Consider the following 135,364-nt stretch of genomic DNA (forward strand, 5'->3'; position numbering starts at 1 on the left):
TTTAATGCACTAATGGCTGCTTATTGTCTATAATACAAAGCTCATGGGCTCTGGATATATGGTTTTGGAGCCAAATACTCCTACACCTGTAATTTTCTTGCGTCCTAGATCCATCAGTTTACCGATGAGGTGTCTTTCTTTGCTTGACTGTTAGTAGTTCTTAGCTTTGGCAAACTGAAGGTTCCCTTGACATAGGTATCCATGGGTAAGCCTACAATGACTTATACTTTGAAGTACGAAGCACCTTTCTTTTTGGGGTGTGCAAACAGAGGGCCATGTTTAACCTCTCTCTTAATTTGCTGCGGTTTATTTGTAGTTTCTTCACACTATTCTTAAGGAAATTAAATGAAACAAATAATTTTTTTCCCTTTTAATCCTTTAAGCAACAATTACACTAACAATTAATGTCATGCAAAAAGTGAAAACATGATTTGTATAAACACTCCAAATATACACTTAAAAAAGAAAACACTATACACAACACTGTACAAATAAATAAATAAGCGAAAAGTATGAAATAATTCTGACTAAATATTTGGACGGAGAAGCTAATATCAAAATGTTGGCATTTAGAACACATTGGCAAATGCGATAAAGTTTAGTGTGGACAACTTGCTCTACATTAATCATAAAACTAAAAACTTGAATAGAAAAGTATAGTGAAAATTACGCTCTTAACAGGAAGAGGTTGTATTGCTGAGCTAGTACGGAAATTAAACTTTTTTTGTTTGTTTTTCTTTACTACTTTTTTTTGTACTTAACAAAAGTTAATTATAAACATAAAGCTTAATATTTGACATTCATTAATAACTCGTTAACTAAAAAACAAATATGTTCAGGTTATTGCAGTTTTATTTCAAACTAACCAAGTGATGCTTTGCATTTTTAAGTCTATATAATTATGAATGGACCCAAGGCGTAAAGATGATGAAGAGGATTATACAGTCTGTGACCAATGTATCTTTATCATCATTTTAAGTCCATTATTGAATTAAGTAAAAAATTGTTATTAATTGTAAAGAGTACCTAAGCCAGCCATTCAACCGCCCTCTGTTAAAAAAAAATACAGTAGACACTCGTTATCTGCATTTTCACTCATCTCTGGCTTCCCCCCCTCATAGTTTTTATCTTAAATTTAATTTATCTTTTTTATAAATTTTATCTTTTTTAGGCCCCTAATAATTTTGCTTATTTGATTCGATGTCGTGCATAGGTGGATACCTATTGATGGATGTATGTATGTATTGTTTTCCTTCATTGAATAAACTTTATATTTGTTACTATACATTGTAATTTTTCTTCTTCTGAATAAACCCTGAAATATGAGTACATAAGTTCAAACATAACATTGACAATAGGCACACACAATACACAAAGTATCTGATTCGTTTGCTTCAAAGCCTTAAAAATAGAGGTGATGCTTGGTACATATCCACTGCAGATAACGAGAGTCTACATACAGCATGATTATTAGAATTAGAAAATAAAATATACAAAAATAAATTAAAACACAAATTCTTCTTTCAGAGGGTGAATTAATAGCGCTGCAGAAACTGTTCATGGAAACTACATAATAAATACTAGAACAAATAATAAAAATATATGCATACATTTTCCATTCCGATATTGCAAGTAAATATTTATTTACTTAGATTAGATATTAGTTTTTACCCCATCCAAAACAAATACAATTAAATTGTACTTTTTTTCTATAAGTGTCTGAAACAAGTTCCTTTTTCCCATAAATAAATATACATATAAACCTACAATACTGTAAAAACTTGGTACGAATGTCGAATGCAAATATTTACTTACATTATTAATTTTAATACAAAAATTTGTCTGATTTATAATAAATACCATTCAGAAGATGTTTAATCCTAAACAATATCACTATGTAATGAACTCATTATTATATTGCAGTAGTGTAAGAATTGTAATACACAAATAATGAACATGAACCAATAATTATTATGATGGTGGATGAGCTATTGAGATTGAGAGATTTGAAATATTTTTTATTACACAATAAATATTTCAGATAAACAGAACTGTATTTGTATTATTAAATGTTGCTTTTGAAATTAGGTATCATTATCTCCTTTTCTACCATTCTGGCCGATTAAAGATGCACTGGTGTCAAGCCTTTAAAACGATTTACGGCTCCTCATAATGTTTACACAACTCATTACTAAAGAAATAAATGTATTAATTTAAATAAGGCCATGATGTGATTATTTATATTCTAACATGAAGCATTTGTAAACTCACAGTTGATTTACCATTGTGCTCCTCGATAAGACACTGTGGTGATATCTGACCTGTGACAAGCCAGTTTCACAATGGAAAATAAAAATAAATAAGATTTTTTTAAACGAAATACGGATGATTAAATTAATATTATTTAGAGAAAAATTAACAATGAACTTCGTCAAAAATCCGAGATAGTGATCAACATTGAAGGCTAATAAGAACTATATAATTACAATTCAAAGCTCCTGTAACTGTGGTTCTCTATTCTGTCGGAGGCACAATCATAGCGTGTACTAAATACATAAATACCAGTTTTCTAAAAAATTAGAAACATGGAGAAATTTCACTAATTAACCAATAATCTCACTAATCACGGATTCCAAGTAAATTGGATTCCTCGTGAAGCGAAGGACGACATTCTTCCAACATGTCAACAATTTATAGCTTCGCAAATACACAAGTCCACTCCTTTTATTGTTGAAACAATAAAGCAAACTAATCATTTTATTCCACATACAATAAACTTACTGGGAGGGTGTGAAAATTTGCTTTTCCATTCTATGAAACTCATAGAAATTATGCGGATCTTTAACATTTGGGGCTGGAAAACTTTTAGCAAATTAGCTTTGATGGATGTCCAAATGGATATTTGATTGGGCTTTTCTATTCAATTCTATCTCAGACTAAGAAAGACAAGACACAAAAGTAACAATCAATTTCATAGTAGGAAAAGAGACAGTAAGAAAAAAACCTTTTGGACCTTTTTTATTATATAAAATATGAAAAAATTAAAAAGGGTGATGTGATGGAGAACAAAACATCTCTAATCAGATTTCTTTATATAATTTAAGAATTCCATCTAGAATTTGGCGGATATCTGCAAGGAACTCTTATCTACAGGAACGAACGAGAAAAAGCATAAAATCAAATAATCTCTTTACATTTGACTTTATTCAAACAAAATTCAACTAATGAGTATTGCAATGATGCATCGCATTCTCATTGGTCATGAGGAGGGCAATCAATTCTGAAAGAATGTGCTAATTGGTCATTTTTTCTTAACAATCAAAATGTTTGAATCAAAACTTTAATAGAGGGTTCAATAGAAGTAGAAACGCTTTCAATAGTCCTCGATTCATAATAGAAACAACACGCAGTCTAATGCCAAAACAAGACTCCTTTTTTTGATAGATATCCAAAGACTTTACGTGAATTTTTATACTGGAATGTTTATAAGAAAGACAATGGAAAGGGCCTATTACACTCTGCATGATTTGTCTTTGATGGAATGTTTGGAGTGAAGGATGAAGGCTTTGCAAGTCAAATTCAGGAAAAATACAAGCAGCTTTAGACCCTGTAGAACACTGCACTGTTGGAAAACTAGTGCACACTCTTTCATACAAAAAACTATGTGAGTGACATGGCCAGAATCAGAATGAAGCAACATGGAAGGTCAAACTCAAAGCCATCGCTCAAATCAAAATTCAACTCAGGATGTAAGCATAAGTCCTCAAAAGTTCAACAAATTAACGACAAGCAATGTTCAAAATTTAGAGGAAAACAATTACACTTGTTTAATTATCTACCTCGCATAAAAAATACTATAACTTTTTTTATTTATTAAAATATATATATCTACAAATGTATCAGTATGAACATCCCCCTACTGAACATTCACAGGAATAAAAACTTTTTATCCATACTGTCAACTTTTATTTGTCAATCCTGCCCTTTTTGATTGTTTATTAAATTATATTTATTTACATTGTCTTATAATTTTTGACATTTTATTTAATATCCCATGACAAAAATTATAATTGCCAAGATCACTATAATTTATTTATTTCATTTTATTTTTTTAAGTTTCCAATAAAGATATTTTAACAATAGTATTGCATACATTTTCATACAAACAAATGTTTTTAAAGAAAAATTGACTAATTGGTATTTATATGGAAAAAAATTGGCCGTTGAAAACAAGTAACTAACTGAAGTTTTTGTACATAGGTCAAACAGAGGAGATCTCCGGAAATCTTTAGAATATACTCCTAGGCCCTTTATGTTTCAAATTTCTATTTCGACACTATAGAACAAGAAAACTCCAAGTCAATAAAAAAAAGTTTTGAAAAGTTAAAAGCATTCAACAGGCACTTACACACAGATTTATATACACATGACAAAAGATTTCAACACAATTCATGAAAATCCTTTGACCTTTTACTTTAGAGAACCAGTGTATACTCTACTCAGAACCGATCAACGAACTTCATCAAAAATCAGGCTTCATGGTAGAAAGAAGAAAAAAATTGATGGAGCCTAAAAGCAAAAGCTAACAATTGATAAATAGCCATTTGTTATTTCTATTAATGTAATTGTTAGATGTTTGAGGACTGGAAAGGGGTTTGGTCCCAGTCGATGCAATCATTCTGCATATTTTAGGGTTAATCGAATGCAGAACGAAGATGGTGCAAGGGCAGGAAGCAATCTCAGCAGTCCTCGAACATCCAACAGTAATATTTATAATTTTTAAACAATTCCGTTTACCTCTTCATCCTCTCCTCAATTGATCTGATGCTATTAAACAAACCAAATGTTAAAGTGGTCCATGTCAATATTTACATCTTTCAAAAAAAGCAAATATCAGGTTAATTAACTCTTAATAATAATAAAATTAATAATAATTCAGGTAAACTCCAGACAATATAAATTACACTCATGATTAAAAAAATGTTCAAATTGAATAGAAAAAATTCACACTTTCATTTGAATTAAATATACTCAATCTCACAAATGTACCATCATTACAGTCTTCAAGAATAAATGCAAATATTTAATATAAAACTGAATGTTTTTAATTTATTGTACACTTTGCAGAAGCTAAAACACACCTACTACTTGTCATCACAGATATCTGCATTTAATTTTTTTTTTTGCTTTTTTTTGACACATATTGTTTAGCAATATCAAAATTGAAAAATTCCAGTCTTGCGAAATAGCATTTAAAAAAGTTACAAAGCTCACAAGACCAATAGCTGCTAAAAATACATTATGAAAATATTTACTTTTAAATGGAATCGTTATTGATTTTATAAAAAATAAATGCAAACCATTCTGTCGATAAAAAAATATATAGGTGTTAATCATGGAAGCAAAAGCGCAAACACCAACTTTGTCAAATAGAAAGTACTTTGAATAAAAACATTGGCAAGAGAGAATATTCATAATCCTACAAACTAATTTGTAATTGTTCTCGTCTAAACTCTTTATGAAAATCTAAACTACATCAACTCAATAAAAAAAACACATCCATGGGAACATTTCATATGTTAAATCTATTAAATATTGGTCAGTTTAATCTCTTGCCAATTACCTTGATAATATACTTTGATTATAAACAATGTACCATTTAAAATCAAAATGAAGGGTTACTACACCAATACACTATTTTTATAGTCTGTAATTGAGATCATTATTAGTTGTATATCGATTGCAAAGATACACATCCTTTTACATATACACAAGCACATGCACACAGAAATTTTTAGGTTAGGATTGCCCGATATAAAAAGTTAAATTTGTTATCCTTGAAAACATAACCATTGCGTGAGATGCGATTTGGATTAATTACAACGTTTAAAAAGAATATTCTTGATCAAACAGGTAAAAATGAACTTATCAAGACTTATTATCTTTCCATTACTAATCTAAGTCAACAGTAAGTTTGTTTCATTGAGAATACATGACAAAAATTTAATTCTTTTATTGCCTTTGAAAGTCCGTGTGGTGATAATTCAGTCTTCTTCGACAGTTTTTACTTTAACATGAAGCGGAGTGTAATTATTCTTTTTGCAATTATCCGAAGGGAGATTTAATGCTTCTTCTTCTTTTGCTAAAAATTGGAAAAAATAAATAAATATATAGCCAAGATATAAAGTTAAATAACTTTTAGACAATATACTTACTGTATGCAACTATATCACCATACGTGTATTTGATTCGACATACTGAATATAGAGGGCAAGGAGACCAAAAGCAGCAAATCACAAAAAATATCGAAAGCGTTACACATAATAATATCACAAAAATTGAAATCATCATCACAAGTCTGAAAAAAAGTAATCAATGCTTAGACCAAAACCATCATTTATAAATAAAAATTACACATTTTTCCAAGTTAAAAAAAAATAATATCCCAAAAACTGTACTGCAAAATAAATCTGAACTTTAACAGGTTGACTATGGAAGATGCAACATGTGCATCATGCCAGCTGTCCTGGGAGTGGTGGATGCACAGTCTATGTCCTCCTGTTTATACTTTTTAAACTCTCCTTCCACTTTACCCGCTACACAATTATGTTTGAAATTCCTAGGGCCACCTTAGAAAGGGAAAAACTGTCACTGACCATAGCTGTTTCAATTTTTTTCAACTGGAAGTTTATTATGTTTATTTAATTGAAGTAAATTATTTGATTTTAATGAAGTTAATTATTTAAAATTTTATTATTTTGTACGTGTTTTCTTATTTTAATTGATTATTTACCCAATTTGAATGGTTATTTAAAATAAAGGAAAAATTATTCTAGAATGTAGAAACGACTTTTATTCAACTGCACATCTAAATTGAACAAATGTTCTGTAATTTACTTAGCACTGTGGGGGGTTGTAACTGCTGCGTCAAATAATTTACTTCAATTAAATAAACATAATAAACTAAAACTAATCATTTATTATTTTTAAGTTTCAAATTCCGATGACTGCCTGGTCTCTGAGTTGTGCTTTTACCCCTGACTAGGGAATGGTGTGAACGGCATGGCACACATGCACATCCTTCGAAGCATCAGCCCCTTTCAGCCGTGCAAAAAGAATATTTGAATAAAAATGGGAAGAAGCACTGCCTTTCATGGGGTACCCACACCTAGGGTGGGTGGGATCTTCCCATTTCTGCAGGTTCGGGGGGGGGGGGGTTACTATGACGTAAACTTTCACTCAAGGGTCACATGGTTTATGGCCATATGTAAGTACCAGAGTTATTTTACATGATAAATTGGATTCTGCAATGGGCAACCAAAATCGCCAAAAATAGGAGTCAATAGGAGGGTTAAAGCAAAAAAATTATAACATGTTACTCCACTTGGATAAATGTGCAACTAGACTTACAATAATTCCAAAACTTACGAATCGTTTACGTAGTTATTTCCTGGACAACATATCACAGTGTCATTTTTCCAGCAGCAGCTTGTGTAATTACTTGGAAATTCAGGAGTTGGGCAGGTAAATGAAACATCGTATGTTTCACAAGTTGCGCTACCTACAACAAAAAAATTAAAGTTAAATAGATAATTATAGAAAAATAAATTAATAGGAAATTATATTTATTATTCATTTTTATAAAATCAGCATTGAGTCACTTATTACTTATGTCTACACTAGTGGTATTTTGATATTACATTAACGCATTTCGGCTGTGTGCCATTATTAGTTCTTCCTGTAACTCACTTAAGATGACACAATGCAAAGTTTGAATAACATAAAAAACTTTCAAGTATAGACGGATACAGTGAGGGTGCAACAAGGGTTCCCTGACTCCCAGACCAACACATATAACTTTAAATGCTGACTTATCAGAAAACAGAGCCTTATGTGACAACATATCTAACTTGGAGAGATGAATCCATATTGACACACATGGTCATGCAGCAAGTCTATAACCAGCGTCTCAACTTTAATACAGCCTCTTAAGCCAGTTCAATCCATTTCAACACAATACGTGGCATTACATTATCTATCAAGGCAATAAATTCTACACGACTCGGATGAAACCAAAAACAAAACAAGGCAGCTTTGCTTCAGCTGATGCTGACTTGTTGAACTAGCACTGGGTCTCTCTACACTTGTGGGGTATTTATATTACTCAAACACATTTTGGCTCTGAACAAATTTCAGTTCCTCCTGAAAATGGCACAGAGACCAACAGCCACCATAAACTTTAAACATTTAATTATCCAAAAAAAGAGCCATGTGTGCTGCCTCACCTACATGAACCCGCCTAACTTAAACAATTGTGTACACTTCACAATATTTGTCCTATATTGAGACTGCCAGAATAAGAAAACAGCTGCATGGTTTTGATAAACTGTGATAGATCAGAAAAAATAATCCATATTGATGCACATGATCATGTGACAAGTTGATGACTACTGGTGAATGAACCGATGCATACAAACAGAGAACGAGGCTGCCACATTTGCTGCCTTGACCTGAACGGACATGCTAAACTTAAACAATTGTGTGCATTTTATAATATACGCCCTTTAGAGAGAAAAAGCATTCAAATGCAGCAGAAGTGTCATTGGCCATGGGTGACACAACTCTGGGACAGCCTGGTCAATCTATTTCAACACTTAAGGCATCACATTATCTGTCAAGGCAATTAATTCTTTACAAATCTTTGATGAAATGAAAAACAAAACAAGGCAGCCTTGCCTTGGCTGATGCTGACTTGTTGAACCAGCACTGGCTCTCACTGGGTCTCTGCACTTGTAGTACTTTTATATTACTAAAATACATTTCACCTCTGCGCCATTATTAGTTCCTCCAGTTTCTCATTGAAGATGGCACAGTGCTGAAAGCAGTTTGAATGGCATAAAAGCATGTGAGTGTAGATGGGCCCAGTGCTGGTTCAACATGTGATCACTGATTCACGGGTCAATACCCTCCCAATGACTTAATCGATAAAAGAGCCAAACTAGCTGTATTGACCTGACTGTGTGTGTCCTTTAGGGAGGGCAAGCGTTCCAATGCAATGTGTTGATGGACATAGGTGATGCAACTATGGGACAGTATATATAACTCAGTTTAATCCCTTTCAACACACAAGGCATCACATTCTCTATCAGGGCAATATTCTAAATGACTCTTTGATGAAATGGTTATGAACTACCAATGACAGAGAAAGAAAAACCCATATTGGTACACATGATCATATGGCAAGACAATGACTATGGATGATTAACATGTTTCCTTCCAGCACCTGGGAAAATTGATTATCTGATGTAGTTTCCAGGACACGAGGGGTACGAAGGAAATAAACATACTGACAAACTAGTAAAGGCAGCAGTCCTTACACCTTTTGGACCAGGACTACAAATTGTCATGCCCCAAAGCATAGTAAAAACAGGACTGAACAAATGGTTGGAGAAAGTAATGAACATACATTTGATGAATTCACCAGGTACAAACCATCAAAGATTCCTCTCAATATCTTAACCAGGAAAGGAAAAAATCAATTTCTTTGTTAATAGGCAAGAATCAAGGAAAATAGTGGGTCTTTATACTGGCCAGTGCCCATTTAACCACCTCAAAAATGGGCAAAATTGAAGCAGAAACATGGACGCATGTACTTTGTGTCTGCAAAGCATTGGCCTGGAATCGGTACCACCTAGTCGGAAAGACGATACGGATGTCGAAAGAAATAAGTGAAGAAACCCCCGGAAAGTGCTAAAATGCCTTAATCTGTTAGGGACTAGTGACATGTCTAACTTAAATGATGTAATGATGTAAAGTATGCCCCTTAGGGAGAAAATGCAGCATAGGTGTCAAATGTCAGAGGTGACTCAAACTGTAGTTTCTTTTTCTCACTTCGAGCTACAATACTCTTGTTTTAGTTCAGTTGATTACTGACTGACTATAAATATATATTTATGAAAAAAATTTAATCATTATGGGAAATGTAAGTATACTGGCGGTTCTGTAAGTCACAGGTTAATGAAATTTAAAAAATGAAGGAACAACAAGGAAAAAGATGTTTGCGTTTAAATAAAGTTACTTTAGAAATTATTTGCCCGCCCACGATGGAAGGAGCTAAACCCACCCGGTAAATGTCAAATGTGTGAGTCACAGGTTTAAAGAGTGACAAATGGGGAGGACCAAAATTATCCAAGCCCACGTTCTTTCTCGTTTTTTATTAACTGATGCAGAGTTAATTGTGGGTATAAACTGTAAAATTAGTTGGAATGAGTTTTGCTTTTTATATATTTACAAATTTTCGGGAGATAAAACACGGGAAATCGGCGTGACAACTTGACAGCCGATAGACCTGCTTTCAAAACTCCTTAAAAAATCGAGCTCGACATTAATTGGATTGTTTCTACTTACTCGACTTGAAGATGGAGATGAAGATGGACACAAAGATGAAAATCATTTTGAACTTTAAATCTAAATTGTTATCGTTGTGATGTACGAGTTTGTCGGGGATGATGTCTGTTGTGGATATCTACAGTTGGACTGTTCTCTCTACAGCTACATGGTAGGATTCTATGGACTGTAAACCTTACAGCGTCGGGTTTGACGGACTGTGAAATTGACTCTGCGTCCTGAGAGACTGCAACCTACCGATTTACTTCTTCCCCTCTTTTCCTTCCACTATAATAAGGGGGTGGGGGACGAACGAGTAATAAAAGGATCCAGAAGAACCGTTCAATTGAATCGTTCATTTTACTCCACTTCCGGTTTGCACCAATCAACTTTTGTCCCTTTCTGATTTCTTCCACCCGTACTCTCATCAAGCTGTTTAGGCTATATTTTTTAATTTAAAATCTACTAATTTTTCTTTTAATTCAAACAACGTGATTAATAATTGGAGTAAAGATGCTATCTGTTATGTACGGATTAAGGATATTTCAATTTTTTACTCCACTTGTACGAATTTGCTATTGTATTTTTCCATCAGCACAGTATATTCTGTACATTTATACATTACATCATACATTATTCTCAATTTTTACTTCTATTGTTCTTTCTTTTTCTTTCATTATTATTATAAGGGGGTGGGGGGCGAACGAGCAATAAAAGGAACCAGAAGAACCGTTCAACTGAATCGTTCATTTTACTTCACTTCCCTGTTGCACCAATCCACTTTTGTTCTTTTCTGATTTCTTCCACCCGTACTCTCATCAAGCTGTTTAGGCTATATTTTTTAATTTAAAATCTACTAATTTATCTTTTAATTCAAACAACGTGATTAATAATTAATTGGTGTAAAGATACTATCTTTATGTACGGCTTAAGGATATTTCAATTTTTTACTCCACTTGTACAAATCTGCTATTGTATTTTTCCATCAGCGCAGTATATTCTATACAATTTATACATTACTTCATACATTGTTCTCAATTTTGGCATTACTTCTATTTTTCTTTCTTTTCCTTCCACTATAATAAGGGAATGGGGGGCGAACGAACAATAAAAGGAACCAGAAGAACCGTTCAATTGAATCGTTCCTTTTACTCCACTTCCCGTTTGCACCAATCCACTATTGTCCCTTTCCAATTTCTTCCACCCGTACTCTTATCAAGTTGTTTAGGCTATATTTTTTAATTTAAAATCTACTAATTTATCTTTAAATTCAAACAACGTGATTAATAATGTGTAGAGATTAGTGACCGTCAATCGATAATTATTCAGATATCCGCATCTCACGATATCTGAATAATTAGTGATTAATAATTGATGTAAAGAAACTTATGTACGGTCTAAGGATATTTCAATTTTTTTTTTTTTTTACTCCACTTGTACGAATTCGCTATTGTATTTTTCCACTAGCACAGTATATTCTGTACATTCATTCATTACTTCATACATTATTCTCAATTTTGGCTTTACGTCTGTTTTCAAAATTTCTAAACGTTTTTGCACTTTAAATGAAGCTTCCCCTCGTCAAATTAAACCTTTTTCGTATCAAATCACAGTTTGTAACGTAAAATTAACACTTTTCTTTAAGTATTAAAAAACTGAGCAAATGGTATGAAATGTAAGAGTGTAAAGTAATGATTTTTTATGTATTTGAGAATTTGTTTATTAATATAAAATAATTTGGCTCTTGTAAGATCATATGAAAATTAATTACAATTAACATTTAAAATTAAATAGCATAAAATATAAACATTCTTCTTTTAATTTGAGAAAAATGTCATTATGTGGAAAAAAGTTGTTTTTAAGAGCACAATTATTCTATTACAAAAAATCTCCAATTAAAGCAAGATTAATTTATTTTTATATTTCATTTTATACAATTTTTAATCAAATTAAACAATTAATTATTTTATGCAGTGTGGTCGAGATGAAAAATTAAATTGACGAATGGCAATCGAACACACGATATCCTGATTGATATCCCGGTGTTCTATTACTTGAATTTGAAGATAAAAAATGTTAATCTGAAATTAAATAGGGTTAACATCAACTTAAAAAGGTGAATTTAAAGTTAAAAAGAGTTCTTTGACGAAGAAGAGTTAATTGGAAGTTAAAAAGGGTTAATTGGAAGTTAAAAAGGGTTAATTTGAAGATAAAAAGGGTTAATTTGAAATTAAAAAGGATTAATTTGAAATTAAAGTAGGTTTAATTTGATGGAAAAAGTTATATATTTAATTTTTTTTAATGCACGATTTTACATTACGTGCTTACATTTCATACCTTTTCTTAGGTTTTTTTAATATTTTGTAACCCCGGGATCCTGAAAGAATGGTTCTGGTTTCTTATCTTATTTACAACGTTCATTTCCATCAAACATTATTTTCAAAATTCACATGTATTAAATATTTCCTTCACCGGTTACAATTTCAAAGAAAAGACTAATTTGAGATGTTAAAAAAGTAAAGGGTTAAGGTGATATTAACAAAGGATACATTTGACGATAAAAGCTAAAAATTAATTTTATCTTTTAAATCTAACGTATAAATACAATCAATAATTTCTGTACAGATGATTTCTGACGTAAACTGTCATTTTACATTTTTTATTTTTCCAGTTTTCCCCATCACTGTCACCAGATTCGCAATTTTGGCTTTGCTTCCATTTTTTTAAATAATCCTTTTGTAATTTTTCATAGATTGTGTTAATCTTTCAATTAAACCTACAGTATTAATAAGATGCGTTCTAATGTAGGGTCAGAAGATATAAATGCCATTTACTCCTTTCGTACCAATATTTTTATTTCAGCACTTTCACTAGATTCGCAATATTAGCATTGCTTTTATTTTTTTCCCAATTTCCTTTCCTTCTATACATTTGCACTTCCAATGCAAAACCAATAAGATCAAAGAAGACAGGAAATGTTGAGTTTCTCTTCTTGTTCCATTTTACCACAGTAAATAAAACGTAAAGACAGTTGGGGTTCAATAAAGTCAAACGAGGATTCATATTTGCTGTTTATTCGGAAATCGTGAGATGCGGTCTGGTGTGACGTAGGTTTCAGAAAAATATTTTCTTTATCGTGCCAACGTTTCGATCTTTATTCAGATCATCTTCAGGGCCTAGGATTTACAAACATTGTTTAAATTTAACAAATACATGTAGGATGTGGGAAAAAGTTAATTTATACAATGCAAAAAAAGTTATATTCAATCAAATTTGCATTGTATAAATTCACTTTTTTCGACATCCTACATATATTTGTTAAATTTAAACAATATTTGTAAATCCCAGGCCCTGAAGATGATCTCACTAAAGATCGAAACGTCAGCACTATAAAGAAAATGATTTTCTGAAACCTACGTCACACCAGACCGCATCTCACGATCTCCGAATAGTCATCGTTTAACGGTCACTAATCACCATACATTAATATTTGCCTATGGATTTAACAGTGTTTTTGTACGAATGGAATTACGACGAACCAAAATCGTTATCGTTAATGACCAAATTATAGAACTTTATTCTTCGTGTTATTAATGTGAAATTATTCTTAATCATAAGTCGCTTTTGAATTCAAATGGTTTTCTTTGTATTACATGTAATTAAGAGCTGATTCGTAAAAATACAAATTTGTATGGTTTGTGTTTTGCCGGCCCAGTAAGTCGGAATTTAATAAAGGACCGGGGGGGGGATACGAAAATGTGGGTTATGCTCGACGTACAATTGTGGCTTTAATTTCAAGAAGGGACATTCGCAATATTATCTCAGCTTGTGCATCGAAAGGGTGGAGAAAAGTGTTATCATTGCAAAACTGGCAAATATCGTGATATATATTTATTATTATTATTATTTTTTAAATGAGACTTCCTATTGAAAAAGCATTACCGACTTTATCAGGCAATCGAAATTGTCTATTGAATACAAATTGTGCTTCCTACGACTCTCACCGTTCTTCATTTCCGCTACCCAACAGACTGGTCTCTCTGAATAAATAAATAGATATAAACAAATTCAATTTTTAAAGAGTAAACCATTAAATTTTTTGCAAGAGGCTCTTGGGCACTAGTGTATAAACACACCTTTACAATGCACTGTTTTTTCTTCTAATTTTCATCTTTTGGCTTCTTACTTATTAAATGTTAAATGTATGGACGTCAAAAATCTGTACCTACACCCTACGAATTGCAGCTTCAGCTTTTCGCCGAAATGGTGCTGTGAGATTGATTATCATCATGGGTATCATAAGTATGGTGTGGCATTTTAAAATATCAAATAATTCTAACTTTCCAATGGGCAAAATTATACGAATACCCTTAGAGAGAAAATCACCCAAAACAATTTGTCAATTGTTTTGCTTGTTAACTAGCTGTAAATACTGTAATGACTATGTATTACATACAGTGCTTTTAATCGCTGCTTTCAGTATAATTACACGAAACCTATGCTTAATCTGCACTTGGGTCAAAGCTGCGCTTCTTTGCTGAGAACAGGCCCGATTCAATGTTGCGCGTCTGTTTGGGGGCTGCCCCTCAACAATAATTCACATCAACATTACAGAGGCAGTTCCCTAAAAAATGTACCAGGAGTTAGGCCTCGCGGGAGTTTCTCCGTCACTGTTATTATTAATTAAAAATAGAAATAAAAAATCAAAGAAGATGGTGGGGTCCGAAAATTGTTTGGTAACAACGATACAGGCCGCAATCTTTTGGGCACATTAAAGCTAGAAGATAAAATGAGATTTGTCAAGTTTTTAAGGATGATATCTAACGATGTTTCTTTTGCAAATGGTTGCGCCGAAAGTGTTTAAAGAAAACACAAAATTTAAAAATTCTGTTTCCTCTATCGCGAAACTCGCAACTACACTCCGGCTCGGCTGCGCCCGGAATATGCGTCTACGCTTGCAATGTTACGCAACATTGAATAGCTGAATCCCGTTTCGATGGAACTCAAAATCATGTATCGCGTAGATCCGCAGTACACTTCAGATACAAGGGGACATGTTGCAAGGCTGAATCTCAACACTCCTGATTCAAAGGAGATTCAGCCCCGTTTGTACTTTGAGTCCTAGTGTGGACTAGGTTAGTAAAACCTTTTGGGATCTCAGAAAGGAAGTGGGTGTGTGATGAAGTGAGGGAGTGACCGAAATTGTTAACCAGTGAGTGAGTGAGAGTGAGAATGTATGAGTGTATATGAGAGAGAAAGAAACGAGAGAGAAAGGGCAATAACAATAGAGAGAAGTGAGTGAGTGAGTGAGTGAGTGAGTGAGTGAGTGAGTGAGTGAGTGAGTGAGTGAGTGAGAGAGAGAGAGAGAGGGGGGGCAGACAGAGAATGGGTATCTGACATATATCCATATTGTTGCTGGAGCCTAAATGAGCTTTTCGTAGCTTCTTCTTGTATAAATATTTCCAATGGAGGTAGGTTAGTGCAATTGATGGGATTATCTTCCTTGTCCCTAAATTACATAGGTATGGCAGTATTTGTGTGCTGAAAATGAAAAATGTGTGAAAATTTACCTTCTTCCTTGGGTCTTCCCTTTCAGGGCAAGGTCGAAGGAAGACGTTAAGCACAATAAGATCCCCTAAACTTGCATCCCATTTGAATTAGTTTAGTGGCCGTGGTCCGCCGGTATGGGGTCTCCCTTAGGTACGGCGGGGAAGTGGATGGGGAAAAAAAAAGTATTTGTGTGCTGCCAAATTTGGGTACCTTGTTTTTACCAAAGGCCATTATCGGTTTTACTCTATTTCCTATGGAGGTAGAGAGTGTCTAGTTAGTCTAATTGACGGAGTTATTTTTCTTTTTTGACGACAGGTACACAGGAGAGTAAATAAAGCCCTCCTACAATTTGACTAAGATAGCTGGGGTTTTACGTCTAATTTTTCCTTCCACAAACTTAACCAGCTGGAGTGTCGCTAGACAGAAACTCCATCAAACTATTGTATCCAATATGTGTAAGTTCTAATAATCAATCAAGTTGTACAAATCCTTCGAAAATTCAAGGCTGTGATGGATTTATAAAAGGAAATGCTGAACAGTGAGTATGCAAGACGATTTCTCGGGTCACGTCGAAAGGGTGTCACCTTCTCAAGAGGTATTCGCGGTAGATAGTGATAACGATCGGGGGAGGATTTTTTTTACAATAAGCGCTATCTACAATTTTTTAAAGTGAATTAAAAGCCCATTGATCAATTGTTTAAACGCCGTTTGTATTTTTTGGTTTACAATGTTAATTAGGCCTGTCTAAAAAAAATTGAATGGATGGTGTAAAGAATGTTTCCGGGATCATGTAGTCCCCATTTCTAAGAATGGGTGTCCGATTTTATTAATTGATATTTAATATTTTTTTTAAAATATTATAATTATTTTGTTATTTATATTTAAAATAAGATAAAATTTAAATATTTTGTTGAAGTCGTGAGGAGGGTCAAGAATGAGGTAGTTTAGAAAAACACCTTCTTCATTTTTTTGCCGACGTTTCGACCTTTATTCGGGTCATCTTCAGAGCATAGTGTGGTTCTATTCTTGTGGCGTCTTATTGGTTTTGTGTACACAGCACCATCACACAAACCAATATGACACCACAAGCTCCTCTCGATTTCAACAAGTCAATTTTTTTTAAGCGACGTCAATTTGACATCCCACTGGGTACGGTACATCACAATTTTCAACAGTGCGAACAGCTCTCGGTCAGGGGGCGAGGAGGGAGGAGGGAAATAAACGAGTCATTTGAAACATTTGCATAAAACGGGGTTGGTTTGGGGAAGGGCCGTAGGGTAGGAGAGACTAAGGGTGAGTTTCCTATGCGTGCGGGTGGGCGAGGGTGAAACCGAGAAACCAGGGCTCATGCGCGTTGGGGGAGGGCGTACAATTGCTGTAGTGTACAAGGTTTGGTTTGATAACCCGTCCCTTGTCGTGGTCTCGGCCGAGTCAGCGGCGCTACAAATGTCGCAACGGTGGCTCACACATCTGAAGGCACGAGGCAAACAAAAGTGTACTATCGTGAGTCTTTATCACTCTCCCTGTCGCCTCCACTGCCGAGAAGGAGGTGGATACCCTCATGCCGAGGACCCTATGTGAGCCTGTAAGTAGAAAAAGCCAATTTTTACGGACTGATTCACGTTCTTGATTTGATTTAGGCAGGGAAAATTTTTCTATTTTAAATTCACACTTGTTTACAGCTTAAGCGTTTTTCACCCCTCCTAGAAAATTCTACACAAAACGCTTATTAATCAAAAAACCTGCTAACACATTTTTTGCGGCACAAATAAATACTGTTCTTTTATAGTTTTATATTATTTAGGAATCTGTATCAGTATTGATTCGATTTTTATCCGTAGAGAAAGCTTTTCAGATCTCTCCAGACTATTTTAAAAATATATCCAGTACAGATCAAAACCAACTAAGCAAATGGTTCAACAACACCTAACACAATTGGACATGGTTTTGACCAACTCTTTTCGTAAATATCAAAAGTGTTTCCCTTAACAATTAATCACCAGCATCAGTGTTATTGATTGAATTTTCATCCGTGGAAAATCCTTTGTGATGTGGGGAAAACAAGTCGGCCGATATGACAGACGTGAAGAATCACTTAATCAAACTGTGAAACTAATAAAATAAACGCCTATTCACACAATTATACAAATTAAAAACAATTTGTAATATAATTTAACTTGAATTTCTTACAATTTGTATTAGACAGACCTAATAAACGTTGTAAACCAAAACATACAAACGGCGTTTAAACAATAGATCAACGGGCTTTTAATTCACTTTAAAAAATTGTAGGTAGCACTTATTGTAAAAAAAAATTCCACCCCCGATCGTTATCACTATCTACCGTGAATACCTCTTGAGAAGGTGACACCCTTTCGACGTGACCCGAGACATCACCTTGCATACTCACTGCTCAGCATTTCCTTTTATAAATCAATCACAGGCTTGAATTTTCGAAGGATTTGTACAACTTGATTGATTATTAGAACTTACACATATTGGATACAATAGTTTGATGGAGTTTCTGTCTAGCGACACTCCAGCTGGTTAAGATTGTGGAAGGAAAAATTAGACGTAAAACCCTAGCTATCTTGGTCAAATTGTAGGAGGGCTTTATTTACTCTCCTGTGTACCTGTCGTCAAAAAAGAAAAATAACTCCGTCAATTAGACTAACTAGACACTCTCTACCTCCATAGGAAATAGAGTAAAACCGAAAATGGTCATTGGTAAGAACAAGCTACCCAAATTTGGCAGCATACAAAGACTGCCCATACCTATGTATTATAGGGACAATGAAGATAATCCAATCAATTCCACTTACCTCCCTCCATTGGAAATATTTATACAAGGAGAAGCTATGAAAAGCTCATTTAGGCTCAAGAAACAAACTGGATACGAACTAAACATTTTGGGCACACAACAATAATTAATACAATCTGACCCCCATTCTTAGAAATGGGGACTACATGATCCCGGAAACATTCCTTACACCATCTTATTAAGTCTCAACAGACTACATAGATGGTAACAAAACAAATGAAGGAACTCCATCTGGCCAAAATGTTTCTGTTGATTGCTCAATCAAACTCATTTGGGAAGTTCACTTCGATTTTCGAGCTGAAATACATTCCATGAACGCTTGTGCCTTAGACAATCTTAAAAGCGGTTACAGGTTATCTCTGATATATTCCAGCACCATTCACATGTTTATCGCACTGTGCGGTTCCGATATAAGTTCATATCGGGGCGGAGGACACTAGCCTCAGAACTCTATAGACTCCAGGAAAGCACGCATGCAGGAATATCGAACCAATTTGTAATATTCTGTACAGCAGAAGTTTATTGGTGACCGACTGGATTGGTGACAGAGCAGAAGCCAAAACGAATAGTCGTACTTAACCTTCAATTTCGATTTCCTTGTAAAAAAAAAAACGCTTGCTGAAAAAAGTTGCCTCCGTTTTAACCTGTTTTCTATCTATCTTCCAAAAGAAAAAGTGAGAGAGATATCATCTTAAAGAGTCATTTTTACATTCCTTAGGCGAGGTAATTTGTAAAAATACACTAGGAATAGGATGGGACTAAAGATAGAGCCTTGCAGAACACCAGTTTGCCTCTCGGCTGTGAAAGTGAACTCGGAATCGTATGGATAGAAGATTGGAGTGGACTATTTTTATAATGTATAGGATTGATTTTTTAAGCCGCGAAACACTTAAAATCTCTCTTTTCTTTTATTTATTGTGTGCGATCTCTGATACTGGTTTTCCAATTTCAATTTCTTTAATAAAAACCACAGAATTGTTCTGGCTGTTTCGATGTTTACATAGCTCAAGAATGGCTTCTAAGAGCCTGTATAAAAGCCTCTTTCTAGCTAATGCAGGACAGTTGAAAAGGATATACTTTGTTGTCTCTGCCTTCTTTAGACATAATGGTCAACGTTCACCTGTTAAAGTTTGCGGCAAGCCGCACGAATCACCCTCTTCGGTGTTTTGGTGGCCCTGGGTCAGACCTTGGACTCGAAGTTAGCCTCAAGGGTAATCGACAACAAGGTCATTTCAGTCCTAACGCATCCAGTTTTAACCTAAACACACTCACACTATCACTCATTCCGAAATACGTTTCCTCTTATTTACATACCTTTCACTCAACTCGTAGGAATACAAAATATTGCTCCATCTAACTTTATCAAGGCTGTACTAGTCTAACTTGAAGGTCGATGTGGTACTTGATATTCCGCCATCGATATTCTTGTACTGTAGACATTCACGCATATAAAATACATTTTCACTAAGCAGTTAAAACTTCTTTCACCAAACTTGGTATACAACAATACGATTTCCTGCGATAAAACAAAGCTCTACATATATAGAATTACCCCAGTTTCCTCCAGAAATCGGAATAGGGGACCCGAAGATTGACTGCCGCACAATTATCGCGCGACATTCCTACTCGTTCCTAATATGGAGCCCTGGAGCGATACCCTCCAATTATGTGGGACAGATTGAGCAAACTTTGTCTTCATGCCGGGTACATACGCGGGATTTGGCCCAAAAGAGTTATGTGTCAATCGCGTATGGCCAATTGTAAGTCGACCAGTTTTTTATTATTAACTTCTTTCCGCCAGAAAAGAGATTCGGACCTATGCATTTTTTTTCGAGACTCCCTTTTGGGGGTGACTGCTACTTCGTTACCACTTGGCCTGGAACGCATTGTAGCGTTAGAGGATTTACGCTTAGTTTTTTAGGGTATTTTTCCAGACAAGTTATGAATTTGATATCTAGTAGGCTTGTAAAAGCTTAAGAGCTATTTGGCTATTTTATTTTTTATAGTTGCACCCTTGAGATATTTTTCTTTAATTTCATGTGCATATATTTCTATAGTAATTCGCCTTGAAATATGGTTGTTACGGATCCCAGGCCCTTGACCCATTTATTCCTGATCCATTTCCATCTTTGAGCCATCTGTACATTACAAAAGAACTCTTGGTTTTTCTTCTTTCGTTTTATTCATTGTGCTCCCTTTTCAATATGTTGAACTTCTTGTCAAAGTCTAGTGTTTTTTCTTGTTCGTCAGAGATGGTTTTATCCCTGTTATTTTTGGTATGGTTTTACAGAGGAATCAAGTGACAAAGAATTTTATAAATTATTGTCTTTCGTGGGTGTCTCATAACTTTTAAAAAGATTACGTATTTGTAAAAAGCAATTGCTGGCTAGGAAGTAAAATCCTGATTTACTCCAACTCTAATTTAATTTACAAAAAAAAATACTATATTGTATTACAAAAGCACATAAAAATAGATAAATTATACTACAAACTATATTATATTCATTGTATGTTTAAAGACCACTGTTTGCGAGCTACAACCCTTTAAAAGCGTTTAAAGCGGACAACCCTTATTATCACAGTCGACCCACACTAAAACATTAAAGGTCCGGTTAGAATCCCCTGCTTTTTTGTCGGGGTTTCTTGAAATCGATCAAATTAGCTCTGGTAGGCAGTAAAACTCGACGTTAGGAGCAATTCGCATAAATCAATAATATAAACCACTGAAACGAATTTGCCAGAAAAGGAAGCATAATAAGCAGGAAAGAGAGGTCCTTTCCTTTTTCACAAGAGGATCACAATTCGAAAAAAAATCCGTTTTAAGCATATTTTCTGTCTTTCAATATTTATATACAAACAATAATAAATAAACAACAAATTATACTCAGTAGAGTGAAAGCAATTAAAAATTGGCTTTCATATCGTCAATAATCAGACGTAATAATGAAACGCTAACCAATGATTAATGGATTTTATTTTATTTTGTTAAAACAAACAGTACGACGCAAGAGAATTAATCCATATTTTATATGAATTGTTAATATAAATTATTAAGCAGAATAGATAATTAATGGCAAGTGTCTAAATTAAGAGAGAAAAAGAGAGATAGAGAGAACGAGAGAGACAGTGTATGTGAATAAGTGAGAGTGAAGGAGAGAGTGAGAGTGAGAGTGAGAGTGAGAGTGAGAGAGAGAGAGAGAGAATGAGGTTTTATTTAGTACCGCAGTGAGAATGAGAGAAAGTAAGAGAGAGAGAGAGAGAGAGAGAGAGAGAGAGAGAGAGAGAGAGAGAGAGAGAGNGAGAGACAGGGGGAGAGAGAGAGACAATGAGGTTTTATTTAGTGCCGCAGTGAGAATGAGAGAAAGTAAGAGAGACAGAGAGAGAGAGGGGGGGAAGGGAGAGAGAGAGAGAGAGAGAGAGAGAGAGAGAGAGAGAGAGTGAGAGGGGGGGAGATTGACAGAGTGGGGTGTAGACAACTCCTCCTGGGACAAAGCCATATGCAGAGAAAGGTTTCTCGATGAGACACACATAATAGAAGCTTGTAATGCCTTGGCTCCTTACAAGAGCGTGTAGGCATATCGCCGAATTTAAGAATTGTTCTCGGGCAAAGTAGCAAATTTCTGGATCCCCTGTTCCAATTTTTGCAGTTTTTTTATTGTATATAACTCTGTTTTATGTTTTTTATGGTTGTGTGTTTTGGTTGAGTGCGGTGTATTTATTAGTGTGCCTATTTTGTAGTGAAAGTTGCTCGATGTGTACTACATAATGGAAGCTTGTCATGCCTTGGCTACTTATAAAGAGCGTATAGGCTGCCGTCGAATTTAAAATGGTTCTCGAGCACAGTACGAATTGTGCCGCGGGCCCGTGTTCCGCTTATTGGAGGACGTGGGTTTTATTGTATATAAATCTGTTATATGTGTTTCGTTTGAGTGCGTATATTTATTAGTATGAGTGCTGAGGGACTGATGGTGAAATATAGCGTCACAATCGCCCTCCCGTCAGTGTGTGTTTTAAGCATCGTTAATTACAATCGTTTAAGTACTTGATTCTACCTCTACTTTTAATTGTAACAGAGTGCCATAATTTGGTGGTCCATAATGATTAAAATGTATTTTGAGCATTTTTGCTCAATCTGATCTACCTATAGTCACTGTTTTGGTATGTCAAAAGCACTTCGGCATTTTGCCATTTTCAGACAAAACCCACGACTGAAGATCGTGAAATGTTGAAATAGAATTTAACGGACCAAATATGTGAGTATAAAAAAACCCTTCAAAATTAATAAACAAGAAATTTTCTTATTTAAAAACATTATCGAAAATAAGTCCATTTTGGGTCGAGAACAACCAATTTGAATAAAACAAGAATGTGCGTGTATTTATTAGTGTGAGTGGTGAGGGTTGATGGTGGAATATAGCGTTACCATCGCCCCTCCAGCTGTGTGTGTGTTTAGGGTCGATGGCGGAATATTTATAAAAGTACCACATCGACTATAATTTCGATTAGATTATTTATATTGTGTGTAGGTCGTCAGAGGAATATCGAGTACCCCACTGACTAATCATAATGAGTGTAATGTACATAGGTGTGAATGTATTTATTTGTGCGACTGTAATATAGAAGTTCGTTTGTTTTAGGGTAGATTAATGTTTGTATACGTTGGAGGCTGAAATGGCCTAGCAACCGAAAGCCCCCGTTTGTTGGAAAGCGACCATTTCTTAGGTATTTGGTTATAGGGGGATGCTAGCGACCCAGCCGCATAACGGGGTAGGTGAACCCCCTAAGGACTCTAGGGTCAGTACATCGAGGTGTGACAACCCGGTGAATGTGCAGTAGAAAACGTTACGCATTACGGATATTCCTTACGCATGAAATGAATTCGGTTCCACTGCCTAACTTTGGGCCGAAAGTGGAATCGATGTTTGTAAATATTTAAGCAGAAAATCAAGTTGTCTCGAAATAACTCATTGCAATCAAAAATAAACACGACGAGCGAACTATTGTTAGCATTACATGTTTAAAATTAATGCTCACGTTTTGGAAAATGGGAAAACTAAGAAATAGGGTACTTGGTCAATACTAAATTATCGTTATTATTTAAATAATAGTCCTACGTCCGACATAGGTGACTTTTAATGAATTTGTTGTATATAGGTCGAAAAATAACACTGGTCCGAGCGTTCTTGCCAAATTTAAAAGCCTGAAATTTTAAGACTTTTTTCTTAAATACGGGTTTCTGTCTTTGTTGTGGATGTATTTTAAGGATTTTCCATACAAACACTTTGCAAAAACAGGAAGTGAATCAATCTACGGGCGGGCAGATTCGAGCTAGCTAAAATAAAACTAAGCAAAGTAGTTTAATTTTTTTTTTAGCGAGAAACAAAGTTGATATTCGTTTTCTGCACGCAAAAAACCCAAGAATACGAATTTTTGAAAAAAATTAAAAAATAATTCACGAACTTTATAAGTCGACTGATGTACGTACATTGACAAGTAGAAATATATATAGTTAGATATAAAGGATGAGAGAGAGATTGAAAGAGCGAGGCGATGAGGAGAGGAAGGGAAAGTAGGAAAAGCGAGAAAGAGAAAAAGAGAGAGAGAGAGAACGAGAGAGACAGAGAGAGAGAGAGTGAGAGAGAGAGAATTAGGTTTTATTTAGTGTCACAGTGAGAATGAGAGATAGTAAGAGAGAGAGAGAGAGAGAGAGAGAGAGAGAGAGAGAGAGAGAGAGANATTAGGTTTTATTTAGTGTCACAGTGAGAATGAGAGAGAGTAAAAGAGAGAGAGAGAGGGGGGTGAGAGAGAGAGGGGAAAGAGAGAGAATGAGGTTTTATTTAGTGTCGCAGTGAGAATGAGAGAAAGAGAGAGAGAGAGAGAGAGAGAGAGAGAGAGAGAGAGAGAGAGAGAGAGAGAGAGAGAGAGTGAGAGAGTTTGATTGATTAATAATTTATTTACCTATTTATTTCGATTTATTTATATGCCTCCTCTTGTTATTTAATTAAATTTTTAAGACAGTTCCTTAATTTTTGTATTTGCTCAAACTGTGTATATATTTTTCAACCCTTCTGAGTCAAATGACGATTTAGCAAAAGAAAGTTCTTTCCAAGTGGGCCTTTTAACGTTTTCCTGTTATACAGGAGGTCTTGTCCAACTACCAGGTGGATGTCGTGAACTAGGGGTCAAACCATTTTACAATACTTCTTTCAAACTATTTTCAATAAAAAAGCCAAACGCTGTGCCGGGATTCGAACCTAGGACTGCTAGCTCTCAATACTCGGCCACCGCAGTATCCTTAACAGCCGGAAAAGGAATGTAAATTATTTAATTTTTAAAAATTAGATTTATACCATTCTAAGTTAAATTTGTTCTTTGTACAATTTTGTACGTTTGAATGTTAAGAAAACAGAGGTTTTCTATGGGAAAATGTTGCCCCCCACTCAAGCCTCACAGCCAGACTTTGAGAGAAACAAACATGAGATAAAATAACATAAAAAACTATTTATTACAAAAAAAAATCGCCCCAATTTATTAAAAAAAAGTAAAACACCACCAGCCAAGTTGAAAAGACAACGCGCGTAAAGGAATAAGCTCTTCGTGACCCAGATCTAGATAGGCAGGGAATGCATAAATAATTATGTAAAATATTATTACACGATTTAGGTTAATTGGCCCTACAATTAAATAAACCGAACAGAAAATAACGCTCGACGTCAAAACAAAATTGAAAATCCTGTTGACGGAACCGAGCCTGACATAATTTAATTTCGTTACTCAACCATCCTGGGTAACAAAATAGAAAATAATTAATCCCGTTTAATAAACGTAATTTCCTGCCATACGGGTTCGTGTAATCCAAAGGCAAATGGATTTTTTTTTTAAACGTTAGTGGAGTTAAAAAGTACTTGAATTTTTTTTTTTTAGTGCACATCATTCTAACAAGAAAAGACACAATATTTAAAAAATTAGAAAATAAAGTGAAAATTTAGCTTGTAGGTACAGACGCGTTCAGTTCTGATACACATAAGACTACGAGGAAGAATTTCGACTGTAATTCTGGAGAAGATGATGGAAACGCGATGGAAATATAGGCAATGATAAACGATCTGGAAATAATTTGGGACAATAAATGAAAAAAATATGAAAGACTGCGTTGGGCAAATAAGGTAAAAAAAGCTTAAGTGAGTTTGTTATCTGTGATAAAAAATATTAAAGAGAAGCGGTCCAAAAAGTGATCCTTGCAAAACTCCCAAAATATCCAAAATTTCATTCGATTCATAGGATCGCACTTTAACTACAGTAGAATCCAGATCTGAATGTTAATCCGAACAAGTTTCGTTTGGCGTATAGAATTTTTGTTAGTTTCAAATATATAGATTTTTTTATGGCGTATCAATGGTCAGTTATTCTGGTCCAGTCCAAACTTTATTGCCGAGTTTTCGTTGCACTTTCATGGACAAATTGTAAACCCTGCGTGCTGTTAACCTATGGTGCTTTAGGACCTTTTGGTCTGTCACAGCGATTCGACTCGCCGCCATATTCCCTGTTGGTTTGAAACAAATTATTATTGGAAACTGAAGATGGCGAGAAGCTGAAATTCACCCCATAAGCCAAAACTGCGAGGCAGACAAAAATGATCCGAAACGACTTAAGTAAACTTTCACCCTTTTCCTGCTTTTTTAAGCCCTGCCTACCCGTGTGTATCACCTGCTCCGGTGTGTCGGTTAATAGTACAAAATAAAATAAATACTTGAAAACTGATTAATCTACTGGAAAAGCAAAGTGAAAAACGCACCCAGAAAAAAACTGTATGGCACGAATCTATTGAAGCAAAAAACATATTGGGTTTGCGATTTTTTCCAGAGTGTCAGGCTCAAAATTTGAATACACCTAGTAAAAAGTCATAAATCATTCACTGACTTTAAACTTGACAATAATTTTTTGGAGACTATTGTCTGACACGTGTTCATGTATAAAAGTTAGGGGAATCAATAAAAAGAACCGGAAATCGAAATCCTCGCAGAAATAATATTGCATGCGAAGTCTTGTGTTTAATGGTTAGTTAAAGTTGCTGAATTGGCTTAAGCGATAGCCGGACATCGACTATGTCTCCAGGCATAATGCCAGAACAGGTGAACCTATGCAATGCCAAATTTCAAAGTAGCGAAGAAAAATCGAACACGAAGAGGATTATTGATCTCATTTACCCAAAGGGACTATTTTTTTTACCACGTTATTTCAACAAATAGAAGTTTTTCCCTTTTAAACGTGTTTACTTATACTCGTTCAAATTGTAGACATAGAAAATCTACGTTCTATTATCATTTGCGTCTCGTCGTGTTTACCTTTTTTTTTCAAAATACCATGTTCTAAAAAAAGTTCAAACGCATAGGGAAAGTCTAAATTTGGAATATCCGCTCAATCTTAGGCCTGTGGTAAATAAGGACAATTGTATTCTTGTTTTCTATTGGGTTGTCCGGAAAATAATGCAGGATTTTAAGTTTTCATTAAAAAAAATCTATATAAAATATTCTGTTTACGTTTACAGGATTACTCATTTGTATGAATGACAACACTTATTAATCCTCTTCCAAATGATATTGTTTGTTTACCTCTGTAGCATTCCGCTACTTGGAAATAATTCAGTCATTCTTATAATGTCAAAGCGAGAATTTCGTACGATTTTCTTTTACGAGTTTAAACTCGGCCGAAGCGGAGCCCAAACGGCTAGAAACATTAACCAAGTCTGGGGCGAGGGTTGTGTTAATGAGTGCACTGTGCAAAGGTGGTTTAAAAAATTTCGGGAGGGAGATTTCAGCCTTGAAGATGAAGAAGGTCGTGGAAGGCCTTCCTCTCTTAATGATGATGTTCTGCGATCAGTGGTGGAAGAAAACCCCAAAACAACTGTTCGAGAACTTGCAGAGCAACTCAAAGTCAGTAAAACGACCGTCGCTGACCACCTCAAGGCGATTGGAAAAGTGAAAAAACTCGAAAATTGGGTTCCACACTCATTAAACGATCGCCAAAAAATCAGCGCTTTGATGTTTGTGCATCACTTCTTTGTCGAAACAAAAATGACCCATTTCTGGCCAGAATTGTTACATGTGACGAAAAGTGGATTCTCTACGATAACACTAGACGTTCTGGACAGTGGCTCGACAAAGGAGAAGCTCCAAAGCCCCCAACTCATCAAAAAAAGGTAATGGTTACGGTATGGTGGGCTTCATTTGGTTTAATACACTACAGCTTCTTAAATCCTGGCGAAACCATCAATGCTGAATCATACTGTAACCAAATTAATACCATGCATCAGAAATTGGCAGTAATGAAGCCCTCTTTGGTCAATCGGAAAGGGCCCATTTTGTTGCATGACAACGCTCGACCACATGTGTCACGTGTAACGTCACAAAAATTATTGGAGCTTGGCTATGAAACTTTGCCTCACCCACCCTACTCTCCGGACCTCTCGCCTACTGACTACCATTTTTTTAGACACCTGGACCACTACTTACAACACATAATATTCAAAAATCAAACGGAACTGGAAAATGCATTTATTGACTTTATCAATTCTAAAAATTCTGAATTCTACTCAGACGGAATTAATAAGTTACCAACACGTTGGGAGAAATGTATTGAGAGTATGGGAAATTATTTTGATTAAAGAACATTGCTTTAAAGTAACTAGTTTCTTTTTTTTTGTTTAATACCAAAATCCTGCATTATTTTCCGGACAACCCAATAGTTCAACAGATGGCCCGCTTGCGTCAAGTGGAAGTACGGAAAAAGATTCAATTTTTGCCCGAATTGTTTATTAGGGTTTGTTCCAGTTTATTTATTTTTTGCCCGGGTGATGATTGATGGTGAACTACCGGGGGGGGGGGGGGTAGAGTATTTTCTTACTTTGTGGATTAACCTCTTGTTTGTGTAGCGTGTCCTGTTTCGCAAGGAATCTGAGCCTTTAAAGAAATAAATAAAAACTGTCTTCTTGAATTTTTTAAAAATTTCTTTTGAAAAGTGAATATTGTCTACTGTATAAAAGGAATTGCCACAATATAAAAAAAGTATAATGAACCTGAAATCTAGGTATATTTGGACTAAGATTTTTCTTTCAAATATGCTGACTTGCCGTCAGAAAATCTACTCTTGGCTGGATCCGTTTAGGCAGATAAACAGGAAAAAATTATACATCCAGGCAATAATATTAAAGAAATATTTGACAGTTACTATTGTTAACTCATAATTATACAGACAAAAGGGAAATTTAGAAATAATTAAGGTTTTTAGTTGAGATAAAAAAGTCAATGGCACGAGCGGGATTCGAACCCACGATCTTCGGCTTGATACGCCGCTGCTCTACCACTTCAGCTATCGTGACCTCGATCCACTCGGACACCAACTTCCCATCTCAACCACACCTTTTTGAATTTTCCCTCCTTTTTGCCATTTTTCAACCTTAATTAATTGTATGATATTAATTGGTCAAGCGGACCACGAAACTAGTGAATTTAATAGTGATTAAGATTTTGTCGTTTTTTTAATATGTTATTCCTAGATATGATATCGAGATCTTTATAGTTCAAAAAAAGGCTTTCCTATGTACTACGGCCTTTCCCTTGCTATTGTCAGAGATCTGTCTCCTCCAGACACAGCCAAAATTGGTCATATGTTGATTTTTTTTTTTTTAGGCTCTTCTTGTGGGTGTGGTATCGTTGTCTTCCTTTCCAAGGTACTACAGCTTTTTCCTTACTATTTAGGTTGGTTTATGTCTCCTCATACATAAACCACTGCTACAGTGAACATTGGTCCTCTGTTGATTGCCAGTTTTTTAAGTGGTACTGGAGAATCTCTTGTTAGGATTTATAAAACCTTTCTGTTGGGAAGGAATTCCTCTTTCTCCCATGGCTTCTTTTCAATCCAAGATTATAGTTTTATTAGTTATGGAAATACATAAGATTTGGGCTGTTCTTCCAAGGTTCTCTTTGTCCGCTGCCTCGTTACTCGAAATTCCTTCTAATCCTGGAACTCACCTTAACGTAAGGCTCTTTGTAGATTATAGTATTTATAGGTTATTTAGGCAGAAAACTTTGAGTTTATCTCGTAGGCTCGTTTTTCGTTTGTATTTATGTGCTTAGCTTTACACACTGGTATCATTGACGCTTCGGACCTCCCCGATTTTTTCTTTCGAGGTGCAGTGTGGTGTGCGTCAGGGTTGTTTGTTGGCCCGATATTGTTTCCTTTGTACTTGGACGACCTTCCGCTGACTCTTGAGTGTGGGATTCGTGTAGGTCTTGTTGTATGCTGATGATATCGTTGCTTTGTTAAAGGCTTCCGTGTGGATCCTTCCGGTTTTATCTCTCCTAGGATTAGTGATCTAAGCCCGCTGCCTTCGCACAACAGAGGGCGTGTTCTGCTGTTTCTTCTTCGTACTAGCAATATCTGCACAGGCTTGTCAATGGAGGACTGTCTGAGAGATAATTAAAAATATTAAGGGTTGCCATATTTTTTGCCACTCTCAATGTATATGCTTCCAGAGTCTGCAATGTCCTTCTGTCAGTTTAGTCCTAATAAGTTTAGTAGTGCTGTTGGTTTATACGGTGGTTCTTTAATGAACTTTTTCGCATGACCATGTCTCGGAATGCAATCCCATTTAACCGAGGTCTTATTCTTAACACATTATCTGATGGAAGAAGTAACATTTATTAATCACAACATCACAATATGCAACGTGACTCTTTTAAATTGATGTGCAAAAGGCAGCTGAGCTTTATGACCTTCAACTAAATGTCTATGACTATGTTACATTAGGTTTTTTACTTTCCTTGCCGGCAGTTCAATTGGTGTCGAAGAATTAGAGAAAAACCCGCTGTCTGGCGGATCCATGATTTTGGCAGTTTGGTACGCCTGAAAGGGTTCAGGGCAGAAAGGTGGCCTGTTACCCCAGGCAAAAGGGGTAACAGGCCACCTTTCTGCCCTTGTTATTTTGTTGTTTTTACCAATGTCTGACAGGGTCTGCTCAAGCTCTATCCACGCTGTCACATCCCGAGTATCACGCACCTTACGGTTAGGCCTCAGGCTGCCTTCTCAAAACATTTGTTTGTGGTGGAGTGCTGGCCATAGTGTTGTGACCGAGAGAAAAACATCAAAAATTCATTAATGTATAATGTATAAATTAATTTTGTAAAAAGTGCTGTATGTTAATCGTATTTGTTTACGAGCGTTGGCTTATAATGGAGGTCGGCTACTAGTTTAAATCCGAAGGATTCGTTTTTCCCGAGATTGGCACGATTAGCTCGATCCGATCCAGAGGAAAAAGTGGAGGTAGTGTGAAAATGTTTGTTTAACTTAAAACATCGGCACATTGCCAAGGGTTGAAGACTATATTTAGAACAGGGATAGAGTTTGAACCAGTTTTGCAGTGAGCCGTCGAAAGAATGGGGCCGGCGGATCCATTGACGAAGCCCGGTTTTAACTATTCGATCCACTACGAGTGGTACAACTTAGACGGTGGTGTTTCTCTTAACAATTCCGTCCGGGTGATTTGGACAGAGGCGGAAAGCCGTGCCGTGTGCGAAATGTTGCCAAAAGAAAGTGTAGACGAGTATCCGGAATATACCATTGCCGACGATCTGCTCGTTTACGACCATTTGATACACAACATCGTTCAAATCGTCTCGTTCGCCTCGTTAGTGCTATGGCTCGCCAAAGTCCACAGCAAGAAGTTTGCAAGAGGATTTTCCGTGACGCGTGTTCGACTAAAAAAGTGCGATTTTGGACATAGTGAACCGAAAGCTTTTAGTTTCGTTCCAACGCAGGAGGAACCGTCTCAACGAGCGTCCAGCCAGACGCCTCCGCCTCCACTGCCTCCTCCGCCCTCACAGCAGTCGAAAAAACGATCTTTCTTCAAGAAAAAAATCGTAGTCGAAAGAAGATGCGTTTCCGCTATCGCTGTACTTCTTCCTCATCGAAGGTATTTCTCACAATAATTAAACAGACCATCAACTCGTACAAACAAAATCATCTCCACTCAGCACAAACATCCTGTTATTATATGGTGTAGCGCGAAAAACGGTTTCTTATTTTTGCACCGCAGGTTCAAGATAAATGTAATTAACAAGAATTGCAAAATTTACTGAGGGTATTTCAAATTTTTGTTCTCCCATCATTTGACATCTGCCCGAAAAAATTAACATTTGCGAGATTTTGTGAAGAGGTCGCGATGAACTTGTAGTTTGGTAATTTCGGGTCATTTCAGTATTCCTAACCTTGCTGTTTTTACCTTTTTCCGAAACTAAGGATGGCGAGAAGCAGAGTCGCGTCTGACAGAACAAAACAGACAGGATAGTCATACTAACACTATCGTAAAGACTAAAATTAACACGTTTTGATATTCTCAACCTCGCTGTTATTAAATCATCCAACTCTGAAGATGGAAGAAGCCGAAACACGTTTAACAGAACAAAAAAATGAGGATAAGCAGACCAAAATGATCGGAAACGAACAAACAAACACATTTTAATCGTACTAACCTCGTTGTTTTTATTTTATCCCATGCTGAATATGGCGAGAAACCGAAACGAATCTGACAGAAAAAAACAGAAACACTTCTGACAAAAAAAGGGGGATAGGCAGACCAAAATGATCGGAAAAGGCTAGGATTAATACACTTTCAAATTACTAAACTCGCTGTTTTTACTGTATTCACCACTGAGGATGTTGAGAAGCCGAAACGAGTCCGACAGAGAAAAACAGATAAAATAGGCAGAAATCTTAAACGGCCATAACTAACTCATTTTAATCTTCATAATCTCGCTGTTTTCACTTTATCCACCATTGAATATCGCAATGAGCAGAAAAGCATCTGGCAGACCAAAATTATCTGAAACGACCGAACTACATGTTAATGTTCGTTCAATACAAGCACAGGCGTTTTAATTTCTAAAAAATAAATAAAAAATTGAGTCTTCATTTATAACAGCATTAAATAAACTGTGTTTCTGTTCGTAATTCATTAATAAATAGAACGAACATTATTCAATTCCAATATGCGCCTTTTGTGGAACGCCTGATTATTGAAAATTTATTTATTTCAATACACTTTTATTGTAAGACTCCACTTGACTTCAGCCTATTGATCGGTGAAATTAAAGAATCCTTTTCATCTTATCTATACATAATTAGTCAATTATAAATAAATCGTTTCGATTTACAAGCTTCTACAGACGTACTCAACCGTCAGCGCTGATAAATTCATTGATACGATAAAACTCAGTATTAATATATGCCGAAATGAATTAGCGGGACATAAACAGAGCTTCAGTAGAAAAACGGCTTTTCGCAAGCTCATTAACATCTATTTACATAGATGCGCGTCAGATAAACCGCCCTGTTGGCAGATGGAAGTTGTTTTTTATAATCCATTTGACGTCAAGGGATCTCAAAACGTGGCTACTTGATAAATTAACGTTTCAAGCTCTATTTGATTACCCGTATGCTTTCAGGAATCGAAAAATATCTTTTTCTGTGTTTTATTGTAACGATGTAATTGAAGTTTATTGGATGTTTTTTCCTTCTAAAATGTGTTCAATTACTATTTGCTTTTCCATATTTGTTTTGTTTTATTTACTCTTCCTACTCGGAAAATCAAAATAAAACTTTCTAAGTCTGTTAATGTCGGCTGGTAATTAGATGGACGATGAAGGTTGGCTGTGTGCTCAAAGGTCATGTTAAGAATTCGATAGGAAAAAAGTAACTTTAGGCATTTTTAATTTCTATGAAAAGTTTGAAAAAGAAGTTAACCGCTAGCACAAAATATAGTCTTTATAAGAAAGGTATTGGTTGTGATGAGAAGTTAGTGTCCGAGCGGATCGAAGTCACGATAGCTCAAGTGGTAGAGCAGCGGCGTATTAGCCGTAGTATACAGCCGTGGGTTCGAATCCCGCTCCTGACACTGACTTTTTTATTTCACCCAATACTTTCATAAAGATTAATTAATTGAAAAAAGTTATTGGTCAATCGGACCACGAACTGTAATGGATTTAATAATCAAACTAGTATATGTTCACGAAATATAGTATTCAACAGAAAAACTAGTCGTTTTGATCTACTAATTGTTAAGCTAGAAAATTATTGTTGATCAAGACACCAGTGATGCCTGATGTACCAAATTTTATTTAAATCCGGTTTATTTATCTCAACCTCAAAAAGACTCTAGTTGCCAAAGTAATGACGAACAAAATACCAACAAAATCGTTTAAAGCATGTGAATATAATTTACCTAGTAACATAATTTTCGACTGTCCCTACAGTTCACAGTTGACAATTTCAGTTCGTAGATCCTATAAGCAAGCTGTCGTCTAACTTTTATCAACTATATCTTGTCCATTTCAGACTTGTACGTCCTACATTTCTAAATTTTATCTCAAGATGTGTAAATAGATAATCAGGTCATTATTCATCAATGGCGTTGTGCATTACATACTGTATTTTTTTGCAAGTTTATCGTTATTATTGCTGGTCCCGTTATCTTTAAACAGCATGGCCTGTTTTCAGGTGGAGATAATATATTGATGAGGCAAATATTGTGTTGAAGCCACGAAAATAAACAGTTAATATGAAATGGGCAGGCAAACAGTGCTAAGAAATAAGCTGCGTTGTAAATAACATATAAATACATTTCGCATGTTTGTTTTTGTTAACATTCTATAACACGAACCCACGTGTTTATCCGCAGTTTGATCGTCCCTGATCAATAATTGGTCCGCCTATTCTCGCTGTACAGTTTCATGTATATCGATACCATCAATCACATGGGCATATCAATAATTGTTTATATAATGGAAGATAACATTGCCACCGACCATTATACGATTGCCATGACTGTTTAATAAATAAACAATGAGCTGAAAATAATGTCAAATTTTTTGTAGCTTTTTTTCGGACTAATAACTTAACTTCAAATTAACATTTTTTAATTTTTCCTTTAATTTCAAATTAGCCCTTTTTAACTTCAAATTAACGGTTTTTTATTTTTTTAATGTCAAATTAAACCTTTTTAACTTCAAATTAACATTTTTTAAATTTTTGTTTTAATTTCAAATTAACCCTTTTTAACTTCAAAAGAATATTTTTTTAAAATTTCAAATTAACCATTTTTAACTTCAAATTATTCTTTTTAACTTCAAATTAATCATTGTTTACTTCAAATGAACCCTTTTTAATTTCAAATTAACCCTTTCCTTAAAGCATGAAAAAACTAAAGATATATAAGATATATATACATATACGTAAAATAAAATTCCTGTACATTTTATATATAATTGGTCTCTTGGAAGACCATATGAAACTTAATTACACTTACAATTAAAAATTATACATAAAAATATGATTTTTCTATTAAGTCGAGATTTTTAAACAAAACTAAGGGCTCCGCCACTCTCTTCGTTCGCCAACCCCCGGACCGCTCCCTTTTCTTACATTGCACGCTCAACCCCTCGCAAAAAGCAAGCAGGCGCGAGCTGCCGCTAGTTTTATATTAACATATATTTTAAATAAGTAAAAAATAGCAACTCAAAATAAATAAACTGTTAATAAATAAATAAATAATAAAATTTTAAGTGCGCAAAACAGAAGACCACATTGCGCGACGGAAACGACGAGGAGGCAGACCCAGAGCTGGAGCAGAAACCATCATACACACCAACTTCGCGAGTAGTCGACGAAGGCAAAGAAATGGTGGACGAGACTTATCACCCAAAAAATGTTAGTTTTCTCTGTTTAATTACTTTAAAGGATGTGGAAAACTCCTTGGACTCTTTTTCCGGAGACGACGAAACCAAGAACATGACGCAATAGATTCAGGAGTTTGAAGATACGGCGAACTTATGCACAATGGGACGAAATTCAGAAAATCTTCTACACAGAAAGATTGCTCACTGGATCAGCCAAAATTCACAACGCGCCTGTCATGACGAAATCAGAGGCACACGGGGTTAGGGTACCAGATCCTGTCTGCATAGACGGTGGAGGGTGAACAACCATCTCTACTAAGGGGTAGCAGAAATGTTCCTAGGTTCAGCCCCTGCTACATTGGGAATGGACTTGTAGTTATTCGTGGCGAGGCCTCTGGCGGGTACTTAGAAAAGAGGCTGTTCTTCTATCTGTGACCTTCGCCCGAGACTCGTGTATGACCATCGTTATTAACCCGGCCTCACGGGATACGAAGGATCGGACCATCGAAGCGTATAGCGTTGAGGACGCTCAGACTACGCTGACGGAGTCCCTCGAAGGCGTAAGAAGTGGCGGATGGGAATGGGTACTGAATCGGTTGCTGCTACACGACTGGCGGCTTTTACCGTAGGCAGTCTCCTCTAGGGGGTGGTTAGCAATTCCACTTTAAACGAAACCGCGGCCGGAGCGAATCCGGTAGTTTCTACGCTGGGAAGACTCAATACTCTGAGAGATAGAGTGGTCTTCTCTATCTAGGGAGTGGGCGGGAAACCAGGCTGATGTATTTCGGCCTTGGCACGTGTCCTACGGTACGATGCTTAATGCGGACCCGACCACTGGGAACGGGCAAGCGGAAAGCGAGGTTTGTCTTGGCCCCTCGGGGCTGGGCGGACGTGCGTCAGCTCTCATCTTGATAATCAAAACGTCCGATAAGGTCTATGTGCCAGGTGCGGACGTTAAAGATCCTCATTGTCCTTTTCAGGACGACCAAGTATACGGGAAAGCAATGTCATGTCGAAACCATCCCTCAGAGGAGCCGTGTCTTAGTTATTAGGGACCACGGTAACAATGAGCGGTAGATCAGGTTAGAGGCTTGGGTGTATCCCGAGAAGGTGAGTTGGGCCTTGGAACGTCCTTTTCTTTCAATCCAATTCCCGGGACTTGGAGAGTGGGTACCCCTAGGAGACTCCAACAGACCCTCCCAACCCTTGGTTGCAAGGGGGGGGGGTTCCAGCCACTATATAAAGGTGTAGTGACGCACTCTCACTAGCACAGCTATATTCGTTGCCCTGGCGCGCATGATCTCCTTAAGCACACACCCCTCTCCGTGCTTAAGTGTGTAGTAAGATAGGACGAAGGAAGCGGATAGAATGCGATGATGCAAAGACTACACCTACCTAGCCCCTAGAAATGCGTTAAGGGAGTTGTTGGCTTGCGAGCTGGTCGCGGACGGCAGGTGCTAGATCAGCAGCACTCGAGGGTTAGGATACCAGATCCTGTCTGCATTGACGAGGGAGGGTGCTTAACCAGCTGTACGACGGGATAGTGTCTTCAGTTCCAAGCCCAGTAGAGTGCTATGTGAGAATGGATTCGTCGTTGTCCGTACATGAGACCCCGGGCGAGTACTAAGAAAAGAGCCTATTCTTCGGTGGTGCTGTGATGAGCGTCCTTTACCGAAGGCAGGTTCCTCTAGGGTGGTTAGAAATTCCACTTTAAACGAAGCCGTGGCCGGAGCGGATCCAGTAGTTTCGACGCTGGATGGGCCCCTTCACTCAGGGAGATAGAGCTGTCGTCTGTATCTAGGGAGCGCGTTGGGAGACCGGCTGATACATTTCAGTTAGTTTCAGCCCTTTCGAGTATCCCTTTACGCTTGCGACACGATTAAGTACACAATGTTGACCCACTCCTTCGGATGGGGAAACGGGAGAAGTCGGCATGTCTGTTTGATTAGTCTGTGGATGTGGTGGCTTCTACACTGAACCTCACTGTGTTCATACTATCTACCGTGAGCGGAGGTGAGTCGCTGCAAACTTGAGAAACTAAACGTGTGATAAGGCCCATGTGCCAGGTGCGCACGTTAAAGAACCTCATAGTGTAAGACATTTCGACCCCCAATGGGAAACATACGTCATGACAAAACCCTGAACGAATACCTGTATAAAATGTTGGACCTTGCCAAGCAGGGAAATGTCGAGTTAAAATGCGTCTTCGAGTACATTATAGACGACATTAACGACAACCCATGAACAGGCTGTGCTGCGGAGCGAATTGCCATAAGGGAATTTAGGGAGAATCTAAACATGTACGAAAGTTTGAAAAAGGCAACAAAAAAATACATGAAAAGAAGCATGAGCAGCAGATGAAACAACGGCCAGGTAAAGCCCCAAGATTTCCCGATATGCGACAATAGCAAAATATGTTATAACTATGAGAGGGAAAGAGTCATCAATCTCGAGTTTGTCCAGACAAAGAAAAAGTTTCAAAGTGCTTCAAATGTAACATCTTCGGACACAAAGGATTTGTGGAGAGCTTTGCAAGATATGATAAGAAAAGGTATACTTCTTCTCTATGGCCATGCAGACAGTTTGGATGTAAAGAAGGACAGTACAGAAGACGCCATAACAACACCAATAAATGATGTCCATGGCAATCTTCTTTGATACAAGGACCGTTCGACAACGTAGAATGGAGCCTACTTCTAAATGAGCTGAACGAAAAAATCTGTTCTCCAGCAGCAAAGAATAAAGTGCTTGGCGTTCGTAGACGACCTTACAGGGAAACAAAAAAAAAAGAGTTGGAACTAAAGCGGCAATTGTAATAAAAGAAGTAACGGAATGGACCAAAAAAAAGAAAATTATACTAGCTCCAGACAAATGTCAAACTCTACTCCTAAAAGGTAATATGTAACAAAATCGAAAGTTATAATCGAGAAAAAAATAATTAGTACGAGCAAAACGGTAAATATTTAGGAGTGGAGATAGGAGAACGTTTGAATTTTACTCCACAAATGATTGCGTTAAGGGAAAAAACAAGATGTGATTCGCTAAACTAAAACAATTATCTAGAGCAAGTTGGAGTATGGATGGAACAACACTCGGCACTATACACAATAGCGTTTTCCACCCCTTGGCTACATCTGATAAGACGACCAAAGCGTATCGTACATCAAATGACGCTCTCCAAGTTATTACCAAACTCCACAGTCGATCTGCACCTCATTTTGGTGACAACCTGAAGAGGAAAAAAAAGGGCCAACTGTCGGAAATACAGGGCTGTGATCCAGAGACGCTCGACTCCAACATGGAATCGACGATCAAAGCCAAGATGAAAAAATGGATCCTTGACTACTGGCAGAATCAATGGTCCCACAGCGCAAAGGGCAAAACCACTTTTGAGTACTTCCCAACAATACAAGTACGAATGTCATCCTTGTGGATTAAGCCCAACTTTTGGCTCTCCAAGTTTCTGAGTGTCCGTGGAAACGTCATACTTGCCCAGATTCCCTTATTCCACTAAACCAACTGAGAGAGCTGCTAAAAAAAACGTTCCAATGTTGGCCACCAGAAAAACATAAGCTTGTGATAGACAAGGAAACCTACGAACTATTCCACAATACTTGTGACTGACATCGAACAAGAAGCGTACTAAAGATTGAGTGAGGTAAGAAAAAAAAATTAAATATGTATTTAGATAGTTAAAACGAGAGGAAAATCTGGTTGTTTCCCTCATTTAGGTTAATATTAATTTAAAATTTGTCTTTGTTTAAAATTTGTAAAAGTTTCAAGTATGCACATATGTTCATAATATACCGATATATGTTAATAAGTTTAGCTCCTATTTATATTATTTATTTAATTAATTGTTGACAAAACCTATATGTATACACATGTGAAAGAAAAACAACAGGGGTGTACCCACTTAGTTTATTTAAATTCAAAGCTCGTTTTTAAGTCCCTTTCCCCTCCTAATTCCTCAGCAATCAGCTAAGAAATAGACGGAAGCTTAGTCTCAAAACAACAAATCCCTTGCGCCCTTTTGAATTAAGTTAAGAGTATGGCGTGTCCACTGGTATAGGGACTCCCTTTGGGAAGCAGGAGGAGGATAAAATAAAAAATAAAAAAAACTATATGGACATGATTATCTGGGCACGAGACAAGAACGAAGCAGTAAAATAGTTGAAGTTGGTTCTGCAAAGATATGAGGAATATATAAGGAAGATAAATTGGAAAAATGTTCTTTCTTCAAATCATCAGTAGTATAACTTGGACATAAAATTAGTATCAACCGCATTTCACCGTAGGGCTATAAAATAGTAGCGGTTAAAAAGTTTCCACTTCCACAGATCAAGAAACAAATACACAGTGTTTCCATAGCCATGCTGAATTTTTTCGCCGGTTTATTAAGAGCCCTTATAGCTAGGCCGTTATCATTATTGACGAAAGAAAATTCACAATTTGTTTTCGGAGATGAACAGAGACTAGACGTTGAACAATAAAAAAACGACACGGTCATCAACTCAATTTAATGGTAACCCGAATGTTCTTATGATAAACTTCCGTAACTTCGCAAATTTTGATCCGTTATTAGTGAATTTTTTTATACGATTGGTCTTAAATAGCTGTTAAATACTTTATAAAAAAAAGATATAGTCCTCGCGGAAAATCTTTTAAAATTTTAATACGAACAAAAAATTTCAGATTAGGCTTATTTTGTAGAAAAACCTTCCTCTTTCCAACGAGATATAGGGTGAATTGCTACTCGTGCTACAAACTTCTCCAGTAGATTCTTCACCCTAAAATGAACAAAAAAGTTCATATTGTCCATGGTCCGATTCTCAACCATTTCAGAGTAATTTCGCTTTTTATCGATTTTGAAAGATATCACGTCCTGGCGTCGGAAAATCGTGATATCTTTTAATCTAAACATTTCTCTGAAAATCTAATAGCACCGTTGAAATTCCCGTTAATTTTTCAATAAGAAGATGACGGTGGCAAAATGTTTGGGCTAATTTTTTGTGTTTTATTTCAGCCAGAACTACAAAAAGAGTGGAAAATTGTGTAAATCGGAAAGTGTATAAAGTAATCCAGAGTTTCTAATTTTAGTCTCAGAAGGCAGCAAATTTGAGGAAAACTACCTGATTTAATAACGCTTCCAACGCACTCGTCATTTTCTTATTTAGTGGTTGTGAGACCAAGATGTTGATGACAAAAAGAGAAAAAATGGTGGTTCAAGGATTGCTAATGTTTGAGAGTGACTTGCTACTCGTGCTACAAACTTCACCAGTAGATTCTTGACCCTAAAATGAACAAAAAAGTTCATATTGACCATGGTCCGATTCTCAACCATTTCAGAGTAATTTCGCTTTTTATCGATTTTGAAAGATATCACGTCCTGGCGTCGGAAAATCGTGATATCTTTTAATCTAAACATTTCTCTTAAAATCTATAAGCACCGTTGAAATCCCCGTTAATTTTTCAATAAGAAGATGAAGGTGGCAAAACGTTTGGGTCTTTCTTCCTTGACCTTCTAGCTGTTTGTAAACTTCTTAAGCATTACATACTAAATGGGCATTAAATTAAATTAAAAAATTTCAATGGAATTATGATTTTGATTCTCTCTAAAAATTAACGGGGATTTCAACGGTGCTTATAGATTTTAAGAGAAATGTTTAGATTAAAAGATATCACGATTTTCCGACGCCAGGACGTGATATCTTTCAAAATCGATAAAAAGCGAAATTACTCTGAAATGGTTGAGAATCGGACCATGGACAATATGAACTTTTTTGTTCATTTTAGGGTGAAGAATCTACTGGAGAAGTTTGTAGCACGAGTAGCAATTCACCCTGTATATATTATTAACATGGTTTCTTAAAATTTAAACTGAGAAAATAGTGAGAAAAATGAAAATATCTATTAAAACGTTGTGTTTACCCTCCCCCTATCTTTTTTCTGTTTCTACATCATTACAATCGTATAGGTCCTTTTCACACTCATGCTTCAGCCAAAACATTTTTACCATTCGAAATGAAAAATTTGTGTCACAGGCGGGATTCGAACCCACGAATTTCGGCTTGTGGCATGGGCGATCGAAGTCACGGTAGCTCAAGTGGGAGAGCAGCGGCGTATTTAGCCGAAAGTCGTGGGTTCGAATCCCGCCTGTGACACATTTTTCATTTCGAAAAAAATTGTGTATAATTAATTGAGTATTTATATATTTAATAGAAGCTGATAAAATTTAGAATTAATCTAGAATCACACCTGTGAATCGTGAAGCTGATAAAATTTAGTATTATAGAGATATTTCGGCAGAGAAGCTCTCAGGTATCAAGAGCAGGCCATAGGTGGCCCTCGGAGGATCTGGCCCGTAGAAAAAAGGTCATCCTCACCCTATGAAGGATAGGCCATGCATGGTTGATACTAGAGAAAGGTTGCCTTGAGATGTTCCACCCAATTGAAATGAAACCTTTGGCTCCTTATATAGGAGCGCGAAAGAATGCTACCTGACATGAAAATTGTTCTTGAGCACGGATTCTTGGAGGAAACAGGGTTGTTTGGTTGTATATAGTGCTGATATTGTTGTCTAAGCGAGTGTTGAATGTGAATGTATTTATTAGAGGGAATGTGCAGTGTGAGAGGATCCATGGCGGAATATGGAGAACCCCCATCAACATACACTTAGTTATACAATAGGTGACAATACACTTAGGTTTTAATTATACAATTGGTGAAGAGAGTGAAGGAGGAGTATCAAAAAACTCAAGTATATGATCGCGTTGGGGTTGAAATGACCTACCTGTAGGTAGCCCCAGGAAGCCGATGTCTAACCCCGGACTGTCAACAAGCGGGGTGGGTGATTCTTGGTAACTTTTTGTAAATTGCATACTGAAATTGCCGATGGACTTATTCCATCACAAACACACTTAAAAATACTCCAACGTTCACGCTAATAAATACATTCGCTCAAATTAAGACCATTTACGCTTATCTGGTTCAGGAATCGAATCATCTTCATATTATAGCCGATATCGTGCTTTTTAAATTTGTTTAAAGTCTGCGGGCAAGCCACACCTTATTGACTTATTGTAGTAATTGTTTGTTTCGTTATTGAATAAATAGGGGACCCGCGGTGGTCTAGCGGTTCCGAGTTCGAATCCCGGCATAGCTCTGGCTTTTTAAGTGAAAATAATGTGAAAAACATATTGCAAAGTGGTTTGACCCCTCGCCCGAGAGACCACGTTGGAGGGCCCTCCTCCCTGAGCAGAATTACTTTACAAGCCTACTCTACCATCTACTTAACCTGATTTTTTCCAAGGAGAAGCGAATCAATTGAAATACTTTTAGCACATAGTTAAATATTTAAATTAATTTATTGTTGTTGTTTTTTTAATTTACTACAGACGTACTTTTGTAAAAAAATATAAATTTACATAAGCCAGTCAGAACGAAGGTATATATCTCAGTTAATAATATTCTGGTAAAATTATTGCACAGTCTAATTATTTAATTACATACTTCACTGGCACGTATAAGTATTTTATTTTTGGTTGAATCTTGTAGGAATGACTTAGTTGAGGTACTCGAATGTAACAGCTGTTCAAGGATTCTGACGACGAAGAAATCGATATACCAATAACGGAATTGGTCACGAGAATTTTCTTACTTTTTATTAGTCAGTTCACGTCCGTCGATCTTGCAGCACGGTCCATCGGATATGCCAATCTACCGTGTTGCGAAGGCTCAAGTTAAAATCCCTACACGTACAAAACTGAGTCCTCGGTCTGGCTCGGCGGCGATCACGGTTCGAGTTCATTTTAAAGCGATATGAATTTATTTTTATGAACGAAAAACTAGCCATGGCATCAATCACTGATACGACAAATAACAATATTGCCAGCTGCAATTCAAATGATTTTTTTCGGTTAGTAACTAAAGTTCATCTATTATTTCAATTTTTTTTCTTTTCTGTTAGTACTAATTTTTTATTTAAGTTAAAATTTTTGAAATACCATTTCAATTTAATTATTTTGAACAATTATATATATATTTTTTAAAGTTTTGTTTAGATTTGCTATATCGTGTTGTTTGATATGAAATGTCTGTATTCATGGTAAAGATTGCTTTGATGCTAAACACTATGAAATCAAAATCATTTTAATCAATGTTTTTTTGCAAACAATCATTTTAATCAATGTTTTTTTGCAAACGGAAAAATTCGGAGTTTTGGGAAGAGATATAGCCTGAAAAAGCTTTTTGGACATGTGAATCATTCTCAGCAAAATTTTCCTTTAATTTAGTTAAAAACTGATCTGTGGGAGACGTCACGAGATTAAGATGGGGAAGAACTTGTAGCTTAGCTCTTTTAATATATCTTCACTCTTCCTTGAAACATTAGGTCTGGGGTTGTCATGTACGACTTTAGGGCCCTTCCAAATTTAGCAATAGTTATTCTCTTGGTTTTTGATGCATTTCGTCAATTTCAATGCAGTGGGTTGTACATCTACTCAAAAAGGAATAAAGAATGTCTTCAGGTATAGGCATCAGGTGTTTTGCTGGTTTTGTCATGTATCCTAGATTTTAATCTATATTTCAATGACCTGACAGATTCTGACTCATATAGCTTTTTTCCGTCAAATTAGCCCTTTTAACATGCAAATCAATAAATTTTAACTTCAATTTAACCCGTTTTAATTTCAAATTAAACCTTTCTTTAAAGCCTGCAAAAAGCTTAACTGATGAATTTTTCTGTTTTTTTCCAGATTTATTTAAAATATAAAAAAATTCGAATAAATATAACCATTTATTTTTTATATTTAATTGTAGATAACTTTAAACGTTTATTTTAAATTTATTTTGTGGTATTTATATAAGAACCCAATTTAAATTTTTTTTTACTTTTCTCAATTTAAAATTAAAATCCTTTATCATTATATTTATTTAATATTCCATAACTTTTAATTTTAATAGTAATTAATGTTTATGTGGCACTTATTTTATATAAAAACTCATTTTATACTTTTTTTTAGATTTCAAATTCAACGAATTTTTTTTTATATTTAATTTTATATAATTTTTAATTATAATCGGATTTTTTCTAAGAGTCCAATTATTTTATATTTAACGAAAATTTGCAAATATATATGGATTTAAAATGTTAAAAAGGGTTAATTCGAGCCTAAGGTTAATTCCAACTTAAGGTTAAGAAGAGCTAGTTTAGACGGGAAAAAAATATATATATAATCCATTTTAATCAAAAGAAGAATCCTGTTTTTATATTTAATATTATATAATTTTTTAATATTTTAATTGAATTTTTTCTAAGAGCCCTACTTTTTTATATTTAACAAAAGTTCCAAATATACATGAATTTTACTTTACATGCTTATATTTCATATCATTTCCGAAGTTTTTTCATTCTTTAAAAAGAGAGTTAATTTAAAATAAAAATAGTTTATTTTAAATTAAAAGGGTTAATTTGAAATTTAAAAAAAGGTTAATTTGAAATTAAAAAGGTTAATTTGAAATTAAAAAGGTTAATTTGAAATTAAAAAGGGGTAATTTGAAATTAAAAATGATTAAAATCGAGCTAAAAAGGGTTAATTTAAAATTAAAAAGGGTAATTTGAAATAAAAAAAGTTAATTTGTAATTAAAAAGGGGTAGTTTGAAATTAAAAATGATTAAAATCGAGTTAAAAAGAGTTAATTCAAAATTAAAAAAGGTTAATTTGAAGTAAAAAATGATTAATATGAAGTAAAAAAGGATTAACTTGAAATTAAAAAGGGGTTATTTGAAATTAAAAATGATTAAAATCGAGTTAAAAAGAGTTAATTCAAAATTAAAAAAGGTTAATTTGAAGTAAAAAATGATTAATATGAAGTAAAAAAGGATTAACTTGAAATTAAAAAGGGGTTATTTGAAATTAAATATGGTTAAATTGGAGTTAAAGAGGGTTAATTTGAATTTAAAAAGGGTTAATTTGATAAAAGGTTCATTAAAAAAGGTACATTTGAAATTAAAAATGATTTATTTGGAGTTAAAAAGGGGTTAATTTGAAATTTGAAATTAAAAATGATTTTTACAGTTAAAAATTGTTAATTTCAAATTAAAAAAAGATTAATTTGAAGTTAAAAAAGGTTAATCGAAATTAGAAAGCTAATTTGAAACTGACAAGGATTAATTGGGAGTTAAAAATGTGTAATTTGAAATGAAAAAAGGTTAATTTGAAGTTAAAAAGGATAATTTGTAATTAAAAAAGTTTAAGTTGACGGAAAAAGGTTATATAAATCTATTTTTCATCACAAGATCATTTTTCGAGAAAAGGTTTGGTTATTGAAACGGTTTGAGCTGGGGTGAGTATGACAATTCACTTTTGGAAAAAGATAGTTCTACTTGGCAGCTATCCGGATTTCGAGCATGAGATACCCATCATCAGGCAGAAGATACAAACACATCTAGCAACGTGAATTGTAAAAATTCAAACTACAACTCACGCTGAGAGACGTTTTTGTATCTTCTGTCTGATGATGAGTACTTCATACTCGAAATCCGGATAGCTGCCTAAAACCTCTGTTGAGTAGAACTGTATTTGCCAAAAAGTGAAGATTTGGTTGTTTATTTAAAAAATAATGAAATGAATGTCTCACGGACGCTCAGTGGTCTCATGAGGTACCCCCATACACATGTCTCGAAGCCCAGTGACGTTTTGCTGTCTGACCTGACCAAGTTTAAACTTATAAAAGAATATAAAAGGAAATCGCGTGTCTCCATTTTTATATTTGAAGGCTATACTTAAACATGTGTAATGAATAGACGAGTTAATCATTAATAAACAAAAAAATAAAGGATTAACTGTTTATAATCTGTATACATGTTGGTAGTAAACAACAGGAAACCGCTTAATCTTGTATGAATTTCTAAAATAATCAAAAAAGTGATTTTTTAATATGAAACAACCCAATATTCTTACAATTTTATGTTCAATTTTGTCTAAATGCTCAGATGTTAAATGTCCAACTTAGTCCGATTTTAAGGGTGCAATCTTTGTAAGTAAACGGGTTACTTTGACGATCAGACGACCTTTAATTATCACCGATGGCGTCTGGATGAGAATACAAAAGGAGAACTTCCATCCGATCTCTTTCTGATAAATAAATAGATAAATTTATTATTTTTAAATTTTACAATTAATTTTGAACGTGATGAAGCTTGCTAGGCAGCGTTGTGCCAAACTGTTCTGAAGAGGGGAAGCTTAAGGACAGTACAATAATAACTTCTATAAAAGTGTTTGGAATATCAATGATTTTGCGCTTCATGAATATGGGATGGGACAATCTCAAAGGTATCTCTTTTAACTTTCAATTTAACACGTCACAATCTTCTCGATACGCAGTTTATATTTTTTTATAAATAATTAAGATTTAGATTCTATCTACAAAGAATGAAAACCGTAAAAAAAAGTATTTATTAACAATTTGTCCTAGTGCAAAAATGTGTTATTTGTTCTTTATTTACACGTATGTTTGTCGTAAAAATCACTTTTTGCCAGTAATATCGATTAATAACTACACAAAGGAAATTAGGCCTTTCCAGAAAATAAATTATAGCTCAGTGGATTAAATTTCTGTGAAGTCGTGTTGAGTTTCTGATCGTTATTGATTAATTTTAGCGCGCCTACCCTTGCGCTTCGTTGACAGTAGCTTAAATCCGAAAAAAAGCATTAGATCGAAATTGTTCAAACATACCCGAAACAGCATCATGTGTGTTCGGTTTAGTACACAAGCCAGAAAAACGATGAAACAACCTAGTCTACAAATAAAGCTCAATAAAAAACATCCAAAATAAGTGATAAATGTCACCTCTGATCAACAACAATTCAAGTCCAGCTTAATCCGTGACCATCGATCAGTGTTATAAAGAAATAACAACAATATTCACCTACTTTAGATCATGTTAAATAATTACTACAAATAAATTATACGTTTTTACTGATATCACAACCTTTCTGGCAATTGTTTTCTTCATTCTTTAAAAAATTATAATGAATTAATTTCATATATGATTATTTTACTTGTATGTGTATCCCCACCAGCCTTAGTCGCATTAATTATATAGTTTTATTCTAAAGAAGAAAACAACGAATTTCGAGACGTGTTTTTAGCAATGAAGTGTCCAACTTAGTAAAACTTTTTAGTAAGTTACGACTGTGTTTTTAAATTAGGTTTTCTGCCATTGTCCTCCATGTATTTCAAACTTATTATAACAAAATAATATGTAGGATCGAATACTTTGCTTGTCGTTCTGTGATTCGGTCATTGTGTATTTCATTATCAACAATACACTGACTATGGGCTGGCAGCCAAATGTAATTTTGACGTAGTGGCCGAGCAACAACAAGAGAAACAAAGTTTATACTCGTTTTGTGTACCATGAAAAAATCCGTAAATACATTTTTTTTGGCTGAAAGTAGAAGAGCGCAGATTTTAATGAAACGTTTTGATGATACTAGGTCGAAAACTATTGTACGTTAGTCCGAGCGTACGTGCCAATTTTAAGAATCAAAAAATTATATTTTAAGTAATTATTGTTTCTTAAATATAGGTTTCTGTCTTTGTTGTTGGTGTATTTCAAGGTTATTGCATACAAATACCTCGCAAAACAGGAAAAGAATCAATTTGCGAGCGAGCAAATTCGAGCTAACTAAAATACAATATTATTTTACGACCGAGCAAAGTAGTTTAAAATACATATTTTTTGGCGAGAAACAAAGTTAATATTCGTTTTCAGCACCACGAAAAACCCGTAAATACATTTACTTTTGGGAAAATCAAAAATAATTTTTTGTATCACATTTTTCACCTTATAAGTAGTAGGCTCTGATTTTGGTTCCAAAATCACAAAAATTTCTATAACGTTAAAAGAACTCAACTTTCTTAATTTCAATCTTATCTTTCTTACATATAATGATTTAAAATCTAAATTTTTTTAGTCAATGATCTTATTGACATAGGCTGAAAGTAGAAGAGCGCAGATTTTAATGAAACGGTTAGATCATACTAGGTCGAAAAAGAATGTACCTACTCTGAGCGTACTTGCCAATTTTAAGAATCTAAAAAATTATATTTTAAGTAATTATTTTTTCTTAAATACAGGTTTCTGTCTTTGTTCTTGGTGTATTTCAAAGTTATTATTGGGTTGTCCGGAAAATAATGCAGGATTTTAAGTTTTCATTAAAAAAAATCTATATAAAATATTCTGTTTACGTTTACAGGATTACTCATTTGTATGAATGTCAACACTTATTAATCCTCTTCCAAATAATATTGTTTGTTTACCTCTGTAGCATTCCGCTACTTGGAAATAATTCAGTCATCCTTATAATGTCAAAGCGAGAATTTCGTACGATTTTCTTTTACGAGTTTAAACTCGGCCGAAGCGGAGCCCAAACGGCTAGAAACATTAACCAAGTCTGGGGCGAGGGTTGTGTTAATGAGTGCACTGTGCAAAGGTGGTTTAAAAAATTTCGGGAGGGAGATTTCAGCCTTGAAGATGAAGAAGGTCGTGGAAGGCCTTCCTCTCTTAATGATGATGTTCTGCGATCAGTGGTGGAAGAAAACCCCAAAACAACTGTTCGAGAACTTGCAGAGCAACTCAAAGTCAGTAAAACGACCGTCGCTGACCACCTCAAGGCGATTGGAAAAGTGAAAAAACTCGAAAATTGGGTTCCACACTCATTAAACGATCGCCAACAAAATCAGCGCTTTGATGTTTGTGCATCACTTCTTTGTCGAAACAAAAATGACCCATTTCTGGCCAGAATTGTTACATGTGACGAAAAGTGGATTCTGGACAGTGGCTCGACAAAGGAGAAGCTCCAATACATTTTCCAAAGCCCCCAACTCATCAAAAAAAGGTAATGGTTACGGTATGGTGGGCTTCATTTGGTTTAATACACTACAGCTTCTTAAATCCTGGCGAAACCATCAATGCTGAATCATACTGTAACCAAATTAATACCATGCATCAGAAATTGGCAGTAATGAAGCCCTCTTTGGTCAATCGGAAAGGGCCCATTTTGTTGCATGACAACGCTCGACCACATGTGTCACGTGTAACGTCACAAAAATTATTGGAGCTTGGCTATGAAACTTTGCCTCACCCACCCTACTCTCCGGACCTCTCGCCTACTGACTACCATTTTTTTAGACACCTGGACCACTACTTACAACACATAATATTCAAAAATCAAACGGAACTGGAAAATGCATTTATTGACTTTATCAATTCTAAAAATTCTGAATTCTACTCAGACGGAATTAATAAGTTACCAACACGTTGGGAGAAATGTATTGAGAGTATGGGAAATTATTTTGATTAAAGAACATTGCTTTAAAGTAACTAGTTTCTTTTTTTTTGTTTAATACCAAAATCCTGCATTATTTTCCGGACAACCCAATATATATAAATACTTTGCAAAAAACAAGAAAAGAATCAATCAATGTAAAAATGATCATAAAAATCAAGAGTAAAGTAGTTTACATATTTTTTTGGAGAGAAACAAAGTTAATATTCGTTTTCTGCACCACGAAAATCCCCAGACTACAATTTTTAGAGGCAATTAAAAATAATATTTTTCTCACACTTTTCGACTTTGTTCCGAAATCACAAAAATGATAATTACTTAAAAACGACTTAACCGTTTCACATGAAACTTTTCAGACGTTTAGACCCTACGGCAAAAAATGGCATAAACTTGGTCTCAGTAAACATAACAGAACCGGATATAAAAAATAAAACATTTGGGTTAGTTTCTGTTGAGTTCATCCTTATTTTTCTCATTCATAATGACATAAAAAGTAAATGCTGTTGAAATAGTTACGGCAATGGATGTATTGGGTTGTCCGGAAAATAATGCAGGATTTTGGTATTAAACAAAAAAAAAGAAACTAGTTANAAACGTAAACAGAATATTTTATATAGATTTTTTTTAATGAAAACTTAAAATCCTGCATTATTTTCCGGACAACCCGATAGATCATAAACTTCTTTTATTTTGCCTGCATACTCAAATTGTAATAAATCGGACAGAGATTTTGATACTTTGTTCCATTTTTAAATAGTAATTATGCCAAATATTCGTGCTTTCTCTAAAACTAACATTGGTTTTCTTCTTTAATAAAATTACAATATTTAAATTGTAACAACATTATTTGCGGTTATAGATTTAGAAAAATTTCAAGAGTTCGATGTGAAATATTATCTCTTACCAACAACACGCCCAATGCTTCAAGTTTATTTCTTTTTACGTTTAAATTATATTCCACCTTTATTGCCAAAACATTCGATGATCATAATAAGCTGGCTAATTTGTGTACTCATGAAAGCGTGAGGTACAAGACTTGTTGGATTAAGTTCTGGTTAGAAAGAGCGCAAGAACTCGAAGATCTAGAGTACATCAACCATTTCAGTATAAACAAGGCTAGCTTATTTTTTGATTAAGAACAGAAATTATAAAGTTCAATTATCAACCCTGGAGACAAAATTGTATTTACCTTTGCTCGCTATGCAACTATAATGTCAATGAAACTGTAATGCATTTTCTGGGCGAATGTCCTATCCTGGCAGAATTTCGTTTACTTTTATACAACCGGAGATCTTTGTCACATTGAACAAATTACTGAGATAAGTGTTTATCCTTTTTAAATGGAGACAATTGGTATAATTTTTATTCATATACCGTGACTACTTTAAAATATAAAACGTTTTTGGTGGATGAATTTATTTTAATTGTCTCATTTTATTAAAAAATAATATTTTGCCTAATTTTAATATGCTTAGGTCTGCATTTGGTATTTACTTGAAATGCAAACTCGACAGGCAAAATCTAGTCTATTGTTATTATTAATTATTCCAATTAATTGTTCTTTTTATCTAAGGTTTTTGGTTGGGACGAAAAATTAGTGTCAAGGGTGGGATTCGAACAGCCGACCTTCCGCTCAATAGGCCGCAGCTCTAACCACTTGAGCTATCGTGACTTAAAACCTTAGATTAAAACAATAATTAATTTGAATAATTAATATGGTCAATTATGACCACTAAGGAAATGTGGATTAAGTTTTTATTAATCCATTTGTATTTAGTGGACTAATTAACAAATTACTTCTTTCAATTAATTTTTCTTTTTATGTAAGGTCTTGGTTGAGAAGAAAAAGTTAGTGTCACGAGCGAGATTCGAACCCACGACCTTCGGCTCAAAACACGTCACGACAGCTCAGGTGGTTGGAGCAGCGGCGTATTGAGCCGAAGGTCGTGAGTTCGAATCCCGCTCGTGACACTAACTTTTTCATCTCAACCGAGAACTTGCATAAAAAGAATAATTAATTGAAAGAAGTTATTATTAATTCAATTAATTAATCTCTATGTAAGGTATTGGTTGAAATCAAAAAGTTAGTGTCACGAGCGGGATTCGAACCCACGACCTTCGGCTCAATACGCTGCTGCTCTACCACTTGAGCTCTCGTGACTTAGATCGCCGAAGGTCGTGGGTTCGAATTTCGCTCGTGACACTAACTTTTTCATCTCAACCAAGAACTTACATAAAAAGAAAAATTAATTGAAAGAAGTTATTATTAATTCAATTAATTAATCTCTATGTAAGGTATTGGTTGAAATCAAAAAGTGAGTGTCACGAGCGGGATTCGAACCCACGACCTTCGGCTCAATTCGCAGCTGCTCTACCACTTGAGCTATCTTGACTCGATCCACTCGGACACTTAATTATAATATTAATTATAAGTAATAATTTTTATTATTATAATTAAATTCACTATTCTGCTTCTAAACGATTGTCTTTCCGTTCTTCCCAGAACTCTGAAGCAGCGGTCCGTAAGATAATATTTCAGGATAAGGTAATAAGGATTGGGTAGGAAGCGTGTAAGTGTATAAAGCATGCCCGGGTGCCAGACCCTATCAAAAGCCTGCGCTACATCTAGGAACGCACCGAAGCGCTACTTTTTATTCTCTAGACCAGAGGAGATAGTGTTGATAACTCCGAAACTTTGTTGTATCTTGGAAGGAAGAGTACGGAAACTGAGTTGGTGAGAAGGAATAATTTTATCAGTGTTAAGCGCTTTGAAAGGAGTCTTTCGAGTATTTTGGTCGTTGCAGGAAGAAAGCTGTAAAAGGTCTGTAAGAGGATATGCGGTTGGGAGGTCTGTGAGATTTAGAAATAAGAATAAAGACGAAATATTTCCATAAGAGAGGGTAATAAGTGGGTCGTAGGATAACATTAGAATAATGTAATTAAGAAAACTATGGCTTTTGTGGGAGGCTTCGAAGTATGGTGGAGGTAATTAGATCATCCCAGGGGATTTTCTATTTGGAGATTTGTTAATGTTCAGTCATATTTCAGAAGAATAAAAAGCGTCGAGAGGGTGATGAAGAGGATGTGGATAATAAGGATGAAGTCAACAAAAACTTCGTAAATGTTTTATTTTTTAACTCCGTTTCTGATTTATTTACGGAGGTCAATCCCATTACGTCTAATTTATAGGGTTCCAAACCTCTGTAAAGTTTCCTGTAGATCAGAACAGTCGTTTCAAAGTTATCACCATTTTTGTGATTTTCGAATACGATTGGACGCATTTGGAAGGCAGAACATTTAAGAAATTTCCCCCAAAAATTTGGAAACAAGAGTTTTTCGGAGAACGAATATAAACTTTTAATTTAATGTAACTACTTTGAGTACACTGCCTTGGTTATTTATTGAAGTTAGAAAGCTTTGTAACCTTTATAGAAGTCTTTTTTTCCTTTCTCTTTGTACTATTTTCAGATATTTGGAAAAAGTAAAGTACTTGCATCTTGATTCTTTAGACGTGTATAAGTGTGTTGAACTCGTATCAAAAACCCAACTGACCTCGTTTCATCAACTCATCGGGTAGCAACTAGTGGATCTATTTTGACAACGTTAACACCGTAAATTCGCTATGGACAACCAACTGTCCGTTTGCCAAGTAGAAAAAGGTTTGCCAAAAAGGTCATATTTGGTTGAATTTCGAAGGTACGGTTCTTGTCGAGTCGATAATCACTACAGCTCAACTCAATACCCAGTTAAAGTATTCATTCATTCTGGCTGTAAAAACTTTATTCAGCTGCATGGTAACCTGAGTCTTCAGAGTATTTCAAAATCCAAATGGAATTGGGACTTCCTCTCATCGAGCAGCCCTGACTAACCATGGCTACATTTTACCAAACAGGACCGTCAGGACTCGAGAATTTATTTTGGTCAAGTCATTTATTTTGGTATCGGAGAAGGTATGCATTTTTTGAAGAAAAGTGAGAGCGGATTTTTGAAAAGAACTGTATGAGTTTTGAAGTTGTTTGGTAATCTGTATTACGTGATACATCGTTGGACCATTAAAATCTCTTTGATTCTAAAAGCTTGAAAGAAAATATCTCGGGTAATTTGGTGGATAGGAAGAGGATATAGCGAGGACATTGGCACTTTAGGCGTTTTATAGGATTGTTGGGAAGGGTTCAGGATAAAAGGTCTTTAACTTTGGGGTAGAAATGAGATTCCAGGGTTTACGGAAGCATCGACTTCTTACGGTTTCGGGGACAGATGGGATTTGAAAGTCTGTGTGGATAGTGAGAATGGATTAAGTAGGGAGATTGGGTCCCGAAGGATATACAATGAATAGTGTTCATTACGTACTATTTAATGAAAGTAATTTGAAGAATCAGTTTTTTTGTGTTTTTTTGACCTTACTATTTAAGTATTGGTAACATGATGTTTGTTGATCGGCCTGCAGATAATCTATATAGGGTTCCAATCTTCGTAGAGGTCATTAGATAAAAAAAGAAGACCAAATGTTGGGTTCACCGGGCTTTCGGCACCTTATAGTGCCATCATCAGGGCCTATTTTATTGCAAATTCTAATAAATACACAGTAACATACAATTAACAATTAATGTAATAAAGTGATGTACATACTTTCCCAAGAATGAAGAAAACGATTAATATGTAAAACTATTATAAGCGTTTTGGGTTTAAGGTTATGGCCATATGGCCAGCATTCTACATGTTTGACGATGAAAACAGACATCTACGTAAAATTATATGTAATTATTAACATAAATATTTATATTTGACAATGAAAACAATAATTTATAGCAAAGTAAAACAATACCTCGCTAAAAGTCCATATGACTAGAGGTCCATCTATTTTTTTTTACCTGTAAGAAATTGCTAGTCAGAACAAAAAAAATATTTATGTGGGTATGTAACGGACGCTACATTCGTCGTTGGACAAAGCATCTGCCTGGGCGAGATCTTCTCAACTTAAAACAATGCTTTTAAGAAAAAAATTAATAATTAATTTTTTACTCAAATTTATTGTTTCATCTAAAAATCAATTAAAAAACCTATTAACTCACTCGACACATAGGTTCTGGAAATTTTGGCTTTTCACACTATTTTCAACTGCGGCGAACCGGCTTTCTTTATTCTGTTTTCGTTTAACAGGTCAGCAGCCAACAATACCGGAGAGTCGTGCAGGTTTAAAAGAAATTCCGCCCCTTAATCTAAGCATATTGAAAATGCGTATGTTTAAAATTAATTTTATATCGTCCAGATGAAGTAATCGATTTAAAATATATATTTTATATATTATTTGTTAAATTTATCTTATTGCTGTGTTGAGTATATATTTTGGGAGATTTTCTCTCTGGGACTCAGGTACCAGGTCATAAACGACCAAACTACGTTTTGACTTTGTACGACTATTAATATATATNTTAATTATTTTCTCAAATTCTTTCGCCGCGTTAGCAAATCGCTTCGTTCTTCCTTTTGCCAAGATGGAACAAGCAATAGTCTTTTTTTTTGTTGAAATTCTATAAACTTATTTCTATTATTAACAGGTTAATTATTATATAAATTCAAGACCTCTTCACCCCATAATCACTCACACTGAGTGCCACAATTGGTTGATTTCTCTTGGCATGTGTTTCGGGGTGCAGCGCTGGTACTAAAGTCAGTGCTGGACCGTATGAAAAAACGTTTTGTAATATATACAGGGTAAGCATATAATAATTTTAAAAAATCCAACTTTTAAAGGCATAAAAACCAAAAATTGTTGATACAGGGTCGAAGAAGATAAATCCAGCTTTAAATAGTTGCAATAGCGGTGGTCATTGGATAAAATCCAGAATAGATATACGGTCAAAACTATCTTTTGTACATGAAAACTGTGTGGCAACAAATGTGTGGTGATTAGTGACCGTTAATCGATATTTATTTAGAAATCGTGAGATGCGGTCTGGTGTCATGTAGGTTTCAGAAAAACATTTTCTTTATCGTGCCAACGTTTCGATCTTTATTGAGATCATCTTCAGAGCCTGTGGCAAGAATGCATCGCCCCAGTTATGTTAAGACACACCTAGTGGATACACTCAATGATTAAGGTCAATAAAAGTTTTGAAAAAATTCATCAAAAATCAGTTGGATTTTGCAACGTATATAGATTTGGACACACTGCGCTCCCGCCTTAGGCCACTGTTAAATCAAGAGTATTCTGCTAATATAATAAGTATATCAGTATTTGTATGGTTAGGGTTGGTACGTTATTCTTATCAGACGGTCTCAGCACTAGCACTAATGCCAGTGCCAGTGCTCGAAGGACTAATGCTACGAAAAGCCGGTCAACGCTGGCACTCAATGCGAGGGATTAAGAGGCAAGGAGGTCTCGAAGCCATTGTCGATTAAGGCGACGTGGCGGGTTCTTGGGACGGGGATGTGTAGTGAGGGCTCGAGCGGTAGGGTTAGGATGGGTCGAGAGGTTGGTGTGAAACTTTTGTAATCGGGAACGGATCAGTTCGTTGACAATAGGAATGTTGAAGTCGTTGTGGATAGTAAGGTTAGTGACGTAGTTAGGAGCTTTGACGATTTGTCTGAGGAATTTTGATTGGAAGGATTGGATGGCTTGGCAGAACCCCACAGTTCTACTCCGAAGTGGTCGCTGTAAAGTGTGTAACGCTAGTTGAGTCTTAACTGTCAAGGCGGATTTTGGCATCCAACGTCAGTGTGCTGTCTAGGTATAATCCTAGGTATTTGACTAGAGTCGATATCTCTTTGTTGTAGTTGTGAATAAACCATTGTTGATGACAAACAATGCACTTCGTGACTTTGAAACAACGAGACGTCGGAGTCTTGCACTAATTAACAATGTGGTTAAACAAAAGTTTTCACGAGCTCCAATCCTATTATCTGACAATAGGTTCATCTCTAACAGACAGCAAACTTTGCCTAATTAGACTCGATGACGATTTTGAATCGTAATTACCAGTAGGTAACTGGTTTCAAATTGGAATACTTTTTAACTTTGAAGTTAGATCCGGTGGAAAATAAGGATATTATCAAAATACCAACACATAATAAACGCATTTGTTTAAATCTTTTATTTATTTTATTTTTTCAGCTCGGAACCGAGAGAGCAGAGCTACAGCGGAGATCTTGCCGATGAGTCGGATACTCCGAGCGATCAGCAGGAAGATTCTGCAGATTATCTACCCGGTGGATACCACCGGGTTCAAATCGGTGACCTTTACGAAAAGCGTTACTACGTGTTAAAGAAATTAGGTTGGGGACATTTCTCGACGGTCTGGTTTGCATGGGACTTGAGGTAAGTTTAATCTTTTATGTGTGGTGTTTAGTGACCGTTAGTTAATGATGACATTTTAATTTCACCAACAATTTTTTTAAATTAATTAGTAAAGTTGTATATTTAAACAATTATTTTTTATTAAGATAATACATAAGCTCGCTTTTTTTAAATAAACAAGATTATATCCTTGCTATTTTTGCCGCCTTGTTTATTCTGACAATTATATTTACAGGTACTGGGATTAGTCGAGGTATTTTTATGCCCCTGAGTCAATCTTGGTGTGTCTACAATGGTCTAAAGAGGAAAACATATATCCCCACTTGATCAAAAATTAGGCTTTTCTGTATAAGCTTCTCATTCAACTTGTAAAACGAAGTGAAACATTGAAAGTGCATCTGGTCTAGCAATATACATTTAACCACTTGATGTCTGGTATTTTTAAAAGCGTGCAAAAGTTTTAGGATTCAGTTGGGACATCTGTGAAATTTTAAATTGAATATCAAATCTGTTGTATATGAAAATCGATACATGAATAAAAAAAAAGGAGAAAAATATGTATTACTCTCTATCTCTCCCACTCTCTCTCTCTTTCTCTATCATCTCTATAGCTCTCTCTCTCTTTCTTTCTCTCTCTATATATTTTTTTCTCCCTCTCCATCCCATGTTTGGGTAACATTGGAGGCAACACTGATTCCCCTTAGTCACCTCACTTGTCAAGTGAGGTTCTTAGTGCGTGCTTAATTCTTGCCCTTAGTTATGCATAGTTGGTTAAATATTATAAAAACGATTTATATAAAAAAAATCCTTGCAGACGCGCCGAGAATTAGTGGAGCTGGAGTAGGACATATACTACCCCACGCCTGACATTGCTCCTTCAGATTTTCACTTCTTCCGGGCTCTGAAAAACCTTTACTTCCCTTGAGGACTGTAGAAAACATAAAGATTTTAAAAACTGAGTTCTGTAAGGAGGGAATTTCAAAACTAAATGGAAGATGGGACTCGTCTTGGGGTCTGCGGGGTGATGAACCAGTATGGTCGTTTCTGATCACTTTGGCCTGTCAGACGCGTTCCTGGTCATCGTCATATTCAGTATTTGATCTATAGATAAAAAATCGACCAACCGATGAATTACCAAAAAGATATTATTTTATTTATTTATAAGAAACTAGAGTCGATGCTCGATGTTGCGAGTAGAACTCATGCTGAACCGGCACTGGGTCACTTATTGGGTCCGTTGAACTACTCTGACGCGTTTCGGCATTGCGCCTTCTTCAGTTTGGTCAGTTTGTCCGAGTAGGACTTATGGAAACCAGCACGTGTTGAATGTGACATCAATAATAATAAGGGGACGGTTTATGGGAAACAATATTTGTCAACTTAACTCTGTATAAATTTGATATGACCTCTATAACATTTGCATCGTAAAAGATAATTACGAATGCAAAACTAGTTTCCATTGGTAAACATAATGAATGAATTTCTGGTATCTTTTTGGAAAAATTCATTTGTGGTTTTGTTTGTATTTGCAGGGAGAAGAGATTCGTAGCATTGAAGATAGTCAAAAGCGCACCACAATATTCAGACACGGCTATGGACGAAATCCGCCTCCTGACGGCAGTGAGTGAACCTGGTGTCTTGGTGCGTTTTACATTTATATTCCCTCAAATAGATTCGACTCTCATTTGTAGGTTCACACAACAGACCCAGATGATGTAAGTCGGAAGACAATTGTCGAAATGTACGACAATTTTATTATATCCGGAGAGTACGGAGATCACATCTGCATGGTTTTTGAGGTTTTGGGTGACAATTTGCTCAAAATTATTATTGACCACAAGTATCAAGGTGTACCTATTAAGCTTGTAAAGAATATAATTAAACAGGTATGGCATTCTATGGATTATCTTTTATTTTCTACAATTTGGGTAGAAATTAATGCAAAATAATTGTTTTTAGGTTCTACAGGCTTTGAAATATTTACACGAAAAATGTAGAATAATTCATACTGACATTAAACCAGAAAATGTTTTACTTTGTGTAGACAATAACTATTTGTTAAAATTAGCAGCTGAAGCTACGAAATTCCATGGGCTTCATACTCCTCTGCCAATGTACATAGGTAATTATTACTACATAACGTCAACTTCACCCAACTTGCAAATTATACAATCATACAAAAAGAAATTATTTTATTTTAGAATTAAATAGAGTAAAGAATGATGAAGATTCTGACAATAAGAATAAAGATGTTAAGAATGATGATTTATTATACAATTTGTACCTTCAAAATAACTCGTTTAACAAAAATCAATCTAAAACCCCAGTTAGGCAAGATAGTTGTGAAAAGGGTAAAGGTAAGTGCATGGAGGTATGGAATTTGCACAAAAATCAATCAATTGCACCTTCTTTTTTTTCTGTTCGTTAAAGATTAGCAAGCAATTAAAAGTCGAACTTGAAAGTTCTTTAGGATTAGTTGATACACGAAATAAAAGAATTGTATTTAAAAAAACAGCATGTTCGTTCTCTCGCTCTCTCTCTCTCTCTCTCTCTCTCTCTCTCTCTCTCTCTCTCTCTCTCTCTCTCTCGCTCTCACTCACTCACTCACATTCGCTCTCCCTATCATTCACTTGACTCACTTTCCTTTTTCTCACCTACACATTCTCCCTCATTCTCTACCCCTCAATACTCTTTCTATCAATCACAAATAAAGAAAGCATAGATTTAAACCAACATAACATGGTTATCTCGCGCAAACACATAAAAATATTAAATTGACACAAAAAGAAGAAAACCTTTGCTTTTTATCCCAAGTCGTCTAAATCAACAAATGCACCTCATCCTTTTTTGCCGATTATTGTAAAATTGGATAAAATCCATTGACCTGTTAAATTTGTTATATAGGGTGATCCACGAAAAGACTTCAATACTTCCGGAAGTTATTATACATGTCAAATTGGACTGAAAAATCCCCTATTGTTCAAATTATATTCGAGATATTTCACTCTTCAGGTTACTTCAACCTTTCTTAACTTTATTTCATAAAGTATTTGATAGTAGTAATTTGTTTACATGAATGGAAATAACATTGAAAATCCGATGATATTCATCTGTTTCATTATTGTAACTTGTAAGCTAACAAAGTACGAAGTCAGTTAGAAGATAAACTTTTACAAGTTTCTAAAGTTCTTTTATAAAGTAAACTATGATTTTATTTGTTCTATAAATAATGAGATATGGCGATTTCAAAAATTTGCCCCTACTAATGACCTGTAGACACAAATACTTAATTTCTAATAGTTTATTATTATCAGTATCAAAATTAACGTTTAATTGCTAAAACTTTTATTTTCGACAAAAAATACTCAATAAGATTGTAAATTATTTAAAAAATAATTAAATTAAGTACAAAATAAATAAAAAGACTCTTTACTACAAAACTGAACATAAGAAAAACAAAAAGCTTCAAAGCATCTGACTGGAAACTGTCTGGCTTGTATTCTTCAAGAAAAAATTTCGAACATTAAATTGAAGTTTTTTGTGCTTTCTTTTTTTTTTCTTTTTTACGAGGGTTCGCAACAGCAGAGGTTATATCAACCCTCGTGGTACCGATGTTTTTGAAAAAAGCCCATTTGTAAGTATGTCTGGTTCGAATACAGGGCCGCTGGGTTCGAACCCGGGATCTTTACCTTACAGTGATGAGCGCCGTGTCAACGCCTAAACCGTTGCGGCCACCGACGCCCCCTTTTGTGCTTTCTTATGTTCAATTTTGTACCACAAAGCCTTTCTTTGCTTTTCCTACTTTCATAATTTTTAATAGAAATTTCATATTCTTAACGACTAGTTTTTTAACTGTTTGTAACCAAAAAGTCAAATTTTAGCAACTAAACGTAATTTTCCCAATGGTGATACCTGGCATTTCAAAAATTAAACTCATGTTTACAGCTCATTAATAGGACCAGCATTTCTATAAGCGCCATATCTATCAGTATGTTCAGAACCAAAAAAAATCTCACTTAAACTTTAGACTGAAGAACTGTGCAAACTCTTAAAAGTTTATGTTCTATCTCATTTTGTACTTTGTTTGCTTAAGGTTACAATATTAGAAGAAACAATGATTCCTATAGGATTTTTAATGCCCTTTCGATTGATGTATTCGTATTTACGGTAATATTAATTTTTTGAAATTAATTATTCGTTTTATGTAAGGTCTTGGTTGAGAAGAAAAAGTTAGTGTCACGAGCGGGATTCGAAGTTTGTGTCCGAGTGGAGTGAAGTCACGATAGCTCATGTGGTTAGAGCAGCGGCGCATTGAGCCGAAGGTCGTGGGTTCGAATCCCGCCCGTGACATTAACTTTCTCATCTCAACCAAGACCTCCATAAAAAGAATAATTAATTAAAAGAAGTAATTTGGTCAATTAGACCACTAAACATAAATGGAATAGTAATATTTTATGAGATACGGGGGCTTTATGGGGAAAAATGAAAAGTTTAAGTAAAACGAAAATCTCTAATATAACTGAGAATCAGACTACGATAAATAGGGGCTTTTTAGTCAAATTTGACATACAGGATAACCTCCTGAAGTATTGTTGTTCACTGGACACCCTGTATACACTACAAAGTTCGCCTGGAAATCGAAATTGCAGAATCTCTTCTTTGAAATATAAACGTTAATAATCAATCATCTGATCCCATTTTGGTTCGAGTTTTTCAATCTCGATTGGGTTTTTTTTATGGAACTCAAAAAATATTCAGAGACAGTTAGCATAATGCGACAATATTTTGGTCCCTTTACAGCTATTCACTGTTTGTGCTTACAGCAGACGTGTCCCAGTTCAACAAGGAACTAGGCCCGGTTTTTGTTGTATTTCTTCTACTGACATACGTCCCAAAGGACTTTCTCTTGGGGCTTAGGTGCGTTCGATCTAGTCTGCCTAATCGCAGACTTCACCTTGTTTGGTTGATGAGAATCTTTCTCAAGATTGTTAGGATTTGGAGTCTCTTCTTGTTTCCTTTGATCCATTTTGTTGTTTCTTTCCAAATTTCGCCAGGAGGTTTTGGATATTTCCCATTGTTTCCTCACTTTCGCCATATTTTCTTTTCTAAGTTGCCCGTTCGCAGTGTCAAGTGTGAGCAGCCCACTTCCGTGTAAGGGCATCCGCTTCTTCCTTCCTTTCTACTCCTGCGTGTCCTGGAATCCAAACCAGTACGACCTTCTTCCCATCGCATTGACCCCTTTTAATTAGCCGTACATTTTATTTATTAATAGATCCGTGTAGACTTTTGTCCTGAGTTCTGAGATCGCACTGACCCGGTGTATTATGAAGTTTTTCCTGCTTTTGGTGTATTTCGCATAGTGTAAGGGGGTAGAAGGGACATTTCTCAGGGATCAATTAATAAACGACATTTAAAGCGTTGTAAACATTGATTTATGAATTTTTTTAAAAATAAAAGCACATTTGTTTATATATTTTTGCACAAAGACAAGTAATGTCTTTTGAGAATGTTTTTTTAAACCCCCCCTTTTTCCCCAAAGGGTTTAAAATGTTAATTGTATCGATCAAAAAGCAATCACATGCTCAAATTACCTTCGGGAGTCAGGAAGAAATTTTCAACCAACTTTATACAGGGTAAATCTTGTTGAACTTCGACGTACAGAATGCGGCTTGCTCGCCGTTGAGTTTTGTTTAACGTCCTAATGTTTAACTACATGTCAGTCGGTAGTTCGTATGTTCGCAACTTTCACTTAGGGACCCCCCCCCCAAGTTCAAGATACTGGAACTGTAGCAAAGGGGGAAAATTTTTACAATGCGATTGTCGAAAAGGGGTTGTCTCTCGCGACCTCTTCATTCCAGTTACAAAGTTTCCTTTACGATAATAAAAATTAATATTTAACTACGATTTTTTTCAGCAAGTTTAAACAATGTATCATAAGGTATTGGTAGATTTTAAAGGGGTCAATTGTCTATCAAAATAATCGCAAAAGAGAAGTTCCTTAATCTTTTTTCTGGTCCAACTTGTATACAAACAAATGCATAGAAGACGGTTGATTGATTAATTTATAAAAGCACAACTCCACACACATATGTCCATACTGACTTCTTGGGTCAGTAGCTGGTACCCATTGGAAATAAACCAAGGACTAGAATTCACGCAAACCAGGGCAATATGACACTCTTTCAGTTAAAGATATTTAACGATGTGCCAAGGAAATCAAAAGGCTTGGTATTATCAACAAGGGAATACTCGTGAATAATCTGGATCTTGATATGGTCTGGATGAAGAAATTCAATTGTCACTGCCAAGCTGTCGAACTATTTTAAGATCATCATCAGAGAAAAACAATGTTAATACGTCAACAAATTCACATCATTAAGTTTTTAATAGATAATTTCAAATTTCTTTTAAAACCAACTCAGTCCCAACATTGCCAATGACTGGGTCATAGTTCTGTGACATGACTGCAGGACAATTGAACTTGTTTCTTCATCCAGACCATACCCAGATCCAGATTATTCGTTAGTTAAAAAATGGTCGATATTACTAACTCTTTAAGACTACTCGGACAGCCAGGTGGCATTAAAGACACTAGTAAAATCCAGAGCCCTTTACAAAATTTACAAAAAGTATTCACCCCACCTTCACCATTTCTACTACTAAACCTAGGTTAGTACTAGAATGATAGTAGGACTCTGGAGGCACATCTATAGACTCGTAGTAGCAAAAAACAAGCTTGCGCAGATATTCCTAGTAAAAAGAAGAAAGAGCACGTCCTTGGGGGGAAGGCAGTAGGCTAAGATTCCTACACCATTCCTACACCTAGCATAGTAAAAATCAAGGCCTGAAGGATAAACACAGTACTCCTTAATAAAGCTTTTGGTCTGGTTTAAAAACAAAAAGAAAAAAAATCTTTTAATGAAGAGCTCTAGATAATAATAGAGATTGCCCAATTGAACAATACTGGTCTTAAAAAAGGCTGACTCCTGTTAACCACCGAAGTTAGGATTCAGGTGCTACCGACAACGCATTTCAACCCTCTCGTTCATCCTTAACTACTGTACATATACTATTTACATATCAACCACTCAAGTAAGGTGAAGGACCTTGATATACCACCATCACCTTTTACCCATATTAAATAACTAATTTTAATAAGGGTTGATGGAGTATTCAACATCCCACCACCGGCCTTCTGGTCTACTCACGCTAATAAATACATTCAATCTCAATATGCACAATAAAACAGCCCTGTTTTCTCCAAAAATACACAAAGGGTCGTTGCCATGCTCAAGGTTAATATTTGGTGGCATTCCTATACACTCTCTATATAGAACCAAGGCCTATGGTCCAAGCCCTTAAACGAAAACTAATACCACAGTGTATATTAAATTCAATTACAAAACAAATACAATCTTTATTATTTATCTAAATAAAATCCAGTTTAACCCTATACTTTACATTGTTGTAGGCATAAAAAAGATAAAAACAAAATTTAATTTCTCAAATGATGAAATTGTTTGAGTTTTTTTTTTTCTATTGAATAACTACTTGTAAACACCCTTCACCCAATTGTGAGATATCTTTCTTCCCTTCTCAATGTACCAATAAAGAAACAACATACAAAAGGATCTACACACATGTGCACCCTCTACACAAGGATCTCTGGAACATTTTTACACTAATTAAAAAATCATCTAGATTTGCACTTCGGAATGTTGTATGGTATGGTAGTAGCATTATTTTATTAGATTCTCTTCTATTATTAGTCTATCACCTTGTAGATATTTTATTTATTATTCATTGATGAAATAGTTTTATTTATTCACTGATTAATACAATTTAGTCTGCTGTTTTACACCATATACTTTAAAGGAATTTATATTCGATGTGTTAATTAAAGATTATAAAATAATTTCATAATGACTGGATTCATCATTTACAATTGAACTTTTTAAATTCGATCTTAAATCCACTGTTTAAATATAAGAATATTAAAAATTGTTTGATTTTGTTTCAGAGCAAAAGACTGCTTTATCCTGCGATTACTCTAAAAATGAAATGCTAGTGAAAATAGCTGATTTGGGAAACAGTTGTTGGATTGTAAGTTAATTTTTATGTTATGTGAAGTAATATTATCAATAGCAACTTAGATATAAATTTCGCCATATTTAAGAAAATGTTTAGTTGCTCTTCTTTACTGTTCTTTTTGAAAATTTGGTGGCATTATTTGGAAGTGGATGAATCAGATTGGTTTCAAGGGAATTACTGACTGGAAAGGGTTTAATGAATTTTAAGTATCTAGTTCTTCCCACATGGACAAAAGTAATAAGTCTGGGTGGATTGTAAGATCGGATATGTATACTACGGATTGTTTGGTCTAGTTGGTTTGGTTCAATGGATATCGGAACGTTTAGCCAAACCCTAAAGGTTTAGTCCATTTAATCGCTTTATTGCAATATTGTATGTAAATTTTTTGTTAATCCATGACGAATTTTTGGCTTCAGCCTTTTTAGCCTAGTGAAGGTGTTCCATGTCATTTGTCAGTTCAGAAACAGTCCTGATGATGGTGTTACTGTACGATAAGTAACAGAGTCATCAAAGAAGAATATGTTGTTCATGTAGATATGACATAGTGATTCGTCAAAGTGTAAAAGTTAAAGATTTACTTTTGCTCTCGTTTCTTTTAATCTTCCTCTTTGGTATACCACTCTTCCAGCAAGGAAGGGTTTGAATAGTTCTGTGGACAGGGTTATTATTATGATTGTATTAAAAAATGTAAACATAACTTAGGAGATTTAAGGATATAATTGGTGTAAATTAAATAAAGTATGGAGCCTAGGATACTACCTTGAGTGTCGCCAGCGTTAACTGAAATGATTGGAGAGAATGCATGGCCCTAGAAAGTGGAAGATATATCTAGAAAAAACGTGAGGTTAAATAAAATCATGCCATATCGAACGCTTGCAGTAGCTTTAAGCTCAAGGGAAGAGGCTATGATTTCTAGAACACAGTGACAGATGTAGTAGTGTCCGTAAGATGATGTTTAAGGAGAAGTTTCTTTCTCTAGGAAGCCAGGAAAAGATAATAAACTGATGGATTGAGATATGATGTATGTGAGGGTTTGTTTGGCTTAGGAATTGACGATGATGTAGATGGTGGTGGATGCTAGAAAGTGGTGGGGGGTTGTTCCCAATTACTGCAGCCTTCTGGCTTATTGTACATTCCTAGTTCCTTAGTTCAGTGCAATTGACTCTATCCCTCAAGAAGTAACTACATACTGGCTGTCGTTGGTACAGTTCCTTTACCTAGGTTATGTCTCTATTGAGCCGGTGCTTCGCATACGAAGATGATGTGGGTGGCTGTTTCTTCCTCCTCATTGCATAGTGTGCAAATGGGATCATCATCAAATATGCCCATGTTATGTAGATGTTTTCTCAGTTGCCAGTGACCGGTTAATAGTCCTATCCATCCTCTGTGTTTGACCCTCTGATTGCAGCAGTGAGTTTGCCAGTTTTGGTGAGAGTTGTTTTACCAAAAGTTTACTGTGTCTAGTGCCCCTAGAGTTTATCCACTTCTCTTTTTGTTTTGTTGTTTGGATCCATTCTGTGATACAAGGAGGATTCTGTGTTCGTTTTTGTTAACCCAAGAATAGGTACAGGGCCTTTATATGTCTTGGGGCCAGTTTGTCTGCTTTTTCGTTACCCAAAATACTTTGGGTCCTGGTACTATATTGTGTTTCCCCAGGATTTAGAGATTTTGGAACCATTCACTTACTAATTTTGTGACTGAGGAATTAGTTTTAAGATAGAATTTCCAAAGAGCAAATAGACTTTTGAAGTGAATTTAAGTATCTGTGAAGTTATGAAGTCGAAAGTGAAAGCTTTTCTGGAAGAGATGTTTGATCGTGTACTTCACTTTGAAAGAAGTGAAGGCTATTGGTCTGGAAGGAAAGAGGAAGAAGAGAGTCTAGTTCTTCTTTCACTGTTGTCAGTGAGGATAGACAGAAAATAATCTAGTTAGGTAGTGTGCAAAGTAGTCAGTCTTGTTCGTTTCTTCTCCCTTCCCGTAAGAATAGGGAAGCAGTATGTTTGTCGCCTTTCACAATAATTTGTCTTCCAATCAGTGACTTTATATAAGTAAATCTGTCTATGGCTAGTATAGTTCACTTTTAAGTATCTTAAAGTAAAAGAGGGCTTAACATTCAACTACTCAAACTAGGACCGAGGTAGCCGAGTGGTTAGGGTATCTAATTCGCATTTGCCAAACCAGTGGTTCTGGGTTCAAATCCCGACATAGCATGTGACTTTTTAATTGATGATAATTTGAAAAAAATTCTTGTAAAGTGGTTTCTAAGCATTGCATTACCTGAATTAATCGTGTGTTTTGCCTATGGGTGACAAATTTGATGCCTTACCATACAAAATATGTAAAGGATTGAGTTTTATTTAAACGAAGGATTTCAAGAGAGGTTTCATTTTACAAATTCATAATAACAGCTTGGTTTATTTATTTATTTTTTTATAGGACCACCATTTTTGTGAAGCGATCCAAACTAGGCAATACAGGAGTCTAGAGGTCATAATTGGTGCGGGTTATGGAACTGCAGCTGATATATGGAGTACAGCTTGCTTGGTTATTACTTTTTCTTTCCATTTTTAATCAATTAAATGGCTAAAAGATTTTAATTTTTAATATTTTTTTTAAATATTAAGCCTATTTTTTTCTATTTAACAGGCATTTGAATTAGCCACAGGAGACTATTTATTTGAACCCCAAGCCAATCAGGACTACACCAGAGATGAAGACCATTTGGCTCACATAATTGAGCTGTTAGGACCAATTCCAAGATATATTATTAACTCAGGAAAATATTCTGACCAATTTTTCAAATTATCTGGTAAATAGATAATTTTAAGTAAACCATTCCTTTTGAACCGATTATATACTTGTCAGCATGTTAATCATCCTGATCCGCCTATACCTTATGTTTTGATCAGATATCATTGATCGGTGGATGTTTCTTTAATGCTGGATTTTGAGTGATTTATTCATTCACAAATAATAATGCAGATGTGAACAAACTTCGTCAAACCTTCTACCTTCCACTAAATATTTTGTTTTCTAAACCAAAACTTTTATCTTTTCTTATTATTTATTTTAGTTAATTTTTTCTTCTTTTTAGGAGAATTGCTGCACATAGATAGTTTGAAACCATGGTGCTTATATGAAGTTTTGACTGAAAAATATCATTGGAGTCGACAAGAGGCTCTATCGTTTTCAGCATTTCTTTCGCCTATGCTAGCATTTGACCCTGAGCAGAGGGCAACTGCAAGTTCTTGCTTAAATCATGAATGGTTAAATTCATGATTACTAAATATGTTTAAACATATCAAATTTAACCAATATTGGAACAATGTTGTTAATCAATGTGATGGATTATACCATTTTTAAATAATGTAAATTAAAACTTTAAAAAAAAATTAAAAAATATATATATTATTGGGTAAATGTATAAAAAATACAAAAGATTTTCATACTTTGTCATTAATAATCTTAGTTACAAAGGAAAATGTAAGTATATTGTTTGGCATACTGTGGTAATGAGTTTATATTCTGTAATTAAACCTGCCATAACTTAACTATTGCGAACCTAGTTCCAAGTTGACTAACAGTAAGTCTAATGAAATTGTCATCTCAAACTTAGATTTACGTATAAAAAATGTGTATACATTCGCATACACCCTATACACTACTGTAACAAAACGGTTTTGTAAAAATAGATTATTTTAACAATTGAGTGTTTTTTAGTCGTTCCTTGGCTTGACAAGTACTCTTATTATTGCTTTGGTAAGTACTTTATTTTCCCACTAGGTAGAATATCATATTACAAAACTTTTGTTAATAGCATAAAAGACTTTTTATTAATTTTGGACAATGCGACTGTGCTTGCAAACTTTTGAGTTTTTGAGACATGTAGGGATTACAGAAATAAACTTTTTTGTAACATATTTTTTTCTAATAATTATTGTTTTACACAATGGCGAGTTTTATTATTAGTATATTAATCACCATTAAAATAAAAAAAAAATAAATGGCATCATATCAGCTTGGTGTAAAATGAGAGCCAATTTATTTAATAACTATTTCTTAGTCTTATATTACCAATAATTAAAAAATTATGAATACATTGTTGTTAATAAGGTGTTCTCCCGTGTAATCTATTTTTGTGTGATCTTAAATCTAACAAGGGGACAACCAGGTTGGTGTGACTTTCACACAAGACCCTGACTCTCCTAGGTACTGAGAAGCCTCTTTTGAAAAGAAAAAGCCAATAAGTTACAGTAAGCAAGGTACTGGGTAAGCAAAGAAGAGGAAGACACATGTCAGAGGCCTCTGAATGGGTCTTTTCTCCAAAAGAGATTCAATGAAGAAACAAGAGACTAAGAGAATTGCAAAGCATCATTAAAAAAAAAAAATCATGCTGAAGAAAATGTACAAAAATAAAAATAAGCCTTATATTAGGAACTTGTTAAGTTAGGTAAAATGCTTTAGGGTATTGGATAAAAGCTAAGTGGAGGAAGAACCACATGTCAGAGGCAGAAAATCAAGCCTCGTAAGCATTAAATGTATCCTAAATTGTTTTTCAAAATAAAATGTGATATACAAATCAATAAATGAATATCGAATTAATGGCAGGATTTGTCGTTCTGAGGATCAGCAAGGCACCAATGCCAGGTGGGTCCAGCCAGACAACCACTTTTTCCTTATTCCACGGTCATAAAATTAAACTCTCCCTTTTTCCAAAATAGAATTCTATTTTATTTTGCTGGGATAATTTAACTTGAATAAAATATTGAAAAATCCTGTTACCTGTTACCTAGCTAATACATGAAGTAGTGGATGGCTGAAGTGTTTTCAATGAAGAACTTAGTTCGATGCACTTTATGTGCAAAGTGGAGTTGACAGGTGAACAATTTTTTATAAAATTATGAAAAGACCAAAATTGTTAAGCTTTGTGCCTGAGTTTGGGACTGTGTTCGAAGTTTATAATGCAAACTTGCCTTAGCTTTGCTTTATATTTAGATTAGTCAGTATTTGTAATAAATCCATATTTAATGAATTCAAAGAAGTGGTAAAAGAATTCAATGATATTGATGGTCGATTTGAAGTTGAAAGTGAGCTCAATTCAATAGCTCAATGTCAACCAATTACACCCTAATAAGAATACATGAATTTTGAGTATATGGAAGCAACATGAGAACGTGAACATAAATTAAAGTTGAGGTTAGAGCAGGAGTCGGCCTTTTTATGACCTGCGCACCGCGACCAAGATTGGTCTATAGTGCATTTCCATTGTTGTCTAGAGCTCCTCATTAAGCCAAATGCTTTGTCACACATCTCAAAGTTTTTCAAGGGCACCCATGGCCTCTTCAGGCCTGAACTTTTCCTCTCCCAGGAGTAGGAATCTGAGCCTACATAAAACTGTGCACTAACACATGTTCCGCTATCTCTTCTTCCTGGCAATATCTACACAGATTTGTTTCTGCCACTCTGAATTCTGCGGCCTCTGGAGTCAAGCTGGAGTCCAGTTATTATTCTAGTCTTAACACATACTCGATTTAGTAGTTCTGTCATTAGTTTCTACCATTGTTCTTTCATGAACTTTTTTGCACAATAGTCTCTCACATCATGCCAACATGTGATTGCAACGTAGAAGCGTGTGCTGCTATCCTGCCCTCTTACCTCGGAGGGAAGAGAGGTCTTGATAAACACATTAAGCACAAAAACATCACTCTACCACAAAATGTAGTATCATGATGGGTATGGTATAAAATAAAGAGATATATGCCCTGGGTAGATACATCAAAACTAGCAAATTAGAAGTGTAAAAGCTGTCATACGATACATATTTCTAAAAGCAATGAAAATAAAACAATGTGTCATGAATCTATGAAAGAGTTATTGCCCAAATCAGAAAGAAAGTTGTTTTGTACAGATATTACTGTGAATAATCAGTGTGCATAATGCATTTGTCTCCGAATCTGAAATGTAAATTTTTGCTATTGTTTATTATAGTGATAATGAAAACTAATTTCATTCAAATAACTATCTTCTCCCCTTTCTCACCACGAACTAGGAATTGAGTTCCGGAAAAAAAAGCAAACCTCCTGGCCATTTGTGTGCCTCCCTCCAGCTAGCAGAGACCACTTTTTTGATGTAAGTAAATACATAATAACATAAGAAGTCTGTTGAACAACTCTCCTAAGCTCCACCCCATGTTTATCTATCTATCTCTAAATAAAAGTTATTCTTTCCATATCATTAATAGCTATACCCCCAATTCAATTATTATTATAATTAATTATTCTTTTTATCTAGGTTTTTGATTGAGATGAAAAATAGTGTCACGAGCGAGATTTTTCATCAATTTTTCATCTCAACAAAAACCTTAGATAAAAAGAATAATTAATTGGAATAATTAATATGGTCAATTACGACCACAAAGCAAATATGGATTGAATTATTACGATATTTGGAGAAAATTTTTTTTAATTTGTTGAAGTCGTGAGGAGCGGTCAAGAATGAGGTAGTTTAGAAAAACACCTTTTTTTCAGTTTTTGCCGATGATTCAACCTCTATTCAGGTCATCTTCAGGGCCTGAGTAATTTACAATATATATGTTGGTTAGAAAAAATACAATTTAAATTGTAAATATAAATTGTGAACCAAGTCTTACATATTCACCTAAAGTATGTAGCTATTCTTGTGGTGTCAATTGGTGTTGTGTGAAAGTGTTGTGAAAATGTTTGAAAAGTGTTTAATAGACCAATACTGGTTGCATTGCACAGGTCATAGAGGCCAGCTCCTATATAATCTATTTAATGTATTCTAGATTTTGATAAATTTGATTTAAAGTACACTAATATTAATCATAAATATTAACTATTTTATTAAAACCCTATTTTTTATTTGTTTATTTATTTTTTTCAATATCCAATTACACGATTATTTTAATTATGAATGATAGATTTTATAGTTTATTGTATTTTAATAAAAAAACTTTTTTAAAGTCTGTTTTCAGTAAAACAAAAGAAGAAAATTGAAAATTATGATTATTTAGAGATCGTGAGATGCGGTCTGGTATGATGTGGGTTTCAGAAAAACATTTTCTTTATCGTGCCAACGTTTCGATCTTTATTGAGATCATCTTCAGGGCCTGGGATTTATAAACATTGTTTAAATTATACAATTACATGCAAGATGTGAAAATGAATTTATACAAAGATGTACACAATATAGAAATTTTAGGTTTAATCAAAGCGTGTAGTATTTAGTGACGGTTAATTAATGATTATTTGGAGTTCGTGAGATGCAGTCTTTTGTGATGTAGATTTAGAAAAACATTTTCTTTACTGTGCCAACGTTTCGATCTTTATTTAGATCATCTTCAGGGCTCAAAGTTGTGTGTTTTCTGTGTAGATGTGTCACCGCATCTCAAGATCTCTAAATAATCATTAACTAACTGTCACTAAACACTGCACATTGAAAATTATATTAAAGAAGTTGGATTTTATGGCCCTATTTTGATCTGAGAGAAAATATCCCTTAAAAATAATATACTCTCAGAGAGAAAAATTGATTCTTTAAATTTTTATGACAGATAAAAAAAGAAAAAAAGAAAATCAAAATTAATATATTTATAAATTAATATTTATAAATAGCCTATGCTATTTATAAATCGTATTTTCTTCCATTTTATTGAATTTATCTCACGACTGGATAGAGATTTATGGGATAAACTATAATCTCAAGGTATACAAGTTTAATTTAAATTTAATGCTTTTATGCCATTTTCTGATAAGGTTTAGATAAAACATGTAAAGAATTATGGTTATAAATAAATCAGCGAGATTTTCCTGTAAAATTCTTTCAGTTGTGAATTCATCTTTTCAGGAAGTTTGTCTATTAAAAAAAACCTTATATACAACTGAGAGGTAAGAATAAATATATAATAAATAATTTGATTGCGGAACCTTAGAATAATGAGTTGATATAAATGATTCAGCAAAATGTATTTTATAATTAAATACTTTCATAAAATGATTATTTGGAGATTGTGAGATGGGCCTTTCATAAAAAAAAATCAAGTACTGTAAGATACTTTTTCTTGAAATAAAAAATGATGAATACTGATTATGCTCTCGATTTATAAAATATTATCGAAGAACTAACAAGCATTTATATTGCTTTTTAGAGAATGTAGAATTTAAAGTATGATTAACAAACCTCTCTAAAGAACTAACTTCAAAAGGATTTTAAAAGTATCCCTGTTTGGTTCGGATTGTCAGCCAACTTAAATTCAAATAAAAAGCAGATAAGACAGTTTCATTTTCATGATGAATTTTTCATTTTTTACTGATTAAATTTTGTGTTAATAAGTGGATGTGGAAAATCACTTGGTCTATGAAATAGTAGCATATCTTAGATTATATTTTTAAATGAAGTCATCATTATTAACAATAAAAAACTGATTGGTTGAAAAAGATGGTTCAAATGAATGATAATGATGATGATTTGATTACTCAGCCTTATTTCTATAGTTAACTGATATTAACAAAACAATGTGATGTAGGATTTAATAATAAACAATTTTTTAATTGGCCAAATTTTTTTATATTTATGTCGAATAGTTTAAAGTCCCCCCCCCAATCATCAAGCCTTCATACTAAATGTAGTCTTCTCTCACTCAGAAATATTTCGATCATATGCCATCATCAGATGTTTACGCTTCTGTGATTGTCCCTGGTCAACCTATTCACAGTGTATGGAGCTGTGCATTTTTCCATAGTTTGTTTTACTGTGGTGGGCCCAAACCAGCAGTAAAGGCACTTTTTTGACTTGTTATAATGATGTACGGAAGGAACAGAAAACTTGACTATCTCAAAAACTCCATATAAATTAATAAATTAAATAATCCAAGCAAATCAATAGGACGACCTAGGTGATCAAACAGGGAACAGAAGTTAGTTTGAAAAAAACTGACAATAAATTTAGAAAATTAAATAATTATTTTTAAAAAGTGTTTTGGAAGCTTAAAAAATGGATTTTTGATTGTTTTGTTCTATTTATAAATAAATTTATTTATTGAAACATTGTCTTAAAAGACATTTATTTTCTTTACAGAAAAAAATTAATACAATGAAAACTGAATGTGGGATTAATATAATTAAATCCAACTCTGAGATAAGAGATTATATGACTCATGTAATACAAAAGCAGGTAAGATGTCTTCTAGACCGCAATTCCAAGAAATTAAACAACTCTTATGGCAACAATAATTATATAAATGTACAAACTAATTATAAAACATACAGTCATCATATTTTTTTGAAACAAAATTGTTTTAATCTACAATAAGCATGTTAAAATAGCATACATTTCTCATGCAAGTTCACATTTTTAGAGGGAAAAGGGTTGTTTTATTGTACATATAGCTTTTTTCATCAAATTAATCCTTTTTAATTTCAAATCAACCCTTTCTTTAAAGCATTAAAAAAAGATTAGAAAACAGAATAGAATTCCTGTATATTTGTGAATTTTTTTAATATAAAATAATTGAGATCTTAGAAAAAAAATTAATTTCAATTAAAATTACATATAAAAACAAGTTTAATTACATAACAAGTACATCAACAAATTCATCTATTAGCACTGTTGATGGGTCGTGACGCATAGAAGAAGAGTCATCCTCATTTGATTAAGGATAGGCACTTACTTTTAAGCCAAAGCCGTACATGTCCGGCATATAGTAAAAGGCAAGCTTCAGTCAGCCTCAGTACGCCTCATTTAGCTGAAGGGTGCCATTCCTTGGCTCCATGTAGAGAGAGCGTAGGAATGCCAGCTGATATGAAAATTGTGCTTGAACACTGCAGGGTATTTGGTTCCCTGTTCTGATTTTTAGAAGAAACAAGGTTGTTTTATTGCCAGCTAATATGAAAATTTTGCTTGTGGGTGGCAGAGTATTTGAGTCCTCTGTTCCGATTTTTTGAGGAAAAGGGTTGTTTTACTGTGTATACACAGAAAAGCACAAAAAAGTGGCCACCCTTAATATTTTTAATTATCTCTTAGACATTGATTATCTTAGATAATTTAGTCCCGACTTAAACCATATCGAATACCTTTGTGACGAGTTGTTAAAGAGAGTAAAAAGTGGCCCCCACTGAAGCCACAGAATTTGCAGGAATTAAGTTGGAGGAGTAGGAAAATACGAAATAATTATTTCCTATAAAATAATTGTTTTATATTTTTAGTAAATCTCAGATTAATAGAAAAATCATTTGTATTTATATTTAATTTTAATTGTAATTAATTTTCGCAAATATACAAGAATTACATACTTATATTTCATACCATCTCCTAAGTTTTTGTTATGCTTTAAAGAAAAGGTTAATTTGAAATTAAATAAAGTTAATTTGAAATAAAAAAAGGTTAATTCGAAATCAAAGAGGTTTATTTTTAAAAAAGGGGTTAATTTGACAGAAAAAAGCTAGAGATGTTAGCAGATATTTTGTTTTATGTTTGCTTTTATATTGAGAGTGAATGTTATTAGTGAATATGAGAAGGCTGACAGCGGAATATTAAGTACGGTATCAGCCTTCAATTACATTAGTTATGCAACATGTGTGATGGAAGAATATCAAGTAAAGTATTCCACTAATTGAGAGAACAGTATGTAAATAGAAAAGAATGTATTTAAGAATAAGTGAGCGTGTGAGCAAGTTTAAAATTAAAAAGTGAATGCATTTGGGGTTGAAATAACCTAGCTGTTATTACCACCTGAAGCTTAATATCTTCATTTATTCAAATACACTAATATACTGTTTTTATTTAATTTAGGATGATTCCTTTTATATATTGAACTTAACAACATTGGAAACAAAATACAAAGAATGGAGGTCCAATTTACCAACTGTAACTCCTTTCTATGGTAAATAGTTTATTGTTACTTAACACCCTGACTTGCCTAAGAAACTTAAAATATCGTAATATAGAAATTAATAATTTGATCTATCACATATAGTAACTAAAATTCTAACATTACAAGATGTATATCAAATTGATTCTTATTACCAATAAGTCACTAACAAGAGCAAAGTAATAAAGAATTGAGCATATTCTACATGATTGTGTGAAAAGACAATGTCCTTAGTAAAATAAATATGTCACTTTCATTACTACACAGTGATGCAAAAACTTGTTCTGAATTTGCTTAACCTTTCCAACAACTGTAAGGTTTAGATAAACATGACAATCCAAAAATTACACTGTTGTCTATTTCACAGTAAAAAATACTTTACTACAATATCGTTTTGCGTTCAAGAAAAGACTGCAAACAAATAGTAACAAAAAACAAACTAACAAAACAAACCAATAAAAAATACATTATGACTTGGAAATATATTATCAGTCTGAAGTTGGATGGATATTTTTAAATTGATATCACAATAAAATTTTTGAAATGAGACATCTCAACCATTATTAAATTAACTTTTTTATTAATTGTTTTTACTTTTACAGTGATTATTATCATTTGTGTTTTTAACTTAAAACCCACAAAACTAATCAAATATTGAAAACAGTGTATTAATACTGCTAAAGAACAAATTATGGGCAAAATGAAAGTAACATTATTCTATGGGAGAGGGCTAAAAAGTAAACAATTTCTTCTTTCATCTTAAAAATTACACTTGGAGAAAGTTTCATTGGTGGTTCCGACCAATTTAGAAAGTGTACCAGCTCACATATTACTTTTAAGAACCAACAGAAAATTTTCTATTTTTGAGTTAAACGGATCAAGAGAGATCCAAGTTTGTACAGATGTAATTTGAGGAAAACATGCAATTGTTCTCTAGGGCTATAAATCTAAATAAAGTATCTGGATATGACTAAAATGTAATAAGTCTGAGAAAATGTGCAGGGCAGTGAAAAATTATAATCACCCAAAAATAATTTCTTGGATATCCATTTCTACTTATTTTAACAAGGAATTTCTTCTGTTTTCTAGCAGTTAAATGCAATCACTCGATTATGGTCATTAAAACCCTAGCTGCTCTTGGCTGTAACTTTGATTGTGCATCAAAGGTTGATTAATTTTATTTGTATGATTCAATAATATCTTTCTAAACAAAAGCCTTTACAGTCGGAAATTAAAAAAGTGCTGTCTGTGGGAGTTAGCCCTGACAGGATAATATATGCAAACCCAGCAAAAATGCTAAGTCATCTTGATTACGCAGCGAAACATGGTGTACGCATGATGACATATGATAATGCTTCAGAAATTGATAAGATAAAAGAACACTACCCATTAGCCCAGTATGTATAAATTTTAAAGATATTTTTTTACAAAATAAACTCAAATTGTATCAATGCTTTTAGTATGGTGCTAAGAATAAGAGCAGATGCGCTGGATGTTTCTGTACCTTTGGGCACAAAATTTGGCTGCGATCCAGAATTGGGTTTGGATCTTATCATGGCAGCCATCAACAAGGGGCTTAAAGTGATAGGAATCTCTTTTCATGTTGGTAGTGGATGCAGGGAAGTGGGTGCTTATGCAAGGGCAATCCACATTGCATGCAATTTGATTAAAAAAGCTAAAGAGAACAATGTTTCTCTTAGCCTGCTAGACATCGGAGGAGGCTTTTCTGGAAATGATTCTCTTCAGTTTTCAGAAGTGAGTGTTTTGATTACACTATTTTTTACATTACGTTTAGATAATTGATTTTTTAAACTGACTTATTTTTATACAATTTTTGTCATAAATCATCCATAATTTTAGCATTATTTTATTTTTGTATTATATTACACATTCAAAAGGCACATTGTTTATAAACAATTTAACTCACATTTTTGTAAAATTTCAACACTACAAGATAAAACTCTACATACGTGTATTAACAGAAGAAAAAATAAATAAATAAAAATATAAAAAAAGCAGCACGATAAAGAACCTACAGGAACATTTAAAAAATCACATTCAATCATTTTAACATCCAGTAACATGCCAAAAAGAAAGGAAATGTTTAACAAAAATCAAATTTTCACAACACTGGGTTAGGAAAGAATGTGTGTGAAATTTCTTTATAAACATCTACACTTTAAGAACATTTCAAAATTCAAATACGCCATATACAGAATTTTTAAGTATTAATACTGTCAAAAACAAATGTACTAAAGTGCTAAGTGGTGGACTATTTAATTGTAATTTAAAATAAATTAACCGAAATTGTAGAAATAAGGTCCACCTGTCACAATGCTGGAGTAGCCATTTTAATACTTTATACAAATTATTAATAAAATAGAAACAGAGAACAAATGACTGTTCTATAAATTTATCAAATTACAAGAACAAGATTTTTTTTTTTTAATTTGGTTCAAAAAGTTTATGTTATGTTTTAAATGCATATACTAATCGAGTGAAATGTACTAGTTAAATTCAAGGAAAATGATACTATTGCAACTTATCTTTTGGTCAGATTATTCTACCCAAAAATGTCAAATACAGTGCTTTCTCTAGTAATCCCAACTAATCATTGCAAGGGGTATTCGTATTACTGAAAAATTCGGATCAAAGAGGGTGTTAAAAAATACATACGTATGTACAAAAAACGATTTCAACCTAACACTTTATTATTATTGAATTCACAAAATGTTAAACCTATTAAAATACTTATATATACTATCTATTTTTCTTTCTTTTTTTTTATTTATTTAACATTTTCTTCATTGGTTCTTTCCTCATTTTTAAGAAGTAGGTAGATATATATATTATACTTAACACAAGAAAAATGTAAACTGATCTAACATTTTATGTTTTAGTAGTGAAGGGATGTGAAGGATTCACTGAACAAAAGAAATTCTTGAAAATTCATAGTATAAGCTGGTCACGGTCTTTCGTATGACTCTCCCTCTTATTGTCTCTCTCTTTCTCTATCACTCACTCTTTTTCTCTCTCACTTACTCACTCGCTCTCTCTCTCCCTCCCTCACACTTGTTCACAGAATGTCTCTCTTTTCTCTCTCTTTCTTCACACTCCCTCTCTGCATCACTCTCCCTCTCTTTCTCTCTGTCTGGCTCTCTGAATCTCTCTCTTTTGGTTCGGATTATTGGAATGTTCAGAGTACTGAAGTCCGGATTAGGGAGAGAGCACTTAACTACGTAAGATGATACTTAAAAAACTGACCCGACTTATTTTTAATGACGCATTTAATTATTTTAATTTAATTAGTTTAGTTTTATAATACCTACCTGGTAAAACATTTGTTTTATCATTTACACATTTAGGCTGTTTTTGTTTTTTTAAATTTGTTTTATTTTGATTGCAGATGTCAATACTAATAAATGAAGCATTGCATGAAGAAAGGGAAGTTCTTAAAGGAATAAGAGTAATTGCTGAACCAGGAAGATTCTTCGTCTGGAGTGCTTATACACTTCTAACAAGTATTAACGGCATGAAAGAAGAAGGAAGTAAGATACAATACTACATAAATGATGGGATATACAGTTCCTTCAACTGTAAACCTACAGAGAATATAATAAAGTATCCAACCCCATTTAAGGTATTGATGATATAGTTAAGTAAAATTAACCAAATTGGTTGACTTTTTTAAATGCCTTTGATAAAACATTAAAAGCATTCATCTCAACAAATTCCAATTGCTTTCTTTGAAAATATATTATTTTATAGTAGGTCATAGCTTCTGGTTGTACAGCACATCTTGCTAATATTCCTACAAAATCAGTTTGAAACTAACTGAGCTGGAAACTTGTTTGTCGGTGAAAATTACATTAAAATAAATAATATTTCCTCAGCCAACATAAATGTAACCTTTTTAAACACAATTAATTAAAAATACAAAAGGTATATTCCTTTGAACAGAGAGTGCAGCAAGGACCATTGAAAAATTGTTGCATTTGGGGCCAAACAAATCGCCAATTGGATTTAGTCTCAAGCCATTGTCTCCTACCTGAAATGAATGTGGGTGATTGGCTTATGTTCACTGAAATGGGGGCTTATTCAATACCTCTAAGTATGAACTTTAATGGCTATCCAATACCAAATGAACATTACTTCGTCACCAAAGAAACATGGTAATCATGGCATTTATAACATTTAATCAAATTTAATTATTATGTGTTTAATTATTATATTTACTTACTCAATTATTTTTTTCATTATTTGTCTATTTTTCAGGTCCAGCATAGGTGATTTTTTTCGTAACCTTGAAAAACAGAAAACAAAAGAGAAAAATAATGCTATTTGAAGCAAGACAATAAATAAATAATTTATCAAAAATTGTTATTTATTCCATATGGTATGGTATTAACCCAATATTGTTACATATTTCAGCTTGTAATTTTCAAATCAAATTTTGTTTTAAGACATAAATTTAAGAACCAACAACAAAAGTAATCAGAATTTTGTTTTTCAACTCGTTACTTGTAATTAATAATTCCCTATAAACACATATCTCTGCCTACTACCAATTACAATTATAAAAAATTTCCTATTTTTCCAAAAATATTTTTTAGTCTGTAAAAATAATTAAACAAGAAATTTCGAGATTTTAAACATTTTAACTTTGAAATTTATAATGTAAATTACATTTAAACTCGAATAAAAATGTACATTTTTCTGGGCTGTCTTGATATATTTGAGATTATAACTCCCAATTTGCATGTACATATTTTCTCTGCTTTGTCGAAAAACATTAAATCATGGATAACATGTAATAACCTTAAACCAACCTGCATGTACTCTCCTCTAACGTGGATTTCAAAAATTTTGTTAAAAAAATCTTACATGGTTAAAGCTCCCTCAAAGCAATCAAACTTTGTACACAAGTAGCTGATATTTTGTAATTGAGCCGCAATGGTTATGAAGCTTGAAATGTGAAACCATATGTGAATTAATATGCTAGAAATCGCACAATCACCAAATTGTTATACATATTTCAAAAGATATCATTAATTATATACTGTGAAGTATAATTATTAGATTAGACTAGCCAGAAAATATAGCAGTGTTAACCATCGTAAATAGCAGGTTTTGAACCTACTAATTATAATATTCACACCAACTATACATAAATAATCAAATAAAAGATCAATACCGTGATTGCATATTAACAAGAAACTTTACTTTAAATATTTAAATTTGGTTTACCTATGTGCATATACCATGCATATATGTATAAAAAATATTGAATATGGCAAGAAGATTAAAAAAATTCTGACAGCAAGTATATGAAATGATCGAAAAAACCAAACTACAAGTTCATCATCCCACAAACCCCAAGGGTAAATGCCACAAGACTATGGCACAAAAGAGACCGAAACATTGTGAATGTTTTACTGTGTAATTTAAAAAAAACTTAACAAAATAACAACATAATAAAAATTACTATTGGAAAATACATAGGAAAGTATTTTTATAAATAATAAAATAAAAAAAAATTATATTATAATTTATTATTTGGTAACACTAAAATATAATACAAGTGATGGGATTTGATCCAAAAACATTTTTAAAAAGATTCATGTTGACAGAAATTACAGCATAGGTGGGGCAAATTAAAATGAAATATTTACAGAGTTTTCCGTTTACAAATTAATAATCAATTTTGAAACACGGATCACTTAATATTTACATAATATAACTACATTGATTTTTAATATAAAAAAATAAAAACACAAACAACAAAAATAATAGTTGACAGGTTGATTGGAATGAGTATTTTTGGTATTTAAAATTTTTGTTTTAATGAATAGGAAGTGTGTAGTGTTATCATGAATAAAACAAGAACATTTCAAATTGTAATGTAATCCGCTATCACATTTAAACAAAACACATTTAAAATCCTTCAAAATCTGATTCATCATCACTACAAGAAAAACCAAGAAAGTCACTTTCATCACTGGATGAATGAACTTCGTCATCAGAATCTAGGGGTTCTTTTTCGAACAGAAAATCTTTCACATTAGAATAACCTTTACTCAAAACTAGAGGGGCAAGAATTCCTGTTGGCCTCTTCCCTAATCTAGTCCTGCAGATTGAACAGTTGCAAATGTTGCGGCAAGGAGGACAACTCCAATCCTTTAACAAAAGTTTCGAATGTTAAATTTTGTAATGCCTCAAGAAGCAAAGTTTATGCTGAACAAATTGTTCAAACAGTTACAAGTATGTAGTACAACTTAGTAAAAAAAAATGTAGTCAGTACGTTTACTTTGAAATTACGTAACAATGAAATCAGCAACCGTTTTTGTTTAATGGTATTTTCTACCTTACTTGGCACATAAAAATTAATAAACCTTTTTAACTGACATTTGTTAAAAATTCTAACTAACCAAAAGCGTATTTATCAATAGTTCAATAAGCAATTTAAAAACTGTACACCACTAAGCAAATAAAGTTAAATTGGTTATGATAATACATATAATACGTGCATATATTCCATAAACAAACACTATTAAGAGCAATTAAATCCATTACAGTTCGTGGTCCGATTGACCAATTAACATTTTTCAAGTAATTAATATTTATGAAAGGTATAGGTTGAGGTAAAAACTCAGTGTCACAAGCAGGATTCGAACCAACAATCTTCGGCTAAATCTATCACTTGAGCTATCGTGGCTTCGATCCACTCCGACCCCACCAAAAAAATGGCAAAAGGGAGGGAAAATTCAAAAAGGTGGGGTTGAGAGGGAAGTTGGTGTCCAAGCGGATCGAAGTTATGATAGCTCAAGTGGTAGAGCAGTAGCGTATTTAGCCGGAGATCGTGGGTTCAAATCCCGCTCGTGACTCTTTTATCTTGACCAATACCTTTCATAAATATTAATTAATTAAGAGTAATGCGAAGCTTACAATTTCACTGTACTTCTAGTAAGCTAAACTTCACCTTTGACTAAGCTGGAGGATGTTATTTTTGACCTCAACAATTTTGACTACAACAGTAAATAGAAAATAAACCACATAGTGGCATGTCATAACATTTTACAATTATGAAAATTATGATTACTGATAGGCCAATAACAAAAAATTATCAAACAAGCATATCTAAGGTATAATTAGCAAATCTGATGTTTACATAAATATTAATGAAGAGAAAATTAAACTAGTTTAATCAAGTCTCTAGTAATATTAACATTCATTTCAAAATAATATAAAAATTAATTGGCTCACCTCTTTTTTAATGACTATAGCTACATCTTCACCATATCGATGTAGTAAGCAAAACCCACAAAACTGTCCTCGAACACCATTACAGTGTGGGCTTCTGCAAATACTTTTGGTGTCTGCTGTTTTTTGCCTAAATTTAACAATTTTGTTAAACAGCGAAGTGCAATACACGTAAAACAAAACAGGAAATAGTTTATGAAACACCTAAAAGATTACTTATTACCAAATATAAAAGAGCTATTAATGTAATACAGAGAAACCCTTCCCATGAAAAGTGTTTTTGTCCGTTACTGAGAAGTACCCATTCATGAAAGGTTGAAAATAGAATAATTTTTTTAATAATTTTATTTTAATAATAGATTTTTAATCAAGATAAATTGTATTTTGTTCATAAATACATAATATTTCATACATGTTAATTAAACTTCGGTTTTTTTGTTTTTTTTTTAAAGGATTTTTTTAAAGAGTTTGTATAAATTTGTTGAGAAGGGGCACAAATGAGTCCAAAACACGTCCAAGAATAAAAATGTCAACTCAGAGTTCATCAAGGATTCATTAACCTCATCAGACTACAATACCCAGCTGTAAAACTCAAAATAAAAATACACAACTTTTGTTAAGTGGTGAGTAACTTTTGTTCCCTTTTTTTCTATCGAAATCTTCAGGATTATAAGAAGGCTCAATGAAAAAATGAAAAAAAAACTCAGGGCCTGGCACCTGGCTCGCTCACTTCTTACCACAACTCAGAAATCATCAGGCTTCAATTCGTACGGGAACATGTGAATTAGACATAGGAAAATTGGAGTTCTCTTTACAGATGAGGTGAGAGTTCACCTCAAATCTTCAGATGGGCGTAATTTCTATGGAGACACTCAGGAGAAAGGTAAGCCCCAGGCTGTATGGTTTCTCCGGTGGCATTCCATAGTGGGTCAGTGATATTCTGGAATGGCATTTCTTTCAATTGAATGTTGTGCGAGGAAGATCTCCAACTTCACAGAGGTACTTAGAAGTCATAATCAAAGAACTGTAGTGCCATCTGACCCCCCCCCCACATCGTTGAGAGATTCTTGCTAATGCAGGATAATTTAAGCCCCATAGGGCAGGTATTGTGAATAATGGAATTGAGTGCTTGATGTGGCCAGCTCGAAGTCCAGATTTGAACCCAATCAAACATAATTGGGACCAACTTAAACATAAAGTCGACAGTGAATCCCAGGACTTAACCCCCTAGAACAGTTGGAAATGGCTGTTCTTGATGAATGGAAAAGAATTCCTCAGGATTTTATCAAAATTCTTTTCCAAGGAATGCAAAGCATTTAATGGATGTGATTCGTACTAGAGGTGGAAATATTCAATATTAAAGAGGACAAAAAAAGTTTTTTTTATTTATTTGTTCTTTACTCGATAATTGTTTTTTAGGAATAACAATGTGGTGCAGAATTGGCATAGCTGTTGAGAGCATCCCCCCCCCACAGCCCAAACTTGGTGGCTGGATGGATAAAAATGAAATCTGCCCCAAACTGCCAACACAAGGGGGCAGGTGATTCTCGAGTTTGCCAGCAATTTATTGTAAATAGCAAATGCTGGAATCACCAGTGGACTACAAGAAGTGAATAGGCTCCACTCGGCACATGTTTGTATGTATGTACATACAAGTTTGGATTTCAGCCTAAATAAATCCAGATCCAAATCCATAATAATGAATATATATCTAAAAAATATCTAATAGCAATTACCTGCACTGGTGACAAGTTGTCCCATTAACAGTATCATACTTCTTGCCAGCTGATTTATAGCAAATATTTTTTATGTCACTTTCTGTAATTTCTTCAGGAAGTTTCATATTAGGAACTGGAATGCGTCTCAGACTTATTACAGGCATGGCCCTCCTTTTCCGTGTATTGTTAAGCTAATTTTACACACAAAGACATTATATTATAACACTAAATACTAGATAATTAAACAAATAACAAATTAAAAGATCAACATCTGGGAAAGGGATTATTTCTTATTAAAGGGATCTGGATATTGAGTTTCATCATTCATTCGGCATGAAGAACGCCTCTACCACAATGGGAGAACACTCTCTCTATTTTTATGTAAATACTTCAATTGAAAAAATTTACGACAAACCTTGTATTCACAGTGCTCCAATATATTCTCAGCTTCATCCAGTGACAAATTTGGTCTGAAAAATAATGCATTATGTTAATTATGATGTTAGTAGTATGTAAATTTTTTAACAGCAAGAGACTGACCTTTCCGCTTTATTTCTAAGGGACATACGACATGGTAGAGAAGATCTAACCACAGCATTTTTGTACTTTCTTGGTTTTTTAGGAATTGGCAAAACACTAAACTCTTCTTGGGGAATTTTTTCAATCTTCCCAAACTGCTTTTCAAACTGCAAAATACAAACATTAAAATTATAGATAAAAAGCTTTCATTTATTATTTTTAATCTAAATTGTGTCCACTTTTTGTCAAGTACTACCAATAATTGCAAAGAGCGAAATGTAAAAACTGAGTTGTTGCTACATGCGCTCAGTTCCATTTGTTGCTCAGTTTATTTTTTCAAACCAGTTATTTAAGTTGAATTGTTCTCACCCATACCATAAACAGGATACCGACAATAGCGAGGAAAAATGGGGAAACTACACAAAAAAACTCTTCCATTAATTTCTCAGTTTATTTTTCTAATCAGGAATCAGGTTAACTGACAGATATGAATATGTAATCAGCACATTAGATCTACATAAAACAAAAACTTGTACAACTGTGTAAATACACGTTTCGTTGAGATTCCCTGTTTTAGGATCTGTGTTATGTTTATGTTATATGTGTGGTGTTTAGTGACAGTTAATTAATGATTATTTGGAGATCGTGAGATGTGTAGGGTGGGCACTATCAACACGACAAACAGAAATGACACATCAACACAGAAAACGAACACTTTGTGCCCTGAAGATGATCTCAATAAAGATTGAGCACTGTAAAGAAAATGTTTTTCTAAACCTACATCACACCAGACTGCATCTCACGATCTCCAAATAATCATTAATTAACTGTCACACAATTTTCACAAAACCGGATAACCGCCAAGCTGTAACTGGGCATGCTCAGTTCAGTTAGTCGCTCATCTTATTCTTACAATTAGGATTCGGGTACCGGGCAAGTGTGGGACTCACTTTAGACCAGCTTCGAACAACATATAACGTCATCTTTCGTTCAAATTTCCCTTCAGTGTAATTAAACTAAAAATAATACAGCCTTAGTTTCTTATTTGATGCCTCCTGTTTGTTTATTTTTAAATATAAACAACTCCAAGCTGCTGACTTTGCATTATTTTGACTGAACTATTTATATTATATTCTATATTATATAAATATTTATATTCACTGTTTATAGGGATTAGTCATCCACCAGTTTAACTTTTGTACAATTTTAGCTGATGGGATTACAGTTTTATTTCAAAACGAGTTATTTTGTAAAATGCCCAAGCTACAAAATTAAAGTAAAGCCATTTTTGATAATAATAAATGTAGTATTATTAATAATAATAACAATAATAATAGTGTTACCTCCAATTTAAATTCTTCCAGGTTTTTCCTCCTGATCGACTCATATTCTGACTCCTCCTCGGCCATGTCGACTTATTTACAACTCTAATTTTGATGAAAATTGACTAAAAACATTGGAAAATTGACTTTTTGTTTTTTGGAATTTGACTGTTCGTGAAGCGGCTACCGGACATAAATAGGAATCAGCTTTGAAAAATAAAGCAGGTCAGACGACGCCTGTACAGTGTACAGGGGACAGACGAGTTTTGGCCGAGTCAACGGTCGGATTGTCGGAGCCGGTAGGCGGTAACTGCAGAATGCAGATATACTGAATTACTGATATAGACAGAAAAAGGCGGGAACAAAATGGCATCCACCGTCTACGCAAGTCGTCTCAATTGAAACTCGAAAGATGACGTCATACATGAATTATAATTTATATAATAAATCCACAGTTACACATAGATAACGTCTCATACATAGTAGTTATAAATGTCATAATATATATAGTCTATATAATGAATAATATAATCAAACTACCATTAGAAACCTTGGAATCATCAACACTAACAATATGATACCTTTTTTTGTTTGTGTGGTTCTCTCCACTTTGTAAGTGCTTTTGGAAGAAAACCAACGTTTTTCCGGCGACCGGTTTCGACTTTATTCACAAATCATGTTTTGGCTTACAATGAGGAAACAAATTGATTAGTGTATAATTATTAGCTATCGTAAATACAAACTTAGATTAACATTTTTTTAAAACTTTTGCATTAATTTTGAATTAATTTTTTCTAAAACCCACGTCACACCAGACCGCATCTCACGATCTCCGAATAATCATGGACTAACGGTCATCACCACACATTAATTTTGAAATTTAAACAATTTTGCCCTTCAAATCCTTCCCAAATAATGTTTGAATGTCCAGAATATGAAAATGAAAGAGACAAACTGCTAAAAAATCTGAGCAAAGTCCCAAACATTTCCAAACCAATAAACTTAGAATCTGTCCTAATAAGCAACAATCCATCAGCTTTCAACATAATCTATGGATTTCTAAAGTCGATAAACGTTTCTTTTTGATTATCTTCAACCATCAAAATTTAGAAGATGAGAAGATGATGGAGCTGAATGAGTGGTGCGGGCGCGCGCGCGGCGGGGACCTGGTCCTGGTCGGCCGATCACGCTCGACAGTAAAATGAAAATAGAAAACTTCACGGGTAATATGCCAGCGTAAACCCCCCCCCCAAAAAAAAAAAAAAGTTTTGAGCTTCTATAAACGTAAATGTAGGTACATGTAACGGTTTTCTGGGCTTCATTCCCTGCTGCCTCTACGTTCGGGTGGGAGTGACATATTAGTAGATTCATAGATGTAGATGTATTTGTCGGGGTGTGAATACTGCGCCCTTTAAGAGCTATTGTATCCCCCGTTCTGTGCCACACCGGTGAGACCTTTTCATCAAGGAACTTGATTAATAGGCCCGGTTTCACTGGCTGAATTTCTTCTACCGTCACATTGTACGTCCCAAAACACTTCCTTCTGCAAGTACGTGTAGCGCCACAATTTGTTAATAGGTGGGTTGGTATCTCCTCTGCCTCTTTGCAGAATCTGCTTGTACCGTCGTGGATTATTCCAATCTTCTTTAAATGTCCATTTAGTTTACAGTGTCCTGTTAAGAATCCTGTTAGAATTCGCAGTTTCTTCCTGCTTCCTTTGATACATTCTGTCACTTCTTTCCTTCCGAAATTTGTTAAGAGGTTCTTGGAAGACTAAAAAATTCTTGCGTATTTAAGCATTTTTCTTTTAATTTTAATTTACATCTTTTGATCTAGTATTGTTCTATCCAATCGAATATCCTCCCTTTCTATTTTATGTGTAAATATTCCATATTTCTCGTTCTGTCGAATGTGTGTCCATGCTTGATCAGATAGACTTTGAAGATTGACTGTCGATTGGATGTTGGGAGGTGTTCGGATATCCTGATGTCTGCCTAAAGCTTCTGCCAGTTTATACATCAGAAAATAGTAAGTAATAAAGAATAAAATAAAATAAAAATTACAGCGAAGATTTATTCACATTCGGCAGTTTAAAATTACTAGAATCGTGGTGTATGTAGTTGCAGGTTTTCTATGTATTTCTATTTCAATTATGTTATTTACTATGGAGAATTTTAACTCTAAAAAGTTTAAACAACAGTTTTTAGTCATTTCCAACTATTAGAATTTACCAAACAAAACGTGACATCATGGTCAGCTGCCATCGAGTTTGTATAGTGTGATATCGATTATTTTTATAACCTCTTCCCTACCTTCTCAAACAAATCCCATGTGACTGAAACAGTACAAACTTCGTCATCAACACTCGTTATTTAATTATCAACGTTTTTGCAAAGAAATAAACACTAAAGTATCGTAATTATGAAGAGAAAGTCGACCGAGTCCGAAGGGATGGAAGTGCCGGTTGAGAAAACAATTGTGGCCAAAAAGTTCAAACCATCCAAGACTCCTACTAAAACCAAAAATACTAAATTCATTAAAGGTAAGCATTCAAATTAATTTTATCCCTCTTTGTCATTTTAGTTTAATAAAATAAACGCTTGTGTTTATGCGTAATACAATTTAGGCATTGTATAATTTACATTTAAGTGTTAGGTAACATTTTTGCCTATGAAAAGTGGATTTATGCAAGTCCAGCTATGTATATACATATATATACAGAATTGAGCTTATGAATTCTTGCTGCCTGCTTCAGTGTTTGGCATTCTGGGCTCAGATCTCGGTCTTATCTGTCCTACCAACACTGGCAATGTTACAACAAAATTGTTAGCTGTTCACTCTTGCCCTCCTGCCATCAATGGAGGGCTGTCAACACAAATTTAATTTTGGTGATGATAACTGATTTTTGAGCTGTAACTGTGTAAGGTGACAGTCCATTACTCAGTCTATTATAATTTTCAACAGAAGTAGGTAAATAGAAGGAGAAATACAAAGTTTTATTTAATTGGAAATTTGTTTTTTGTAAAAAGTATTCATTGTATCTCTTAAAATGTCCAAAAACAACATAAATACTGATTACTGATTTATTTAGCCCAACTCTGTACACATATGTACATACAGATTTGAAATGAACATACATACAATAAAGATACAAAAACAAATAAAAAAGACACTTGTTTTTTATTTATTTTTCATAATAACTAGAAATACAATTGCATATCATTGCATGCAAATGAACCCACCAGCCGGATGAAAACAGGGCTCGATAGTAACACACACCCCGGGTCACTTTATTGTGAATAATTCCATTATTCCTTATACAGGAAAAACTCAGAAGAGCATGAGATACAATGATATGGTATACAGATGGCTCTCAAACAAACTTAGGAACCAGAAAGTGTGTTTTTTGTATAAGCCTAAAATATAAGCAGTCAAACTTAGGGAAGTTCACTTCAGTCTTTCAAACAGAAATACATGCCATCAATGCTTGTGCCCTACAAAATCTTTAGGGGCTACACTGGCAAAAAATCCTCATAAGATTGGATAGCCAAGCAGCGATTAAAGCATTAGCGTGTAAAAAAATTGCATCAAAACTAGTCAGTGAATGCATCCAAAATCTCTAAAACCTGGGGAAACACAACAACTGATGATATCTTGAGTGCCAGGATACAGGAATTTAATTTTGGGTAACTAAAAAGCAGACACACTGGTCAGAGGAGGAGCTGTAATTTATAGGCCCTGAACCTAGACTTCGGATAACAAAATCAAATACAGAATTCTCCATCACAGGATGGATTAAAAAAAAAAATAATAAGAGAAGTGGATAAACTATTGCGATGCCTAGACAAAGTAAACTTAAAACTACAATTGTAGAGGGCCAGATTCAGAGGATTGATAAGACTATTAACCACTGGCATTTGAGAAAATATTTACATAACATGGGCATATACAGTGATGATCCCATTTGCAGACCCATATCATCTTCGAATGCAAAGCAACAGCTCAGTGAAAACATAACTAGGATACCCAGGGAATGAAATTGTAACAGCGACAGTCAATGATCTAATACTTCTGAGAAGAAGGATTGAGTCAATTGCACTGAACTGAAGAACTAAGAATGTACAATAAGCCAAAAGGCTGCAATGTCTGGGCAGCACAAACTCTGCTTCCCCCATCATCAAGTGTTATAACAAGTTGCGTCGTCCTAGGCAACCCCTGAAACATTGCACGGTCACAGAATTCTATGGAAAATATGTCCTTCACAAGGACTAAAGGAGGATCTGGGTAAAATACGTTTGTTCGTAATTACATACCATTCACTATGTAGGGTGGTGGAATACTCAATATTCCTCCATCTACCTTTACACATAATAACTCATCTAATTGATGGTCGACTCTATATTCCACCATAGACCCTCACAGTTTAGTGTCATGCTAATAAATGCACTTACTTTTAATATACATAACAAGGAACATCAAAGGAAATATCTATCAGGACCATATACAGTAAACAACCCTGTTTCCTCCATGAAAAGGAACAGGACACAAATACCCGTTGCTGTGTACAATTTTCATATCGAAAGGCATTCCTTCATGCTCTCTACATGAAGTCAAGGCATTCCACCACTTAAGTGGAACACATTGATCTCTCACATCTCTCACTCTATATGCCAGCCATGCAGTAAATTAAGTAAGTGCCCATGTGTCTACCTCACATGGCCTATTCTTATCATCCTCTTGTTTGATTATAATTTTTTTATATGTAATTTTAATCCACCTTAATTCAAATAAGTTGGGGTTGTGGATTTACCCAGTTGTTCTGTTTCAAATAAAATACTATATTTTAAACTACGATTTTGTCACTTTTTTCCAGGAAAACCATCAAAGAAGATGTTTGGTAAAGATTCTACAAAAGCATTTCAAGGTACATTAAAAAATATATATATATGTATATTATATTTTATTAGTCTAGTTAACTATTTGTTAGGTTTGTATGATTTTTCGTACCCTAAAGCCTCACAATTTTACAGTCCCCATTATTGAAACTTTATATTGAGCTCAACTCCATATTGAAATTTTATCATCTTTAATCTATTAATCTAGAGTTCCATTTGTTTATTATTTATAAAATATTAATATTCCAAACTAAAATACCTCCCATATTTTTTTCCCCCCGTTTAGGAAAACCATTAAAGAAGACGTTTAGAAAGGATTCTACAAAACCATTACAGGGTAAGTTTTTTATGAAGTGAGAAGTGAAACTATTTAATAAAATACTTAATCCTGTATCTAGATACAAAGGAACAAATCTAATCTTAGTTACACAGCTGATTAATCTTTCTATGTGTTTATTAATAATGATTTTTTTACATGTATTTTGCTGTATTGCACTATTTTTTAGACTGTAATGTTCACACTTGTCTAACAGTACCCAACAAATATTGGACGTCATAAGAAATTGCAAAGAATTGCACTTTGTAAAACATTTTGTTAAACCACCCCATGCCTTATTTGTTTATTTCACTTTTTGACAATTTCTTTCTGACATGTATACTTTTTCCTCCTATCATCTCATATTCTACCTGTAGTGCAAGTGCTGTTATTTATAAATTTTGAAATTGCTGCATATTATTTCCATGCAACAGCTGCATCAAGATCTTTGATTTTAGTTTTTATCTTTCTTCTTTGTCGTGTGATATTTGCCACTTTTTGGTTAACAGTTGTAATGCTAGTAATCTAGGATAGATAAGGCTTTGCTTTTTTTTTTTTCTTCGAAATGTTTTTAGTAATTTTATATATGCTGTGAAATCATCCAGAGACTTCTTAGTTTATATTGATGTTTGGGAATATATTTTTTATACAGGAGGAACAATGGAAAAACCTGAATGGGCAGGAATTAAAAAGAAACACAAAGAGGTTACCCTACAGAGAAAACTTAAACGCAATACTTCTATTCATTCAGAATTGCAAGAAGCTAAAAAACTTTTTGAGGTAATTCGTACCAAAAAGTGCCCTCTTTCCGAGCGCAATAACCATGTAAAGAAGCTTGCTGCATCAGTTAAAGGAAATTTAGACAAGGTAAATAAAAGTTGGTAAAGTGATCATTTTTGTAATTCAGATCTATGTTATAACCATGAGTTGTTGAATACATTTTTAAATTTTTAACACAAACAAGAAATGACTAAATTTACTCTATAAACCCTCTTCACTTAATTAAATTGTTAAAGGATTATTAGCGACTTATTAAAGAAAAGTATTTTTAGGTAACAAGTAAGAATGCAATAAAATTATTCATCATAAAAGTACCTATATGTATAAAAATTTGTTTTGTACATACGAGCCAAATAATTGCTAATTTTTGTCTATTATCATGAGCCAAGAAGTTTTGATCTAACTCACCAATATAGCAGGATACATAGGAACTTAACTATTCCAAATGGCAAGATCCTTATCAATGTACGTTTTTAAAGAGTTTTTAATCCTGAATTCAATGGTGCAAACTGTCATAAAAACTTTTTCTGTACACTATTTTTCTGATAATCAAAATCTTCTCCAACTTGTCCAATCAATCACCAACTTATGAATCATTTTAATTGGTAGTAAATCAGTTGATTGTGGTACAAAAGAAAATTTTTGCAACTTTTCCTCAAATAAGATCGAATTAACAGGACGTCCTGGATGGAGATCAATAAAGTAGGCCAGATGAACCCAGATTTTGCTGCTGATCACCAAGAATCCGTATCCATTTCAAAATAATAGATGCCATGCAAAAATATATATCAACAAAAAGTTAATTTCCAATTTCAAACGTTTCAATGTTTCCCACCTTAACTGTCTCGTCTGAGATTAGAAAAAAGCATTCTATTAGAGTTAAGAATACATGATCAGTCAACATTTGAGCATGCGCAGTCAAAAATCATGGATTAGTTTGCAAAAAAAGTTTGAAAAAAATCTTAAATTATTAGAAAAAATTATTGCAAATTTTTTCTTTCATTACTATGAGCAATTAATTTATTATTAATTAAAAGGATAAATAAATAAAGTTGTTCTTGGTTGAAAAAGTAGGAAATTTAGTTTTTCCAAAAAACAATGTTCATATGTAGCTTTTTGCAAATAACTGGATAAATCTTCTAACCAATAATTGCTTCTATAAACTGGAATAATAACTATTAAAGAAAACTAAATCCTTAAGGAATAAGTTTTGTTAAACATTTGTTCCAGATTCAATAATAATATTTATTATTGCCCTTATGTTTTAGATGGTAATGAGACATGATACTGCTCGGATAATCCAATGGCTTTTAAAACTCGGAACCCCTGAGGTTAAGGAAAGTATTGTCAGTGAATTAATAAATGATGTTGTTGTTCTGGTTCGGAGTAAATATTCAAATCATATTATAAAGTGCATATTGAAATCATGCAATTCATCTACACAACGACAACTCATTCAAAATTGTTACGGACACGTTCTGAAGCTCTTGAGCTCAAAGGTAAATCAGAAGTTTAGACTTATTCATTTCCCTGAGTTACATTTTGTTTTTATATAACTTTTTCTAGATATCTGCTCCTATAATTGAAGACATGTATTCAAATTATGCCAACAAAAAAGAGAAAATGCTTCTTAAGAAAGAATTATACGGAGATTTGTTAAAAAATACTACTGAAACCGACTTAGGCAAAGCATTACAGGAAAATGTCACGCTTAAACCAGCAATTTTAAGAAAAATTCACACAATGTTAACACAACTTCTTGCAAAGTGAGTTTTTAAAACATTTCATTCATTTTGGACGAAACCAATCATTTCAATTCTATATACTTTTAATATTTCCTTTAAATTAAAAATTTATTATTAAGTTTTGTCTGAAAGTTAAAAATCGTATGAGCTCTGTTAAAACGGTCTACTCGTTCCTCCATCCTCTTTGATGCCTTAGCTTTTTACACTCCTCACAAAAGTAGAGCTCCCCTTATTAACCCTTAAGTCCACTCCTCTTGTTGATTAACGGAAGTATGTGCATTTATATTTATTGATTTTTCCCTTTTTTTCATAAAAACCCCATTTTTTAAAATATATTTATTCCTTTAGAAATTTTTAATTCTTTGTCAAAATATGATTTCCTTTGTTGTGCACTATTAAATTAATAATATTGTTACTTCAAAATTATTAACATCACATGTAAATAAGCAAGTTTTACTCAGTGGCACACTGAGTGCACCAGATGCGCAGACTTAAGGGTTAAATTCCTAATAATTATTTTATTATCATACTGTAGTGCTATTGGTTCAATGTCAGCGAAGTAACGGCTCAATGGAGATTTAACCTAGCATACAGGAAAAACCTAGGGAATGAAATTGTAGCAGCAACAGTCAAACAGTCTGAGAAGAAGAATTAAGTTGATTACATTGGACTAGGGACCTAGGAAGGTACAATAAGCCAGAGGCTGCAGTGCCTGGGGAGCACAAACCCTGCATCCTAGTTTCATCATCATCAGACTATCTGCTCATTGCCTTCAAATTGCTTAACATTCCTGCATTAAATACTGTTATGATCTTAAACCAAGAGATATTTCTTCCTATATTCACATCTTCAGCAGCCTTAACATTTCTAAGCACTTATAAACTTAGAGTTTTAATATACATATTTAAAATTAAATCAAATCTATGTCCTCAATATCTATCAACTTTTTCCTCACATTCCTTATCCAAATACACCAATCATATCCCTATCTTTAACACTCCTCTAAAGCTTAAGTCTTATCCTTCAGAATTGTGGGGTCAAGACTATGGAATTTGCTTCCCCGGGAAGTATGTTCTGCTTCCTTGCTGGCTGTTTCAGGTCCATTAGCATCTGAGGTTTTAAAAACTACATGAATCATCTCCTTTTCATCCCTCTTCCTTTTTTTCTTTTCTGCTTTTCTTTCGTAATGTGGTTTTATCATTCGATTATATTAATTTAATATATTATTTTTATTATGTTTATTATTATTACTATTACTATAGTTTAATATAGTTATTGATTTTTCTTATTATTATATGATTATCATTTATTATGTTTATAAAACTAAACTTCTAAAATATGTACATGTAAGGAGGCTTAAAGCCCTATTTGTACCTTTTAAGTAAAATTAATAAATGATATTTTTAGGATGTTAAAAATGTTTATTTAGAATTGATTTTCTAATGAGACACTTGTAACCCTTTTCTCCCGATGTAGATGTAGCTAAAAAAAGGCCAATTACTTTCTATCTTGGATCAAACATTTATTTAAAAACCAATTTTTTTTCAATTTCTTGACAGAACCACCATTTTACATTTTATAACATTTTTAAAAATGTTTATCCGATGAAATTTTTAACACATTGACCACTGCAAAAACATGTTTTCTTGTCAAACCCCAGATACGGCTAACACAGATCTTTGGAAACTGCCGCCTTTTTACATCAGTCCCTATGGATTGTTGATTATCATTTGACATTAGTAAATAGGTCAAGCGGACCACGAAAAACAGTGAATTTAATTAGTAAATAGGTTAAACTGTTCCAAAGTTACAGTATTTTTGGTCGCAACACAATCCCATTACAGATCACGTTTTTGGATTAAAACCAATTAAGACTCCCATAATGAATACATCAAAAATTAAAAAATTCTTATTATTCCCCAGGAAGTGGTCGTACAATTCAAACCTGGTGATGTCTACTGTACTTGATTACATACAAAATTGTGAGGAGAAGGAAAAGACGGAAATATTTGAAATTCTCAAATCTGATATAAGCCTTTTAATTAAAACCAAGTTTGGTGCAAACGTTGGCTTTTACTTAATTTGGAATTGTAGTGCAAAGGTAAGACATGAAATTTATCTTACATTAATGAAAACATAATTTAGTAAGAATGAATCTGTGGTTGATTTAATTTGATTAACCTGTGATTTGGTCATCTGATCTTTTCTGTCTGCCTATCTTTGCTGGGTTGGTGGCATTTTGCCATCTTCAGTGTCTTAAAATTGAGCGTTATTAAGCTTTGATAAAACAAATATGAAGGCAATATGATACAATGGACTGAAAAGAATCAAGGCAACTGTGTAAACATGATAAAACTAAGAACAAATGATTATTTGGAGATCGTGAGATGCGGTCTGGTGTGACGTAGGTTTTAGACAAACATTTTCTTTATCGTGCCAATGTTTTGATCTTTATTGAGTTCATTTTCAGGGCCTGGGATTTATAAATATTGTTTTTGTCTAAAACCCACGTCACACCAGACCGCATCTCACGATCTCCAAATAATCATTGGCAATCGGTCACTAAACACCACACATTTCTACACTAAGAATAAACTTCTATCTTGATCATTTCCAAATCATGTGGTCGTCAAACAGTTTGTCCTTTTGACATTGTCATTGACCCAAAATAACATTGAAGATGGCAAAATGCTTAAATGTATCTGAGAGACCAGTCCAGTGAGGATAGACAGATCAAAATGATTGTAATGATCAAATTACATGTCCATCACCCTGCAGATCACTGGGGGAAATCATAATTTAATTTTATAGATGGGCTTTATAGCCCAAAACGACTATCTCTAAATAAATTCAACCACAGTGAAGCCCGATTATCCGGACCTGTTTGTTAAAATATTTTTTATAAATTTTTCATAATCCTCAATGTATGTATATTAATTTTTTTAAAATTCCTAATTCAACTATGGGATCTTTAATTCGTTATTCAAAATTTGTAAAGGCCACTAAATCGCCCTTCCACTAGTCACACGATCGAAGAGGCCGGAGAGGATGACAGTCACATTTTTATGAAAAACAAAAATAAATAAATTAAATAAACGTGTATCCTATTTTAAAAGACTAGAAATTGTTGTGTCGTGTTGTTCACATACTGGCTTCTATTGAAAAGGTTTTTTTTATTAGGTATTTTTTACATATAAATTTTTTGAGAAACGCGTGTCCGAACTTAAACAAAAATAAAATGAATAAAAACTATGTATTACTTTAATGGGGTACGAGTCTACCCAGGCATTTAACCCCTCGGGTCTTGGTCGCCCTCTCTGTGTAATATGTATTACTTTACATGTTACGATATCTGAATAAAAGTGTCCACTTTTGTGTGTGTTTTTTCCATTTTTATGACACGATACTAATAAAATCACAAATTTTCGGATTATCCAGATTTTTTATCATCCAGACAAGTCCTGATCCCTTCAAGTCAGGATAAACGGATTTCTACTGTATAATGGAATACCTGGGTTTCTTTCAACCTAAGGTTAGAAAAGCATTCACCATTATGAAAACACACAGTGTAAAAATGCATATTAAACTATCTATAAATAATATTTTATGATCTCCAGACTATTTTACATAAAATACTAGGTTTTATTAAAATTACAACATGTTTGAGTAAATTGATTTAAGACAACCCTTCAACCTTGAAATTTCAACCACTTTCTTTGCCAAGCACTTATTATTAAAATTGTTCAGCATTTATTGTTTTAGGGGAAAAAAGATATTGTTAAAGAGTTGAAGTGTGATTTAAGAAATATTGCCATGACTGAGGCAGGCAGCATGTTTCTTCTACATCTCATCGATTCAGTGGATGACACTGTTCTAATGAAAAAGGTAATTACTTGTCGTAAAATGATTGATGAAACAGCAAATGCATTGTCAGTCTATTTGGTTTAAAAATGGAAAGTTGATCTCATATTTGCCAATTCATCTTTTTGAATTAATCAAATTGTACTATTAATATTGTGGTTTTTTAAAATATTGTTCTTATTTTTAAGTTATATGTGCTAAATGCTTGCACTGTAAAGTTATTGCAGAGAAATATGTAATAACTGCAATTGCTTAAATATACTTGATTAAATTTTTCCGAGGTTGTTTAAAATGTTTAAATACAGTGAAACCCCTCTATATGAACATACAAGAAATAAGGTGCCTATTCAGGAGGGGTGTAAAATAAATTTTTTAAATCAAGGTAAGATATCCCTGGCTACACAACAAAACATAAGTGCAGGTTTAAATTGCTGGAGGTTTGCTTGAAGCACCCTCAGCGTCAGTCTTTACTGCTTTTTTGTTGCCCCTTACAGTTATCAACTGGTCACACAAATGAAACTGGCACTCCAAGAAACAGACATTTTCATCTGGGATGAAGCCTCGATGATTCCCAAAACTGTATTAGCCAATATCAATAGGACATTTAGAGATGGTTTTAATGTCAATCGGCATTTGCTGGTAAAATTTTTATACTGGGTCATTAAAAAAATAAAAAATATAAAAATTATAGAATAACTTTCAGCAATTTAAATTGTTCAAGAAGATGTGTGTGGATGGAGATTCCTTTGAATTCTCAAATTGGTAATTAGATATCGGAAATAATATTTTAAAAAAGCTTTATTATCACATACCCCAGGAAATGTTATGTGATAATTTAATTGAAAAGTGTTATCCATTAGATTTGTCTGATGAAGAAGTAGAGCACCTAGAAATGATGAAGTGAAAAAATCTACCGCCTTATTGTGAAACGACTACCAGGGTAAATTGTTAAGTGTGTCTCAATTGATTCTCCACTTGCCGACCCCCAGGCCGCCCCACAACAGCTGGTGTCTTCTATCTTTTTTGAGAGGGGATGAGTGGGCAATGAAAAAAAAAAAGGAAGAAGTGCAGCCACGAGCTCCCTCAAAGCGAGCCAGGGACGGAACCCCCTAATATAACACAAATTAAGAATCTTTGGCTCTCATGATTCAATTTTTGTTGGTCAACATAATCAATCAAGCATGAATCAGTTTTTGTAAATAAATAACAAAGATGCACACAAAAAAATTACTTACAGCACAGAGGGCTGGCGATGACACTTGATGTTTGTCGGCCCATAAATAAATAAATAATACAATACAATATAAATTAATAAACTTGTAATCTTTAAATGTGAAAAACTCATCTTTTTTTCCGGGAATGCAAAAATTTTCCAGTAAGAGAGGTGATCGCTATAGAGTGTTCCTTTTAAAAGGGGTTTCACTGTATTATTTTTTATTTATTTGTCATGGCTGACCTTAGTTCAATCTGAATAGACTTTATTTTTTAACTGTAGCTACCATTTATTTTTAAATGTCTTCTATAATTTTAGGCATTACTTCCAACAATAATTGACTGTGCTGAAAAATTAGTTCAGAACGAACATGGGAAACGGGTTATTTTGTATTTATTTGCACACAGAGATACTCATTTTTTCCATCCGTCATACATAGAAAAACTCAAGATGGCTGATACTTCTTCTAATGTGTAAGTGCACATGCAAATTTACTTATTGAGTTGATTTCTGAACTCAGTAAACATGATTTGTTACAGTTTGTATCTTTATTGTAACAATATTTGAGGAATGTGATTTTCAAAGTTTAAAATAAACACTGTAATATTTTAGTAATGTTATTACAAGTTCAAAATCATTTGTAGGAAGAAAAGCCAGGAAAAGAGGATGAACGAATTATTGGAATGTTGTTTAAATCCAATATTTATTCAAATCAGAGACAATCCAAAAGCATGGTTGGCAAATGGCTCTGTTAGCTTAGTTACTGCAGCGATTTTACGACAAGGAACAGGTAAACCTAAATCCCCATTCAATATTCTGTTTATTTTAGTTAAGTGATTAATTTCATTTAGATTTTATCCCCAATGTTCACCTGATGTTGGAACCTCTTATTTCAATTTATGTTTCAGACTACAATTCTCTATTACTTTTATTAGGTTATACATTAATGATTTGTTAATGTTTAATACAATTTAGATTCTAATCCTTTAATTGCTGAGACGTATTCATCATTGGCTCAGTACTGTACTGATTTGGAGAGCATGAAAGATGACAAAACGACCTGTATTATTGAGGATGCTGGAGTGCATAAGGCTTTGAAACAAATTATAAAACATGACCAAGTATTACACGAATCTGGGAAAATTACTTTCTCTGCATCATTGGTTGAGTCATTGAAAAAACAAACACTAGAAAAGTGGTTAACATTTAGTCGTGGTTGTTTTACTTTACTATTGTAAGTATGACATTAAAAACTAAATTTAAATCTATTTTTAATAAATTTAATTATATTATTATTGATCTATACTTGAGATATTAAGAAAAGTAATGTAAAAAGTTAGCTTATTGGTCAACTAAACTTTTTTTTCTAAGCTGAAACGTCCCTTGAAATGTGTGAAAATTTCAGTTGATTGTTTCCTGTTCAACTGTACGATTCTTGTTATACAGGTGTGCTTAACGTCAAACGTCCCAGTGTAGTTGTATGTTTGGTGTCATGAAGAATGAGGGGTCAAACCACTTTACAATTTTTTTGTATCACAATTAAAAAGCTAAGGGCTATGCCAAGATTCAAACTCAGAACTGCTAGCGTGACAAATATGAGTCAGATGTCCTAACCATTCGTCCAACATGATCTTCTGTTATACTTATATGGTTTAAGTTTTTTACTGTCAAAGATTACAAGTTTATTTATTTATAAAAACTAATTCAAGGACTGGGGATCTACTACCCGAGATTTTGACACCTTAACCACTCACCTACCACGGTCTCCAACACAGATTTTAGGAAATACTGCATATTTTTCTTTTCCCTTATAAGGGTGCTATCCCCCCCCCCCGGAAGTTCTGTTACATCTCTCGAAAGCTCTTTCGGCGAGGAATAAATTGTTTGGGCTATGTCATCTCTTTTTTGCCTACTTTTCTGGAAACTGCTTTGTCTTCTTCAAAATCTTCTATTTCACAGAGGAACCAACATTTTTTCCCCTCTTCTCTACTAACATTGATGACGTGGAAATTAGGATTACCACCCTATTTGTTTGGTCTGTTAATGGCCAAATGAGCACATTTTGGCTCTCAAGTATCAACTGTATTTTGTGTTATCAAGCTTCACGCGATTTATATAAAATTAAAAAAATCTAATTAGCTATTTATACTTTTTTCATTAGGGATTATGCTTTTTTCATTTCAAAAATGAAAAAAGTAAATGTTTAAGTTTTATAAAAATAAGTTAGATGAAAATGAATTGACATGGTAAACGAATTAGAAATGCACCATGAGGATCAAATGTCTTTATCTACATTAACAAATAAAAATAAAAGACTAAACTCGATCAATTAATTAATTGTAAATATATGTTTTTATTTATAAGAACCTCAACGGGCACCTGTTGGTTATAGAGAGGTTTCACGGTACTTCTGTATCACCATTCTTTGTTACTCCTTTTTATGTTTTTAAAATATGCCTTTGTCTTTTTTTCAGCTTATTAGAAACTAATATTGAAGGTGTGTTATCTGAACTAAGGAAGAAATTTAAAGAAACAAGCAATTTTGAGGCTTTGAAAACAAGCGAACAAACAGGAGCTAAACTCTTATATAAAAAAGCGAAGGAGTTAAATTTTATATGATTTTGTGACATACAATCCCTATGTATCAGTTCTAATTATTACATATTTCATTTTTTTGTTTAGACATTTTGATTCTTGGCCAAGTAAATCTTATGACTGCGGGATTATTCCATTGTAATTTAGAATGTACTTTTTTAAACAGAAACATTTAAATGTTATTGCCTAACTGATAATACATTATTTTTGTTTTAAGGCCAGCTCAAATTTTAGAATTGGTCATTTTAATATTGTGAACAACAATGTTGTTTGTGCTGTTTAGTTCTTTGTGCCTGGTATATTGTATATGAAACAGCAGAACAATTTATACAGTAATTTTTCTATACATATATTTTTTTTTATTGCTTCACAAAAAAGATACAATATATTTTAACTGTTCAAAAATGGAAATAATGAGATTGATAAATAAATAGTTAAACATTTGCAAATATTCAATGAAATTTAATGCAAAATTCCTATTTGTAAAACCCTATAAGGCAAGAATTGCAGTATGAAATGTTCTTTATTTTTCATGGTATTTTAAAATGAACTGTTAATCAGATTATTATTATATTTTTAATTGTGAATGCATTTTCAGGTTCTAATTTTAATCCAGTCTATGTAATATCTACCACAAAAGCCTGATAATGGGACTGGGAAAAAATTAGGACCTGAAAATGCATTTGCAAATAAACTGATTGATAGGTAAACATAAAGAAACTACAAAACAACCAATAAATACAAGAGAAAGTAGGTTTCTTCATCAGGAGTGTAAAAAGGAAGAATGAGACAACACAGATATCCACTGATTAATTAACTTCTCAGCTTAGGTGACTTAGTATGTTCCAGGATGATAAAACTGTTATACAAATGTTACATCAATACCAGATATACCAACAACTATGTTTTATTTATGTATTTGGCTATGATCTAAAGACATTTTTAATTAGTACTAATTACATGTGAAATTATAGAGGTCTTGTTTAACTTGATTAAGCGACAAATAATAAAGGTCAATAATGTAAGGTAGGTACACTGTCAATTAGTGTAGGTACGCTGGAGTACTTAATATAACTGAAAAAATGAGACTCTTTTAGAGAAAGTAAACCGTTCGATTCAAGGAGGTGTGCAAAAATCAATTGAGGAAAGGAAATCAAGAAATCAATGATTATGCATCATGTTTCAAAGAAAGTATATTTTAAAATTAAGTCTAAGGGTATCACCAAATATTCCAGTCTCCCTAAGTCAAATAACGTGTAAATATACATGGAAATCAAATTGGAGTGATAAAAAGTAACTAATTTACTTCTTTTAAGTTCAGGAACAATTTATTGTGACACCAATGTTCAATGTTGGACAAAGAATTTTGTGGTGTGCTAAAGTTTTTGATTTTATAGACTTATAGGATTTCAGATTATCAACAAAGGCTAAAAAATTAATATGTGGACACGAAGATGAAATATAATTTATACAAAAGTTTAAACAAGAAAGGCCTAAGTAGTTAACCAGATTAAAATCTCAATGGAATAGAGAATGATTTCAAAAATATTGATTTTGTAGCTGTTAAGATATTCATGAGTTTGATTGGGAAATGCCTCAAAGATGTTTAAGGTTGGACAAAGAATTTTGTAAAGTGTAAAGTTATTTTCTTGATTCTATACACTTATAGATTTTCAGATTGCCTGCGAAGAGTGGTAAATTAATAGAAATAAAACAAGAAAACGTTTATAAAAGGCTTAAACAAGAAAGCCCCAACTAGTGACCCTTTAAGAACTCTGGAGTGGGCAGAAAATTTGGAGTCGAGGAATTCTATTTGTCTGCAAAGAGTGGTAAATTAATACAAGATGAAATATCATTTACAAAAAGCTGAAAAAAGCCCTCGTAGTGAACCTTGCACAACTCCTGATGGGGCAGAATATATAGTTTAAATTATGATAAAAATGAATCCCAAAATGGTATGATCTTTGAAAGAATCACTACATACAATGTTAAGCTAAAATAACTTCGGCATTTTGTAGTGTCGAGAATTCTATAGATTTTAAGATTGTCAGCAAAGAGTGAAAAATTAATAAATGGAAAACAAGATGAAATATAATTTATAAATGGTTTAAGAAAAGCCTTAGTAGTTAACCTCGAGGAACTCCAGAGTGTACGGAAGTATTTTTGAGATAAGAATTATTAATTGGACTGCTTGACTTCTGTCTGTTAAATAAGAATAAAATAATTTCAAAAGAGATTCATGACTTCCTCGAAGACTTGAAGATAGTTTGTTAATCAGTATAACATGGCCAACCAAAATCAATAGCTCAATGGAATTAGTCAATGATTTTATCAATATTGCTTTTGTAGCCATTAAGATATTAATGAGAATAACTGGGACTACATCAAATGTCTCAAAAGTGATTAAGGTTGGTTAATCACTACATAATGAACTTGATGGTCTACAGTCTAAAACTAGAAAACGATTAAATCGAGCAAGTTAGATAGTTAGATCTGGTTTTATTTTCTTGTATCCCAGGGGTCTGTTGACACTCTCAAAAACCACCTTTTGTACATGAACCTATAAGGGTGAAAGGTCGAGTGCTGTTTTCATTTCTGTAATGGGGCAGGTATGCATTGCCCCTGAAATATTGAATTATGCTATTCTTTGTACACTTTGCAGTTTGGTCTGAGTCTCCTTGTTCAGTGTTCATTCACTACTTTCGCCGTCTGCTTGACCAATTAATACATGACAATTAATTAAAACTCAAAAGGGCGGGTTGAGATGGGGAGTTGATGTCCGAGTGGATCGAGGTCACGATAGCTCAGGCGGTAAAGCAGCGGCGTATCTAGCCAAAGGTCGTGGGTTCAAATCCCTCTCGTGCCATTAACTTTTTTTCATCTCGACTAAAAACCTTAATTAATTGTCTTGTTAAGTGTTTTTGGTAACCATGCTAAAGCTCCTCATATTGTCAAGGCTCTGACTGTTGTGGTGTTTAACCAGAATGCCATTTTAAGGTTCATTCCCCAGTTTTTACTGCACAAACTTTGTCCAATGATTAATAGAGCCTTGCCTTTATGCAGAATGTTACCAAGTATTTTCCTCATTTTAGCCTTTGGTGAAGGCTTATACCAAGGTACTTTGCTTCTATGAAGAATAAGGCTGCACCTTTTATAGTCGGAGCCTTTATACTGAACTTCCTTCTTTTTGTGAAAGGTATGAGGTATGTTTTCTTAGGCTCTTTTATATTATATTTAAACGCTTTTTCTCATACCATATTCATACAGTATTTAGGGCATTTTGCAACTGATTTGTCAGTCTTCAAATTTCCCTTTTATGCTTGTTACCAAGTCATATGTGTAACCTATAGTATGGTATCCAACTTGCTAATTTCTTTAATTAGGTCATTGACTACTAGCAACCAAAGAAATGGCGATATTACCCCTCCTAGGTGGCATATTTGTGTAGGTGCTATTTGGATAGTGTGATAACCAAGTCAGCACTCATTTCCAACTTCTTAGCACTGCTAATATCCTGTTTGTAGTTGGGAGGTCTATGCCTATTCTTTGTAGAGCCGTTTCAATATCTTTGTACGAGGTGTTGTCAATGGCTTCCTCTATGTCCGTGAAATGGCAGAGTGCTATTTCTTTAGCTTCCAATGATTTGTCAATATGCACATTTAGGGGCAGTCTCTGTGGTTTTTCCCTTTTGGTATGCATGCAGTTGGTCTTGAAGAGGATTTGTTGCAAGATGATTGTCCAATTTCTTGGCCATTTCAATCCCTGATGAAATAACATGGGGAAACCCCCTCATGGTGATCTGTAGGGATTAAAAGTGCTTCATTGCCCATTTAACTTAGCAGTAAATATTTTGCCTGAGAGACTTTTACCCTTTTTGAGCAGTTGGCAGCTCCTGCTCGGTTCCTTCCAGGCCTCCTCATTGCCTTCCAAAAGTTTAGCCCTTGGGAAGTGAACCACAATCATTTCTTCCAGGGTGTTTCTCTCCTCATGGGTTCTACTTCTATCTGCCTTTAGAATGAAGCCCAGGATTGGCTGGGTGTCTTTTTGTTAGAATTTTCTGTCACAATGGAAAGCTTATCCATCCTTTCACAGAAATTTCTCCACATGCCCCTTTTGTTTTTCTTCGTCCAATTTACCTGTTACTTTTCCTCTATTGAAGCAAATAGTTTTAGTCTGTAGATTTTTGTTCATAATTCCACTGTGGAACATCTCTATTTGTCCCTTTCATTTTTAATGAGCTACAGCCTTCATAGGTAGTTGTAATTGACCAACCTTAAACATCTTTGAGGCATTTTATGTGGTCCCAATAATACTGATGAATATTTTAATATCTGCAAAACCAATGTTTTTGAATCATTAACTACATTTCATTGAGTGTTTTCGATCTTATTGACCACTTATACTGCTTAACAAACTTTCCTATTATGGAATTCATGGATATTTTTTGAAATGGCTTTATACTTATTAATGCATACTTATATAAGCAATACTTTTAAAATCATTGACTAATTCCATTGAGCTGTCAGTTTGGTTGACCATGATATACTGATTAACAAACTTTCAAGTCTTCGAGGAAGTCGTGGATCTCTTTTGAATTTATTTTATTTTTATTTAATGGCTAAAAGCCAAGCGGTCAAATTAATTCTCTCATGTAAAAAATATATTCCATCCCTCCTGGAGTTCATCAAAGTTGATTACTTGGGCCTTACTTGTTTTCCAAATATTAATTTTCCAGTCTTTGCTGGTAGTCTGAAAATTTTTGTTTATAGAATCAAAGACTTTAGTACACTGCAAAACTTTTTGTTCAACCTTGAACATCTTTGAGCCATTTCCCAATCAGACTCACGAATTAATTAATGTAAGGCTACAAAATTACTAGATTTCATCACTGAAGAAACTAGAGACATTTAAGAAAGTGGATATTCTTTTTTAGAATGTCTGGAGGGGCCTCTTTCATGCAAGGTTTCGCAAATTGCTTGTGTTTACTATCTAATGGTAAAATATTTTGTTTCTTTGCATTATGAAAAGTAAATGATAGCTTGTGAAACTACTCTTTGAGATGAAATATGTTTTTATCGTTGTCGCTGAAAGCAGAAAAAGGTAAATTGTGCTTTTTTTTGTTGTAAAATATTATGATTATACTGTTTATGCTTTTATCGTTGCATTTACCATTCAATTGGATCTAATGATAAAATGAACGTTTATAAAATAAATTCTGTATAATGAACAATTAAGAAATTAATAGCTTTGTAGGTATACAAACAAAATTATCGATCTTTGTTTATACGACAAGCCTGTTTTTCGATTAATCGAATACCCAACCCTAGATAATACTAATCTATGGCCTGACTCGGGTCTGACACAAAGACAATTTCGAAAAACAACAACATTAATGTTTGGTTACGAGTGAAAAAAAGTTATTTTTTCGATATGGCCAACCCTCGGAAGTTCAGTGAGAAAATCGCTCTGCACAACCAGAAACAAGCGGAAGAGACGGCGGAGTTCGAGAAAATAATGAGGGAAGTCTCAGACGCAACAAACAAAGTACGTATTTATCTTTTATATTTATAATTTTTTTTTTACCCAGTCTGCAAAGGATCTTTATTCGTACGGTTTTATTTCTACTGTCGTTGTACTTTTCGATCGTACAATACAAAGCACGGTGTCATTCTTCTCCCTGGACCTCCGTACGGTTATTATATCCTTAAATAAAAGAGCTATAGTTGTTTTTTTTTTCTTAACTTGTTTAGATATTTTGCAAGCTTTACACGATTGCCTTGACTTTATGCATATTTTATTTTTGCGGAAGCGTTTTCAAATTTTTGGCCCTTCTTTCCATTTTTCTTCCAGATGAGCCTCTCTTTCATCTGTCCAATGTAAAAAAAAAAATCACCTTTTTTTCGTTTACTTCATTTTTTTTTCTCATAGAAGCTGCTAATTGCTGTTAATTTTCTATCGACCTGCAAGTTTGATTTGTTTTCTTAATTACCTTCTCTTTTGTTTATTTATTTTAAATGTTTGTACACAAACAATTTTTGATCCTGACCTAGACCAAAGCTGATTGTCTGAATTGACTTCTCAGTTTTTCCTGTTCTATTCAACCTTGACCAAGCTTTTCCTTTGTCTAGTGAAGACTAGAGGTTTTTCTACTCAAGAAGATAAAATAAAAGCTACTATTAATCCTAAAGATTCTTAAATATAAACAGTTCCGCCTTCGTAGCATTGCCGAACAAACTTGTGAGTGAAACTATGAAAATATCTTGCCTTGATATTCAAATAAAATGATTAACCAGATTAACCACTCGGTTTCTTAATATGCTTACTAGAGTTTAATTATGCAAATTTAATTCAATTCAGTGTTTCTGAGTCTACCGGTGAACAAATTATTCTAACTGAATGTCAAAAATATAACATTCCGACATTCGTTTGCAAGGTTAATCGGATTTAGATTAACTAGCAACGTTTTTTCCTTATAAGTCTATTTGCAGGGGGGGGTAGGTACTATCTTTATGCTATTGCCCTCCATATGGCAAGATGAGGCATGTTCATAATCATCAATATGTACATAGATAATGATCGGTTTTGGATAACATTATCATGAAAATTTACAATCAACCTTAAATTTGATCTATATACCTTCTAATCAGTTTGATAAACTCTTATATGCCATGATAATTTATGATCAAAAACAATTCAATCTATATGACTGTTATACAATTTGACAAGCTTTTATATGTGAAGATGTTTTACAATAAAAAATCCTTCAGTCCATATGCCTGTTAATAATTTGACAAGCTTTTATATGTCATGATAATTTACAATAAAAAATCATTTTTAGAGCATTTATATGTGAAGATGATTTACAATCAAAAATCCTATAGTCCGTATGCCTGTTAATAATTTGACAAGCTTTGTTATGTCATGACAATTTATGATCAAAAACCAATACATCTATATGGCTGTTAATCATTTGGACAAGCTCTATTATGTCATGATAATTTATCATCAAAAATCATTCAATCCGTATGCCTGTTTATTATTTATGATCAAAAATCAATCAATACATGCCTGTTAATCAGTTTGTCAAATTCTTATCTGCCATGAGAATTTGTGATGAAGAATTATTAGATCCATAAGCATGTTAATCAATTGGACAAGCTCTTATCTGTCATGATAATTTATGATCAAAAACCATTAAATCTATATGGCTGTTAATCAATTTGACAAGCTCTTATCTGCCATGATAATTTATTATCAAAAATCATTCAATCTGTATTCCTGTTAATTATTTAGGATCAAAAATCAATCCTAAATGCCTGTTAATCATTTTGACAAACTCTTATCTGTAAGTTCTGTGTACATTGTTATCAGTTGTTAGTAACAATTTTACGTTTGTTAAAAAATATGTTTTGCATTCCATGTTTCACTGAGATTTTTTATTTGTTGTATGATTGCATGGGATTAGTTGGAAGATAAGATTTTTCAGTATCGATTGTTTATAATATCTTATAAAATCATTCAGTTTTTGTAAAAAAAAACACAAAATCCTAATTTTAAGAGTTAAAAAAATGCTTTGTTTACATTTGGTTCATGGTGAACTGCACAAGAATAATTAGCTGCTAATTTTTAATTTTGATTTGTTCTTATAACGTCAAAGCTGGTTGATCTGAATTCATATTCAAGGTTTGAAAATAAACCGTATTTAACTATTGGGAGACCTTTGGGCAAGTATATGATTGTAAATGCTTTGGAAAAATGTTAAAAACTACCTCTCTCTATTTAACTGTTATTTTTTCTCGGTTTGTCTGTAAATATTCGCCCAGATATTCAAGGATGAAACTGTAGATGATTGTTCTATATTGCACTCTTCATCAAAAATATTCACAACACCCAGAGAATTTTTAATTTTATGAGGGTTTTACATAATTACATTTAAATAATTTTGTAGGATCATCTTCACTTATGTTGTCAAGGCATTTAAGGCCTTGGATTGGTACCAACTCAGTAAGTGCCTCATAAAAAATGCTGCCCCCAGAAAATGATACCTTCATTCAAATGTTACTATTTAACCTGAATGTCTTGTTCTCCAGGCCTTCTCCAGACTCTTTCATGGCCATATAGACTGTCCAAGGGCCACTCTCATTTCATCGATGAAATATTTTTTCTCCATTCCTCCTCTCCTTTCCTAGTTTTCACAGGCCTTCTTGGTGTCAGGTTTGACTCTCTCAGTCTTTGTCTAACAGTTGACTCTGAATACCATCGATTAAGTTTTTAATGTTAGAAGCTGTTGAATTGCCCTTACAGATTGTATTTTAAAAAGTCGTCTAATGGTATTGGTGATTCTGGGACATCCTGAAATGGTCGCCTCAAGAGATTCCTCGACTCCCTGTACCTTTTAATGGTCATTAAAACTAACGAAAAATGAATGATAAGGCAATTAGCGAAATTGCACAATGATTTCCCTTCTTCATAGTGAGTTATGATTTTGACTGATTCATCATGGCTTAAATGACTCATTATGAGACAAATACAATTAACAGAGTAAATAAAATAGAGTGAAATTGTTACGCGGGGCTAACAAAAGGTAAAACCAACTGAAAAAAAGAAAAACCTTGATCCTTGGTTTGTTGTTAAACGGTGATTAATAATGATTAATCCCCAATGGCTCTCACTTAACAAATAATACCACTATAAATATAAACAAAACATGGATTAAGGTCAAAAACTAAAAAATATCAAGGTTTACTTGCAATATTTTTGACTGAAAATGTATTTAGAAGTTATGCTGTATTGCATGGAGCCAAATTTTGTCTAGTATTAATAAATGAATCTGAGAGAAAATACATAGACAAGAAGATCCCACAATGTGTCAAAATGCAAGTAGGATGGGCAACATGGTATATTGAATTCCTAGTTGACCATTTTTACAAGTGAATCCTTGAAAACGCATTTGTAATTGTTAAACTGAAATAAGTGTTAACACATGGGTCTTTCTTGGTAGTGCTACAGTAAGTTAATTTACCCTGTTGGTCTAGTTGTTCGGTTGATTGGTCTATTCAATGTTTTAATTGATTGTGTGCTAATGAGGGATATTTTGCATTTCATTCACACGCAGCATTCATGGAGAATTTTGACCGTAGTACTTTACTCATACTACATTGGCTTTCAAATGTTTCCACATCATCATCCATCTTATTGAAATAATAATCAGAATAATGATTTTTGTCTTTTCCAATTTTTTATTTATATGCGTATCGAGGCACTTTAAGCCAACTTGTCAGTACAATTTCAGTTGTCTTTTGAGGATCATTGAAAATGTACTGAGTAGGAGGTTGAAAGTGCCTTGATTTGCATCTAAATAAAAAAGCAGATGAAGGGTATTTAAAAAAACCCAAGAAATCCGTGTTGATGTTTTTATTGTTTCGACATTACGCGCTATTTTCCCATCTTCAGCTGCTTAAAATGGACTAATTCCTGCTTAGTCTTACAAAAACTAACGGACATTCCTTCTACCCAATTTTTCATTTTCTTGTATTATTCACAGTTCACAATATAGATGAAAGGTTAAAAACGAAAAAAAAAGAATCAGTGCTGTTGTTTTTTATTTTTTACATTTTGGATTATTTGCCATCTTCAGCAGCCCACATTAATTCCTGCTTAGCTCCACACAAACGAATGGACATTCCTTCCAATCTATTTTTTATTTTTTTATTTTGTTGTATCATCCACAGTTCATAATATATAGAATACACAATAGATATGAAAGATTTTTTTTGGGGGGGGAGTGTTTTATTTTTTTAATGAGATTTTGGATTTTTGCCATCTTCATCAGCCCAAATGGACTAATCCTTACTTACACCCAACAATCCTTCCACCCCATTTTTAATCCTATTCCGTGGCTTTCAAATGTTTCCATATTCATGCCAATGATATATCCTTATCGAAATAAAAATCTGAACATTGATTTTTGACTTTTACAATTTTTATTTAGATGCATTGGAAGCACTTTAAGCGTCCTTCAATCTTATGTTGAGGCTCATTGAAAATTTACTGAATTGGAAGCTTAAAGGGCCTCGAAATAACTAAATAAAAAGTAGATATGCCATTAAAGCTTATAATAACGTAAACTACATGAAGAGATATTCTACAAGAAGAATGAAGCATCAAGTGTGAAACGTGTGTACATTTTCAACAGGAGCTATTGTCTAATGTGTATTTTCTTATTAGTTGCATACTATGCTTAAGTTGACAGTTTAAACCAACATCAAGTATGAAAGGAATTGAAAATTTATTTATAAATTTAAACACAAAAATTTTCTTTGTTTATATGATGTTTTACAATATCTGTTGTTTTTTATTACCAAATTAGAAAACTATTTTGTGTAGTATTTTTTGTGTGTAAAATATTGTTTCTAAGCAAAATTCTATTTTGGCAGAAAAAAACAAAAACTGCTGTGTTTACACTCAAGTCATGATAAATTAGTCAAGAATAATTAGTGACTAATTACTGTTCTCATTTCTTACAATTTGAGTAAGGGTTTTAAAAAAGATGTTTTCTTAAAAGAGTTTATCTTGAATTTCAACCAATATTTAAAATTTTACTGTTTCACACCTGTTTCATGTTTTAGTACTTGGCATCATTGCTTTTATAAAAACTATATATTANAACTAGGATCTGAAGCCAAAATATTATCTAAAATGAATAATAGTTTTACCCCCCTAACCAAAAGGAGAATTGTCGCTCAAATTTTTCTACTAAAATCAAAATCTAAGTAATCTCTCTCTCTCCCTCTCTCTCTCTCTCTCTCTCGTCTGTTGTTTGGACGCTATGTTTCACAAAGTTTTTAATTTTAAGGGTAGTGCTTATAAAAGACAGCAACTACATATCAACCAGTGTCTTGGAACATTTCGTGCTGGTTCGCTTCCAAATGTTAACAAAGTCATGATGTCCGCTCAGTTGGAAATTAAGGTATAGTAGCCTTACAATTCTGACGCATGATTATTGTCAAAAAGAGGGCCGTAAACTCCTGCTGTTTAACCTTGGAGAATTTTGTATCTGTGGTTTCAAATTCAGCTGTCCTGTTTTAAATGTATTCAAATTGAGAAATGTTTTACTACCTACTTATACAGTGGACATGTTGACTGTTCTGTTAGTATTTTTTCAGTATTTAACCAACTTGTGTTATAGTAGACCCACTTTTTTTCCCATTGTCTTTATAATATTTACATGTATATGTTCTCATCCCATCATAATTATGTTAAGCATGGTGTGTAGAAATTCCATTGTACTAATTTTCATTATTAAAAATGCTGTATCTACTTATTCTGATTCTAAAAATCGTTTGCAATTTTTACTTCCTTTGACTATTTATATTAAGTAGAAACTTCTACATAAAGTAATCAAGGAAAAGTAAAATAATCATAGTAAGTGTATAAATTTGTTTCCCCCTCGCATTTTATTTGTAACTTGGGTAAATGTACTTACATTGTAAAATACTTTCAACATTAGTTTATTTCATTATAAGACGGTTAATCCATCATTAAACAGGCTGGAAGCTGAAGTAATTGTAACACAGTATATGTGTACTGTTGATTTCCCATGTATGGACTGTTGTATTAAATAATTGTCGTGTAGTTCAAATTAAATTCAGCTTTTATTATTGTAGAAAATTAATTAATTATAAAAAATGTAATGTATAGTTATTTATTTATTATACATAGAAACTTTCCTCAGAATGCTTTCGTATTTTTAACTATCGGGTTGTCCGGAAAATAATGCAGGATTTTAAGTTTTCATTAAAAAAAATCTATATAAAATATTCTGTTTACGTTTACAGGATTACTCATTTGTATGAATGTCAGCACTTATTAATCCTCTTCCAAATGATATTGTTTGTTTACCTCTGTAGCATTCCGCTACTTGGAAATAATTCAGTCATCCTTATAATGTCAAAGCGAGAATTTCGTACGATTTTCTTTTACGAGTTTAAACTCGGCCGAAGCGGAGCCCAAACGGCTAGAAACATTAACCAAGTCTGGGGCGAGGGTTGTGTTAATGAGTGCACTGTGCACAGGTGGTTTAAAAAATTTCGGGAGGGAGATTTCAGCCTTGAAGATGAAGAAGGTCGTGGAAGGCCTTCCTCTCTTAATGATGATGTTCTGCGATCAGTGGTGGAAGAAAACCCCAAAACAACTGTTCGAGAACTTGCAGAGCAACTCAAAGTCAGTAAAACGACCGTCGCTGACCACCTCAAGGCGATTGGAAAAGTGAAAAAACTCGAAAATTGGGTTCCACACTCATTAAACGATCGCCAAAAAAATCAGCGCTTTGATGTTTGTGCATCACTTCTTTGTCGAAACAAAAATGACCCATTTCTGGCCAGAATTGTTACATGTGACGAAAAGTGGATTCTCTACGATAACACTAGACGTTCTGGACAGTGGCTCGACAAAGGAGAAGCTCCAATACATTTTCCAAAGCCCCCAACTCATCAAAAAAAGGTAATGGTTACGGTATGGTGGGCTTCATTTGGTTTAATACACTACAGCTTCTTAAATCCTGGCGAAACCATCAATGCTGAATCATACTGTAACCAAATTAATACCATGCATCAGAAATTGGCAGTAATGAAGCCCTCTTTGGTCAATCGGAAAGGGCCCATTTTGTTGCATGACAACGCTCGACCACATGTGTCACGTGTAACGTCACAAAAATTATTGGAGCTTGGCTATGAAACTTTGCCTCACCCACCCTACTCTCCGGACCTCTCGCCTACTGACTACCATTTTTTTAGACACCTGGACCACTACTTACAACACATAATATTCAAAAATCAAACGGAACTGGAAAATGCATTTATTGACTTTATCAATTCTAAAAATTCTGAATTCTACTCAGACGGAATTAATAAGTTACCAACACGTTGGGAGAAATGTATTGAGAGTATGGGAAATTATTTTGATTAAAGAACATTGCTTTAAAGTAACTAGTTTCTTTTTTTTTGTTTAATACCAAAATCCTGCATTATTTTCCGGACAACCCAATACAATATACAATCCCATCCTATTCTGTAGTCATTCTCATTCCTGAAGCTCATAAACCTCCCAACCCCATATCTTCCTTCAGACCCATCAGCTTTCTCCCTGTGATGTCCAAAATCCTCAAAAGACTCCTTTAAAAACTTTTGTTTTGCTTTATCAGTAAGCATCCGCCACACAGAAAAGGAACGTGATTTTTATTTTATTAATTCTTCATACTGGAATGTCATTCAAAAACGTTTCAAGCCCATCCTATTTTTGATTTACATAGAATCATTCTTCTTACCAATTTGGCTTAGTCCCCATATTTTCATATCCAGCAAATTTTTAGAGTCGATGACACCATTTAGAACAAAAAAGATTGTTTGAGTTCGTTCCTGGATGTGGTGCAGGCCTTTGATATGATCTGATCTCCATCTATACTTCCTACCCATCTATATTACCTTATCCTGTTTTACTGGCTGCTGCTTCAGAGAGGTGTGACAATGAATACGCAGATATCAGATAAATACAAGCCAGCATCCAACATGGTAACATTTTTGGTCTCATCCTTTTATCATTTATACTGCTGACTTCCATACATCTCAATACGATCATTACCAATGATAACCTAATTTTGTCTTCTAACCTGAATCTTATCCAAGCAACCTCCAACATCCAAGAACATGTTTAACTTATCAAAGACTGGAGCAAAAAGTGGAGGACAGAACTAAGTGAGGAAAATTTTCACAGTTTACATGTTTTATTTTAAAAAAAAGTCTTGCTCTCCACTGTACATCAAAAACAAGGACCTACTACTTCTGTGCCAGTCAGATACTCAGGACTTTACCTACGAAGACCTTCAGGACCAACATATAACAGAGAAATATCAAACAAATACAAGACAGCATCCCACAAGGGAACATTCTTGGTCCCACCTTCTATACTGCTTACCTACACGGATTACACCGCACTTTTGTCTTCTAAAACAAATTTTATCCAAGCCATATCCAACATCCAAGAACACCTTGAAATTTTCAAAGACCTGGAGAAAAAAAGAGAAGGACTGGACTGAATACAGAAAATTGTACCCAGTGAACATATACATTGAAAAAACTGTCTTGCCTTTCACTGTACATCAACAAGGAGCTACCCACTTCCACTGTACCTAAGAAGCTCGGATGACTATGAACACTTTTATGCCGACATCTGTTTTGCTCATTAAAACGACTCTATATGATCTAATCCATCCTCGCTACCTCCAGGTCCATACTAAACTCTAAATCCATCTTAACCCTACTACTCAAGCCATAAGTTAGGCTTAGGTAATTAGGAATCAGCCTCTTTATGACATTGTGCACTGCGACCAATATTGGTCTAGTGTGCTATCTCACTTATTCTCTTAGCTCATCATTATGTTTAAGGTTTTAGACCAGATCCCAAATGCTTTGTGAAGGACTCCCATGTGTATTCTTCAGGCCTAGGCTTTTCCAGGAGTAGGGTTCTTTAAAGCCATCCGATATCCAGTACATCCAATCTTTCTAACCAAAAGTCCTCAGACAAATAGTCAAAGCTTCGTACTACGTCCCTAAGCTCACAATCCACAATGACCTCAACCTTTTGCCAATGAGCTGACCTATCCAAGTTCCACACCTAGCTTTTGATCGATCCTAACCCTTCGCCAAGCCTTATCTACTCTTTTCCAACCCAATAACCCGCCTCATTGCCTTAAACAACAACAATGGCCTTGAGACCTCCTCGCCTCTTAATCCATCATATCCCTTAAACTAGCGTTGCCCGGTTTCTCTTAACCTGTGTCCTCTGGGCACAGTGCTGGCCATATTGTCAGTGTTGTGACCAGAGGAAAAAAAATCACATGCACAAATTTGTAATATATATTTTTATATGTACAGTAGTTGATTAACAATGAGGCTTTACTATATTGATCTGTTGAGAACATTGTTACCCATTTTAGATATAGATTATTTTGCTAAAATCATAATGTTTGGGTGTAAAATGATAGCACCCTTCAATATAACAACTCTCCATTAAAGAATCTCCATATTTATATGCTAATTTATACTTAAAATTTTATTACAATGTATTCTTTCATCTCTCACTGCATAATATAACATGATTGTTCCTTTTCTAGACTGTCTAGTAACAATATTAATTAAATATAGTGTTATGAAATTACACACTCAATTTGTATATTTTTAAAAGTTTATTTGATACAAGCTTTTATTTTTGAACAATTGACAAGTAATAGTGCATGCTATGCTCTATTCTTAACGTGTGAGTTCTGCCTGATTGGTCTGGAGCATTTGGACTTTTTTCTTAGTTAATTAAGTACGGCGTAGTTGATTGAAGAAACATCTGTTGAAAATTTACAGACAGAAAATTGTACAGTAGAAAATGTATAGTGTTGTATTAAAGATGTTGTGCTATAGTAATGTACATTAACAATCTGATAATAATAATTTCCTCCCTTGAATAATAATAATTTAACTCTTGGTTGTTTCTTTGTTTTAGTCCGCTTTAAGTTGTATGGATGAACTCAAATCGCCGCAAGGGAAAAATCACACGTACAGGGAGCGTCCAAGAAGTGCCGTCGGACCCATGCGCTCGAGGCCAGCTGAAAAACGGATAGACACATCACCGTATAGTGGACCATACTTGTCGCCTCCTCCTGATACACCATGGCGCCGGACTCATAGCGACTCTTCCCTGCACACAAGTTCACACGATAGTAACACGTATAGAAAAGGTATGTGCCATGTTTTGACATCTTAACTATGGTGTGTGAATATTTTTTTAGAGGCAAACATTTATATATCTCCTTTACTAGTAATTTCTTATCTTGTGGTTCCATTTTCTACATTTTTTCTGTTGAAATTTTTAATGAAAAATTTTATCAATATATATTTAAAAACTGATATAAGGTTCATATTTATGATCCAGGCTTGGCCTAAGAGCAAAATTTATTTTGTTATTATTAATTATTAGTTGTATTGGGAACATGGTGGCGATGGTTAGGCTCTGGGCTTGAATCCCGGCAGGCCACATGATTTTTTAATGGATTAGTGTTCAGCATGAAGTTATGGTGGTGGTTTTTTGGTAAATACTCCTTTATTTTTTAAACTTTTCTACCAGTTTATTAGTGTTTATGTTATTATGATGGTTTGTACTTTCTGTTTTTAATCGGATAATTATGAATAAATAAATAATGAAATTATATTGGTGGTATCCAAGTTGTGCTGAGATCCATGCAACCCAACTCTGTGCACAGGAGTTGAAAAAAAGAAGAAAATAAAGGTTGCATGGATCTTCATACTTTCGAACAGTCACGGGTCATAATGGCACTAAATGTTCCTTAGTTTGGGAATGCCTAATTGCCTAACGGCCCTAGGAAAATACAAAATTACCTTGGTGTTGTCGGGACACGAAGGGATAGAAGGAAACGACCAATCAGCTAGAGATGGGGCAGCCCTCTCACTGATGGGACCAGAACCAACTAGGCACACCAAAAAAATGTGCTAAAGTTGTAGCTTTGACTGTCAAAACTCAACTCTATACAAGACATAAATGCAACCACTCTGGCCCTACAAAGTGGGCTCTGCGGTTCTACCAAGCCATCCAATATCCACTGCATCCAATCCTTCCAGCCAAAAGTACTTAGACAAATTGTCAAAGCATCTTTCTACGTCACAAAGCTCACTATGCTCAGCGATCTCAAAGTTCCTTTATTGAACAAACTGACCATCCTTGATACATACAGGTTCATACTAAACTCCCAATCCATCCTAACCATTTTTCTCAAGCCAGAAGTTAGGCTTAGGTATTTAGGAGTCTTTAGGAGATTGCACATCGGGACCAATATTGGTCCACTAGACTCATTTATTGCTCAATAGCTCTTCATCATGCATAAGGTTTTTTTTTAGAAGACCAATGCTTTGTTAAGGGCTCCCATGTGCATCCTCGAGGCCTGGCTTTTTCTTTTCCAAGAGTAGAATCCCAGCCTCCATAGGCCTTCCTACCAACATAGGACATGTTCATGGCAATATCAGTAATGTCCAGGCAGCAGTGGTAGAATGGCAGTATCATTTTAGTATTAATACACCCTAGGTTTAGTAGTTCTGCTGTTAAGGGCTTCTGCTGGGCAGTCCACTCACCAATGGGACAGAATCGCAGCTATATGCACCAAGGAGTGTGCTAAAGTTGTAGCTGGAAAAGTATCGATAAAGAAAAACTCAAGAACTGGACAAAAGCAAGCAAGCTAAGAGATCTATGAATCTCTCAAAAAGGAAGGGCAAGGTCTTTTTCAGAGGTAGGATTTGAGGAAAATTATAGGCCAATGCCCTCTTAACTACCACCTCAAGAAAATGGGCAGAGCAAAGACAGAAATATGCTGACTCTGCCCCCCCCCAAAAAAAAAAAAAAAAAAAAAAACGGACATAGGCACAATTTTTTTTGGAACTGATATCCATGAAGCAAGCCACAAATTACTCAAATTATGTTCTTATCGTGTGCTTTTTTAAAATATCTATATAAAATTATGGCCGAAAGTTTCATTTTGAAGAGTAAAACGATCCCAGAGATTTTCACCAACTACAATCTGCATCAGATTGTGACGTCGAATCTACATTTCCTTCCGCCCCCCCCCCAAACGGATATCCGTTTTTTATCATTTAAAAAACATATATCCCGCTTCTAGGGAAGTCTTTCCCGAATGGTATTTTGCCGTTTTTCGTAGGACCTATCGCCTAGAATGATAATAAACATGGAGGATTAGGAAAGAAAAGTGGATCCTGATGGTAGGAGGATCGGAAAACAGAAATAATATTGATATATTGGTTAAATTAGTGATCAGGGAATAAATTACAAACGAATTTAATATTAAACTTAATTTTCTTTTGTGATGGATAAAATTAAATGACGTGTGCGCGAAAATTTCAGGCGAAGGTGTAGAAAGAAATTATTTTACATTGAAAAAAACTTCGGCCTACATAAGATCTAGTTATAGTTGACAAACTGGTTATTTTATTTTCTAGTTTTGTTTTTAATTTACGCAATCACATATTGCGCAGGCATATAAATGATGAACTCATTGTTTGTATTTGTCTTTGAATGGCACGATTTTTTTTCGTCAATGAAAAATCAAATCATTCACCAATTTAAACTTTTTTAAAAGTTACGTCCGTGCATAACAAAGTGTAGTTTACAGTTGAAGAGAACAATGAGGTGTTTTCAGGACGATGGAATTTGCTGGAACTAGGGTTTTAACTCTGTTTATTTACACAAAAAACCAAATATGTTTTCTTCTGGCTTCTCATTTATTTACGTAATTTATTTCTTTTGCCCCGAACGTATTTTTCCTTCTTCAAAACTCAGGAACAACTCAGAAATTTGAACGTTTTTCGCCATTCGTACTCTACAAGAAAAAAGGAAAATGAAGTTTTTTTGAAATATTTATGAATTATAAAATATGCCAAGAAACCTATCGGCCCTGAACCGTTTTGCGGCATACCGAATTGCCAAAACGCAGCTCCATCAGATAATGGGTTAAAAATTAACTAAAATTAACACTAAACACCGCACACGTTAAAAATTAAGTCCATGCTTCAATGAGATATGTCGATAGAAGCAAACGAAAAAAAAAATCGAAAGGCCATCGAAAAAACTACAGAATTACTAAACCTAGGACGGGGTGGGACTAGAGCTCCTAGGACTAGATAGAGCGACACTGCACACTTTGGAGCAAGAACTGTCTTTCAGGCGGAGACTTTGGCTATAGAACACAGTGACAGAGATCAAAAGGCCGACAGCCAGGCATTAATGGCAGCTACCTCAACGGTCGTTTGGGATTGCATCAAGGCCCTGTCAGATAGGGAAAAATAACAAAGTAATTTTTGTTTAGGTAGCAAAGCATACAAGGCAGAGGGGCAGCTAGGATGCTAAGGAAAGTTCGATCAAGGAACCCTATCAGCCCTGAAATTATTGCCGTACCAATTTGCCAAAAACGTAGCTACGTCAGAAATGGGTTAAGAATATGGTTAAGAATGGTCCTCGGTTTAATGCGACTATATCCCTGAAAGGAGAAATGCGAAAATGTTTATTAAAGCACCAGCAAAGAAACTTGTTAGGGCCGGTGTTATAGTAGGACTTGTGACTGGACATTTTCACTGATAGCAGAAGGATGTGCAGGTATTGCCAGTAAAAAGAAGAAACATCGGGACACGGGGATTCCTACTCCTCGGAGAAGAATAGCCAACAAAGCTTTGGGATCTGGTTTTAAGCCGTAAGCTTAACGAAGAGTTATAGAAAATAATGGAGATTGCACAATAAACCAATACTGGTACTGGTGCTCAGTGTCGTAAAGAGAGTGACACCTAATTACGTAAATCAAACCATGGCTTGATCAGTAGAGTTAGGATGGATAGAGTTTAGTAAGGACCTGTAGGTAGCTGGAATCCCAAACTATCTTTAGTCTACTCGTTGCCCCTTTGCGCTGTATGTCTGCTACGCCCTACCGAAACCTCCGGGCAATTTTTTGATGCTGTTTCAAAGTGAAATGTGACAACGAATACTCAGATATGAAACAAATACAAGCCGGCATCCCACAAGGGAAAACACAAACATATCATCCATACTGCTCACCTACGCAGATAGCAGCAGTTTTGTCTTCTAAACCGAATCCTATCGAAGCAATAACCAACGACCAAAAACCCCGTGAAATTGTCAAACACTTGATGCCCCTGTATGCCCTGCGACTCAAACTAGGGCAATTTTTTCCTAATGTTTGCCGGGGCCTTGATGCAATCCCAAAAGGCTCTGGCTTTGACTATTGATAAGGGAGTTGCCTATCACTCTAGCGTGTTCTATAGCCAAAGTCTCCGTCTGAAAGACAGTGGCATGTTGCTCATGGCTTATATCAATTGTAGTTTATGGTTTATTTCCATAAATGCCAGTTCTTGACCCATAGCCGGTCTTAGAGCCATCTGTGTACTAGATAATTGACTTTAACTGGGATCTCTTTCTCTTAGTCTACTCTGTAGGTTTTTTTAAGTGAAACCTTCTTGTCAAATCGTATTTTGGGATCTTGACGTCGAAAGACAACTCTAGGAACTTGTCCTATTGGCAAAGTTTCTTCATTCTGTAGGCCTTTTGTTCCTGCTCATCAGTAAATATTCGAGAATTTGATGTTGAGCTCTTTTTTTTAAGTTGTATTCCTCGTTAGTTTACGTGGTTTTTACTTTCCATTTCACATAAATTAATATGTATAATTTAATTTCTAAGTGGGGTGTGTGGTTTTTTTGTGTAACGAGCCTCTAGAATTTTTGTCTACTTGGTTTTGTGCGTTCATCTTTTGTCAGAGTTGTTGGGCATTCGACAGTTTGTAAACATCTTATATAATTAAAATCTTTATATCTTTAGATCTATCTATCGTAAATTCACGCATTGTTTACATCAGCCCTGGACCATATCCCTAAACGTTTATCTTTCAATACAATTAAATTTCAACGCCCTGCGGTCCGTTGGTTTAGCAAATTTTAGCAAAACATCCTTAGGAGTTCACGGCGGTATTCTTTATCACTTTTATTGTTTTAACTTCCGTTTCAGATAAAAATCAAACGAGCAATAAAGATAATTTTAATCCCACGTTTTCCTCAATAGGCTTAACGGGAGGGAGATCATGATGTATCGCCGATGTAACCAAGGACATTTTTTTCTGGAGGACACACATTCTATGCCCACATATTTATTTTTCTTCACGATTAGGCGAAATATGTACAAGCATGCCGGAATGATCGAAAGAAGAATGTTTATTACACGCTATTACACACTCTCCTTTTGGGATTTTATGAATAGAAAATTTGCACACAAAAAAAAAACGACTTGTGGCTGCTTTGCTTCAACCTCTAATATGTCCTCTGCGTTTTTTTCAATTAATAAGCAGAATAATACTTCGTCTGGACAGTTAGCTTTTGCCGATTACACGGTACAATGCAAAGATGCTGAAGTGGCTTCTCGTTTTTGTTTTAAAGAAGCGAAGTCATCGTAGAGATCACGTCGTGAGAGGATTTTATATGCTAGATCTTTGTCAAGATTACAAGGCTCGTTGACTCCTTCCTTATAAATACATACCGCTATACACAAATTGCACGTACGCGCGTACTCGTACAAACACGCCTTCTGCTATGAATATTTAACCCCACTGCCAAAAATCGAGATTTTCGCTTTTTTTCGGCACGTATAAAAACAAAAGTATTGTAATTCGCAATGACATTGCAGAATTCGTACTAAACGAAAAATATTTGTAAAATTTACGGTATAAATGTCCAATTTGACAAGATCATAGCATCCATATTGATAATGTTGTTGAGAAAAAACTCAATTTTACGGCTTTGCTTTTAAGTATCTGTTTGTCCTTTACAAGCAATTATACTTTAATTATTTTGACTGCTCAAACGTTCAAGGTTTAGACATTTATAATTATAGAGTAGAGGTGCAAAAATTTTTTGTTACACACACGTTTACACGACAAGAACATAATTTGAGTAATTTGTGGCTCTATGGATGACAGATCCCAAAAGATCCTATGTCCCTGGTTTTTCTTGACAAAGTCAGCATGTTTCTGTTTTTGCTTCACCCATCTTCGTGAGTTGGTAGGTAAGAGGGCATTGTCCCATAATTTTCCTCCAATGCTGCCTGCTGAGATAGAGAAGTTCGTTTGCCTTACTTGCTGAGAGATTTATAAAAAGGTTCGTACCTGGTGGTTATGTACTGTGCTAGAGATTTTCTTTCTCATGCAATTTTTCCAGTACCAACTTTGGTGCACCCAGGTGTGTCTCTGCCCCAGGGGTGAAAGGTCTGCCCAAAAGGTATGTGCCATTGTCCCTGGTTTCTCTTGACAAAGTTGGCATGTTTCTGTCTATGCTTTGCCCATTTTTTTTGCGAGGCCAGTGATGGTATAGAGGCCTTTAATTTTCATCAAATCCTGCCTGCTGAGGTAGAGGAGTTTCATCTTCCGTTTTGAGAGATTTATAAAAAAGCCTCAGTCCTGGTGTTTTATTTAATGTGTGAGTTTTTATTTTTCAAGCAATTTTTCCAGCTACAACTTTAGCACACTCTTTGGTGCACCCAGTTGTGTCTCTGCCCCAGGGGTGAAAGGGCTGCCCAAAAGATATGTGACATTGACCCTGGTTTCTCTTGGCAGAGCCGGCACATTTCTGTCTTTGCTTTTCCCATCTCCTTGAGGTAGTCGTTAAGAAGGCAGTGGCCAGTATAAAGGCAGGTATATAATTTTCCTCAAATTCTGCCTGCAGAGAGGAGGGCTTGTTTCACCTCCCTTTTTGAGAGATTTATAAATCTATTAGCTTGCCTCATACCTGGTGTTTTTATCCAATGCTTGAGTTTTTTCTTCAAGCAATTTTTCCAGTTCCAACTTTAGCACACTCTTTGGTACGGTCAGTTTGTGGTTCTGGTCTCATGGGTGAGGAGCTGCCCCTTTATTTTGAGTTTCCAGTGCATTTCCTTCTATTCTTTCATATCTCCAAACCTTAATGTGTTTTCTTAGGAATATTAAACAATTTAGGCATTCCCAGACTAGTTTTGAGCAAAAAGTCTACACATTTAGTGCCTTTATAGCTGCCTTTAAGTAATCTATACACCTTTCATATTCTCATTGATCAACTCTCGGGCACAGAGTTCGATTGCATGCACCTTAGCTTTGCAGAAGTTGGAACAAATCCAAGGGAGTTTGCTTTGGTTTAACAAGCCCTTTCACCCTACTTTCCTGAAACTTGGAGTTGCCTTTCTTCCAAACTTCTCTGTTAACTATGACACTTGTAAGGTTCTGTCAAAGTTTTCTTTTCACTTCGTCAGGTAACGTTATAGCCATCTATCTCATTTATATTATTGGGTTGTCCGGAAAATAATGCAGGATTTTGGTATTAAACAAAAAAAAAGAAACTAGTTACTTTAAAGCAATGTTCTTTAATCAAAATAATTTCCCANTAAACGTAAACAGAATATTTTATATAGATTTTTTTTAATGAAAACTTAAAATCCTGCATTATTTTCCGGACAACCCGATAATTCTCTCCAGAATTTTGTCTGTTGGCACTCATGAAAGCCACCTTTTATACATAAATGTGTAAGGATGGGAGATCGAGTGCGATTTCCATTGCTGTTGTGGGACAAGTTTCCTCTGTTATGTTAAAACACATTTGTCTTTGTGTCTCCTTAAATAGTGTTTTTTCTACCATAGTAGATTTTAATATGTGACCTGGATCATTTTGGTCTGTCTATATTTGCTAGTTGGTCTGTCAGACATGCTTTGGCTATCCTCAGTGTGTCCTTTAAAAGATACTTTTCATCACATAAATCGCATTTAGCCAGCACTGAAGATGGTGAAATACTGAAAAGCGTGTGACAGACCAACCGTGCGAGAACAGGCAAACCAAAATGATTGGTAACAATTAAATTAGTTTCACCTCATAGACCACAGGAGATCTCTAAAACAGAATATTCGTTATATTTATTTGTTATTTATTTTATATAAATGTGTTTTTAAAAATTTCTTATAGGGACTCTTGATTGCCATACTCAGCTGGATGACTATGAAACTTCAAGGAGATTATGTTCTGCTTCACCTGAAGTTAGGCCGAGATCAGCTGTGGATATGCCTCGTGTTCCTGGAATAAGGTGAGTTTTGTGGGTATAGCAGTTATAGAATAATCTTTATCATTAGTGATCAAAAACATTCTGTATAAGGAATTCAAAATCCTGTTCGGTTATACTGTTCAATAATCAACATTTGAACTTTATGCCGAATAGTTCAGTCTTTTTACTGCAAGCTTAAATAATAATGCTTTATGTGAAGTTCTAACTAAGATAAACTCATAACTTTATGCCCAGTCATTTATTTAATCGAATATTTTTAAGGATAATTACTTATAAAGTTTTGGGAGCACTAGTGTAAACAGTCCATTTGGTTTATTCATTATATCAGATATCTTTTAAATTATTTATTTATTTTATCAGACCAACAACCAGTTATTTTACTACATGGTAAGTTATATAATGATTCTTAAAAATAGTCACAATTAATTTAGACTTGCTTCACTGTTTGGTAAATTATTTATTTTTAAATAACATACTGTAAAATTTTAGGCTTGAACAATATATTTTGTTGTCGGCCTAATGGCTTTTCATTAATTCTACAATGTTAATCAGTTTTTAAAGTAGCTTTAGTGAAAAAACACCTTCTTTGTAGCTGGTAATATGTAATAAACCATGAAACATCCTTTTTTTAGCTGTATTATTTTTGTAGAAGGAAGAGTGTCTAATAGTTGCATTTTTGTATATTTTCGCACTATGTGAAATCGATTTTAAAGATTCATAATTAAACATGAATACTATAACTGCCACATTATTTGTTGCAACGTCTTGGTGGATTAGGTAGGCGAGATTTGTATCCTCTACCTTTCAGACTTTATTAATGTGACCATTTTAAATTAGGGTCTAGTATATTTTAACAATTTAAAATTTAAGCAATATGGCATTTTATTCAAGTATTTAATTAGTCTTTAAAAATAGTTGTACAAGGTAGAAATGTTGGCTTAGTGCCTATCACTTTCAAAACACTTACATTTTTTAGGCTTTTGTTATTTATATTCTAGTTGATTGTAATATTGAGAAGTAAATTAGCTTCAGCAGTTTTAATAACACATATATATTAAAGATTAAATATTTGCTTGGATTATTGAATATTTTATTTAATATAGAAATCAGCTGTGACTAGATACAATTTTGTCAGTGTGTAGTGTGAAAAAAAGTCTTCATTAAAGAGATGAAAACTTAAGAATTCAACTCTTTAACTTTTTAAATTAAGAATGCATAAAACAAACCACACATTTGTTTTTGTTTTTTTAGCCTACACGTTATTCTAGTTTTGTATAATATTGTTTACCTGCAGACCTGTGCTGCTACCAGCTTCTCATTGCGTTTACTGCTAAAAGAACAACACACGTTCTACTCCTAACTGATAAATCATAAATGATAGTTTGTATATTTTTAATAGGTACATTTGTGATAATATAATTATGATTGTACTACTAATAGTTTACTATTGTTTTAGTATTTATCCATCAACACAGGAGCCAGGAACGATACAAATTCCTATCGGGAATAACACAGGATCCTTGCCAGACTTGACTAGTTTTCACTTTCCGTCTCCGCTCAATACTCCACTCGACCATGAGGATCATAACTCACAGTTTACACACGTGAGTAAAACGTTTCAGACATAATCTCATAAGTTTTCAGTGCATTCGTGCCATTTTGGCAATTGCACATGCTTCCTCTGTAGTAATAGAAATTTAAACAATCAATCAATCATGACTTCTGGTGACAGTAAGGTAATATTTCATTCTCACCTGTTTGTAATTACTAAATTGACATGCTATTTGTACATATACAATGTTTACAGATTAAGAACACATGCTAAAATACGATAGTGCAGTGAAAAAAATTGAAATAATACAACCCTAGTGTATCATACCAATAAAAATTAATCATTGAACTCTTAAAAAAAAAGTTTATTGACAAAAGGAATATTCATGTCTTTGTGGATAGTGAGGTTAGTGACATAGTACGAAACATTGATAATTTGTCTGATTAGACTTTCAATTGGATGCGCTGGATGTTGGGATGGCTTGGCATAACCCCAAAGTTCCAATTTGTATGTCCAAAGTAGTCACAGTTAAGTCTTGTGCAAGGTTGGTTTAGTGTTGTCAGTCAAGACTGATTTCGGTCCTAGAAGTTTTTGTAGTTGTCCAAGTCTTCTGTTAAGTTACTGTCTTTTAAGTCTTGTGTGGGGTTCCATGTCACTCTATGTATAGTCCTAAGTATGTGAGTTGAATATAAATCAGTACCTGTTTCTTGTTGATTGAAGTGATTTTATTCGGCCAACAGTTTAGTCGGTTGCTTATGAGTGTGGACACCCAAAAGATTTTAGTTGGCCAGTATGTGCCCGGCTGAACCGTTCGATTCCCTTCCAATTGAAAACTTAGCCAACTATCGACAGACTGTTTATTCAGTACTTACACTACCTGTTCACACTAATAAATACATTCACCCCAAATATACTAAATGGAACATAAAATAAGATATCTAACAGTACTATATGCAATAAAACATCTCTACCTCCCCCCCCCAAAAAAAAACAACAGAATAGTGGATCAAAATACTTGCTGACATGCTCAGGCAAAATTTTAATCTACACACTCTCAATATGGAGCCAAGGAGTGACACTTTCACTTTTCACTATTTCTGTTATTTCTTTCAAAAGTATTAATAAATCTGGTCACCTTTTCATAAGTTTAAATGTTATCTTCATCTCCTCTTTAATGATTAGCTTAATGAATTCAGTTTAGCCTAGATAGTTTGCTAAATGAGGTGTACATTTTAATAGGTTTGAAAGTCTCAAACATGATCATCAAAAGCACTGTCATATCACTTGTCTAAACACATATCAGATTCTCTTTCTCCAGGCAAAAACTTAAACATGATGGGAGACAATCAATAAAACTAAAGGTCTATTTCATTGGCTGGTTCTTTGAAAGTTTGATAACTTAAATTTCCAATATGTTACATTATGAAATTGCATAACCAGGAAGTGGTTCAATTTTTTATTGAACATTTAATTTATTTAATATCAATATAATCATCAATATAAAAATATCAATTTTTTTCACAACACTAAGATGTATGGTTAAGCATCAAATTATATACTATGTAATTTTAGTATTGTCTTTGACACTTAGTTTATAAATTAAAAGTGCATGTGTATTGTATCAGTTCTTGCATGGATTATTTTTATTATTAGATTTAATCAAGTTTGGTTTTACTTTTTTTGACAGTTATTCTTTACATTATTTAAAAGCCCAGAAGCATCACTGAATTGTATATTTCGTTTTTATTTTAATATGTTTGAACTAGTAAAAAATGGTTAATGTTGTCGATCTACGGTGTTGGACAATATGAACAGAGATTGAGAAACTGTTCATACAATGTTAATGCTTACCTCTTCTTGTATTTTAATTCAAAACATTCAACTCCTGGAGAAAAAGCCAAGACAGTGTTATGCTGATACTGTCTTTTCATGCCGTTTAATTACATTTGTGTATTTTCTATCTCAAAAGCATACATAGTATGCATTTTGGTGTTTGTAAAACCTGTCTAACAGAAAATACAACCAACCTATTTTGTTTTAATTCTTAGCATTTCGCCCTTGGGATTACATAAAAATAATAAACAATTATTATCAATCCGTATCAACACGCCGTCAGGGGGAAAAGATTGTATATTCAAGACTACAATTGTTTTCAGAGTGGACATTCAGGATCTCCTCGAAGTCTTTCTCCTCAACCTTTAATGAGAAGTGGGAGGTTTAATTATGTTAGTACTCCTCCTAATGAGGCCCCTGGACCACCTATGGCAATGAATCATATAAATCATACTGTGAGTTTTTTGTTTTTATTTTAATTTATTTACAATTAGTTTTTTGTTTAATTTAATTGTTAATTTACATTTTATTAAGTTGTTAATTTTGATTTTTTTCACACTATTTTCTCAAAATTTGCTTCATTTGTACTTCAGGGTCCAAATGTAAAATTTTATACACATAGTGTTAAAAAAAATTAACTCCATTCTGATAAGTTGAGATCTAAAATGGTTCAGTAGGGATTCCCATAGTAGGCATTTAATTTTTGTTTTTATATCAAATTTCTTTTTTTACCACTATTAATTTATACAAATTGCAATTAATTGTGGGCTTTCTCTGTGCGGTCTGCTGGGTATTGAACATGTAATTTGATTGTTACCGATCATTTCTGCCTAACCTCGCTGTGTTGGTCTGTCAGAGTTTCAGCAGGTCACCATCATCAGTCAACAGACCCAACACTGAAGATGGCAAAATTCTGAAACATGTCTGACAGTCCAACACAGCAGGTTTGTCAGACCAAAATGATAGGTAATGACCGAATCACAATTAATTACTAATTATTCAGAAATCGTGAGATGCAGTCTGGTGTGGTGTAGGTTTCAGAAAAACATTTTCTTTATTGTGCCAACGTTTCGATCTTTATTGAGACCATCTTCAGGGCCTGGGATTTACAAACATTGTTTACATTTAACAAATACATGTAGAATGTGGAAAAAAGTGAATTTATACAATGCAAAATATTTTTTTTTATATATTCAATCAAAGTATTTCTAATTTTTTCTTATGTTTTCTGAAACAAACATCACACCAGACCGCATCTCACGATTTCCGAATAATTATCGAGTAACGGTCACTAATCACCACACATTAATTACTAAATATCATGTCATTACTAAAGTATGTTTAGTGTTAAATTATCTTATACGTTTAATATTTTTCGTATTATAGTTTCATTCTTTTTCTATTACACATTTCCTAAACCCCAACATAAAAATAATAAAAATGGTTTGGTGGATATCTCTGCATTTTTATTTCAATTTATTATGCTCTGTTAATCATGGATTACAAAACGTTAATAAAATTGAGTTTTATTATAATTATATCTTTTCTAATTGTTTAAAAAATTAACTCATAAATAACATTTCAAAAATTATTTACTTTAACTGCACCAGATCTCGCCCCAGATAGACACAATGTTTCGTTGACTTTTTTTTAAATTTATTTTTTCTCAAAAAGATGTAATAATTTTTTTAAACAATCAGATTGATTTAATTAGTAGAAAGTGTTTGGCGATGAAGAGAGTGGCCAACATCGGAGGTAACTAACATCTTTCACTTTTGTGATTTCTAAATAAATATCTTTCACTTTATGCAGTCCACTCAAGTATCCATCCATTTCTTTTTTTTTATTAACGGCTTTATATTATTTTTTTGCATATTATCATAGATAGATAGATGTAATAATTCAGGGTATGGTATACTGCGCCCTTTAAGAGCTATTGTATCCCCTGTNTGATAGGAGTCTATTTAGTGAGGAGTGGTTAGGAAAGTGAGTACCTCACTTGGGGATAGGACACCAGAGCCCCTTTAGCCTTTTCGCACCGTACCATGCCGTGGGGATCAGTGTGAATCCCCCCGTCAGGACGGCGACGAACGTTTCCCGGGGTTCACTACTTGGAAGCGGGGTTGGTCTTTGAACCCCTGCATATTATCATACATATTTATATAGTATATTTTGTTAATGTACAATTATTATATTTAATAATAAATTTATTTTATTTTACTATTTAGAAAGGGTCTGGGTTTATTGTTATTATTATTACGGTAGCTTAAACAGTCAAATTAATTTTTTAAATTAAATTTACAGCAGTAGGGACAAGTTTGTGGTTACTACGCAACATTTGATTTTTTTTGTATAAAGAAAGAAATCAGCTCTGTGAGCATTTCCAGAAACAAAACTGAACATAAATAAAACAATTAACCAGGCAAACTTTGAACCATTGAGTAGTAGGAAGTCACTAACTGAGGAAGAAGTAACTTAGAATGAAAAACTAACCAGATTCAAACATTTCTGTTTAGAGTTAGTCTTAAAATGCATCAATAATATTTAATACATGATGGAATGTATTGATGAAGAATTTTAAAATTGAAAAAGGAGTGTTCAAAGCATGTATTTTTGGCACAAAAAGACCCAAGGTCCAGGAGTACTCAATTGGGATTTTTGCACTCTATTTTTAAACAAATCATACACAAAAAAAGTTTTAAGGCTTCTTTATGTGTAGGGTTTTTTGGGTTTTATATTTGAACCTTTTTTATAATAAGGTTATTGTAAATTCAATGCCGTCAAATATTAAAAAACGTCAATTCTATTACATGTATGTATTGCACAGTATTACACCAGGCCAATTTATGTCAAACTAAGGAGAATTCAAAACGGCTTGATTGGTTTGTTTTATTCATCACTCCTACTCTTTTTTTAGAGATTCATAAAAGAAATTTCACATCTGAGTAATTACTGAAAAGAAAATTCAGATAGATGGATGAGAAAGCTGATTATCAATTGGAGGTAATAGTTGTGGAGAAAATTACATATTACATTATTTATTTTAAGCAGTATTTTCAATAGCAGTAGTGTATCGGGTTGTCCGGAAAATAATGCAGGATTTTGGTATTAAACAAAAAAAAAGAAACTAGTTACTTTAAAGCAATGTTCTTTAATCAAAATAATTTCCCATACTCTCAATACATTTCTCCCAACGTGTTGGTAACTTATTAATTCCGTCTGAGTAGAATTCAGAATTTTTAGAATTGATAAAGTCAATAAATGCATTTTCCAGTTCCGTTTGATTTTTGAATATTATGTGTTGTAAGTAGTGGTCCAGGTGTCTAAAAAAATGGTAGTCAGTAGGCGAGAGGTCCGGAGAGTAGGGTGGGTGAGGCAAAGTTTCATAGCCAAGCTCCAATAATTTTTGTGACGTTACACGTGACACATGTGGTCGAGCGTTGTCATGCAACAAAATGGGCCCTTTCCGATTGACCAAAGAGGGCTTCATTACTGCCAATTTCTGATGCATGGTATTAATTTGGTTACAGTATGATTCAGCATTGATGGTTTCGCCAGGATTTAAGAAGCTGTAGTGTATTAAACCAAATGAAGCCCACCATACCGTAACCATTACCTTTTTTTGATGAGTTGGGGGCTTTGGAGCTTCTCCTTTGTCGAGCCACTGTCCAGAACGTCTAGTGTTATCGTAGAGAATCCACTTTTCGTCACATGTAACAATTCTGGCCAGAAATGGGTCATTTTTGTTTCGACAAAGAAGTGATGCACAAACATCAAAGCGCTGATTTTTTGGCGATCGTTTAATGAGTGTGGAACCCAATTTTCGAGTTTTTTCACTTTTCCAATCGCCTTGAGGTGGTTAGCGACGGTCGTTTTACTGACTTTGAGTTGCTCTGCAAGTTCTCGAACAGTTGTTTTGGGGTTTTCTTCCACCACTGATCGCAGAACATCATCATTAAGAGAGGAAGGCCTTCCACGACCTTCTTCATCTTCAAGGCTGAAATCTCCCTCCCGAAATTTTTTAAACCACCTTTGCACAGTGCACTCATTAACACAACCCTCGCCCCAGACTTGGTTAATGTTTCTAGCCGTTTGGGCTCCGCTTCGGCCGAGTTTAAACTCGTAAAAGAAAATCGTACGAAATTCTCGCTTTGACATTATAAGGATGACTGAATTATTTCCAAGTAGCGGAATGCTACAGAGGTAAACAAACAATATCATTTGGAAGAGGATTAATAAGTGTTGACATTCATACAAATGAGTAATCCTGTAAACGTAAACAGAATATTTTATATAGATTTTTTTTAATGAAAACTTAAAATCCTGCATTATTTTCCGGACAACCCAATAGTTATGCTTTTTGTACATCTATACATAGTTTATATCACTATTTTTTAAATTTAATTTTGACTTTAAAAAATTAGTATAATGTGATAACAAATAGAATAATCTAGCTTCAATAATTAAGGGCAGCCTACAACATTAAAAAATTCAGTACGGTCTTCTAAACAGGTATTTTCACTCCACTTCTTCTGTTGTTGTTCATTGCATGATTTTTTTAATTTTTTTAAATATATTTTTTGAGTGAATCAAATGTGTGTACTTTCCCTTATATTTAGTATTATATCAAGTGAATTTTTATTGACATCATCAGTGTATGACAATAGAAGAAAATAGAGAATTAGTAAGTATTAAGTTGACCTTTTCTTGCACCTCAAGTAGTATAAAATAGCTCTGTTGGTAGTAGCACATGTACATGAACTTCCAAGCCTTGCACACAACTAGATCATCCTTAATTCTATGTTTTGGGTCAAATAACTCTTGATGTAACCTTTTGGTCACATTGAATTTGTTGTTTTTTAATTACTGTTATCAAAATATCTGTTTGCAACTTTATGAATTATATATTATTGTATTTTACATTACTGTTTGATATATATATAAGCTTGCATTACTGGATGTTTGTTGACTATCTTAAAAAAAATCTGGATTGCACGCTAATTTAATGATTTTTTTCTGCATGGCAAGATTAATTTATTTATTATTATTTAAAATTTGAAATAAACCAGATATTATTAGACTTTTTGGGCAGAAGATTATTTAAAACTGGAAAAGGACAAATAGTTAATCAAAAATAATTTCTATAGTTATTCCNCATTGATTTCAGGTTATCGTTGCATTCAATCCATTTCTATCTTGTCATTTTTATCCATAGTAAATCTGTAACCAACCAAACCAGTTTTTCCATAGTGAAAAAATAGACCCTTTCATCTATACAATTTTGCCCAACAAATTTTTAATGTGAATATGTGATTTGGCTGGATACAGAAATTTGTTTTGCATGTCCACTTTTGCATCATTGATCTCATATTACCAGGAAGTGCCTAAGAGTTAGGGTTAGGGGCAGGTTACACATACTTTTTTTGTGACCATTTCTGCAAAATTGATTTTGCTTTACTGGGGAGTGTGCATGGGTTAGGCAGGATTACAATTAGGGTTATATACGGATTAGGTTAGGGTTAAGGTCTAGTTACCTAACTAGGTATTATTAGAGTTAGGATTGGTTAGGTTACATAGCTACAATTAGGGTTGGGTTACATTAGGAATAGTTGGGTTATAGGTGGGTTAGGTATAGTAAGGATTCAGGTTAAGGATGGGTTACACAAACCTTTTTTGTGTGATAATTTTCCAATCACTTTCACTTTACCATGAAGTATGGTGTATGGGTTAGGTTATGTTGAATTAGAGTTAGTGTTAAGGTTAAAGATAGGTTAGCTTAGGTAAGTTAGTTAGGGGCGGACTAGGCTAGGTTGGAGTATATTTTGTGTCAGGGTTAGAGTTGGAGTAAGTTAGAAATAGTTATGGTTAGAGATAGGTTAGGTTATGTTAGATATAGTTGCTGTTGGGGTTAGGGATGGGTTACACAAATCTT

The 135,364-nt window shown here is 34.0% G+C and overlaps 6 protein-coding genes across 23 annotated transcripts in view; 4 read left to right on the forward strand and 2 right to left on the reverse strand.

The window, feature by feature from the left end:
* Positions 1 to 5,935: 5,935 nt before the first annotated feature.
* On the reverse strand, positions 5,936 to 10,660 carry LOC106672334. The gene is made up of 4 exons (XM_014403683.2): positions 10,408 to 10,660; positions 7,429 to 7,561; positions 6,216 to 6,358; positions 5,936 to 6,142 (listed from the first exon to the last, which is right to left on the reverse strand). The coding sequence occupies exons 1-4, from the start codon at positions 10,451 to 10,453 to the stop codon at positions 6,045 to 6,047; spliced, it is 420 nt and encodes a 139-aa protein (XP_014259169.1). The 5' UTR covers positions 10,454 to 10,660; the 3' UTR covers positions 5,936 to 6,044.
* Positions 10,661 to 31,155: 20,495 nt separating this feature from the next.
* LOC106672486 (SRSF protein kinase 1-like) lies at positions 31,156 to 68,939 on the forward strand. Of its 3 annotated transcripts, none has more exons than XM_014403976.2 (10): positions 31,156 to 31,727; positions 56,959 to 57,162; positions 58,674 to 58,761; positions 58,833 to 59,027; positions 59,101 to 59,263; positions 59,343 to 59,498; positions 65,162 to 65,244; positions 67,669 to 67,776; positions 67,879 to 68,041; positions 68,327 to 68,939. In XM_014403976.2, exons 1-10 carry the CDS (start codon positions 31,192 to 31,194, stop codon positions 68,509 to 68,511), a joined length of 1,881 nt encoding a protein of 626 aa, XP_014259462.1. In that variant the 5' UTR covers positions 31,156 to 31,191; the 3' UTR covers positions 68,512 to 68,939. The 3 variants fall into 3 exon arrangements, with proteins under 3 accessions (XP_014259462.1, XP_014259472.1, XP_014259481.1); XM_014403995.2 differs by lacking the exon at positions 31,156 to 31,727 and adding an exon at positions 43,152 to 43,405; XM_014403986.2 differs by lacking the exon at positions 59,343 to 59,498.
* A 2,315-nt stretch (positions 68,940 to 71,254) lies between these two features.
* Positions 71,255 to 80,673, forward strand: LOC106673028 (antizyme inhibitor 2-like). 2 transcript variants are annotated; one of them, XM_014404954.2, is made up of 9 exons: positions 71,255 to 71,361; positions 74,329 to 74,424; positions 76,042 to 76,132; positions 77,210 to 77,286; positions 77,345 to 77,517; positions 77,581 to 77,875; positions 79,527 to 79,760; positions 80,081 to 80,292; positions 80,396 to 80,673. In XM_014404954.2, exons 2-9 carry the CDS (start codon positions 74,344 to 74,346, stop codon positions 80,463 to 80,465), a joined length of 1,233 nt encoding a protein of 410 aa, XP_014260440.1. In that variant the 5' UTR covers positions 71,255 to 71,361; positions 74,329 to 74,343; the 3' UTR covers positions 80,466 to 80,673. The 2 variants fall into 2 exon arrangements, with proteins under 2 accessions (XP_014260440.1, XP_014260446.1); XM_014404960.2 differs by lacking the exon at positions 71,255 to 71,361 and adding an exon at positions 73,057 to 73,139 and having other exon boundaries at positions 80,396 to 80,671.
* Positions 80,358 to 87,256, reverse strand: LOC106673047 (cell division cycle-associated 7-like protein). 2 transcript variants are annotated; one of them, XM_014404979.2, is made up of 6 exons: positions 86,961 to 87,256; positions 85,639 to 85,784; positions 85,514 to 85,568; positions 85,117 to 85,289; positions 83,384 to 83,510; positions 80,358 to 80,423 (listed from the first exon to the last, which is right to left on the reverse strand). In XM_014404979.2, the coding sequence occupies exons 1-6, from the start codon at positions 87,024 to 87,026 to the stop codon at positions 80,385 to 80,387; spliced, it is 606 nt and encodes a 201-aa protein (XP_014260465.1). In that variant the 5' UTR covers positions 87,027 to 87,256; the 3' UTR covers positions 80,358 to 80,384. The 2 variants fall into 2 exon arrangements, with proteins under 2 accessions (XP_014260465.1, XP_014260457.1); XM_014404971.2 differs by lacking the exon at positions 80,358 to 80,423 and adding an exon at positions 81,682 to 82,297.
* Positions 87,257 to 89,236: 1,980 nt separating this feature from the next.
* Positions 89,237 to 102,541, forward strand: LOC106671872 (pumilio homolog 3). Of its 2 annotated transcripts, XM_014402824.2 has the most exons (12): positions 89,237 to 89,481; positions 91,813 to 91,863; positions 92,121 to 92,171; positions 92,803 to 93,017; positions 94,199 to 94,429; positions 94,497 to 94,696; positions 96,599 to 96,776; positions 98,438 to 98,560; positions 100,068 to 100,222; positions 100,394 to 100,539; positions 100,725 to 100,983; positions 102,224 to 102,541. In XM_014402824.2, the coding sequence occupies exons 1-12, from the start codon at positions 89,361 to 89,363 to the stop codon at positions 102,366 to 102,368; spliced, it is 1,875 nt and encodes a 624-aa protein (XP_014258310.1). In that variant the 5' UTR covers positions 89,237 to 89,360; the 3' UTR covers positions 102,369 to 102,541. The 2 variants fall into 2 exon arrangements, with proteins under 2 accessions (XP_014258310.1, XP_014258311.1); XM_014402825.2 differs by lacking the exon at positions 92,121 to 92,171.
* A 5,082-nt stretch (positions 102,542 to 107,623) lies between these two features.
* Positions 107,624 to 135,364, forward strand: part of LOC106671874 (CREB-regulated transcription coactivator 1) — a 45,551-nt gene continuing 17,810 nt past the window's right edge. For 3 of the 13 annotated variants that reach the window (XR_002910254.1, XR_002910252.1, XR_002910251.1), the window contains exons 1-6: positions 107,625 to 107,888; positions 113,200 to 113,313; positions 117,894 to 118,128; positions 125,951 to 126,068; positions 127,504 to 127,651; positions 129,756 to 129,887. Coding sequence is in view for 4 of the 13 variants with exons in the window: in XM_024226682.1 (XP_024082450.1) it covers positions 107,775 to 107,888; positions 113,200 to 113,313; positions 117,894 to 118,128; positions 125,951 to 126,068; positions 127,504 to 127,651; positions 129,756 to 129,887 (861 nt within the window). In the remaining 9 variants the exon portion in view is untranslated. Of the gene's footprint in view, positions 107,889 to 113,199; positions 113,314 to 117,893; positions 118,129 to 125,950; positions 126,069 to 127,503; positions 127,652 to 129,755; positions 129,888 to 135,364 lie in introns of all 13 variants that reach the window. The other 10 variants (XR_002910255.1, XM_024226682.1, XM_024226681.1 and 7 more) reach the window with 7 other exon arrangements.

This window comes from Cimex lectularius, unplaced genomic scaffold (assembly GCF_000648675.2).
Source record: "Cimex lectularius strain Harlan isolate CLEC.00 unplaced genomic scaffold, Clec_2.1 scaffold4, whole genome shotgun sequence".
Lineage (NCBI taxonomy): Eukaryota > Metazoa > Arthropoda > Insecta > Hemiptera > Cimicidae > Cimex > Cimex lectularius.

Coding starts and splice junctions, on each gene's coding strand:
- LOC106672486 (XM_014403976.2), top strand. CDS start 31,192: ATGGGGCCGGCGGATCCATTGACGAAGCCCGGTTTTAACTATTCGATC. Junction 31,728..56,958: donor GTACTTCTTCCTCATCGAAG/GTATTTCTCACA, acceptor TTATTTTTTCAG/CTCGGAACCGAGAGAGCAGA. Junction 68,042..68,326: donor CCAATTTTTCAAATTATCTG/GTAAATAGATAA, acceptor TCTTCTTTTTAG/GAGAATTGCTGCACATAGAT.
- LOC106671872 (XM_014402824.2), top strand. CDS start 89,361: ATGAAGAGAAAGTCGACCGAGTCCGAAGGGATGGAAGTGCCGGTTGAG. Junction 100,223..100,393: donor GCTGATACTTCTTCTAATGT/GTAAGTGCACAT, acceptor AATCATTTGTAG/GAAGAAAAGCCAGGAAAAGA. Junction 100,540..100,724: donor GATTTTACGACAAGGAACAG/GTAAACCTAAAT, acceptor AATACAATTTAG/ATTCTAATCCTTTAATTGCT.
- LOC106672334 (XM_014403683.2), bottom strand. CDS start 10,453: ATGATTTTCATCTTTGTGTCCATCTTCATCTCCATCTTCAAGTCGA. Junction 7,562..10,407: donor CATCTCCATCTTCAAGTCGA/GTAAGTAGAAAC, acceptor TTTTTGTTGTAG/GTAGCGCAACTTGTGAAACA. Junction 6,143..6,215: donor TGGTGATATAGTTGCATACA/GTAAGTATATTG, acceptor TCCAATTTTTAG/CAAAAGAAGAAGAAGCATTA.
- LOC106673047 (XM_014404971.2), bottom strand. CDS start 87,026: ATGGCCGAGGAGGAGTCAGAATATGAGTCGATCAGGAGGAAAAACCTG. Junction 85,785..86,960: donor TGGAAGAATTTAAATTGGAG/GTAACACTATTA, acceptor TGTATTTTGCAG/TTTGAAAAGCAGTTTGGGAA. Junction 83,511..85,116: donor ACAACTTGTCACCAGTGCAG/GTAATTGCTATT, acceptor TGTTAAATTTAG/GCAAAAAACAGCAGACACCA.
- LOC106673028 (XM_014404954.2), top strand. CDS start 74,344: ATGAAAACTGAATGTGGGATTAATATAATTAAATCCAACTCTGAGATA. Junction 76,133..77,209: donor AACTGTAACTCCTTTCTATG/GTAAATAGTTTA, acceptor TCTGTTTTCTAG/CAGTTAAATGCAATCACTCG. Junction 77,876..79,526: donor ATTCTCTTCAGTTTTCAGAA/GTGAGTGTTTTG, acceptor TTTTGATTGCAG/ATGTCAATACTAATAAATGA.